Source organism: Camelus ferus, chromosome 20 (genome assembly GCF_009834535.1).
Source record: "Camelus ferus isolate YT-003-E chromosome 20, BCGSAC_Cfer_1.0, whole genome shotgun sequence".
Taxonomy (NCBI): domain Eukaryota; kingdom Metazoa; phylum Chordata; class Mammalia; order Artiodactyla; family Camelidae; genus Camelus; species Camelus ferus.
Genome location: NC_045715.1, coordinates 36355682 through 36459748, shown reverse-complemented (window position 1 = coordinate 36459748; position 104067 = coordinate 36355682). Strand labels below are relative to the sequence as shown.

Sequence of the window (104067 nt, the reverse complement as noted above, 5' to 3'; positions counted from 1 at the left end):
CCACTTATCAGTGATATCATATGATATTTGTCTACCTCTGACTTACTTCGCTTAGTATGATGATCTCCAGTTCCATCCATGTTGTTGCAAATGGCATTTTATTCTTTTTTATGGCTGAGTAGTATTCCATTGTATAATTATACCACAACTTCTTTAGTCCAGTCATCTGTTGATGGACGTTTAGGTTGTTTCCATGTCTTGGCTATTATAAATAGTGCTTCTATGAGCATTGAGGTGTATAGAGTTTCTGATCTTTCACAATTTTTGGTAAAAATGTATCAAATGCTGTTACTTCCAGGTAGCTTGTTTTAGAAGACATTCTTCATCAATAAAGAGATACAATCTTGTTCTTGGCTAATGAATTCAATCTGTGTCTAGTCTCTTTTCTCTCTCTCCTAGATGTGGGTTTGAGCTACATAAAGTTAAATAACCAGGTGACGGGAAGAACATTATCCAGATGTTGTTGACCATGAAATCATACCCACCAAATCTCGTTTTGCTAGGAAGTCTGCCACATCTGACAAGCAGAGTCTTTTTCCTGACTCGCCCATTTGTACACTATAGTCTCATTTTGACTCCATCATTAGATAAATTAGATAACCTTGAACAAATCATTTAAACTTTATATTATTGTATTTCTCCACAAGGCAGAGGTAAAACTGATAATACATGACTTGTACTTTCCAAGAATGTTGAGAAGATGGAATTGATAGCAAGTATCCATGTTCTGTGGCATTTTTTTTTTTTTTTTAGGAAATGTATGAGATAAATATTAAACTGTGGTCATCCTTGAATTGGAGGAGATCCAATTTTCTGCATTTCCCTCAACTTTGCATCTTTTCCCTTCCATTAGGCAGCAACATTCTCCTTGTCTGGGGGGTGGAGGGGGGTGAATATTTTCTTCCTCTGCTTCACCTACGTGATTCCAGATGGACTTCCAAACACAGAATCTCACTCCCCTGGCCAGGGCTGTGAACATATCCTTCAATCTAGCTCATGAGCATTTCCTACATCCCTGGCTCTAGTCATCCACCTAAGAGTCTGAGACACAATTGAAGCCAAGCCCATAAGAAACCCTCCCTGCGCTGAAAGAGACAGTCTTTCTTTCCTTTAGGGCCATGTTTCCCTCAAAAGTTAGCCTACTTCAGGATCAGCTGGGCAGTATGTCAGGCATAGACTGAGGATGATGGGAAACCCAGGTCCAGAGGTTCTGAGCCAGTAGGTCTGGGATGTGACCCTGGTCTTTGCATCTTCAACAGGTTTCCAGGAGTTGCTGATGCTGCTAGCCCAGGGGAAACACTGAGAGCCACTCCTCTCCAGTCACTTAGGTAAGATGATGTAAGCCTAGAACCGCCGGTGACTACTTCCCTTGCTATGTGGATAAAGTCTGCTCATTTTTAATGGCATTTGAAGAGGCCAAATCTCAAAGAGGTGGAGAAAAAGAGAACAATGAAGATATGAGATGGAGAATGGCGAGGTCACCTTTCAGACCCTGGATCCGATTGACCCTGTGGCTGGTTCCATCTCTACGTTTCCCAGTTATACGGATCAATAAATGCTCTATCCATCTCATCGTAATCTGAGACAGCTTTCTATTTTTTGAAAACAAAATTTTCATGTGTTCAGCTTCCACATATCAGTGAAAATTTAATTTGATACCATTATTGAATGATCTAAGTTTTATTTAAGAAAGATCCCCCCCCCCAATAAAAATGTTTGGTACTATGACTGTGTTTCCTCCTGCAGGAAGAAGATGTCCAGGCATCTTTACATATAACAATATTTTGCATCAAAGATTTTCAAAGAATTTCACCATTTGCATGTGTCATACACTAGAATGCATTAGACAGTACAGAGGATCAGCTCCTTGGTGATTAATTTCTTAAGAAATGAATATACATAATTATTTGAATTACCATTAAAGATGATATTTAATTTCAGCACAGCTTTTTCTTTGCTCATCATTATCAGTTGGGTTTTAAAATAGTCCATCAACAGAGCTCCAATGATGACAACATAGGGGCAGCCTCTCACGTACTTGGAAAATACCCACAATTTTTTCTTTTTGCATGTTTACACCAGCTGCTTTACTAATTCTTGAGTGACTCAAAGCACAGAGCCTATTCAGAAGCTTAAATTCATTTACAAAAATAAAACTGGAGGAACAGAAGAGAGTGGTGCCGTGAAGATGCAGAAGTATTCTCATGAGTCTGCTAGGTAATTAACACGATAAGTCATGCCTTCTTTCCATGAGTTCTCAATTCCCCCATGGAGCCAAAATCAAAGCCTCTTCATCTTTTATTTCACCCCCATTTCTAAGGATCTTTTCCTTTACACTTTACTGAAAAGTCCTTCATTTCTCATTAACGTTTTAAGTACAAAGCTAGTCCTGGGGATGGAGCAATTTTTCCCAAGTCTAAATTAGGTTTCATACAGAGCATTACGAAGTCAAAAGGCAGAGCTCATGCTGTTCTGCTATTTTACTTAGTGTTTATATGAATGAAGAAACAGGGAATTTCAGAGGTTTGTTTTTTCCTTTCTTTTCTTTTTTTAAATCAAATTTTTGGAGTCTACTTGGCATTTGTTAGACTGAAAATAGCAGAAGTGGTCAGTTTTAGACTTTCTATTCTTGATCGGATTTCAAAGGGATACATGGAGTTTCATTCAACAGAGAACGTTTGTATATGGACTGAGGAACGAACCATCCAAATTTTAGTAAAAACTTTCTCAGTGCATTTGCATCACATGAAATTCTACCAAACTCCACTTCCTGGTGCTGTTAAAACTCAATTTTTATTGGCTTCTTGTTCTCTTGGGATTATGGTTAATCAGAATTATCTCATTCTACAGACATTACGGATACTAAACTTGGCCAAGCACTGGAATATATTCACCAAGACTTTGCATCGGTTCATTTTCATTGTCTGTGCTTTAAAATGTTGGTTATTCATCAGCAAGCAGATAATAAACATCTGTTTGAAACAAACGTTACATTGTGCACAACTGAGGATACAAAGTTTTCTCGCTCCAATCAAGTTCTCATCAACGATGAATAAAAGATACATTACACACACAGACACAAACACTGTGTATGTACATAGACACACGCATACATACATACAGCGTATGTTTAGTATTTTCGTAATATTGTTTAATTTCTATTTTAATTGTCTATCCACTATTATGAGCAAATAATGTAATGTTAGTCAATTCTTGGTACACAAAGTCATTTCTACTTCAACATTAGGTAAGTGGGGGTTTATCTCTTCCCTGATTGCTTTCTGGGGGGTAGCTAATTCCTAGGACTTAGTTAGCTTTCATCAGAGCATTGTGTGGTGCCGGAGCAGAGAAAGAAGGTTCTTTGGACCCCATCATCGGCACCTGTGCATCCTGGCATATGCTGCCAGGATGCTCACTCTCCTGTCTGGTCTTGGGCAGGACCATCATCTGTCCATCCAATAAGATGTCCATCTCATTCTCAATCTCCAGTCTATCCCCACTGTATGCAATTCATCCAAACTTAGCAGCCATTCTTGCTATTCCTCTATCCCTGTCTGGTACACAGGGGACTTCGGTCTCTCCCACATCACTTGAGGACTGCGGAAGACTTGGTGTCATACCGATTTAGCATGTCCAAGCGTGAACTCTTGGTTTTCTCGTGAACCTGCTTTTTCCACATCTCAGTGAATGACACCACCATCAACCCAGCGGGTCATGGAGAGATCTAAAAGTCTTCTTTAATCCTGTACACAAGTCTTCTTTCTTCCTCCTTCTCATCATCTCCCCCGTCCTCAGTCGCTGCCCCGAGCTGAGCCTCCGTGACCTCTCACCTGGGCTCCCGCGATAACATGCTTACTGGTTCTCTTTCCTTGTCCTGATTTCTCTTCAACCCATTTTTCCACAGCAGTGAAAGTGATAAGAGTTGCTCAATGGCTTCCCGCGGCACTGAGAATAAAATGTAAGCTCCATCCGATGCCTTTCACAGTCCATATATATCTCTGCTGCTTCTCCAGAATTTCCTTGTTCTATTTTCCCATCTCATGCCTCTAAGCTCTAGACAGTTTATTTTTCTTTCAACTATTTTATCACATCAAGAATATTCATGCCTCCCCTTTGAACAGGCAATTCTCTTTTCCTAAAAATCCTCTTCCCTCGTTTATTCACCTGGCTGATTTTTAATACCTTTTCCATACTACTTCCCCCACCACCGCTTCCCACCACAAGACATCAGATTATTAAAAGCATCGACAACAAATGAGTGTTGAAACTCTCCTCCTGTTGCAAGAGGCCCAGGGAATCCTGGAAGACACAGATTTCCATTCCCATCTTCTAAAGTGAGACTATGAGTGTTTACCTCCAGTTTTTTCTGGACACTGGGAACCCTCTTTCCTCTCCCTCTGCTCCAGGCGGCCTTTTGAGGGTAACTTGAAAACTTGAGGAGAGTCGATTCTGTCTGCTTAGAAGACTCCATACACACAGCATCCTTGGGTCCTGGATTTCCCAGGGCAGCCAAGACATCAGGCAGAGGATCCCATTATCTCCCCAAGAACACTTGTCGATATCCAACCACGCGTCCTCATGCTGGATCAGAAAATACAGATCCAGCCTGACACAGAACTACCCTGAGGACAAGCTGCTCACCCCTCGCCACCTGTGGGATGGGATGTCAGGAGCAAGAAAACAGCTCCGAAGATGTGTTTGGACGATCTGCGTCCCCTTCCCTCTGCCCTTGCTGTAGCTTAGGGTGGGGTGTTCTGTCATTAAAAGAGCCTGCATGCTCTTTAAATTATGTCTCCTGGAGCTGCATACACTGTCTACTAAATTCAGTGAGAGACGTGAATAGCGCTTATCCTATTACTCAGTATACAGCAAAAGCTCAATGAAAGTTAGTATAATTAATGTGGTAACTTCATTGAACATGAACAAATACAACAATAGATATTAATAACATCCCAGAGGTCTTAAAGCCACTTTACCTCATCATTTAATATTCATAAGGAGGATCGAGGTCTAGTTTTACTGTACAATTGTCCCTTGAACAACATGGGTTTGAACTGATGGGTCCACGTGTACAGGGGTTCTCTTCAATTCATTACTACATGATCCATGGTTAGTTGAGTCTGTGGGTGTGGAACCAGAACCATGGATGGGGGGGACAACTCTAAGGTGGTACCTGGACTTTGGAGGTTGCAGAGGGCCAGAGCCCCTGACCCCTGCATTGTTTAAGGGTGAACTGTATTTTACAGATGCCTTTCAATGCTATATTAAAATAGGGAAAATGCTATGGGTATTACTTCACCTACATCATCATCTTAATTATCCTTAATTATTCACATGCATGTCCTATGTAAAATGCTCTGACAAATAATCAACATGGGCTTCTTCTACAATGGAGTTATTTCCGTTTTAAAGTCATATTTGTTTCCAAGGAAAGATATCTCGAGCCATATAAAGTCACGAATCAAAAGCATAAATTAGACAGTTGGTTAAATGGTAAAGAGATTATAAATGACAATCACCAATAGTAATTGCAGTGGGAAGAATAAAGCTTTCTTCCTCTGAGCAAATCTTTCTTTCCTTGACTGGGGAGGTACCTGTGAATTCAAGGTAACCAAATACTACAAGACTGTAAAGAGAAATAGAATGTTCTACAAAATCAGAAGCAGATTTTTAAATGCCCAAAGTCATTTACAGTTCGGTTGACTTTTCTGCTCCTTTACTTCCTTTGTTCCTGTAGGAAACCAGTGGGCTAAGAATGGAGTGATTTATAGCTGGTGGTTCAGGAAAAAGAGAATGTTATCACTTGAAATTAAAGAACTAACACCCAACGACCTGGCCACAGAGAGTGGCTCTCCCTTGAAACATGGCTTTCATAAATAAACACATCTGTCGACGAGCCTGTTGTGAATGTTCCAGTTTCCAGTTGAGACCTAAATCCTGAAACAGGTTTCGGGCAATGCAACGTACATCAGTGCAACGAATTACTGAATTACACAGTTTATATATTGTGCTATTAAATTATTTCTACATCGTATTCGGAAACTTACTGAAGAGAGATAATCTAAGAGAGTACATCAGAAGTAAAATATAACAAAAATTGATTCAATTTTTCCCCAGATTTGATTCATTAGAAAATCTGTGATTTTTTAAAAAACATTTAAGTAATTATAATTATAAGAGCTAAAAGAGGCAATCATTATAGTGAGAGGCATCATTTAGAGAGCTCCACACACAAATACTTAAATTAGAACACAAGAAAAGCTCAAAATTAAAGAGGTAAGGGTTTACTTTAAGTTAGGAAAAATTTTCAGGATAAATGCCAAGAAATTAGGAAGAAAACAATGAAGATGAGAGCAGTCCTCAACCCTACAGGAAAACAAAGACGCAGAAGAGGATGCCAGAAAACCCCAAAGTTGTTTCTTTGAAAAGGATAATGAAATAGACAAACCTCTGATAAATTTGTTCAAGAAAGAAAAAAAAGCAAATGCATAAATTAAAGGATAAGTAATATTAGGTGGGGAACGTGAGAAATAAATGCAGATCCAGAAAAATTTAAACCATGTGAGTGGTAATATAAATAATATAAGCTAATATATTCCAATGATATGGGAAGTTACATGAAATGGCCAAATACATATATTTTTATTGCTTACAAGGGCTGCAAACATTTTCTGCTCATTTACCTTGTCTGTTCACTGTCCTTGTTGCAATCCATTGTGCCTTTTGGTGAACAAGGTTCTAAATGTCATGCAGCAAAATTTAGCAAATGAATTTATTTCATGATTAATGCTTTCTCTGTCTTACTATTTATTTCTTCTTCAGTCATTTTGTCTCATATATATACATATATTTATATAACTATATATTTATACATCATATACTTTATATAATTATATAATATGTAATATATATACACACACACACATATATATAAAAAACACAAAGTAACTATGTATACTATTTCATAAAACAATAGTTTATGAGATAATATACTTGGTTGAACCTGCAGATGTGAAACACGTGGATAAGGAGAGTCAACTTGTCACCATTGTGCTCTGCTATTTTATACATATAAGGGACTTGGGTATCTGTGGATTTTGGTATCCGGGCTCCTGGAACCAATCCTCCATGGATATTGAGGGACAACTGGACTAAAAATGGAATGGATGACATGTTACTTAATGAGAATTTTCAGGAGAAAAGGGTCCCCAGACACATGTGGAAGTGCTGTATACGACACACACATGTTGTAAACGTGTACATGTTCTAGGCTGAACCACTATGTACACGTTGTATACAATGGTATACAACATTGTATGGTACGTGTTGTATACAGCGTTGTATACAAGTGTACATTGTGTACAACCGTATGTTGGTGATCATCACAAAGAGTACCAGCCAAGGTGGGTGAGGACTGAGTCCTGGCAGGGCTTCCCCGCGACCTAACTGTAAACTGGGATTTTTAAACTGGTGGGTGCAACATAGGATGTATCTCAAATTCTATACAACTAACACTTTTTCTCCTTAAAATCTCAGAAGAATCATAGAATTAAACAGCTCATTTTATGGGGGGTGGAGGTCACACACAGAGGACGGGGGATGGGTGATGGAGAAAAGAGTTATTTCCAGCCACTCCATTTCTAGCTAATGAGGCTCTTACTGGTGATTCTCAGGAGAAATCCCATTTTATTGGATTTACCTGTCAATGACTTTTTAAGTATTTATTTTTTTTAACTGAAGTATAGTCAGTGACTGTGTCAATTTCTGGTGCACAGCATCATGTCCCAGTCATGCATGTACATACATATATTTGTTTTCATATTCTTTTTCACTAAAGGTTATTACAAGATATTGAATACAGTTCCCTCTGCTTTACTTAGAATTTTGTTTTTTACCTATTTTTTCCTAAGACATCAAATGGAAATGTTTATCTATTTTTATAAAAAATTAATTAAAACATTAAAGTAGATAAACATTTCCATTCGATATCTTAGCAAAACGATGTAGGCTAGTGTTCATGGCTGAAGATGGAGAAGGTTTCCCCCTTCATTCAGTCACCCTGTTCCTGCCATTGTGGGACTGATCTTCCCTCCTTCACTGGCCTCTCTGGGGAGAGTGTGTCTGTGTGTTCTCTAAGAGTTTCCTTTCTGATACAAAGACACTTGATGAAGTGATGTTTTTCTACCCAGAAACACTTCATAAAACAGCTGTTTGTGAGATGATACTCTTTTTCCTCCTCTTCCTTCTTCTGAGTATGGAATCAACTTCTATCCAGAGGAAAATAGAAGTCCTGAAATCAGATCATAATCCTTTCATAGGCAATAACACCAAGACATCATACAAGTTCTCGATAAGTTACTGTGAAGTGGGAAGAATACCTTTCCTGACATAGAATATAATATATTCTCCATCAGGCAAGAGTTTAACCAAAAAAACGGGTGGGGCATATGATAGCAAGCATTAGAGTACGTAAAACATAAGCATTAACCAAAGTACCAAGCTCATGAGCCAATCAGTCATTGAGAAATTATTCCTTTTTGCAATCTTAATTTCCAATATCTGCATGGGATGAACCCACAATGCAATTTCTGGGTACCCTCTTATTTACTCCTTGCCCTCATCCTATGCTCCTCCCTATCTGGTGGAAGCCGGCCCTGCCAGCTTGATTTCATCACCTCTGCATCAGTTATCTTTCTGCAGGACCAGCCAAGGAGAGGCACCGATGAGCGTTTGGAGGGTGTGAGGAAGGGAGCAGCCGCAGTGCTTCTCTCCCTTCCTCTCTGTCTCGGGTACCAAATCCCGTAACACCGTGTCTTTGTTATCACCCCAGCTTCTTCCACACAGGCCAGTCACGCTCCCTGCTACCACCAGGAAAGTGCCAGCCCTCAGATCCCAGGAGCCCACCTCTTCATCTGGTCCCTTCAGTCCAGGATGATGGTACCCCGGCTGTTGCTCACCCCTCGACCGGTTGGCCATCCACTCCTGCCTCCTCTGCGCCTCCATCACCTACGCGACCAATTCCTCCCACTATATTCCTTTCCCTGGAACCACTTAGAGAGGTTCCCTGTATTTCTCCTTGAATATCAACTAACACACAATTCCGTTTTATGGGGTTTTAAGAGAATGGATGCATATGCATTTAAAAAACCTGCGGAAGCTTTTTCATTGTTTAGAATAGAATGAGATGGGACTCAAAACAATGCAAATCAGGAAAAGAGCCATGAGCCCTGTCTTCAAGATCTTTCCTCCTTCTTTCTTATGCGCATTTCCTCCTGACACCTCACACCTGAAGAAATAAACATTATTTGGCTGAGTGGAGTGGCCAAGCTTCAGTCAATGTGCTATATTAGGAGTATTTCCTCTTTTTTCCCAGGAAAAACTCTATGCAGTAACCAGTTGCAACTGGAATCCATAAAAAGCATTTAAATAGTGCAAACTTCAGATGCAACAAGCAGAAAATCAGGTCAGGTCTGAGTGTTTACAGTAATACCCAGTCTGAGACACAGTGTCCTGGCCGAGTTAAATGATCGTTATGGACAGGACTTCCTTCATCTGCCCTTAACTCAAAATAGTAAGACCCCAGATGTGCAGAGACTGGAAGGCTAAAGACGCACGCAGCAGATGTGTGGTCCTCCCTACTGCTCAGTCCAAGCTGAGGTGGGAGGGCACACCTGCCGGCCAGGAAATGCCACGGTGTAGCAGGACGCCGTCTAGTCACCAGTCAAATCAGTTCTGCAAAAAACTACTCAGTCCGCAGTGTGGACAGAGGAATGTGTCCATCCCTGTTTTTGAAAGGTTGACTCAGGGCCTTTCAATGATAAATAGAACCAGTTAAAGTTGTAAAAATGAGAAGCAACATCTCTCAAAGGAAGACGCCAACTCAACAAATCTCAGGACTAATATTTTCCTTATTCCCCTGGTATGTTTCTGTCCCAACTGGCCTCTGTCTGTCCTTTACCCCTTAGTCTCTAATCGCTGGACAGATAAATCCTGTGCCTTCCTAGGGGGCTTACTACTGTGATTTTTCTTTTTTTTTCCTTTTTTTTTTTTCCAAATCTTTGAGATCAGTTTCCTCATCAGCTGAGATCATTAGAATGGCAGGAAATTCTGAAACCACAGAATCTAGGTTTACAATCTAGACCCACAAGCTACAATGAGAAAATTAACTCCAACAATTCCATCCATTTGCATAACAAAGACGAGATTGGATCAACTTAATCCCATGTTTTTAAAAGCCAAGTTAGTCAGCTGGCATTTTCAGGCATTATCATTTAGTGCTCCCTCAGGCTTCAGCATCGAAGAAATGTTTTGAATAAAAAGTGTTTTCACACCTGTAGCAGAGACACAGCGGGCGCCCTGCCCACATAGCCTCACCTGCACCATTTCAGTGGCTCTGAGCCTGTCATCCAGCCACCAGGACCCGCTTTTCTTTGCCTGTGGGTTTTTCCCTGATGCTGGAACCTGCTTTTCCCATCCTTGTGCAGGGTCAGAACGACCAGGGAATTCAGGAGCCCCAGAAGCAGCCCTCAACCAATGAGCACCTCTCTTGGGTGGCCCTTGTCTGAAGAATGAACAGCCCCCAGCAGCGTAAGAACTAGTCTCCTGCGGTGGTGCTTTGTGTGGTAATGCACCCTTTACCTTCTGCCTACCAGCCTTGTGTCCCCACCCCACTCCCTTCTCAGTGTCCCTTCACCGCCCAAACAAACCAGTATTTGCGCTCAAAATTTTGTCTCATGGAATCCAAAGAAACAAAATCAAATTATCTCTCAACCCTCTCGGGACACATCGGCCAAGTGAGACAGGAGGGAAAGGGACAGGGCACAACCACTGAAGGAATGACACGGCCATTGAGGATAAGACACAAACTGGTTAGAACCAAGATGGCGGAAGGTCCAACCAGCAGTAGACCTGGGGGCCCAAGATAGCGGAAGATTCGACTTCCAGTGGACCTTGGGCCTCATTATACGCTCACTGTAATATATTAGCGTACTAAATGGGGCTCCCACAGGCACCATGACAGTTCCAGGGCTGGCCATAAAGGGGCAAAAAGTGGGTGGTGGCCCACTTCCTAGGAATTCCTGCCCCTTCCCAAACATAGCTGGAAAAATCCTCCCACTCATTCACGTAAAAATTATCCGGCCCATAGAAACTGACCCTCCCCACACCTAGTGGCCGCTCTCCCTTCTGAGCGAGAGGGACCACCCTCTGCCTGTGGGGTATGTCTCTCTCTAAACTTGCTTTCACTCTGCCGTGGCTCACTCTTGAGTTCTTTCCTGCGCAAAACCAAGGAATCTTCCTTGGCAGGACTTGCCCAAGACCTGGGACATGGCCATCCTCTCTCACCCCATTTTCCTGCAACACAGCCACAGCAAGGCCAGTCAGCCTCCTGTATACTTCTTAGGGGAGAAGTGAATAAATGCTTCTCCTGATAAAGTTGCAGTGATAGTGCAGAAAACAACCCTGCAACAACACTTACCTTTCTGAGCTCCATTTTCCTCGCAATTTAGAACATCTGGCTCATCTAACCAGGGTACCTTTGGTCACAACCACATAAAAAAGCCCTACACAGGAAATCCAGATGACAAGAGTCCCCAGAAATTAAGGCCACAGATATCCCACTGTTGTAATTAGAATCGGCCACGCTCACTCACCGATCAGCTTTGCTTCTTCATTTATTAGTTTGCCATTTCAGATGCCAGTGGATTATTAAAAGATTATATCCTTTCCCAACCATCACAATGATACTACTTTTGTTTCTCCGACAATAGAGAACTAAAATTAAAATTAGATGCAAATGGGTGCCAATGTAGCTTACTTTTCAGAATCTCAAGCAGTGAACTGTGAAATGGTTGTGATAAAAGTAAATTTATTCTTTCTGACTCATGGTATCACGTTGTTGTTTGGGAGGGTAAGTACGTTATCTTTCCAAATATCGTTCTGCAGCTCATTTTAATAGACATTACACAAAGTGTACTGGCTTCCGAAAATAGGAGTGTATGTTTATCAAGACTGTACTTCCATTGTCAGCCTCTAAGCTTTTCCATCACTCACTTCTTCTCCACATCACAAGTCCTTACCCAGTACTGTAAAGAGAAGTTATTTCCTGTCAGAGTCACAGTTATTTTGAGTTCAGATTGCGAGTTCAGTTTAGGCAAATGAAAAGAACCCAGATGTTGGCTATTGAGAGACACAATCTATTTCCACTGCTTTTTGGCAAAACATAATAAGCAAGGTCTGAATTCAGAAAGCATGATTCGGTTGAAAAAAAAATCGTAAAGATGGTAAATTGGTGTTTTCATGGCTTTTTGTTGTCTGAAGTCCTCAAGAGAGAAACCAGATGATTGCTACAAACAAACGCTATGAACGTTTAAAACAAGCGCCATCCCGCTGTTTGTGAATCATCAAAGTCAAAAAGAACATTGTCATGAGAGAGAAATCAAGATTACTAGAGTGCTTAAAAGTTATTTAGCCCCTGGGCTGTCCTCTGTGAATGTTTTTCCAGACTCAGTAACATAAAGGAAGCAGGAATTTAGGGCCCGGGGTGAAACCAGAAAAACAAGTCCGTTGTAACAACAAGGTGAGAGGGCAATGTCACAGAGAACCTCACATCGCTTAATTTCAAGGGACAGGGTTCCTTGACTGCACAGCCTTCTGGAAACGGGATGATATGTCATGGTTCGTCTGCACCTGTCACTTGGCCCCAAGCTGCGATAATCAACTTTTCAATGTCAGACTCATTTACTCCTCGAAGAATCCGGAAATAGCCGTTCTCGCCCCACGACTTTCCCCAGGAATTGGCAGCAATCTGCAGAAAAACAAAAAATGAGAAAAGCTGAATATTAATTACACTTGGCTTTTTTTTCTCATCCAGCCTGTACAATGACAGTGGACTCACATGTAGCTTGGATGCCTTTGACATGATAGACTGTGATGACTAAGAACCTAAATATTTTCTTACTAAGAATAAAACAGCTTTATTATTCATTAATTTATGAATATGCATGTATGCCCTTGTTTACAATAACCAGAACTGGTGAATCCCCCCAGAACACAATGGTAACACATACGTGAGAGTTTGAAATGTCACATCAGAAGGTGACACACAGGCTGTAGCTACAGTGTCTTACCATGTGGCCAGCCCTGTATTATTTCTTCGTGCATTTTTTTAATTGGATGGTCAAGCGCAAGTGAGTTGCATGAGTTGCTTATACATTTTGGAAATTAACCCCTTGTCAAATATATGGTTGGCAAATCCCCCCCCCCCATTCTCTAGGTTGCCTTTTTTTATTTTGTTGATCGTTTTGTTATGCAGAAGCTTTTCAGCTTTTTAGTATAGTTCCACTTGTTGATTTTCGCTTCTGTGCCTTGCAATTTGAGTGTCATAGCCAAGTAATCTTTGCCAAGAACAACGTCAAGGAGATTTTCCCCTCTGTTTCCCTCCAGTATAAGAAATAAGTATAACCCTGCTCTCTCTTATTTTCCATTTGCGTGCAATATCTTTCTATACTCCTTCACCTTGAGCTTATGTGTGTCCTTAAAACTGAGTCACTTGTAGGTAACGTACAATTGGGTCTGTTTTTTAATCCATTCAAATACCCTGTGCCTTTTGATTGAAGAATTTAGTCAATTTACATTTAAAGTAATTATTGATAGGTAAGGACTTACTAATGTCACCTTATTACTTTTGGATAATATCCAGAAATCTTGCTAAATATGCTTATTGTTTCTGTAGTTTGTTTCCATATGCTTGTTTATTTTCTATGTGCATAATCACGTCAACTGCAAATAACATCAGTTCTATTTCCTTCCACACTTCCTCTCTATTTTTTGTTTGTTTGTTTTACTGAACTAGGTGGAGCCTCCAGTAAAAGGTTAGTAAAGGTGAGGACAATGAATGTTTTATTTTTTAATGATAAGGAAAAAGTGCTCAGTATTTTACCAATAAAATGATGTTAGCTGAAGGGTTTTTGAGGACAGGCTTTATAAGATGAAGGAAGGTAGATTCTATTCCTAATTTGCTGAGATTTTAGATCGTAAATGAGTTCTGTGGTGGGCAGAACTCTAAGATGAACAACCCCCCCCCCCCCCACCGTCCGATCCTGCTTCCTGGTGTTCTTGCCCCATACAATCCTCTCCACCTGAGAATACAGTGTGAGTAGGTTACGTAATCTGACAAAGTGGAAGAGATTTTGAAGATCTGATTCCAATCCCCAATTAACTGACTGTGAGTTAATTAAAAGGGAGATTCGTCTGTCTAAGCTAATCAGGTGAGCCCTTTAAAAGACTGTCTATAGCCCGAAGCTCTTTTTCCTAATCAACTTGAAACTACTTTGTTTCAAGAGGATCAGTGAGAGTGACTACCGGGGGCAGGTGGCAAAAAACTGCAAGCAGCCTCCAGGATGTGAGAGTGGTCCCCACCTGACAGCCAGCCAGCAAATGAGGATTTGACCCAACAACCACAAGAACTGAATTCTAACAACCACCCTTGAGCTCCAGAAAGGAACACAGCCCAGACAATATTTTTATTGCCCCCTTGGGAGACCCTGAGCAGTAAGAGGACCCAGCTCAGTCGACTGGACTCCTGACTTACAGAAACGCTGAGATAATAAAAGTATGTTGTTTCAAGCCACTAAATTGTTGAGTAACAACTGAAAACTAATTCAGGTGCTGAATTTTATCATTCCGTTTTCTGTACCAGTTAAGGTATTCATGGTTTTTTCCCCTTTCTTTACTTTGGCAATGTGATCCACTATATTCATTGATTTTCCATTCAAAACCGACTTCACAACCCTGGGATAAACCTCACTTGATCCTAATATATTGTCCTTTTAATGTACTTTATAACTGTAATATTCTGTTTAGAATTTTGTTTCATAAGGGATATTGATCTGTGGTTTTCTTTTCTTATATTGTCCCTGTCAAGTTTTGGTATTGGTGTTATGTTGATTCATAACATAAGTTGGAAACTGTTTCTTCTCTATTTCCTAAAGGGGATTGATGTAAAGTTGGTTTCATTTATTTCTTAAATATTTGGAAGAATGTACCAGCGAAGCCATTACAGACATGTTTCTTGGTAATACAGAGTCAGCTTTTAAAATAGTATTATAGCCAGACTTTCTATTTTCACCTTGTCCGAGCTTTGATACTTAGTTTTCGAAGGAATTTATCAATTTCACTTATATTTTCAAATCTATTGGAATAACGTTTTCACAACATCCTCTATTACCCACTTAATACCTATTGAAGCTGCACCAAAGTTCTCTTTTTTCATTTCTATGGTAATTTTTTTCTCTCTTGGTTTCTTTATGAGTCTTCCAAGGAATTCAGTCTTTTCAAAGAATCAAATCTTTGCTCTCTTGACATTCTCTATTGTATGTCTGCTTTATTCATTGATTTCTGCCCTTCGTCCTTCCCTTCATTCTATTTTGGGGACAATCTGAGTTCTTTGGCTTATTGGACTGCAGATTTCAACTTTTCCTCTTTTAATAGATGCATTGATTTTAATCTTTCTTTTTTCAAAGACTTGCATTTTTATATTAAATTCAGGACTGCTGTAGCTAACACAAGTTTTGACATAGCAGACTCTGTAAAATTTCGATCCCTTCAATTTGTTGGACTTGCCTAATGACCCAGCATACGGTCGACTTTGGCAAATATTCCATGTGCACTAAAAGAATGCATATTCATTCATGTCTGTACATAGTATTCTATGAAAATTCTATGAAATTTCATAGAAAATTAATTACATAAAGCTAGTTATTTGTTTTTTTAATCTTCCATATCTTTACTTTAGCTGCTTTTTCTATGAAATAATAAGTGAGATGTGTTGAAATACACTACACAATTTTGGACTTGTCTTCTCTTTTTTGTACCTTTCGCTTTGTATCTTTGATGCTGTGTTCTTTTAGCTTTTGTTAGAATGAAAATGTTTCTGATTTGCCTTTTTTAGAGACATCTGCCACTGGATATAAAATTCTAGGTTGACAGGTGTATCATCATCATTGTTATTACTAATTATTTTATCCAGCACTTTCACAGTGTAATTTTGTTGTTTTTTGACTTCCATTTTTATTTTTTCTGTTGAAAGGTCAGACATCAGTCTTTTTTTTTTTCTAGCTTTATTGAGGTAAAATTGACGTATCACGTTGTGTAAGTTTAACGTATACAAAATGATTTTATATTAATAACTATTGCAAAATGATTACCAAAATAAGATTTGTTAATATGTCCACCACATCATATAGTTATCGTTTGTGTGTGTGTGTGTGGTGAGACCAACTTTCAAATATATGTTACATACTGTTAACTATAATGACCATGCTGTACATTAAATCCCCAGAACTCATTCCCCTTATCACTAGAAATTCGTACATATATTATCTATACCTTACATTTTCTTTTTCCATTCATCTGCTGAGGGACACTCGGGTTGTTTTCATGTCTTGAATAACGTTCCAGTGAACACGGAGGTGCAGATATCTCTCGGAGATAATAATTTTGTTTCCTTCAGATACTTTCCCAGAAGTGAAACTGCTAGATCATATGGTTTTAAGACCCACCATCCTGTTTCCCATAGGGGCTCTACCAGTTTCAAATCCCACCAACAGCGCACGAGGGTTACCTTTTCTCCACATCCTCACCAAAATTTATTCCCTTGTCTTTATGACGAGAGCCATTGTAACAGGCATGAAGTGACATCTCACTGTGGGTTTGATTTGCATGTCCCTGATGCCTAGTGATGAGCATCTTTTCATGAACCTGTTGGTTATTTTTATGACTTTTTTGGAAAAAAGGCTATTCTGGTCCTTTGTCTATTTTTTAACCACATTATTGGATTTCTTGCTGTTGAGTTGTAGGAGTTTCTCAGATATTTTGGAGATTAACCCCTTACCAGATGTGTGGTTTATAAATACTTTCTCAATTCGGTAAGTCGAATTTCACTTTGCTGTTTCTTTTGCTGTGCAGAGGCTTTTAGTTTGATGTGGTCCTATGTGTTTATTTTTGGTTTTGTTTCTCCTGCTCTTGGTACTACATTTTTAAAAATCATTGCAAAGACCAATGTCAGGGAGCTTTGTTTCATACTGTCTTCTAGGAGTTTTACAGTTTCAGATCTTACATTAAGTCTTTAATCCATTCTGAGTTAATTTTGAGAATGGCGTTAAGATAGGGGTCCAATTTCACTCATTTGCATGTGAATATCCAGGTTTCTCAACATCATGCATTGAAAAGTCTATTCTTTACCCAGTCATCAGTCTTCATACCACTTTTCTGAAGGTAATTAAGATAGATGACAATAGAACAGAAGTTTTTCTCTTGATTCTCATTTTGAAAAGCAATACTGATTCTTCTCTTACAATTTGAAGTAAAAGGAGTTGAAGAAAACTCTTACTATAATATGAATGATTATAATGAATTTTCTGCTGGAGAAAACGCCAATATTACAGACAGTAACACAGTGACTTAGGATATGACCACATAACACAAAGCAGGGAGTAGAGACGCGGGTGATTCTCAAATACTCACTTGACAGTAGAAATTAAATTGGAAAGAGTTACATACCCAAAATTTTTCTTTCCGCCCTGATGCTCCTCTCAGTGTACCCCACCTAAAAATGACAGTGAAAAATATTGGTACAGTGAAAAATATTTGAGTTGCGTCTTGATAAAATGCACATGATTGTCAGAATTATATCTTTTGTATTTCCTTTTGCCCCAACCTGTTTTATTATGAGACTGTCATCATTGCCTGTAGAAATGTGCACGTATAGTTTTCTTTTTAACAATAAGGTCATTTTCTTGTTCAGGATATACTCATCTATGTCTGTCCAAATGGCTTGGAATCACACTCATTCACTGTAAGATGTAAGTCTAGGAGAGCTGCGATGCAGGGGTTTAAAAGTACTTAAAGATGTCTCTCCTCTCTACAGCTTGCCTTCTGAAACTCCACCCTAAATGGGCAAACTAAGAATTTCCAAGGCTACTGATATAAACCATAATGTGAAAAAAAAAGATTATTGTTATAGAAAAGAGAAGTTAGGTAAAAATATTCATATGCATACATTATTTTATAAAATGGTTATATGCCTATTATGGAATTTCTCTATACTCAGGTACATACGGAAATCAAATCCTATAGTCTCTGTACTGGTCCATTCTCAATGCAGCATGTAAGAGTTCATAAAAAATCCAAACTTACAATACCTCGTTTCTTTTCTTGGCTGAACCCCATGACGTAGATGTTACTAACGTGTTTTATTTACTAAAGAAATACCAAGAATTGTCCAAGATGACGGAGTGGGAGACGTTGAGCCAGGATTCCAAATCCCATGTTCTTAATATGTAATATTCCTTCTCTGATAAACATACAGTCCCCAACTGCAGTGTGTCCTGAATGGCATCAGTGAATGTGGAGAAATCATGTTGACTACCATGTTCGTGAACTTTGATAGATCATGAGAAAATATTTCTGCCCACATCAGTCCACCTCTAATATCCCAAATCTCAACATCAGAGCGCCTTCAAGCTAAATCATGGTACACCATTGTATAACAAACATTCCTGGAAGAGATACAAATTTGTTGTTCAAACATTTTCAACATGTCCAATTGCCAGAAATCTGTTTCTAATAGGGTACAGAATAGAAGGGTGGCACCATAGTGTAATGACATTGCCTAGAGATGACAGGTTTATGGTAGGGGTCTCGGGACATTCAAGAAAATATATTAATGCATTTGGACCCTTTGGTATGAGACTGAGGGAAGAGAAAAAGTGATTTGAGAGGTAGACAAACATTAAAGAACAACTTTGTCTTTCTTGTGTTACTGATGGAAGCTAAGACTGATAATTGCACTGATTGCCATGTCTTTTTTAGTTCTCTGCTACAGAGTAGACTGGAACACTTTAGGGTTTCCAATATTCTGGACACTTTAATGTGTAAGTTCAAACTGGTTCAGTTTTCAAAATCATTTTCCAGTTTTCTAATTGCATTTACATCCTTGTAACTTTTCTAAAAATGCTATCACCATTGAAAAAAATTTACCAATCATACAAGGTGCTCCCAAGTCTTCAAAGGTCATTATGTCCTTCAAGAGTAGATCATATCTGAAACCTTGAGTTGCTCATTTGTTACTCATCATGGCTATCATGACAATTTTGGGATGCCCATACCACTCAGTCAAACTTCCTTTCACATGGTCTGACCATGAGTTACTTTAGCTATTTACATAAAATATAAAATACAAGACTAAATTAGAAGAATCTAAGGAACCATTTGACTCCAAACGAATGCAGGTGGGAGAGGATCCTCATATCTAAGATCCCACCAGACATAGTGAGAAACTGAGGTCTATCTTGGTTACGGTACTAAGGGGCCTCATAAGAAAGAACCTCCAATCAGGAAAGACATATTCAGACATGACAAGCTTGATGCTGTAATGAAGTCTTTATCAAAAGAGAAGAGGAGCAATTGAGAGTATAATTTGCTCCCTGTCACTCAGATATGTCCAAACTCAGCTCCACACTGAACTCAGCTAACTTGGGGAAGAAAAGTCAGACTTGTCATTAAAACCCAAAAGAGCTATTTCACTGAACACTGTATATTCCATAAAAGACTTTAATGACACTCAAATAGAGGGTAGTACCAAAAGTGGAAAAAGGCTTCACAATTTGCATGCTATTTCTAACTTCTTATGCTCCACTGCATTGAGGGTGCTGCATTAGAAGACAAAGTAACATAGAAGAGGGAAATGGAAAGACACAACAAGAAAAGTACATGAAGAAAGAAGTATCGCATTTATTAGGTCCATTTTAGAGACCCCTAGACACTCTCAGAAATATTGACACATTGTTTTGGGGCATGAAGATCCACAACAATATATGGGCTTAAGATTTGGCAAAATAATGACTACTCATAATTCCATTACCAACAGATCAGAGGCTAACCACGGTGGACCCTGGAACAATACGAGTTTGACCTGCATGGGTCCACTTATACATGCATTGTGTCACTACATCCTACTACAGTACTACAGGATCTGCAGTTTGTTGGACCCATGGATGTGGAACCGTGGCTGCTGAGGACTGACTGTAAAGTTACATGTAGGTTTCCCACTGGGTAGAGGGTCGGAGCCCCCAACCCCAGGGTCGTTCCAGGCTTGATTCAATTCTAAGGAAACAGCACTTCCTCACAAAGAAGAGGCACTTTAGAAGGTAGCCATATAATTTTTCTTATTCTAGGTGTTACCAAATAAGTTAAAAGTGAAATAAGCTATTTTGGAGAGGTCTGAGAAATACAAACTACCACTTTTACATCATTCAAATGACCATATTTTTCATGTGTTCCTGTATACTTGATTACAATCATCTCAATATTTTTGATGGTGTAATAAGACAACAATAATTCTTAGCTTGCAAACCTACTCACTCTTTGGAGTTGCTATACATTTCTTTTCAAGAAATAGTGCTATTTATCGTAACTTTAAGATGCAGTATTTTGAGCACCAGTCATTTTTCACCCAAGGAGAATGTCAGCATTCAAATTATTATCACCATTCTCAAAATGGACAGGAAAGTTAGTCAAGTCTTCAAATAAAGGTGAGAGAGGAAAACGAAAGTAAGTCTGCTGAAGCGGACGGTTTCAGAGGCTAGGATGCTTGTGGAAAAAAAAACATAAACAAACGGTGTTAACCTTTATGCAAAATTCAGTTGGGAAGAAAATGTCACACCTCACCACAGAAGCGACTGCGCAGTTCCACTGCATTACAGCCGTTGTGATAAAGGACAAACAAAGTTCGCCCATCACAGGTCCTAACGTTTACACCATGACAGTTCCTAAGATGGTGATCAAATAAAGTCGCAAAGGAATGTTGCAGAAAAGCAGACAAGTGGGTTAGTTTTCTAAATATCCCAGGCTCTGAACAACTGGGAAAAATCACCTGAGTCCAGGTTATTTCTCATTAGTGTCATAGTGTATTCATGTAATTAAAATCTTTATCTAAACAAAGATGGTTAACTAGAAAAAAGCAAAAAAATTCCTTACAGTATTCATTTACAGGAGAGAGTCCCTCCTCTCTTTATAGTATATATGTGTGTGTGTGTGCGTGTGTGTATGTGTGTATGTGTATATACACTTCCCCAAATTGTGGTCCTGCACTTTTGCTTGTCATGTTACCAACAGGCTGAAAATATTAGGAATACGTGTATATTTTTCACAAATCTCTTCTTGTCAGACAATGAGTGTCTCTGAGGACATGAGGATTTCCATTCCATTCACATCTGCCCCAAGTCTAACTATTCACTCTCTTCTTTCCTTCCCTCATACCTCTTCATTCGGAGGACTATTCACAAACATTTCTTCAGGAGGACCAGAACCTTAGCTGTATTCTGCTGAGATTGTTTCTGTAAACTTGTTAACCTGTAGCATAGGTCCCCAGGCTGGAGAGACCTTAACATTTCTTGCCTGAAGGGATTCCACTTCATAGGAACTTATGTTGTTCAATTTTTTTTTCTACCTCATTAAATTAAATTGTTTCCACTCGTTGTGAAGACCCACTAATGCTGCTTTTCCCTCAAAATTTAGGGACACACGGGAAAATGCTGGTAATGAGAAACCGCAGGCAGCTCCTAGCCTGTGGACCACATTCTCTGAGGATGCAGGGGACCGATGGCTTCCCGCTCTGAGTCTATGGCTACGTCCCTCACTTTGAGCACATGATCATTTAAGCTCTTCCTTCTGGATTCATCTTATATGTCATTTTAGGTAGTTCTGGAAACACCCCTCTTTTGCATAATATTAAAAGTCTTTCTTGGAGAGGCAATAAATTCTGCAGAGTAAAGCATTAAAGAATGATGGGGGATTTTGTACAGCTAAGACTATGGCTATTTTTATGCATATTTCCTTTGAAAAGGATGCTGTTCTTCTCAGATAACTGTGTTAAACAATATCAGACTTCTTAAAACTCTATGTTAAGCTACGTCTCGATAGTAAAAGCACTGTAAGTGAAAAAGTACTTTGTGTATGATTTTAAATAGTAATAGTTTTTTTTTTTCCTCTCCCTTGGTTTTGCTTGATTTTGCCGTTGAGGCTCATATACACAGTGGCGCTCACACTAGACACGGTAAATAAGAGAAAATTGAACACATAACTTTCCGAAAGTGGTATTTATATTCCCCTAAACATGTCTCTTAAAAACGAAAGCACAGAGCATCTTGAGTACTTCATTCATTTATTTCTGCCTTTACTTAGCGGACTGCTGTTTAGTGCAAAGGAAGTAAATGTTTTGCCTTCAAGAAGATGCAGATCTAATGAGAGTGATGCTGGGATGTAGGAAACAAACAAGTATAAAAATAATCTGAATTCTATCATTGCTACCTCTGTGAAAGGTGGTTTATGATTTTTCTGTGGGCTACAGATGAAGAAATCAACTGCTCAGGGCAAAGACGACTCCTTTCACAGAGTCAGGCAGACATTCTTCAGGTGGAAACGGGGGGTGGAGAATTTTAGGCACAACAAGTACGTGCAAAGTCATGAGAGAGCCACGAAAACCTCATCTCAGCTGCGCTTGACAAGGGAACGGAGGTGGGAGCCGAAGGAAATAAAGTCAGAAAAAAAAAAAAGCACTCATGACTGCGAAGCTTGGCATTTACAAAGCTGGTGGTCAAGAATCATCCAAATCCGAGATGTGACATGATCCAGACAGTCTTTCAGAGGGACTGCCCTGACGTTAGCACCGGGCGGTAGAGTCCCGGGGCGGGGGGGGGACTCAAAGCTCCCAATGCACGTTGCCCTCAAAACAAGACATAGAGAAATTCCGAAAAAGCATGGAAGCCCTCCAAAGCAAAAGTTGTTTGTGCTTATAATAGATGGGTCTCCAACACCTAGAAGACTGGCCATCACTTAAGCAGCCCTCAAAAGATATTTTCTGAGCAAATACACTGGCAGTGGGACTGAACAGGAGGGCCCAGATTTGAGGGCTATGTTGGAGAGAAACTGAAGGAATTTATTGGCCAATTTATATTGACTGAGAGGGAGAAAAAGGAGTCAAGGTTAACTGCAGGATTTCAAGGTCAAATGGGTAGGGAGGGTACATCAAATGTGGCAAATCTTGAGGTGCACGGCACACTGCATAGAGACGTGCTCCTGGCCGTCGGGGTGCCTGAGACTGTAATGACAGAGCGGCTTTGTCTCCTTTTGAGTTCCCTCTGCTGAGAGTGGTTCTGCATATTAATGTTTAAATTCGTGGCTTTTCGGGGTTTCTGACAGGCTACACACTAAAAGAACCAAGGAAAAGTGATTATTAAACAAAACTGTGAAAGAGACTTTCTGCAGAGTGACGAATTCTCCTGTGACGGGAATAGTCATTTGCTAACTCACATGTCAAGATCCCATTGGCTTCAGGAATCAAGTTCTTTAAAGCTGATCTCACGTGCATCTAAGAATCTGGAGTTACAAGAAGAAAAAAGCTTTATTTTATCTTGACAGTAGGTATATTACACGGTAGCCCAATTGTCTAGATCAGAATGTTGCAATACTTCTGATGTTGGCCACTTCTGGGGTCCCTGCATGTGTCCAGCAGACTGACAGCAAGAGTTCAAACTCATGTTTTCTGGGCAGACCTATTCTGTATCAGCGAATATAGATCCAGACAGATAGAAAGCAAAGTTTCTAAATAGCAGACATGCAAAGAAATTTTATGCAGTACAGACAACTAGAACAGGAAATTCTGGAGGAAAACAGGGAACAAACACGTAAGAGAGCCTGATGTGGCATTCCAAACCTTCATATGAAGCAAATGAAGGTCAGATAGGATACAAGTGTGAAGAAACCACCAGGTGAGCTTCAAGTCAATAACCATGATATTGACTACTCTGGAAGCAGGATTTTCCTTTTAAAGGTGAGACTGTAGAGAGACTATGAGCATCCTTCAACCCGAAGATGTGCAAGGTAACTGCAGTAAGAATGAGGCAAAGATACGCACGCTTTTGTCGTGATGAACTAAGCAAAGACACTTAGTAACTTCATTCAAAAATAAAAATCTCAGGCTTGGTGAGTGTAGCGAGTGTGGCAGTGTCGACTACAGAGAGCATCCAAAAGTGGGAATTAATGCTAGATCAGAGATGAATCAAAGCAGACTGCATGGGAAAGCAAAATAAAATGAGGGTGTTCCCCAACCCCCTTCATTTTCTACTGAAGCAAAATGCCCATCAAGCCAGGGTTCCCTGAATCTAAGTTTGGGTCCTTTTCCTGCTGTGTTCCCCCCACGGAGCTGCAAAATTTTTATCATCGATGGAAGAAGCAGATGGGGATTTCTGAAAGATCGTTTCTTTGGTCGGAAAATGTCACAGACGATTGTGTGGGTTGTATGTTCCTCCTTTTAATTAATCATCCAAACAACACTATTTACTGAGTTGCTGACATATGGTTGACACTCTCCTAGCCTAATATTTCAGAAAGCGAAAAGATTGCTATGTTGTACCATCACGTGTAATTTGGCCTCTAAAAAGGATTATGGAGGAAACGAGTGACAAGGTTGTGCCCAATTTGTGCTCTGGTCAGAATGACGTGCTGTAGACCAGGCAGAACATCCCTCTGCATTGGCTGCACTGACAGAAGATATGTTAAGATGTCCACACCATGTGAAGTGTACCACGGAGAGCACGCGCAGGACCAAAGCCGTCCATCATCGTCAATGACAGTTAACTAGGGTTGTATCTAATGAAGATACACTTAGAGGGAAAACTTCAGCCTTTGGATGTTAGGCATAGACTTGGCTTTTTATTTTCTTCTAAAATCTTGGCACTGAAAGGAGACTGGGAGATTACAGCATCCTCCAGGGGTTGGAGTACATGACTCATAGGCTAAATCTTGTCCAAAGCCTGTGTTTGCAAATAACATTTATGAGACAATCAAGCTCATTCATTTACATATTATCTATGTCTGTGAATATTCAAGACGGTAAGTCCCCACTCCCCACCCCCCCGGCAAATTAATCTAACCAGGGGAAGGCAGACACGAGTGGAGCCATTTCCAGCTGTGATGAGGAGGGGCATGGTGGGTCTTGAGTAACTTGTAGAAGATGCTGAGAGGAAGGGACGGCACAGCGGGGAGGAGAGCAGGAAATAAAGCCAGCAGCTACCTTTTGTGCCTTCATAAAGGAATCATGAAACGTTTGGAAGGGGAAGGATGGTAGATAGCCTTCGAAAGATAAAGCTGATGATGTGAACAAAATGGACTAAAGTGAGAAAGTGTGGGGATGGAGGCAGGAAGAGAACAGCGTGGTCATAGCAACACCACTCCAGCCAGGGTGGCTCTCATCACTTCCAGCCAGCTCTGTATGCAGAGATGTAACGAACATAATTGTCAGAATCATGAGGAAGGGAAAGAATAATATCTGATACATTTATTTTAAAGATCAAAAAAAGTCAAAGCTGTCAGTTAATGTCATAAGTAGTACTCATTCATCACCTGCCAAATCCAGGGTTTTTCTGCAACCTTTCCCTTTTCGGTGGAACATAGACTTGGCCTGACCTTCTCTTTGGTCCCATTGAAGTCGTCAGTCACATCCCACATGTTTCTGTTCAGGGAAGACATCGCTCATTGCCATAGCAACACACACACCTTTCAACAAAATCTCCCAGTTCGTTTATTCATCAGAATTGTCACATATGTCATATTCCTGGAGCATATTCTGACCCTAGATCCCAGCACGGTAACCTTGCATTATATACTTTCTTAAAATGTCCCATGATTGTCCTGAGAATGCTCTCACTTTCAAGGGACAACCAATCCACACTTCTTCCTGACAAAAGCCACTCCTCATGTCCCCTCCACGCCCACCACACATCTCTGCAAATTCACAAGCACACTTTACCTAACCTCCCTGTGAAGTCTATCATATCTGAAACTTTGAGGGCAACACCTGCCACAGAACGTATTGGATTATAAAACAAAATCACCAAAAATAATCCATTCGGCTCCATTTGGAAGGTAGCACTGTCCAAGGGACTAGTGAAGCCCCACTGCCCAGACCCCCCAGACCTGAAGTGTCCACAGAGACTAAAACTCACCCAACAAGAAGGTAGAGTTCACTTTCCCAGTAACTGAGAGCCATTCTCAGCCTTGGTGTAACTGTTTCCCCAGGTTCTCCATAGATCTAGAGAATTGCCTGTAATCACCTTCCTCGGTCGAAACATTTGTTCACGTACCATGTCTTTCCTTGATATTTACCAGCTAGGAAGTTATTACTTCAAACCATGTTATTTACACAATCCAGTGGGGTTAAAGTGTACGTGACCAAACTCCCTAACTACTTTCCTGCTTTTCTTGCTACAAACAGAACCGTACTATCCAAGGTCATAAAAATTTAATCACATTTACCAAAGAAATTAAATATTTCCTCCTAGAGTCACATTCCTCTGTCCTTTCTCATTCTTATTAATCTACTGGTCTTTTTGGAGTGAGGTGGATCAAAAATTTTCTAAACATAAAAAAATTGAAAACCATCAGTATAAAAGTGTATCACATCATCCATAAGTACTCAGTAATGCCATAATTAGAACCAGCTCCAGATTAGACTTTCAAAGATAATTCTGAAAACAGAGTCCGAGTAATAAAGGTAAGAAAGAAAGAGTTAAAGAAAATACAATTTTTGAAAGAAATGAAAAAAAGCATAAAATGAGCAGCTATTAGGTGGCAGGCATACTGTCCCATTTAATCCTCACGACAAGACACTGAGGACACTATTATTATCCCAATGAGAAAATTGTGACAGAGAGAGGTGAGAGGTTACTGCCTGAGGTCACCTAGGAAGAAGGGCGGAATTAGCATCTGAACCTAAGGTTGAATGGAAATCTCATTTCTATATGTTCTACAGCGTTTGCTCCACAATCAAGGTTAGTCCTGTGCTGCCCTGAAGGGAAAAAGATCTTAGAGACCTTCATGTGCATGTATGTGGGTGTGCGCACACATCTGCACGTGTTATGCAAACAACGCGTGTTATATATACACTTTCTAGAAGGCATGCTTTGATGAATGTCAAGAGAGCTTTCTAAGAATTCTTTTTAAAACAACACTCCTACCATGCTTTACCTAAATAAAAATAAAGCTTTACTTGTTGGCCATTGTTGCTTTGCTTTTTAAAAGACCGGCTCGTAGTAACAGCCCTTACGGAGTTAGCAGACCTGCTCAGCGTTTGAGATGGCCAATCGATGAGAGACCAGTGTCAACAAAAGGAACATATGGAACCCGAACGGCGCTGGCAGCTTGATTCAGTCCTGACCACCCTGCACTCAGCACTGAAGAGAGAAGAAAAATAAAGCCCATTGAACAGTTTCTCCCCGCTGGGTCCCTCTCCGCCTTCACGCTTCTGTCAGTGAGGTCAGCTCAAAGGATCCCAAGGGTTTGCAGAACCTCAGTGGCTTTCCTGTATAATTGGTCGCTTTCCACGGCTGCATCACGTCATTGGGTCTTGTTTTATTTTATTTGTTAAGGCTCCCCACGTTACTCTTGTCAGTACCCTCACCGCCTGGCAAGGTGCCTAGTACACGATCAATGCTCAATAAAATCTGCCAAAAGTTTGAGTTGAGAATCACTTTGGGGCACATCTCCATAAACTAAATAATTGCATTTTTCACTTTCCAATAAGTCAAATATTTCTACAATGGCTGCACCAAACTGCATTCCAACCAGCAGTGTAGGAGGGTCCCCTTTTCTCCGCACCCTCTCCAGGATTTATCATTTGTAGACTTTTTAATGATGGTCACTCTGACTGGTGTGAGGTGATATTTCCTTGTAGTTTTGACTTGCACTTCTCTGATAATTAGTGATACTGAGCATTTTTTTCATGTGCCTATTGGCCATTTGTATGTCTTCATTGCAGAATTGCTTGTTTAGGTCTTCTACAGAATCGGAGAAAATATTTGCCAGTGATGTGACAGACAAAGGTTTAATTTTCAGAATATCTTATATAAACAGCTCATACAACTTAAGAACAACAACAACAAAAAAAACCCAATCCAAAAATGAGCAATAGCTTTTTTTTTCTTTTTTTCTTTTTTAATTGAGTTATAGTCCGTTCAAGCAATAGCTTTTTGACGTAGACATGTCTGACTTCAACACACAGGCTTGTAACCCTGTGTTGTATCCCAGTGGTTTGCCAAACAAGATTAGTATTGAAGTCACTTGAGTTGAATATTGATTCTGCAACCAACCAGCATGTAATCTCTGGAAAAGCTCTATCTCTAGGTCTTCTTCTTTTACATTAGGTTATTGGGTAGAGAAAATCCAGGGTCCTTTACAGATCTTAGATGGGTAAAATGTTTTAAGTTTGAAAAGCGGTAAATTCTTTAATCAACATAATCAAATTATCATGTTACTACTTCTTTTATTTTTTAATGTTGTTTACTATTGAGATACTTCAACCTGGTAATGAAAGTAAAATAAAATAACAGTTTAGAAGCCAAATAGCTTCATCTTTAAAAATTACATTTAAGAAACATATAAAAATCTTAGAGTATAGGGAAGAGGAAAAAAAAATTTTCTAAAAACAAAATCCTTGAAAAATAGCATAAATAGCAAAAATAAATGCAGTGTACTTAACAATAGTCTTTAAAAAGTAAAAAGTATATGTTATCCTCTTTATAAATGAAACATACAAGTTCCAGTTTAAATTGTTCTGATTTTTTTTTTTTTTTGTATGTGTTTGTGTTAATCTCATTGTGAAAAGGAATAGGAAAAATAACTGGAAAATTAAGTGATAAAGCAGTATGAACATCACCTGGTATTAAAAAAAAAAAAGTGGTAGAAGTTAAATGGTAGTGTGTATTTCAAACAGGACACCTCAGAATCAAGCCATAATAAATTGGTGTAAGAATTTAATAGGCAATAAAAAATACATTTCAAAGAGTATGAAAGGAGTGGGTTATTCATTATTTGCCCGCGGTGCTTTGAGCTTAGAGTATGAAGGAAAAAAATTAGATCATGACCACACATCATCCACCCAACATGTTGCAGGTAGATCCTTGACTTAACTACTTAAAAATAGAACTTTAAAAATCCAGAATAAACGTTAAAGCATTGTCCAGGTCAAACCCATTAAAAATAAATTAATGAAGCCAACAACAAAGTGGGATTCAGTCAACAGTATAAAAAGTCAATCCTTTCGATGTATCATATGAGCTCATACACATCAAAATTTTAAAAACTAAGACTCCATTAGAAAAATGAATAAAGGGCCAGAATAAAGAGTCCACGGTAGAGGAAATGCAAAGCAATGCTGAATGTGCTCTCAAGTCCTATTTCAGTGTCACTTCCTAGTCTAGTTCTCAATTGTACCATCCCTACGCTTTCAAAGTCCTTGCTTCCATCCATTGCAACACCAATGCACTCATATTGTACGTTTGTTTTGTTTTGTTTTATGTTTATTCTTGGGGGCCAGCCAAGATGGCGGAGCAGGAAGACTGCGAGCTCACCTCCTGCCACTATTGTACGTTTACAGGGCTGTCTCCGCTCCTAGATGGACACTTCAAGACCAAACTAGTGTGGGTACGCAGGACTTCCCAGAACGCAGGGCTGCCACAGTGTCAGAAAGATTCCTTTTCCTTTCTGAAGGCTGTTCAGTTTGTGCTACTTGCTTTATAGCAGCAACTGAAGAGTAGGTCTACTTTACTGAAATCCCCATTTCTGTTCTTTGGTAATGGTTTCTGCCCTCGGATTTACTTTATCTCAAAGTAGAAGGACCCAGACCTAGGATGCTGACCTGAACTGCTTGCAAATGTGAAAGACTTGTATTGGTCTTCTTGTGGGGACATCACTGCACAGAATATGAGGCTGAGGAATGCCACATGGCCACTTGCAATGGACACTGTTAACCAAACGATGTTGCTGCAAAGGTATATACATTCATATAGAGATGATGGAGGAGAGGGAAGAAAAATCCAGAGATGCTGAAGTAGTCAGGCTCCAGGGCAGGTAAGTAAATTCTCATGAAATAGAAGAATGCCTGGGCCTACCTTCCTTCCTTCCTTCCTTCCTTTCTTCCTTCCTTCCTTCCTTCCTTTCTGTCTTTCTTTCTCTCTCTCCCTCTCTCTCTCTCTCCACTTGCCTGAAAACATGAGCAAATTTTTTTTGGTGTTTGTTTTCTTAACGCCCAGCACGGTGTCTGACACACATTATAAACTTAGAAAAGGTTCTTGTTGAAAACTTAAGCAAAAGTCTGTATGCACAGATTAAAAATATGCTGTCAAAGCAAGTAAGAATAGAATTTTAGAAGAAAAAAAGGATATAATTAGCTTTGCCTTAAGGAAATTTTTAGTAAAAGAGAACATTTAGCAATTGCTTGAGAAAACCTAGGTGGTAAACATATATTAAGTGAATCTTGACATTTGACCTTTCTTGTTTATATATATATAAATATATACATAAATATATATATAAATCTATATTTATATATAAATTTAGTATTGGGAAAATAGTAATTTTGAATTCAGAAAGACCTGAAAAGTTTTCTAAGACATTCTCAGTCTCTTATTTATGGTAAAATGGAATAATAATTCCCATCTCATAGGTTTTTTAAGTAGGAAAATTGTGTAACAGTGCTACTTCAGTGATTATGAATATATTTGGTACCAAATGCATTTATTAATTTATGCAATCTGGTAGAGCAATAATTCTTAAGAATTTCCCAGTGAAGAGTCTCTAAAAACAAAACATAATCACAGAGGGCCTGGAAGATGCCGACCAAGTCAGCTCTCCACAAATTCAAACCTGAGTCTCCGTTTTATTTTTTTTTTCCTTTAAAATGTATGCAGATTTGGAATTCTGCTCCAAAATATAGCTCTATTTGTTCTGATAGAATAATGTTCCTGCCAATTCTTTTACACTTCCAAGCCACTCTGTTTTTTTTTTGTTTGTTTGTTTGTTTGTTTTTTGTTTTTTGCTTTTTTTGGCAAGGGGGAGGTAATTAGTTATTTATTTGATTTTTCAATGGAGGTACTGGGGATTGAACCTGGGACCTCGTGCATGCTAAGTACGCGCTCTGCCACTTGAGCTGTACCCTCCCTCCGCACACTCTACCTCCCCACCCCTAGCCACCTCTGCGGTTGGGTAGAATTGTGTGGATGAGTTCTAGCCAAAGGCATGTGAATGGACTAACAGGGGCCATTTCTGAGTCAAGGCTTTAAAAGAAGTAAATGTAAGACGCCCACCTCATGATCGTCTTCATTTTCCATAGAGGGGACTAGATCACAACACGTGACCCTAAGAGATGGCCAGGCAACATGGTGGAAAGAGCTTGGGGTCCCTGAAACCACATGGAGGGGAGCCACCCAAAAGCTAGGATCACCCATCTTGAACTTTTGTACGAATAAGAAATAAACTTCTATTAATACACTTGAACCAGTAAATATTCTGAGTCCACTTCAGTGGCTACTGTTATTTACACCAGGGCACCCCCAGCCCCCCCAAAAGAAAGAACTAAGCATTTTGCAGTTAAAAGATACACCAACATCCAAATTAAATGTTTTTGCCTTGTCTCTACTAATTATCACATATTTATTTGCATTTTCTGAGTAAGTGTCGTTGAAATGTTCATTCAACTGTCTGAGACTTCGCCGTGCATTAAAAATCTCTAATTAAAACATCTGCTCAGAATTTATCAATTTGCCAGGGGTGAAACATAACATAGCATGAAATTTTAGGCTCAATATTCATTTGTTATTCAGAAAGGAAGAAGGGGAAAAAAAGATGCACGGGGAAAAACAAGTGGTGGTCCCAAGAAAGCTATGTCACATAATTTGTAATCCCACTAGATAATGATTTCTGCTTGAGGAATCCTTGCTATTTATGATATATCTAGAAAATATGTGAAAAATATATTAGAAATTTAACCCTGAAGCATTATTTTATGCTTCTAAAGGGCAACTTTCTTTAACTGGATGGATGGATGGATAGATAGGTAGGTAGGTAGGTAGATAGATAGATAGATAAGATAGATAGATAGACAGACAGACAGACATTAAAGGTTTATGACTACAAAGTAGACAATCAGTATTATAACATAATTAGGCACTAACATAGAAAATTACTTCTTTTAGTCACTCTATGACACTGTATTCATAAACATAAAATATTACTTCCTTATTATTACATGTTTAATTTTTTCTCATAAATAATGATAAAAAAATTTTAAGGTAAGAAAAATAAATTGGAGAATCATAAAAATCACAGAAATCAGAATCATCATGGCCTCTAGTCCAGTGATTTTTCTATTTTCTCCGAATCCATCAACCCTGTCTTTTCAGCAGGCTGATTAAGCCTTCTGCCATCTTAGCAATACTGAAGTCAATGCTCATATCCTAAACTCCTTGTTTTCCTGACTCTTCATTGAACTCATCTGGAAAACTCTGAGCCTTGGATGAACTTAACTACTCATTTCTCTACATCCACCCAAGCAGCTGACCACAGCAGCAGAAGGCACACACAAAAGGGCAGATGGTGCTGTTAGCAATGCGAGGTAATTTACTGTAGGTCCCTCGGGCAACTCCCCCACCTAAATATATAGAGGACCATTGACACCTCTATTCTCCTCAATTTCTGACACTGCATCCTCCCACCACCTCTTCCCTCTACAGATAACCATACTTCCTACTTTATGCAGATTTTTTTTTAAAAAGAAGCAAACTGATAGGAATTTTCTTCAACATATCACTGCCTTAAGTGCTAGACAGCTTCATCTAACTTATTCCTTCCTCCCTTCTCCCCTGATAGAACAAACTTGCCACTGTCTCTCTCTAAGACCAACATCTTCAAATACTCCAGATGCCAATCTTACAGTTTCACAGTTTTCTTGAAATCTTACACTAGCCACTTGTTAAAAAATGAAAAACAAACAAACCAAAAAAACCCTCGCTGACCTCTCCTTCCTTTCTTTGTAGACTCATAGTTATCTAACCAGACATGAGATACCAGATTTTCCCATGGCTTAGCCTCAATCAAGCTTCCTTTTGTTTTTCTTAGGTACTCAGTTCAGTATCACCCATCTTCAACCCTGATGGCTACCATGACCCTGAGATCAGTGTATCTACCTGAATTCTCTGACATCTATCTGCATTTTTATCTTTAAATCATGAGACCCAATAGTGAACTCCGTCCCCATGTCAGTGTCCACACTCGATTCCAAATCGACATCAGATCTCCCAGCTTTGCCCTTTAAATGGTTCTTGATCCACTTATATCTCCCCAACTTTTCCACCATCTTACCAAGTCCAGGCTCCTATCTTTTACTAAGATTAACAGCATTTGCCTTTTAGACCACATTCTTTACAGTTAAAGCAATCTTTAAAAAACTACAAAGAAAGATCATGCCACTTTTCTATTTAAATCTCTTCATTGACTTCCCTCTGCTCTTAAGATCCTTAACAAAATACTTAACATACTTAAGTAAAGTCTGTAAACCAGCCTACAAGTCCTTGCCTTTTGAGATTCAGCAAATACAACCTTCTTTGCATTCAGACAGTGTCTTCTATCCTTCTGACCACAGGGCCTTTACACAAGCTGCTCCCTTTGCCTGTTGCTAATCAACCCATAAATCTCAGCTCATACTTTTCTTCCTCAAAGACATTTCTCAGATCCTCAAGTCTAGATCAAGTATTAAATGTCCTCTTTTCACTTTCTACCCTGCCTTTATGAAATGTTTCATAACTTTCCATTTTTGTGTTTACTATCTAGTTGCACTGGGAGGGCAAGGGCCAGTTTTTTGTTGTTGCCTGTTTTTTTTTTTTTCATTTTGCCTACTTCTCAGCACAGCACCAGTAATAACATGGGTTTTCTTTTAATATTTGTTAAATATATAGCAAAGAAAATCACATAAATCATTCTATTTGTGCCCAATTTTAAGTCATATTATGTAGATTTGCATCAAAGTTTACAGGAAACTTTGACTTGAATTTTTTAGTGATTTACTCAAACCAAATGTCTTCACAGTCACTTATTGGAAACATGGCCAGTTTCCACCACTTTACAACATCTTTCATGTATTTTGGGGTGCTCCATTTAATTTGAAAACTGCAATCATCATTCACAATCTACCTGAAAACATCTTTGCTATTCGTTCATCTCTCCTTCTTGGACTATTTAATGTTTACTTTCTCTTGGCCTCTATTTCACAACTGCTTGTCTTCTCCCTGAGTCTCTGTTCAATATTTATAAGTAAAAATGTTTATATTGTTGACCCCAGATACACACACAAAGTTTAACACCAAAACTCTGGCCTTTCATAAGATGCAATTGTATTTGCCTAACAGCTATACATCCATCAGTAGAATATAAATTTCATGAGGACCAGAATCTATGTCTATTTTGTTTACTGATACATCCCTGGCATCTAAAACAACATCTGAAACATCCAGGCACTCAATAAACGTTTGTTGAATAAACTCTCATGTAAAACGTTATTGAACGATAGCAACATTATATCCTAAAATGATTTTGTTTTTCTCTTTTGTAACATATAGACTAGATCCTCAATAAAATTCTGTCCCACAAGCACAGTTGACAATGGTTTTACCCCAATTATTGCCCTTAATTTTCTAAAATAGCTAACTGGTTTTTTTTTTTTTTTTCATTTAAGTTATAGTGGTGATTCCTGAGAATCATATGCAAAAATAAATGACATAAATGCACTATTTTATAAACTTCCGACAGGGTTTAAAGAAAGCTCAGAACTTTGGTGGCCAGGGACACAGAATGAACTTTAATACATATGAAGATGTAGAGCAGGACCAGAGCATAAAAAATACTGGCCAGGATGAAAATCTTAAATACCATATATATTTTTTCATTATGACACACTTTTCCCCCTCACATTTTAACATCTCTAAGATTGAAATCCATCTGACAATCAATAGAGTTTCTTAGTTTAATTGGTAATATTTTATCCTTACTGTTGTTAAATAAAATAATGCCATATTTCAAAATATATGGCATTTTTAATTGAATTAAATGCTTTTATAATGATAGTATCCATCAGGTGATAGACAGAGGTTTTGGAAAGAGAAGAGAGAGGAGTGAAATCAAATTATGAGGAGCCAAGAAAGGCATTACAAGTGTTTATCTACCTACCACTCTTTTGTGCTTTATATATGTGGAAATGTATAGCTTTTATCATTTTACCCTAGAATCGGTTGTGAATGTCTCTACCTTATTCCTGAACTCCTTAAGAGCAGGAGTATATATTAAATCTCCTTGTATTCTCCAGTGATGGGCATTTGCCAGAAGTTTAAATTCATTTGTTCAAGTAAGCTAAATCTAATAGCTCTGTCTCCTACGGAATGGACAGCAAACAGAATTTGTTGCGATGAATTCGTAAGGTACTTCTTAGAAGCATATTAAGCTCTTCGATAAGGAACACTAAGTCACTTGGGTTATTTGATTACTCTCTAATTCACCAATGCATTAATTTTCTAAATACAGTAATTACCAAATCAGGAATTACTAATGGAGAAATGAATTAAAATCTACTGCTCTGGATTATTGAACAATGCCCAGGGACCTAAAATATTTCTGAAAAATAAACAAATTCTCCAAAAGTTATTTGCCTACTAGCAGAATTAGCCTTGTTAGTTGTCACACATGTGAGGCAAATTTATAAATGCCTCAAGTTTCTAGAGTTTATAAAAGTGAACGTATTCATGCAACTGACACACTGATCAAGGAAAATATACACACTGCAGAGTGATGAGATGTAAACACATTCATAGCTTGCTCAAACGCAGCATGAGCAAATGTAGGAGCAGAGCGAAGAAAACATGACCAGCATGGCTAAATACGTGGCAGCGATGATAAAGGAACAGTTCTGATAAACCAAGGAAGGCTCCACATTAACATTGCCATTTCCAGGATGGTAACATTTCCTATCTCTGAATGACAGGAAAAACTATTTCAATCACCAAGGGTGTGGGAAGAATTTTTCCAAATCATGGATGTTATTAGAGAAAACAAAAATTGATAATGAAACATACAGACGAAGGAGAGATTTAGAAGCAATAAGATTTTCAAACTGAAGGGAAACAGAACTCAAGTGGAGCTGAGTTTCCAGTGACAGTGACTGTATGAGGCATTTTTATTCCATCTGCTTTCCTGAGAAGTCACTAAACAATTAAGAGTGGAAAAACAAAATAAAACAAGTTTTAAAAATCAAGACCTCTTTCTTTTCTTCTTTAGTAAACCAGGCATACAGCCATAATCCCCAAAACACAACTTTGAGGAATAACAGAAAAAAACACATTTTGTTCAGTATCAAAGCAAAAATAGACGCTGAGAAACAAGGCTCACCACAGCCCTCCTCCTTCCTCTCCAGACTTGAATGGAAAAATTTTCCCCTTAAAAGCACGTAAGACGATCCGGAAACACCCCCTCATGCACTTTCCAACAAGAGCCATGAGCAGGGCAAGGCGATCAGAGGGGCAGTCCCTTCCCATCCCACCCTGCCATCCCAGGAGGTCAGCTGAAGAAGAAATCACACTGGAGGCCCATTGAGCTGCAGAAGTCCTGGCCAACCCACCAAGGGCAATGGTTGAAAGATGGAGAATGTGATGCAAAAGAAAAGGCAAAGATTAGCACCTGGAGGGGATTTACTGTGAATCCCACCAAACTCTGGGCTCTGAACTAGGGGCAGAGTTGATGTGATGGGCACAGGTGCGAGAATTAGAAACCAGTCAAAGCTGAGGAGGCCCCAGCTTTCCCCTCCAACTTCTCTCACTCTATTTTTCAACAGAGTTGCCTCATGGAAAAATGGATGTCAGACAAGAACTGGTGTAGAATAAGCTAAAACACGTTCATGTTTCAGATAGAAAAAGCATGAAGTGTATTACAGACCAGCATCATATCTGGAGGTTTGGCTACATTAGTGAATAAGACAGACACTAGCTCTCAGGCAGCTTCATTCTAGTAGCGGAGGCAGACAATACACACGCAACAGAAAAAGCTAATTAAATGAGTGTGTTAGAAAGCGATCATTGTTATGAAAAAATTTAAATACATCAGGCGAGGGGGTCAGAGGAGCTGAAGCAGAGGGCAGGCAGCAATATTAAGCAGGACAGTCAGGGATGCCTCATTGAGAAGATGAGATCTGAGCAAAGACTACATGGAGGCACAAGAACAAGGAACCAGGTGTCGGATAAAGGAGCAGGGAAGGCAGAGGGAGGGGCTCTGGTGTGTGGGTTCCTGAGACATAAAGGGCCATAAAGAGGGTACAGATGAAAAGTAACTGAGATCAGAAAGTTGATGGGGGTGTAGGCAGGCAGACGGGGGAGTCCTCAGAGCATGCTGGCCTTTGCAGGCCACTGTATGGATCTTGGCTTTTACCCTGAGGGAGATGGAAAGCACTGTAGGGTTTGGAGCAAAGAAGCGACAAGATCTGACTAAAGGAACACCCTGCCTTCTCTGTTGAGAATAGACTTTTCAGGACAAACTTAAATGTGAGAGGAACTGTTAAAAGCTACTCCATGAATCCACGTACAAAACAATGGGTAATGGTGGTTCAGGCAAGGATGTTGATAGTTTAGATGGTGAAAGGTGGTTGGATTCTGGATATAAGTTGGGAGAGCCAACGGAGTTTCTGACATCTTGAAAGTGAGTTGCAAGGAGAGGAACAGAGGATGATTCCAAGGTTTGTAGTCAGAGCATACGGAAGGATGGCACTGTCATCATCTAAGAAGGAGAAGATTGATACTGTTCAGCAAGTATGAGGGGAGAGACGGGGAGTTCAGTTTGGAAAGTGCTGAATGTAAGCCACCCAGGAGGTACCCAGGTGGAGGTGTGAAGGAGGCCATGTGAAGTACAAGTCTGGAGGTCTGGAGCAGATCTGGGCTGCAGATACAAATTTAGCTGGTGTCAGGGGTTTGATGGTACCCAAAGCCAGGATGAGCTCAGAGACTGATGAGTTGAGCAGAAAATGAGTGAGCATAGAAGGGAGAAAGGACTAAGAGCTGAGTCTGGGACACTCCCACACTAAGGTGTGTAGAAGAACAAACAAAGGAAAAAGAAGAGCAAAGAGTCTTGAAAAGTCATGGCAGGAAAGAAAATGCAGGAGGAGGGGTTGGGCAGGTCTGGATGCTGACAGATGGACAGAAAATATAAAAGTCATTGGTAACCTTGAAATAGATGCTGTTGAAAAGAGGAGGAAGGAAAAAAGTCATTGAAAAGGTTTTTGTTTTAAATGAGCAGAGAGGAATTGAAGAACGTGAATACAGACAGATCTTGCTAGAAATTCACTGGATGGAAAGAACATACATGGAGTGTAGAGGAAGTGAAGACAAGAGGAAAGGTTTTTGTTTTTGTTTTTCTTTGTTTTCCAAAATGTCTAAGAAATAATGGCATGCTTGTGTGGTGGTAAAAATAAAATCGGTTACAGAGAAGAAAACGGGAATATTGCCTCTGCATATTCTTGAACACGGAGAGGGTCTGAGGTCTATAAAATGGCAAGAGGGGTATAAATTAGAGCAGGGGAGATCCCTCTATGTGAGAAGTGGGAGGACAGGGAGGAGTGGGAACCGACAGGGAGCATGTATGATACTGGGAGCCGTTTTTCTGATTGCTTTCATCTCTTTGGTGAAATATAACACAAGGTGAGAGCACCAAGTGGAAGTACCGGTGATTCAAGATAAAAGGGAAAGGTTTTGAGAGAATCACCAGAAGGACAGGAAATATTTCATCTGAAGGGGAATGAGACATTAGGAGAAAGAGCGTGAAGACAGGGCAGAGTCGGAATGAGATCGAGGAGGCGCTGGGGAAAGTGATTTAGGGTGACCACACTCTCTGAGTAGGGTCTGTTTGTGAGATGACTTCCTCTTGAAATGCAACCGAATTTTGAACCTGTTTCTTGCCCTTGTAGAGCTGAATATATTTTACTTAAAAACTTAATAAATAGAATTTCCAAAATTCTCACATATTTAAAAAAACACAATTTTACATTGAATGAAAGGTGACCCTACCCTTTCTCCCTGCTTAATCTCTGCCATTCTAAATCCCATCCAAACCTTATCCCCAAATCCTAATATACTTTGGGGTTTGTACCCTTTCCTTGATTATTCCATGTGTAGAATTTATTCCAATAATCTATTTTCCTTGCCCTTAGAGCAGATTTTTAGGATGGATTCCCAAGCACATGAGAGATAGGATTTGGTTACTTTTCCCAGAATATTGAGTTACTTTTTCATAGGACTTTAAAATAATGACTGAAGAGTGTCAAGGCTTTGATCATTTTTAATTTGTATCAGAATCTCTCATACCAAGAGGAATTCAGGCACCTAAATGCATTACATACTCTATTTTCAGTTCTATTTTCCAAAAGCATTAAGTGAAGATTTTTAAGAAATTGCCTTACCCAGTGAGTTTGACTGCATGTGTCCGAAGCTTTTGATATTTTTCTGACTCTCCACTTGGGCTGGTAACATGTCTATATATCCCTGTCTTATAATTGAAGAAATCTTCATGGACTTGCATTATGGCTAAAATAAAACCAACAGGATAAATGGCACAGATTTTAAACCATCTTGTTTAAAAACCTCCAAAAAGTCTCACAGAACAGTCAATCAGTAAATCGCCAGGGGTAGACTCTAAGAAGGAATTTTGGAATTCAGCCTAACTTCTTTCCTATTTAATTGGCTGCAATATTTTCTTATTCTTTTGTGAAGACAAGTTTTTGCTATTTAGAATATTACTTAAATACGTTATGTACATTTAGAACACTATCTATTCTTGTTTTTTATTGAAGTGTAATTGATTACAATGTGTTAATTTCTGGTGTGCAGCATAGTGATTCAGTCATATATATGTGTGTGTATATATACATATTTGTTTTCATGTTCTTTTCCATTGTACGTTATTACAAGATATTGAATGTAGTTTCCTATGCTGTACCATCGGTCCTTATTGTTTATCTCTTTTATATACAGTAGTTTGTATCTGTTCTTAATTGACAGAATTGGGCCCTTTCAGGAAGCCCATACACTGGCTAGGGTTCGCTCTTTTTCCATTAACCTTGGACTTCTCCACAAGCCTCTTAAAACTCCAATTAAGCTAGCAGCAAAGGACAAACCTAGCAAACAGCACTCAGAGTAATTGTCCTTAATCCTTAGATGTAAATACAAAACCTCCCTTGGTGGGTTTGAACAAAAAGCAAACCCTTGGCAAAAGAAGGCTCTGGCAAGACTGCATCCCCTGAGCTCTGGAGAGCTAAGCCAAGAGTGCATTCTTTAGAAAATCAGAGCTTATACTTTATAAAGTGCCCCTTCGTTCTCTCGCTGTGATCATTTCTTTTCTGTATTGTGTGATGCTTTGTTGAAGGACTTGGGCAATTCAGGGCAAAGACTTTAAACTTCTCCTCCACGAGACATGAATTGAACATATTTTCAGTTGGGGCTAGTGAAGTAGACCTTGATAACAGTGCCCAATGCTTGCCTTACCTGATGTGCATTTTAAATAAAATACAAACTAAGGTCACTAGCATTTGATAGATCCTAAAGTGAACCTTTGTCCCCAAAGTCAAATACAGCTTTTCAGTATCCCACCTTTTACTTTATTTTTTAATGTTCCATGCCTTTTCTGAGGCTGTCCAAATATTCTCAACAGAGGTTAAATCTTCTTTATTTACTTGAAAGCACATTCCTATAGGATTTAAGGAATTTATTTAACTGTACTCTCTGCAGATCTTTGCTTTTGTTCTGTTTCCAGCACCTAAACCTATTTTTAATTCTATAGGTTTTAGAAGGCACACAGTGCTCTTCATTCAGCATTCTATTGCCTTTCACATGCTTTTGTACTGAAAAGGGGGAAACGCTATTTGCTAACCCAGGCAACAACGTGCAGATAAACTACATTGCATCTACAACAAGACGAGGCAACCAGAGTCTCTAAAAGTCTGAGGATGCTGCCAGTGGCTGTCTTTTCTGTGGAACCACTGACCCTTTCAGCTCCTTTCAACTCTCTCTAAGCACCACAAATAAAATACTCTCTTCAATGTGGAAAAACACTGCCAACTAAAGAAACGTAGGTGAGATGCCATCACAATTAACTTGAAGGTGACCTTCCTTCGGGTCCTGATGCCAAGACAGAATTGGTGAACCCATCAACAGGTAACTACTTAAGCTACCGCAGTGCAACTTTAACTTTTGGGAAAACTTCAGCAAACTTATTTCACATAATCATCGCACGTAGGAGGGTAGGATGGTGAGCTCTGTTTCGTGCTCCTGGCTCAGGCTGGCGGGAGGAAGGTTCTCAACAAGCATTTGTTACATGGATGTTGAATAATTGGAATTTCAACTTTATTAGTTTCAAATTATATCTCTATTTGATTCATTATGTAAAATTCATGAAAACTTACATATTTGACCATAAGAAAAATCTAAGATGTTCTCAATTTTAAATAATTATGATCCAGATTTCTTTTGACTGATGAAAAGAATGAGAGAGAGAGAGAAAGAGAAACTTGAAACCGTAATACAATGATTTGAAGATTCAGAGAGGTTTAAATAACTGGACCAAAGTCATTTCAGCAGCAAATGTCAAAAATGGAATTTTAAATTCAGCCTTGACCTCAAACGCCTGTGCTCCTTCGAATTTGTCACACAAATCCCACTTAATGAAGCATATACTTAAATTATGCATGAATCTCCCCCACTCTTTTATCAGCCTTCAGAAATTACACAACTGGAAGGAGAGAAATATTTTCTCTTTATTTGTTTCAGGTTTTGAGTAAGATCCCAGGATTTTAACAGTTAAATTCAGGACATGTTTAGAGTAAGCTTTCGTTTCTCAATAAATATTAAGTGATGATAAAGAGCAATAAAAATCCTTCCAACATGATGAAAAAATCTGTGCTTCTTGCTATATGTTGAGCCAATACTAATTAGGCCAGCATTCAGAAAAACACAAATATATATTGGCCAATAGTTCCTTAGTATATATCAACTATTTTAGTTTTTATTTTGGTTTATTTAATCTAATTATTTGATTGATCAATTCCACTGCATTGATAATATATTTCAGTCCTTTTAGTGTCTACACCCTGAATTTCTATTTTAGCCCTCACTGGATTTGTTCTTCCAAGCATTTCAAGACAATGTTTAGTACAGAGAATATACACTGTGAATGTATCTTTATTCATGCCCTTGGTGTAAAATAAAATCCAGTAGGTAAGCAGAGGAACTATGTAACAGAGATAATATCTTAATATCAAATCAATGCAAAGTCCATACATTATTTCCTTATTTACTGTTAATACTATCCATAACATATCTACAAAACTGATCAAAATGGAAAGCATTTTATAAAAATAAAAATCACACTGGCTTACTTGATTTATTGGGGGCTTATAGAAAAAGAAAAGTGTCTACTTTGTTTTTAGGGCTAAACCTTGATTTTTTTTTTTTCCAGTCCATTACCTAATCCATTTAAACTGAAATGAGAAAATATCCAACACTATATGTGATTCTGAAATATAACCAAACAGTTAAACAAGCTTCATCAGTTAGCATTTCATGTCTGAATGTCTGTTTGGTCCATGATCCCTTTGGATAGAGTTTAGCAAAATTGCATCAGATGTTATCATCAAAATTTATTGAAGAAATCAGTTTGTGAATGAGTTTATCTCCTTCAAATAAAATGGCAGCTAATGAAGCTATCAGGGGAGCATATCGCCTATAATTACATTAGTCTTAGAACGATTGAATCCCTACGAATATTCTAAAAGTAAACATTTCCTTTCATTTATTGTGCTCCTTTTACATGCGCTGAAATGTAATGTTGTTCATGAAAGGAATAAACAAGACACAATCATATTTCCTCCAAGCTTACCTTGAACCGGTCCATTCTGTATGATTTCTTTCATTATCTCAGTTTCCTGGAAGGGAAAACATCCATCAGCACCATTAATGTGGTCAGAGCCCACAAAACCTATTGTTTGGAATATGCTGGTAGGTGTTGCCCATCCGTTTAGGAATTACGCAATCTAGCGTGCCTTGGCCGTGAGCAGTTCGCTCTCAATTGGGCTTTCAAATACTCACATGTGAAATACCACCTTGAGGAAGTTGCTGAAGACAAAACACACCCACGTGTTTCATTGACTCTCCCCACGGACAATAATTTGGGGACGAAGGGAAAGTATCATGACTTTTTATGGTCACACAGGAAAAAAAATTAAAACTCTGTTTTATCAATGGAAATTAGTGTCATCTCCATTCTTTGAATCACAAGAGTGATCCCAGGTGACTGTGTAGCGAGGTCCCTCAGAGTAGCACGCAGATATTTCTACGTGGTCACCCACTGGGTAAAGCAGTCCTTAGGAAAGTCCTTAGGAAGGGCAGGTCATTCATTCATTCACTCATTCATCCCTTGATTGATCAGAGTGCATGCTGGAAATTAGGATAGAAACAACTATTGTCCCTGCACTTGGCCTTCAAGATATTTACCTTCTGGTGGAGTAGACAGACAGTAACACAGTTAATTGCATTAAGATAGGGTAAGTTCTATTGTACAGACAAGCATGCAGCACCATGGAGACGGGGACAATGAGTCTCCCTAGGAGTCAAGAAAAATTCTCGTAGAAGATGAAGCTCTGACCTGGGTCTCGGCACGTGTGTGGGATCTTACCATCTGGAACCAGGTGAGGTAACCATTTGGGTCAGAGGAGACATGACCTGGCTAAGTGGAGAAGCATGAAGGACATGGCACATGTAGGGAGCAGACACAGTCCTGCTTTCTCAGGAGTATTACAGGTGGAAGCTGGTCCCAATGAGTCTGTGAAAGCAGGAGGCCAGAACCAAACCACAGAAGGTCTCTACGTCATGGTAAGAATCCTGAACTTCATTCTACCGGTAACTGGAAGCCACCGAAGGTTTAGACATTCTGCAAGTGAGAATGTCTGCGTAACACTGATATGATGGAGTAAAATTTTCCCAGGCTTTCAGCATGACAAACTCGAATCCAAGGGGATCTTTTTCCTATTAGGACTTCGCCCACTTTAATTATTTTGTGCAGTTAGTTAGCCCCAAAGAATTGAGAAAATAAGCTACCGCCACAAAAAGGTCAGCGCAAAAGGTTTGATTTAGCTTGTATTTGTCATATATATATATAAATAAATATATGTTAATAATAAAATGTAATTATAAAATTCTATTTCCCTGGGCATTTTTATATTTAAGGCAATCATTTGTACTGCCAATATTACAAAGAGCAGAAGTCATACCCAAACTGGAAGTCTCTAATAGACACTTTAAGAATATCAAAAATTATACTCAGAAGCTTAGCATTATTTTAGAATATTATAGGTTTTAAATAGTTCTAGTAACAGCAGAGCCATACATCTCTTAGAAAGTTAACCCTCGTGGATTCTTGCAATTTGGACTTACTTCGGAAGAGACTCTGTAGGGAGGAGAGCACTGGTAGATCCTGTTGGATTTCTCGATGCTGTTGGGACATGGCTTTGTGGCATGCCGTTTGCCCCGCCCATCAGACCTACTTGCCATGGCGCAGCCGTTATTGGTAGCATTTTGGTCCTTGAAGAGTGGATAGCATGCGTGGGACACCAGTCTATGAGGAACAATCGAAGAAGTCAAAGTAATACTTAGAAAAATGCCATAATCACCTATCTAGGTGCAATTTGCTGAACTAAAAGTTCATAAATTATTCTGACTATTTACACATTAAGATCAATGACATTGAACACAGCCATTCAATGACATTGCACTCTTCCCTGTTCCATTCCCATTTTTTCATGATAATTTTAAAATCTTGCTTAAATCCATTTTAATAAACAATTCTATCTACTGTATAGAATTTCCTGAAGGTGAAAAGTGACTGTCAATAAAATCTGTGGTTAATTGAACAGGAGAAGGACTCCTTAATTCTACATCTGTAATTATAAGGCAGAGGAGTGTGAAAGAGAATGAACTGTATCAGACTCAGATGGGGGTCTTCTGATAATCATGCAAGTTTCAGAAGTAAAGAGTATTTTTCACGTGGGGTGGGTAGCTCAGTGGTAGAGTGCATGTTTAGCAAGCACAAGGTCCTGGGTTCAATCCCCAGCACCTCCATTAAAACAAACAAACAAACAAACAAACAAATAAATAAATAAATAAATAAATAAATAAATAATACAACCTAATTACTTCCCCCACACACAAAAATAGAAAAAAGAAAAGAAATGGCTCTTTAAAGTGTATTTTTTACACATTTATTTAATTATAGATACATTTTTTATAAGACTTCAATTATTATGTGCTTGTAGTTCATGATATTTTGGGAGAAACTGTATATACTAATATAATATTAACGTTAATAAGGCAGAAAGTTATCAGGTTAGACCATTCTTATACATTATACAAATGTATTATACATTATACAAGCAATAAAGAAAATAAGTTTGGATTTTGAAATTGAAGCTGGAAAAGTACAACTTATTTGGATCCAAATCTAACATAATTCGTTGACTCTCAAAGCAGATGGTAAGGAAAATGAAACAATGGAAGTGATTTTACGGACAGTCAGTGTTGAGGTGGCCACGGAAGTATCCGGTAGGACTGCTTCCAGAACATTCGACAGTGTTCAACAGAGTCAGAGGGTCCTCGTTCTAACCCCAGGCAGGTCCTTATTCTAACCCTAAGAAACCTAGAGACACGTTGTGGGCAGCTATTTACCCACGTTTTCTCAGGTACCACCAAGCTCGGTCGATGCCTCCACTGCTGCATCCGTGTCGCTTCTTGGCACAGCAAGAGATCAGGTTCTGAGGGGACAAGTTGGCTGTGTATTGACCTTTGGACTGAATCGCTATTCGGTCCGCTGCCACGCCTGTTTGAAATAGAACGTTGATTAATATTCAAGTGGCATGTGGTATTTCGAATCATTTCCACAGCGTTTTTTGTTTGAATCCTCAGCTATTCTTCAAAACTTTGTGTAGTTTAAAACTGAGGCCAGATGCCATGAATATATCTATGTATTCCAGCAAGTTCAACGGTGCCCTAATTTCAGGCATAATTTTCGTCCAGTTGTGGCACTGCTTCATTGTCTTACCAACCTCAAAGACTTTTCTAGTTCCTTGTTCCTTTCGTGTTCTGTGTACTTCCAAATTCTTTGTTAAGAAATTTTTCAAGTGACCTTGAGGATAAAGGCCATATCTTAGTTACATTTGTATCTCCTATACCTAGAACAGTAACACTTAGAGTCATGGCTAAATATATATATATATATATATATTTGAAATGAATGTAACTAAACAGAGGAAATGAGAAAGACTGATCACAGAAATAGTCATTGGAAATTCATCCATGTTAATCTGATACATTGGAATAAACTGAGTCTTTGGGTTCTAAATTAACTGAGACTAATACGAACCTATATTATAAAATATCAAAAAGCTACCCAGCACACTTTTAGGCTTATAATTTTCTTGGACATTATGATCCCAATTTCACCTTAGCAGATGTGGAATGCACCTTGTATTTCTTATATGTATCTTTTATGATTGAACCTTCCATTCGTTTAAATAATCCCCTAGCCTGGTTGTTGTTAATGAGTTTGTTCCTCTCCCCAACACATATTTGTTGAGCTCCTACCAGGCGACAGGCACTGTACGGAGCCATAGAAATTGCAACATGAACAAAACCCAGAAGAGTCGTAATCCTGACCTCAAAATAGAACAGAATAATCGGCGAGGGAAACTAATCAACCAGTAGCAGAAAACTGTATGTGTTAGCATTTTGATCACGGCATCATGATAAACTAGTATGTGTGTTGAAATCATGAGAAAATTGGGGTGGATGACATTTTGGTACAGATATTTTTGTTGTTGGATTCCTGGTATAGTCTTGCCCTTGGTGTTTAACCTTTCCCTTTTAATTAAAGGCAACAGAGTCATAACCTTTCTCCTCTCTGTCCAATGTTCTCAGAAGTTATCATTTTTGCTCATCAAAATTATCTGTGTACTGGAACCCCTCAAGGTGCGAGTTTAGAATTACTCTCACATAATTCGTTTTAAAATAATTCCCTTACATATGTATTTCTGCATATACATGGCTTTTATGTCACTACAGCAGACGTATAATTGCTGGCGCATCTTAGACGCTCAGTCTGTGCTGAATCTATAACCTCGTACTTCCTTCCCAGTTCCCAGCGAGGGAATATATTTCACAGGTGCAAATGCCATGACACCACCATCTCTCCTATTCTCCAGAAAATAATCTCCTCTTTCATAAGAGAAAATGGAAATCCTTTGATGCTGTGACTTTCAGTACAGGGTTCAGAATCAAGTATATATATATTTTAAATGTTAGTGTAGCAATTCTTTGGTTCAGAAAAGACTTCTACAATGGAGAAGAAACTATGCTGAAAGGAGTCAGAAGCCTGGCTTCCGAGATCACGGCTGAGACATCTCAGCTTTCGCTTTGGGCAGGTCACTTCCCCTATTGGTGCCTCTGTTACAAAACCATAGGCTTGATAAAGGTGACCTCTAACATCCCTTTCGGCCCCATGAATCTGTAGATTTCAAAGAAAGAATAATAAGCGTTTTTAATTCTAGTGAGATGCACTGTGTTGCTCATACAGACATATCTGAATCTCGGTAAAGGTTTAATCCACGTTCACTTGAAATACTTAGAAAAGGTCAGAAGATTTAAGGATGACTCAGTTCAGCAAATTGCTTTCCACTCTCTTTCTGAAAACTTCCTTCGGGCTTTACCTCTGAGACAAGCGCTCTTATTTTATTCTGTCCTCAAGTTTGCCCTGCAGGGTAGATCGCTGCCACCGCTTCAAACTCCTTCACGTCTTAGCTTCTGCATTGCTTGGATTTTATTTGGCTGCATAATTATCTTTCTACATGTGTATATTTTTTAAGTGTCTTCTTTATTCCACTTTACAGTTTTTAGCTTCTTTGAGAGATATCTCTTCTGATTTTAACTACTATGTCCTGACCTGATTTTCTAGATCCTTAAGAGAAACTAGATATGCCTTTCTTTACTGAATATACTCAAAAAACAAACAAAAAAAAAGTAGCATCAGCCTGATTTGCCACAGTGAATACACACACAGGATACAAAACTGTCCTCCATCAGGTAGGGGGACAAATCCAGACTTACACCTGTGCTGAGGTCATTTATGGGGCTGTGGCCTGGGGACCCCAAAGTAACAGTCCAAATCAGCCTAGTAAGTTATTCTCCGTATTTCACTACCAATGTCTTCCCTAAGACGTCTTCAGAATTGCTGGTCTCATGTGTATGTTCCTGTCTGACTGAAACATGATGCTGTGCAGCAGAAACTGACACAACATTGTAAACTGACTATACTTCAATTAAAAAAAATACTGATCTCTTAAATTTAAAGTAAAATTCTTATATCTCACCTAGGAGGTATAATGCACTAACCACATGAACATAGTATGACAAGTGACTTATCTGATTAAATCTGTCCCTACCCATACCATTTGCAGCACCATGGATGGCCCTGGAGAATGTCATTCTAAGTGAAGTAAGCCAGAAAGAGAAAGAAAAATACCATATGAGATCGCTCATATGTGGAATCATAAAAAAAAATAAAAAAAGAACTTATTTACAAAACAGAAACAAACTCACAGACATAGAAAGCTAATTTACGGTGACCAGGGGGGAAGGGCGTGGGAAAGGATAAACTAGGAGTTCAAGATTTGTGGGATACTGACTAATACATATAAAATAGATAAACAAGTTTATACTATATAGCACAGGGAACTATATTCAGTATCTTGTAGCAGCTCACGGTGAAAAAGAATATGAAAATGAATATATGTATGTTCATGTATGACTGAAGCATTGTGCTGGACACCAGGAACTGATACATTGTAAACTGACTATACCTCAATTAAAAAAAAAACAACAATCCCCACCCAACTAAAATGAGACTCAAAGAGATCCCTGTGCCATAGGACGTTTATACTGGAGGAGTTAATGTAGAATTAACAGAGATGCTCCAGCGGTGAGCTTGGCCAAATGCACCCTTTCTAGAACAATCTAGCTGATACTATGAAGTGATGACAATGAGACAAAGTACGAACGCTCCTCTGTCCCAAGGAGTGCCACCCTCACCCTTCGGCCGACTTCTCAGAGAGCCTGTGAACTCATTTCACGATGCTTTCAGTACTTACCCTGTTTCTGAGCACTCCTTTGGAATTATTTCTAAGCCTAGAGCACAGTTTTAAGAAGCTGATCTTTGAGAGCAGATCGCCAATGTCATGTAAGTTTTAATTACTGTAATACAATTGACACTCTTCGGAGACCAAATCTTGGGCTTAATCTGTATATTCATTTACTGGACTTGTGAAATTATATGTAAGTTTCTGTAGCAGAGGTATGTATTCCTTACAGCAGCAAGAATTTGGAAGCTACTCTTATTAGAGGATCAACAGACTGGGAGTTCAAAATTGGCAGATACTGGCAGGTATATATAGAATAGATAAACAAGTTTATACTGTGTAGCACAGGGAAATGTATACAAGATCTTGTGGTAGCTCACGGTGAAAAACAATGTGACAATGAATATATGTATGTTCACGTATGACTGAAAAATTGTGCTCTACCCTGGAAATTGACACAACATTGTAAACTGACTATAACTCAATAAAATAAAATTACAAAAAAAAGAAAGATCAATTGAATTGCCTTTATCCAAAAGGAGATGACATGCATTTCACCCATTATTATTTAGTTCTGAAGTCTTACTTTACATCAAATTAGTTTAATAATTAAATATATTCTTGCAGATCTTATCAAGAGGAAAGAAGGTAGGAATTATATGTCTGTGTCCACACGCATGCTAGGATTAGCTTAAAGACGAACATTATGCCTCTTTTAGTATCTGGCCTTAACTCTCAAAGAACAAACACATTTTTGGCAACTTTTCTTTGTTGCTCTTTTGATTTACTCCCTCTTTAAAGTTAGACCCTAAAAATAAAGACCAATTTTCAGAGTGAAAAATAGATTTTTATCTAATCTTCAGTCTGCTTTCTTGGGCTAGACTAAGACTTTATCTTAAGTGCCCACATGTTAATATTTAAATGTGTTAAATTAAAAACGTTTTTAATTTCTGTCCCAAGATCTAGAGTCAAAGGGAGAATTTACAAGGAAGAAATTAAAATGACTTTATTACTTGCAGTAGAAAACGCCCAAGATGCAGCACAGTTTTTCTGATCCAACGGGCCGTGGGTCCATCCTGGCCATTTGTAAGAAGCAACAAAAAACTCTGGAAGATCAGTTGTCGCGGGTAAAGAAGCCTAAGGAAGAAAAAGAAGCTTATGTAACAGAGTTTTTCCAGTGTACGCCAATAACCACGATAAGAGAATGATTCAAGTTTTCTGAATGGCATCCCTGAGAAGAATTACTTATGTAAGATATCTATTTCACTCTGTTCAGAAATGACGATTCCATGTGGGAAATCATGACCTAGTACAAAGTCACAAGAACAACACACAGAATGATTTTCCTGGGTTATCACATGGGGTGATCATTTCAGCCAATGACTCTGTCACGGTGAATCCGAGTTTTGGTCACCCCCATGGAAGACCACAGGATGTCATTTAAATCTGGCCTCATAAACAATGTTTAGTTTTATGTCCCTCCCATGTTGTAGAGTGTGTGTGCTTCTGACATGAAATTCATTTTGAAACGATGCACTGGGGACAACTATGCATTAACAGACTTGGAGCCCTGTGAAACACCAATTTTGAACTAGCTATTGGGAAACAAATTCGGGATGAATTGGCAGATAGCTACATAAAATCCTTGAAGAATAAAAAGAACTTCAGGAAGTGTGCAACGCCAAACATACAAAGCCACGGTGTCTTAAGAGTCAATGTTAAGAACCTGACAGAGTCGGTTTCAGAGGCTGTCTTTCCAAGAAGGCAAATTCAATGTCATGGACCTTGCTCTGTTCGTGGTAACTCAAAGAAAATCTAAAATACTATACCCTGGGGTTTTTTGTTTTTTCAAATTTTTCTAAAAACTGATAACTTTCATTCCCATAAATAGTCAGGACTCCAACCAAACAAGGTTTTAAAATTAATTTGTATCACTTATGCATACACATCCATTGACATACATGCACATCATTTTCGAGAGTGCGTTAAAGTATTCAGAGTGTTTTAATGCACAATCTTTATCTTCTCAATAGCTCTATGTGATATAATTAAGGCAAGTATTATTCACTATACTTTATGAACAAGGAAACGAACTTCTGAAAGTTTAATGACATACTAAGGCCTCTCAATTAAATAAAAAGCATCCCTGAGACCAGACCCAGGTTTTAGATACTTAACACCTCGGCTCCATTGATCATTTCACCACTTTATCAGAAATAACACGGATACTTTGCAACAGAAGTCAAATGTCCATAAAAGTTAAATTTTTACCTATTTAAAAGTTTTATGATTGGTAACTGAACAAAGCAGTCTATTGATTCAAAATCTTGCCAAAAAAAGTTACTTCTGACAAGTATAAAATAGCTTTAGAGGCTGAAGGAAAACTGAGAATGTACATATCTGCTTGAAAAGATATTCATGCAAAATATTTATAAATTTGAATCTTAAAGGGAGTTCAGTTTTGACTGAAAGAACTGTTATCGGCTGATTAAGAAAGTTATTCAATCCTGAGTTCTATTACTAAAAACACTGCTGTGTAGTTGATGGAAAGTAAGTGCTAACCCATTAAGCAGATCACGGTAGAGGACCCGCGTGGTAACTCAAAGAGCTGCTCTCAGAAATTCAGGTGATTTTAGATTCCTATGCCATCAAGTTATCCAGACTGCAGAACCCTAGAGTTGGAGCAGAATAAATTTACTGCTCTGAGTAGATGATTTCAGAGATACAGACTCACTCTCCCAAAGAGTCTTTCCAATCGGAACAGAAATACACACAACTTACACATTCCTCATACCTCCCAACTTTATTACCACTGGCTTATCAGTGTGCCTGGGGAATTTATAATGTGGTTACTTCAAGTTCCAGAGAAATATGTGGCGTGTCAGCTGTTATTTTAACGCATCGCTTTTTAATCCTAATTTCATAGCAGAGCTAGGCTATTTCCTTTCTGCTTTGTGGAAGCAATAAAGCTATAACTATGACTTGAAACCCATTTCAATAGCTCTTCAGAATTTGGCTTCTGCATTCCAAAACCCACCAGAGAACTCTGCATGTGGGACGTATTCAGCAAATGTCTGAGAAGAATGAGGAGATACATGTCTCTCTGAAAGAGTTCATCACTTTAAAAAGTCATTTTCCCCCTACAGGCACATTAAGTTAAATTATAATAGCAGCATGCATTTGCTTTCTATGATTTATTGTTTAAAAATATATGGCTGGATAATGCTCCCCAATAAAATAAGGCAATAGAGAAACAGCAAGCAAAATTATCATATTCATTGAGAACATATTTACCAAGCCACGAGGCCAGAGCAATTCATGACGCTGACCTGTCAGATGTTTCAAGATTTTTACCAATTATTTAATATTGCTTTTCTTAAAAGTAAGCTCACAGGATTTGAAGCCCAACAGGCACATATTACCTTGCCATGTTATTTACCTTATGATATCAGATAATCTGATATAATAAACACAGGGCAAATTTTACATCTCATTACTCCATAATTATTGCATTCCCCTCTGAGCTCATAAATATAAGTAAACACCATAGAATAACAGCATTTAGGAATTGGAAACAGATGTCTGGCTTCACTAAAAGATTTTTTTCTTGGTCAAAGGCTAGCTTAATAAAGCAAAAAATCAAAAGGATCAGCTGACAGAGACAGCAACTCTAAAATGACAGTGGCTTAACTGAGATAGCAAATTAATTTTTAAGAGATTTACGCTATTACGTATAGACATTTTAAATTATTTTCATTGTAATGTTGAAAATTTTCAATCATCAACTAATTAAATTTCCAAATTAACATTAGTCAAATTTGAACAGTTTCCTGCTTTAATATTTCCACTTAGATATTAGAGAGATTAAAGACACTGTGAAAAATCTAAGAAATAAATGCAGTAGTGAACACTAGAGAATTTTTTTTACAATGATTCTTGCATTTAATTGAATCAAAATCCCTAACAATAATGGAAACATAATCACAGAGCAGCATGGGAACAAACTAATCATATTTGGACATTCTAGACATTCTTACTAAAAGCCCATGTCTACACAATATCCACTCTGTGAATCACTTCCCCTCTTACTTGTACTTACCTCCACTTAAATTTGGATAATGAATGACCTGAGACTCAAAAGAAGGCAACAGAGAACATTGTTCTGTTCTGACCTTCACAATCCAAAGTCAGTGCTGTGAATACCAAGAAATTTCTTCTAAGCTATTTGATGTTGGAGAGGAAGGGACCAATTTTTTGGTTGCTAATGGCAAAATGAATTTTTCATTTTCAACAATATTTGCCCTCATGCCTTAACTCTGAAAAAGTTATGCTTTGATACTTCTCTAGTTTCTGTTTTTTCCAATGATCTAGCTTCTTGTAAATATTAATATCTGATGACTGCACCATGGCAGGTGGCACTAGTTCTCCAGTGCTCCCACCCCTACTTTTTTATTGAAGCATAGTTGATGTGCAATATTGTTAGTTTCTGGTGTACAACATAGTGATTGAGCTATACATGTGGAATACTACTCAGCCATGAAAAGAATGAAACAATGCCATGCGCAGCAACATGGATGGAACCAGAGATTATCATACTAAGTGAATTAAGTCATCCAGTCCTCCCCCTTTGAATAGGTTTTCCTTTTATTCATAACAATAACAATTTTAGCTCAGCTCATGCAAGCTCAGATAAATGACTATATTTCCTGAACCCTCTTTTGGCTCCCGGGTGTGGCCACATAACTAAATTCTGGCCCATGGGAGACATCTAGCACTTGACTTTTATTCCTTTATATTTATCTTTTTTTTTTTCCTTTCCCAGTGGAATAAATTTGGATAGAGCTGGACATGGAGACATGGAGCAGCCTTCTTGAACCATTACATGATGTGGATATAAAGGCTCTGGAAGACAGAACAAGAAAGGAGAAGCCTGGGTACCCAATACCAGGGAGTGCAATTCCAGTGGAGGTTCACCCACCACCAGATTTGTTGGTAAGAAATCAATTTCTAAGTTACTTAAGCCACTATCATTTCGGGATTTTGTCAGTCTCAGATGAACCCAATCATAGCTAAAAGAGCAGACATAACTGACTTTAAACATGCTATGGTAAGTTTGCAACAGCATAGATGGACCTGGAGATCGTCATACTAAGTGAGATAAGTCAGACAGAGAAAGAAAAAATACTGTATGATATCATTTATATATGGAATCTAAAAAAAAAAAGACACAAACAAACTTATTTACAAAATAGGAACAGACTCACAGACATAGAAAATAGACTTATGGTTACAGGGTGAGGGGAGAGAGAGAGGGTATGGAGGGATAAATTGGGAGTTCAAGCTTTGCAGATGTTAACTACTATATATAAAACAAACAACAAAGTCCTACTATAGAGCACAGGGAATTATATTCAATACCCTATAACGTGTAATAGCCTATAATGAAAAAGAATCTGAAAAGGAATGTATGTTTGTATAACTGAATCACTGCACCGTATACCAGAAATTAACACAACATTGTAAACTGACTATACTTCAAATAAAAAAAAAGATGCTGTGGTAAGGCAATACCATGTTTCATTGAGCCCAGGGCATCATCAAATTTAAGAAGCATCCCAATTTCAAAGGTGTAATAGAGTGAAGAAAATGTGCATCTGGAAATGGATGAACTATGATATTTCCTAAGATGACTTTCTTAGAACACAAGTTCTGAGGAATTGTAATAGATAATTATACAAAGAGGAGTTGCTTAGTCAAACAGTTCTGAGAAGTACCGGCTTTAAAAATTAGATTTTTGTCCTCGCTGCAATATTTTTTTATAAACTACCTAAGTGTCGAGAGACTCTAAGAAATGAAAATAATGTTTGTGATTTTAAATGTGCATGGCCCAATGCGAAGTACCTTGCCTTATTTCTTTTTATTTCACTTCATTTTTTTTCATGAAGCAGATCAGAGGGCTAGTGTTTCACAGAACCCACTTTGGGAAGAACCACAGCATGGACTAGATAGAAACTGATCTGGGGAGGCCAGGGAGTAGGTGCCTGTTACATCAACACCCTCAATCACCTCAAGAATCTACTTTTTAACAGCCCCAAATATTTGTTCACAGAGAAGGGAAAAAATAATTTTCACATTTCTTTTTGAAGCTTTGTCCTGCTGTGATCAACTCAGCCCCACGGTGTTGTTCCAGTCACGTTCAATTACATCACAGTGCTGTGCATCAGACTTTGACTAATATAGAAAAATAAACTGAAAAGTCAGACACCAATTTGAGAGATAAGACATTCATTCTGCCAGAGGTACAGCTGCGTAAGGAGTGAGACCAGGTGTATAGTTTCTACAGTTTCCTGAAGAGTTTGGGGTCCCATTCTGAGAAGGAGGGAAAGAAAGAAAAGAGAGCTCCTGGAGAGACATAAGCAGATGCTTTGATGCTTTTTGAACTTGAAGACCCTTAATTCAGGGACAGCAAGAACACTGGCATCTGATTCCGTCCCCAGCTCTTGACCCATTGAGCGGAGGAGATTCTGAGATGAGATGCTTCTGTACTTAAACAGAGTCCACCATGCCCCCGTGGTACCACTTTTCTGCAACATCACTGAGACCTACCGTATCCCACATAATTATTACACAAGCCTGACACCATCTGCATCATGTTCATATGTGTGGAGATAAACCTCAATTTTATGGGAAGGAATAGTCATTTTTGTTCAATATTATATAAAGAACGTAACAATAGAAATGTGTTTTTTACTTTTCTCATCAGTGTTTTGGTTTCTACAATGACTTCTGTTTACACAAGTGATAAAGGTTATTGAAATCAAGTAGACGTTTGCTCAGGCAGGGTTATTCCTAGTTAAATTAAAAATTTTTTCAATAACCTATGAAGGGTAAAAACGAAGCTTGGTGATAGTCACGTTGATTTTTTTTTCCAAAGGTAATTCTCACCCCTCAGACTGTCACTAAAATATATTTCAGCAAGGAAAAAACAAACTCTTCCAATTATAACTAACAACTGGAGAAACAGATCTAGTCAATCGAATAATGTATCTTCTCTACATCCTGATAACATCTCCACGTGATTAAGTTTTCCTCTCTCACCTCAGTTATCAGTGGTTTCAAAAGTTATGATGTAACACATAAAATATTATTTTACTTTAACTTCCAACAAACAATGGAAAAAAAGATATTTTTTTCTCTGTTACTAATGCCAACGTAGACACACTAAATCATCTATATTGGGTGACTGGGAAAAAATGTTGTACTAGTAAACACTGCAGTTGACAAAAAAATTTGGAATATTTTTACAAGCATCAATCTGATACCATATAATATAGTAAAGCTTCAGGTTTTAAATGTTATACCAGCCTTCTTAGTGTTTTAGTAGTTTCCAAATAGCTCTACCTAAGGTGTGATATTTATCTGTAGTAACTATTTTTCTCCCCAGGGAATGATCAACAAAACTATTTATACATTTTTTTAAACTAAACCAAGTAAAGAAAAGAACTCTTAAATTTTCCCATTTCTATTTGAAAATACTGTGGTTTTTTTTCAAAATATTTGTAATATTTATAATAGGATATAAAACAGTGAAGCTTCTTGAAGTTCTCTCCCAAATTCAAAAGCACCTGAACATTATGCCTGGAAAGACAATCAGGTACAAGGTTGTTGATTTGATTAGATTAGATTTGATATGATTTGACATGATTTGATTTGATTTGATTTAGGAGCGTAGTAGATAAACTTTCAGGGTCACCAGAAATACATAAACTCCATCGGGGCCAATAAACCCAGAGCTACAACTTTCTTTATGAAATAAAATACCCCAAATGATGAAGCCTTGGATGATTTAGTTCTTACAAAATTTATTTGTTTCAGAAACCTGCTGTTCTCTCAAGGTTAATCCAAGGGAGAAAGAACTTTATATATTATACAGTAACATTTCTTTAATGCTTTCCTGCAGTCTGTGTCCTAAGCACTTCTTATTCATCACTTCATGGACTTACAACCCTGTGAGCTTGAGTAACACTGCTGTCACCATTTCAGCCAGACTAGACCCAAGCACATTGGCTACAGAGCTCACGTGATATGAATGGGTCGTGTAACTAAATGCCCTGCCTACACGTGCCTGTTAACAGACCTCACCTGGGATGTTTCTGCTGGCTTAAAAGGACCTCAGTCCACGCTAGTTTTGCATACAATCATAGTAATTGTTTTCTTTCTGAGACACTGAGAGAGTTCGATTTTAGCCCTGAATATAATTCTGCCCTCTCCAGTGCTTTTATTTCGATAGTTTAGCTTAAGTTAGCATTTCCTAAAGGGTGTTCTGTGGAGTCTAAATCCTGGAGAATATTAACAATGATTTTAAACAAACAAACAAGGAAAGGGTCTCTGACGTCATGAATCTAGGACACACTGGATGAAAAAAAAGGTAGAGGAAGGGTTCTCAGGGTCTTCAGAATGCTAATGTAGAGTGTGACTCTTCGGAAGACAGATGTAATACACCATTTCACAAGTGCATTTGACCACAGATAAGACACCTTTATTCCAAATCTCGCGAGATTGGTGGTCCATGGACCAAATGCTGAGGAAATATTGAAATATGGTTTAAACCATGTCATAACCCCGTAAGGAGACAAAAGGCTTGACTGGCAGAGTTGAAAGTCCCTGTGGAGAGCTACCCTGCGAAGGCTAGAGCTCCATCAGTCCCACTGTGAATTTGTCCAGACAACACACAGAAGTTCCAAGGAGCATCACTGGTTCATCTAATCGTTCTTAACATTTTTAGTGCTGAACAAGTTGGAACAGAGCCATCCAATGGGGATGTTACTGGGAATAATCTCAAGAAATAGCCTTCAGGAAAAAATTAGGCAAAGTTTGACCAACCAGAATTTTCTGACCCGACACTAGACATGGTTCTAAAGAGGGTGAAGTGAGCCTTCATACACAACTAGGAGCCATATGGTGTGGGCAGGACCCTCTCAGCTTGCTTTCTCTCCCTTTTTCCACTTCCTCTTGTCCAGTCTGCTGGTATAATGTTTCTTATTGTCTGCCCTCACTTGGGACTGCCACCCAGAAAGAGAGTCCCAAAATCCTTTAGCTCATTTTTTCTAATCTCCCACTATCAGTAATATATTTCTATTCCTCATTGTTACAAATCTCACTCTACAAAAATTCATTTGAATTGAACTAATTCCTATAGATTAAGCAGATTTTTCCTATTTTCCATAGATGATCATGAAATCCTCTGTACAATACCCATTGATAATCTTTGAAGTCACACTCAGCAGACACATGACGGGGATAGTGATTCAAGCCAAGCATTGAAGCCAGAGGACCAGCCAGAGGAGTAGGGCTCTCTGGGGAACTCGGGAAGACTGACCCATGGCTCAGTTCAACTCAGTTCATGCTGACTTTCTGTTCTTCATAGAAGTACTTGTTATATTCCTGATTTTCTTCTGTCAGAGAGAAGGACAACTCCAACACTCAGAAACTTTTTGATAGGACTTCAGTCCTCAATCTACTGTGCCTTAGAAATGGGAAGCAATTTCCCTGCCTTATATCCTAAGTGGGTAATAGGATGCTTACAGGTCAGCCACATTCTCCTTACTGCTTTTCTGGAATTGCTTGGCACTTTATTTCATTAATTCATAGCACTAGGTAAAGTAAATGCTCCCAAACTAATCATTAAGGTTTCTTTTCGTTTAAATATCACCATAGTGACTTTTATGCTAACAAACCCCAGGAGCCAATAAATAATTTAGAATTACATTTCCTTTTTCTATGCGATGGTGAGTGGCAACCTGGGGAAGAAATGTACCTCATTTTTGGTAAATATAAAATATTCTAAATTGCGAAAAATAAAGCAAATTAGAAAGAAGGTTGGAGAAAATGTACATAGACACTCAAATGAATATGTGGCTGTGAGACCCTCAACAAAAGCAAATGGAAGAGTGATCTGCATAAAGGGGGTGAATTTATTATTTCCTTAAACAATTCTGCCTCTTTTTTCCCCAGATAAGGACAAAAATGAAAAAGAAAGCAGCCAGAAAAAAATAAATAATTCTTTTCCAGTTGATCGCATAGTTAGGTCAGAAAAACCTGTGAGTCAGGATGACCCCTCTAAAGATTGTAGATCTTACTAATTGCAGGAATGATCCAAAAATAGATCTAAGCTGATCATTTTATAAAGTTGGGTCTGGTTCCAAGATTAAACAGCTCTTTGCTGTTCTGAACCCGCATTGGCCAAAGCTAAGTGATTCTACTGGAACTTTAAGTGAGACAGGAGGGACAGGGGGCAGGGCACAGCCACTCAAGGAAGGACAGCAACTTAACACCAAAAAGGTGGAAGATTCACCTCCTGGTTGGCCTTGAGGATTAAAAGGTTTGACCTCTAGTACACCTTGAGCTTCATTATATGCTCATTGTAACAGCGTGATCAAATAACATGCCTGCAGGTGCCATGACAGCCCCAAGGCTAACCGCAAAAGGCCAAAGAATGGGCGGTGGCCCAGTTCCTGGGAATCCCAGCCCCTCCCCCCCAGGGCAGTTGGATTGACCCAACCTGTAGGCATGTGAAGCTACTGAGCCCATAAAAAGTGACAACACCATGCCTAGTGGCCCTTTGCCCTCTCTCCCCCCTTTGGAGATGGCCCACACTCTGTGCATGGAGTGGGTACCTACTTTTACTTTAACCTGAGCACCCAACCCCCACACCTCTTTCCTTGCCTTTCTCTTGCCTTACACTCTTTGCAGTATGTATCTCTCTAAATAAATCTCCCGTTACTCAACGGTGGCTCGCACTTGAATTCTTTCCTGTGCGAAGCCAAGGACCCACACCTGGCGGGGCATATCCTAGGGGCTCAACCGAGACCTGGGACACGGCCCTCCTCGTGCTGCACATCCGTTTTCCTGCATCATAAGGACCATTTGTGGGGCAGATCAAAAAAATCCTGGCTCTGCAGTTTAGATAATTGGGTAGTGGTTTTTCAATCCTCTCAGTCTTCGTGTGACCTGACGTCTCTCTGTCTCAATGTCCTTGTCTTTAAAATGTGGATAATTACAGTACCTACTATGTGGGAGCCCAAGATTGGGTTAATAAATTGTAACAGACTCTATGACCTTTAAGAAGAACAAATGCGCTTAATTAGTAAGTTTCCTAGCCACTTTCCTAGCAGGTGCCTATGCATCTGCACTCCTGTCTCCTTGCCCTAAAAAGCAGAGACAACACCTTGCTTGCATACTTGAGGTTTTAGCTTAGGGCTGCTTCCGCAGTGGTAAAGCCACTGTGTGTCCCTTGCTATAAACGCAGGACACAGCTCGTTTATCATAAGCATAGTTCCACAGTTCAGGGTTTACTCTGCTCGTTGCAAAGCGACGACCCATACACTGGGCATGCTTTCTGCTGTTTAGATAGTCTTTAACCCCCAAGACAAGAAACTGGTGGTCCGGTGGTCTGTTTTGTAATCAGCTTCTTCTGTCTGAAGAATGTACCTTGTTCCCCTCCTCCAGGACTGCCCTGAGGATAAATTAAGCCTTTGTACCCATTGTGGAATTTACGGTCTCTATCTATTCCTTAAGCTCCTGCATTCCATGACACAATTGTTTGTGATCTTTTCTTTGATTGTGCACAGTAAATATGGGAGTGTTTGAGAGGCTTGGGGAGTTGGTCTCCGACTCCTTCTTGCTCTCTTGACTTTCCACAGAGTCTCGAGTAATTCATTCCATCGTGGTGGGACTTCTGCTGGACAGAATCCACACTACTACGTCAAACTGCCATGGGAATTAGGTGAGATGTTGTACTAAAATGCTTAGCACACAACTGATCAAGAAACGGCAACTATTGTTAACTTCCCTGATACTTGTTGTAACAAGTTATATAATTGGAGTGATAACTCAGGGGATGACATCTCTCTAACGTAAAGCACACTAAACATTTCATAAGAAGCCTGGGGATTTACCACTCATCCAACAGCAAACAGTGGTCCTGCTTCCTCTGGGATGCTGAGTGCTTCTGGGGCAGCAGGACGAGACACCTGCAGAGGGAAGAGGCAGCTCTCCAGCAGCCTGGGAAGCCCTGCTCTGCTCTGGGCAATTTGAACAGCTCTTAAATACAATCAGCATCTCAACGGAGAGACACCACACGTGGAGTGGTAGCTCTAAGTTAAAAGTCTGTGATAGCTGGAGAGATAGAAGCCTCTTGATGCGAGATACCTAGTCTCAGATGATAACACCTTGAAATGAAAGGGAAAAGCAACACAAGAATAGAAAGCACGTGAGTGTTAGGAAACGTGGCAGTTTCACACAGGAATTTGTCAGGTCATCAGGCAAAATTCGAAGGCGTTCTTTAAATGGAAAATCTGAGGATTTTTGAGGATTAAACTTTTACTAGTCATCATAGAGTACATATCTGCAGTCACTGGCATTTATTTTACCTTCATTTCAGAATGGCCAGCCCAAGAGCCATCAACTCTGTTTTGATGAATTCACAAAATAACTAAGTTTACTTAAAAAAAAAAAAAAAGACAACTAATGACTTCCTTAAGCATTGGGTCACCAAGTAGCTGACAATCAGGAACATGAATTTCTATGAAATTATTAGCAGTATAAATGAACACACAATTGATCTTAAAGATTGGAGACTACAGCTAACTTTCAAAGTTCACATGAAGCTTTTGAGGGATGTGACAATCATTTTGGGAAGTGGTTTTATTATTATTATTATTTGTATGCTAAAGTTATAACTCCGAAAGCTCAAAACTCACTATTTCAGTGATTTGAAATGCCCTTAAATGCGCACATGGACACACTTAGACAAACACACAGGTACGTGAGTCGGACGGAGAGAATACTTACTGTCACTTCGTGCATACTCAGAAGCACGGGGCTCGGAGGCAGAGTGCCAAGGCGGTGTCTGAAACCCTCTTCTAAGGTCATTCCCCAGAACTGGCTGTAGTTCTGGGCTGTCCATCTGCCTTACAAACGAAAGACAGAAGTACATACACGTTATAGAGGACCACTGTATCGATGCAGGTTGCTTTACAGTTCTGAAATTATGCAGAAGCAAATTTCACACAATTAGAACTGCTCCTGCCAGCAAGACAGTCTTTCTATTAATGATGCATTTTTGATTACTCGAGTAAGGAAGCACGTCCCTCTGCCCACATCAGGTCTATGTCAATTATTTTAACGACCCTGAGGAATCCAAGGCCATATCAATTTAGGCTAAGGTTAAGAATATGGAATCTACACATACTGTCAGGGGAATTTAGTGATAAGAAGGCCAATATATGTAGCTTCTTTTAAATGCCATGAAGTGCACTTCAGAAAGAAGTTTGAATGTGCAGAAGTGTCCTTACAGGTTAAACAGGGTAATCTGCTTTATTTAAAAGGAAGTTGACCATGTTAAAAAAAAAAAATAAAAAGAATTATCCATGAAAACTTGAGGATAAAAGAGTTATACTTAAAAAGGTCACATCAATGCTAATTCATTTTACTAAAATTTTATTGAAATATTTTATTTGAATATTGAAATATTCTATTACATATTAAATGAGCTAATTTGTGTTAAGTGCCCAGTAATCTTAGCCATTATTAATAATATAAATAAATGCAACTGATGTGAAATTAGACCACAATAAAAATAGTGCCCAGTTTTCTAGAGACATATTTTATGCCCCTTACATAGAAAAGGAAGCTTTGTTTTCAAAATCTAACATTGAAATTTGAAAACAACAAAGATTCCTTAAGAGATAATAAGAGATGAAAAATGAGAAAGATGAAAGTAATTTAATCGTAGCTTGTTTGAATTACCGACAGCTTGAGGGCAATATATTTTCAGTAACTTAGTCCAATCTAAACTTCATCTTGTTGTGTTTATCACCTAAATTGTTTATAATGAGATGGGCTCCTGTGAATGATCAAAGATACAGCTCAATTTTCAAAAACATATCTGGCAAGTTAATGCTCTTCTTTTATAAGACCTGTTAGTTTACGAAACCTTAAGTAACTTTGAGCCACAATTTTAAAATGCAGTCTCCATCATCCAGGGAATTTCAATAAGGAAACTTCGGAACATATTAGAAATGGCAGCATCAGTTAAGAGGCTAACAGGACCAGCCGTAGGCAAAATCGTGACATCAGTAAGGTATGTTTTTGGAACCTTACGTTAGTAGTTTTCAAACATTCAGAGACATCTGTGGGTCATTTAATTAACCACTCAATTTAGTGAACAGAGATCAGTATTTTAAAAGATAAAATAAAATATAGGAGAAACAATAGGAAATATTTGCGTTTGTTACACATAGTTAGGGTAAGTACTGTTTATGTACATCTAGGTATATGTACAGGTGCACACGTGTGTGTGTGTGTGTGTGTACGTACTAGGTCATATAAGTTAAGTGTATATTTTTATTATGACTTATGCTCAAAAAAGTGTCAAAAGCACCACCACCTTACACCATCCTCTTTGGTGTAGACTCATCACTCTCCTTTTAACCCAATTGAGCATTTACTGGACACATTCTCCACTAAACACTGGGAACATAGAAATAAATAAATTTCTCTACCTTCAGAGAGCTCATACCATAAAAAGACTACAGAGGTAAGAATGACTTCAGTATGTGTTATGTATTAGAGGTAGGTCACACTATGGTCAGAGTAGAGAAGTCAAACATAACTCTACCTGAAGGAGTTAGAACAAATTTTTTTATGGAGGCGACTTCAGCACTCAGCCTGGAAGGATGAGAATGAGATTCGTGGCCAGATGTGAGAAAAGGGAGCATTTGTTCTAAATCAAGGCGACCCTGGAGCAAAGCAGGTTTGAAATCAGGTAGCACCTTTAGGGAACAGCAGATGAGGAGAACGCTTAAACCCCACCATGAGACAGACCAGGGGGACAGGGGCTGGGAAGAGTGTAAAAGATGAGGCAGTAAGCGTTTGGGCCAGATGGTTATTTATGCTGAGAAGTGTAGTCCTATAAGCAGTGGAGTGTACCGGAGACTTTTAAGAGCATAAGTGGCAGAATCAAAGCTTTGTTCTAGATGGAGGACTATGAAAGTATAAAGGATTGGCTAGAGTTTGGTCAGACTGAGAACAGAAAACTTGGGTCATCTCCAAGTCGCCTTGACAGAGAAATGCGCTAGAACATAGCAGAGGGATATAGGAGATATATTTCCGAAATAAACTTTGTGGGAGTTCTAAGAGCCTAGGGACAGACGGTGAAGAGGAAAGAAGTATCGAACTGACTTCCGATTCTCTGGTTTGGTGTTGACAAGGTGGAGGGGGTGCCAGCAGCCTAGAACAGGTCGAAGAGGTTAATCCTTCTGGTTTGGAGCATTCTGATTTTGAGAAGTCAGTAAGAAATCAAGGCCACTTTATTCAATAGACTAGACTTTGAGTTCATAAGAACAATCAAGTTTAGAGATATGACAGGTTAAAAATGGGCACACGTTATCTGTGGCTCCTTCCATCAAGAGATGGCGTCCATTTCCCCAACTGTTTTTTGGTTTTTTTTTTTTTGAAGTACAGTCAGTTACAATGTGTCAATTTCTGGTGTACGGCACAGTGTCCCAGTCATGCATAGACATACATATATTCGTTTTCATGTTCTTTTTCATTAAAGGTTATTACAAGATATTGAATATAGTTCCCCATGCTATACAGAAGAGATTGGTTTTTTTAATCTATTTTTATATAGAGTAGCTAACATTCGTTTCCCCACCTGTTGAATGTGAGCTGGCCTGGTGGCTTGCTTGGCCCAACAGAGAGCAATCAAATTGAGGCCATGTGAATTTCAAGCTCAGGACTCCGGGCGAGGCCCCGGGCAGCCTCCACTCACCTCAGGTTCAAATGCTGTCATTGTGTGAAGAAGCCAAGACTGGCCTGTTGGAGACACGTGGGCCCCACCCCCGCAACTACCGCACCAACCACCAGGCATGGGAGTGAGGCCATCCAGCCCCAGCTGAGTCTCCAGATGTCTGGCGACACCTAAGTAACCCCAGGAGAGACCAGGAAAAGAGCCTTCACTAAGCCCATCGCTAATTGCTGATGTGAACAAATAAAAAGCCTGAGGTTTCAAGCTGCTAAATTCCGACGTGGTTCGTTGCGCAGCGACAGGTGACTGAATCAGGTAACTCTCTCCCTTGGGCCTACTAACTTGCTGGTGACGACCTGTGCTACTGAGTTGGCACTTACGACTACTCTGTCACTAGAAATCCTTTTACAAAGTTCTGACCTGTGGACTCTACAGCTAGATTGTAAATTTCTTTAAGACAGAAATATTTTATTCATATCCTCAGCCATGCCACAAGGGAAACACATGTTTCCTTAATATTAATTGATTGAAAAAATATGAATGGATTGTGTCATAACATAATACAGGGAATAAATAAGCATTGAAGTGGGTGACATACAAGGAATAAAGACTTGGATCTAAAACATTACCAAGATGCCAGAAATAAATGTTTTAAAGCAAAGATTGTATATATCTGCATGTTGGCTATTCTTAAAAAACACCTACAACAGATATGGAATGATAAAATGCGACTCTGTTCTCACACATAAAAACATTTTGAGCATCAGAAACAGTAAATTGAGAATTAGAACGTTCTTTTAAGTTCAAGGACTTTCTACACCCCCTTCCTTTTTATCCTTGGTAAATAATTTTAGTTTTACTCTATTTTTCCCCACAGTTTCTCTTTTACTGAACTCTTTTACCTTTGATCTGTGGATATTTCCTTTTGCTGCAATTATACTTTACTTTTTTTTTTTTTTAAGTCTTCCATGTTTGTGACTGAAAGGCAAGCTCATGCCTCTTAAACAGCCCTCGTGTACTCTTACAATAAACAAACGATGAAATGAAAATTCTTCCTTCCAAGGAAGGCAACATTCTCAACAGCTCCCAGATTCTTATGTGCACTTTTTTCCTACATCACTGTAAACTGTGATTTCTCCTGGGTTCTGGGACAATGGAAGGGTTGACTGCTTCTCTTGGCTTCTTAGAAGTGTGTGCTTGTTAAGTCAAGCATCTGAATCCTTTTAGGAACCTAATTCAGATCATCTCTCCCTCTGACACACACTCTTGGGTTCTTTTAATGATTTAAATATCGCTTAGTCATAGAAAAATATAATTGGCTTTCCCTAGGAATACTTTAAAATGTCATTATGTTATCACCTAAAATATTGGGGAAACACCCGGGTGCACACGCACAGACACACACACACACACACACACAGGAATCAAGAACAGCCTGAGAATATTAATGTCAACCAAGGGGATTTCTATATTTCATTGAAAGTCAGTGTCCCCATTGTGCTGGAAAACATACATCTTAGGTGTGGAAAGAAATACTATTTCTACTTTTTAAAAAATGCATTTCAGTATGACTTCACTATTAGAGCTGCTTCACAACTGATCTTCTCATGCAAAACCTTTTCCAGAATGTGGAAAATGTTACAGAGGGTGGATGGAGATTTGATCCATGGCGGTGGAGAAATCCTGAGGCAGAAACCAGCCAGCCAACCCCTCTTCCTCTCAGTTTAGTAAAGAAAGCCCAGGTTAGCACCTCCAACCCGATTCCCTCCATGGAGGTGGGAAAGCCACCTAGTTTATCAATCTGTTGGAGAGCATCAAACAGTTATGTCATGTGTTTCCATGTCAGTCAGCCCTATTTTTAGTTTATTAGCAAAATCAATTGGCTCAGCCTGTCTTTTGACTCAACTGTGAGTGAAATTGGCTAGATGTCAGTCATGGTGGTGAAGTTGGCTAGATGGACTGGTCGACTGGGGGAGCCATCCAGATAAAATATAGCCCCCGTAAGGACCGATTCTACCCAGAAGAGCTGAGCATGTGATTGGTTGGTTCAGGGCAGCAGCGGAAGGAAAGATGGTTAACGTGAATAAATCAAGTCTGTTTTTGGATTTTGCCTGAATCCTTATCTGAACTAAAGCTCCCTTACTCACCTCACTCACACCATGACACCGCTCCTTTCTAGACTATTTAAGACTGTGCTCTTGGCGCATTTTGCTTTTTAACTATTTCACATTCACCTCTGTGCATTCCCATTTCACATGCCTTTCTACCTCCTCTCCCATTTCTCTCCCACTTTTTTTTTGCTAAACAAATGACCAATTTTAGAAGATAGGAAATATGCTGTTTGAAATCTGGGGAGTAACGAGCAGTGTCAAAAAGCCTGCAAAGCAAGATTTCTCTCACCCATAGTCTCCTTTATTGATATGTTCAATTAGTCCTGGTTGAACAAGGCATACACGCTGGGAACACTTCCACTGCCGTCCTGAGCATGTGCTGCAAAGATAAAAAAAAAAAAAATTACGAAAGTGGCCTGGCCTTTAGGGGGTACGTTGACAAAAGTAATAACCAGACTTGCATGTTGCTAAGGCATAAAACATAGTTTGGATTAATGTTCATCATGTGACTATTTAATTCTCAGCAAAAATAAATCCTAATACAGGCATTAGCTACCAGCCACTATTTTCTAATGCAATCAGTTAATAAATGAAATGCTCACGCATTCATTGCAGTTTGAAAATAGGAGACAATGGAGATGGCCGTTTCAATGCATTTGTAATTGGAAACTTTCTGCAGGATAATCCTTTTAAGGCAGCCTGATTTTACGTATAGTTACTGTGTTCAGGGAAACACGGTTTGCCTGTAGCGTATTTAAGAGGTGTGTTTACTGCAGGCCTGCTGTATGATCAAGGCCCACTGTCACAAACAGCAAAGTCAAGCATTAAAGGAAATATTCATGATTAGATTCTAAACATTCATTAAAATTAAAACACGCTTGTAAAAACAAACTATAGTTATGTGATATATGACATGATTCTCTCTCTCTGTATTTAAATATATGCTTTGTTTCACAAATATTCCTTTTATTTGAGGAAAACATACACAGACAGCAGAATTCAGCTCTGTGCCACTTAAGTTCATTACCAGGAATTGCAGTTTTCTTTAATTACTGATCCTTCTTCATAATGTTGCCCATCTCTGTGGCAACCTGTCAACGTAACATGGAAACAAGTGAAAATTCTAAACGAAATGATAAAATGCATTCACATAACAAGTTATCTAAAATCGCATTTAGTTTTTCAACTCTGAAAAAATACCTGGTGCCAATCTGATGGCAATCCACGTGGGGTTTGTGTCGAGGTTTATACGTTGAATTTTTCTGGGCTTGTGTTATGTTCCAACTAAAAGGATTTCTAAAGCATAAAAACTAGACTACCAAGGTGTTAATCACTAATGCACTTGAAAAATAATTCATATATTTAAATAGGTATGCAGTAAAACAGTGATGGAATTTATGGCATTTCTCATTTTAACAAATCGAATCAAGTTTCATACGTGAATACAATTAATTGCATATGATTAGAGTGAGGCACTCAAAGTTTTGGACCAACGTATGAAGCCTTTTTCATGGAATTCACCTTAAAAAGATCAACCCTGTTTTTCTCTTCAGAATTTATAAGATTGTAGCCATTTTGTGTTCCAGATCCAAATGTTTCTCAACTATCCACTGAAACACATTGTTGACTATTTTACCAGATTATATAAATTACTCAAAAGAGAACAAGTGTGAGTTATCATTATATGGAAACCAAGCAGTAAGATATTGTGAAAATAGTACCCTATTTTCACAAACTAAATCCCTTTTGAAGATATAATTTAGACAAATTTAAAGTCCATGCTGAATTAACAAAAGCAGCAAAGTTCACTACTTTGATGTGTGAAAACATTTTTGACAGAAACGTGTAGTTGACAGATCACATCAGTGGCCCCTAATTAAAGTGAATTCTAAGTTTTTACTCATGCAATCCTGGGGGGAAATCTACAAGTTTAGAAAGCATTCCAAGGGACCTGGTTTAACTACCGGCCACAATGTCACAAAAGCCACTTACAAACCAGCCACCCTCTGATTTTTCCAAAAATTGTGCCACAGGGAACATTTTATAACTGCCCTCTTTGGTAGGCACTGTGTTCTCGCAGTTCAATATTTTGCTTAATGAATCTAAAACCTCCATGTATTTGCATCTATTTGCCTCTCTTCCGTGGATTTTTGACATTCTGCCGTCATGGGAAGAGAGAAGGTGACCACCTCTCTCCTGGACCACAGGCATCCTCTCTCCTGGACCACAGGCATCTTTGATGCAGCAAACTCAGGGGAGGGGGAGGACTTAACTTTAAATCCAGGTCAGAGTTTTCACTACTACCCAGAATCAAACACTTTCAGTAAATAAATTGCTATGTTTATAGCTTACAAAGACCCTGAAAGGAGCAACAGAAAGTTCAAGCAACAATTCAAGTTTTATTCAAAGTCAAGGGAAGTACTTCCCTGGCTCGTTTTAAAGGGAGAAATTTGGGGGGGTGGGGAGTGGCGGCCGAATCATGCTTGTCCAACCTACCAGTCGTACAGATAAAGGGAGCAAAAATCACAAAAGTCCTCATGAAAAAAGGCTGTCCCTTCTCTGACCTGTACCCCAGCTCCTAATTTTGAAGTCAAGAGAATGCTGTCACCAGGCCTACCGCAAGTCAGTAGTACCACATCTAGTGTTAGCAAACCTTCCATTTCTTGATCTTCCTTCCTTAAAATCAAGTCACAATTGACTCTGAGAAACAATGGTTGCGGTAATCGCACTTGAGAGTTGGCATCTTGAACAAAAACTATAATCCGTTCACCTGAGTCTGGCCAGGGTGCTCATAGGCTGGAGTGTAAGCCTCTACACACCCCAGAAACACAGTCCACTCCCTTGAGACGCTCCTTCCCAGCTCCAGTGTGCCCCACCCCATTCCCTGCATGATATTTAGGAAGATCTTTTCAAATCTATGTTGCATCCCTGCTTAAAATCCTCAAGGTAGTCCCCATCAAATTTAGAACAAATGCAGACTTCTTACAATGACCTATAAGCCTTTATCCTAGAATAAAGCCAAACTTCTTACCATGAGCTATAAGACCTTATCCAAAGTTTCCCTTCCGTAATCTTTGTCCTCATCACTCCTGTTGTGCTGGCTGGGGTGGGGTTCCCAGAGGGATGAAGGAGTTGCACAATACTAATAAGTTGAACATAATTTGGAGGCCAAGGAAATGGGACCAGCTCTTGGATTGATTTTGGAGAACAAGCAAAAAGAGGAATCAAGGATAGCTCTTTAGGATTTTGGCTTGAGCAATAGAGAGGCAGTGAAGCTATGACCGAAATAAGGAACAGGCTTGAGGCAAGAGATCACGATTTCTGCTTTGCCTGGGTTTGATTTAGACTAACTCTAAATCTAAATCGGTTGGACATTCTAATGGAGAACGTCAAGTAGGGTAGTCACTGATGTCCAGAGTTAAGTCAAGACCGAAGCATGATTTTGAGAGACAGCAACACGTATTTTTAAATCCTTGAGACTAAATACGAGTGTGCTTGAGAGGGTACGTGTAGGTAAGAGAAAGCCGTCCAGGACTCAGCTCAAACACTGTAGCCAACAGACACTCAGGAAACTGGGGAGGAGTGACCTGTGAGGAAGTAGGGAATTCAGGAGAGGGTGGAGTCTTGGAAAGCAAGAGAAGAAAGTATTCTGGACAGGCGGAAGTGGTCACTAGGTATGGTACTGCTGAGAGGTCAAAAAAAAAGAACAGGTATGTGAATAGTGCGTCTGGAAATGTGGAAGTCTTCAACAGCCCCGCTGAGATAGAGTTTGGTAAAGCAGTAGGGAACGAGGTCTTGCAGGAATGAGCTGGTGAGAGACTTGAGACGCAGGAAGTAAAGGGTTCCTTTCAGACAGTTTGCCATTCACGGAAAGAAGGAAATGAGATAAAGAAGGAAATAAAAAGTTGGTTAAGGACATGGAGTCAAGGGAGGGCTTTTTCAAAGTTGGGAGCTACAAAAACACTTTTGTAAATTGATAGTTTTGTAAAATTGATTGATCTCAGGACGAAGGGGGAAATGATGCTTCAGGAGGGAAGAAGCAGGGGAGAGGGGAGAAAAGGAGAAAGAAGAAGGGAAGGAAGAAGGAGGCAGGGGCAACAGTAAGGGTGAAGATCTTGAAAAGACAAGAAAGGATGGAACTCAGAATTCAAGAGGAGGAATCCCATGGTGGGAGGGTAGAGTGCATGCCTAGCATGCTTAAGGTCCTGGGTTCAATCCCCAGGACCTCCCTTAAAAAATAAATAAATAGCCTATTACCCACTCCTTCCTCCCCAAAAGAAGGAGAGAAATCTACTTGATGTAAAAAGTAACCAAGATGGAGGTAGGTTGAAAATTATGATCATGGAGAGATGAGAGAATTCCTGGTGGCTTTATTTTCTCAGGGAAAAGTGTATACAGCACCTCAGAGTGAGTTAATCGAACTGGTGCCCCCCTTGATGTCCATACATACACACATACATAAAAAATTTTACATTAATGGCTGTAGAGATCAAAGGAGTTTTGCAAATTTAATAGCCACTAATACAAAATGAGGCAAATCAGATATTTGGAAAGTGAAGTCAGTCTATTGATGTGAGAAAGGATGATAACTTGAAATAACTGATTTTAAAATACTGCATCCTGATGTGTGATAATATCCATGCTGGTCCAAACTTCACTTTGGGGAAGGCAGCTGGATGCTCTAATCAGGAATGCACATCGCTGGGGCGGTCAGAAGCATTTATCCTGAAAGGCTGGGTTCCAGGGCAGCTGCTTACAAGTGCTTCCATTAGCCACCTTTTAATGGACACTAGAATACCCGTACGATGAGTGTCAGAAATGGGCTTTCCTTGGTAAAATTAGTGGCTTGTTAATCAGCATAATGGATATAAGTAATCAACTCTTATTGGTTAAATTCACAGCATTCAATTTATGTAGATTAACTGAAAGGTGTTAAAGGCGGATCTCACGCTTTTGTATATCTTTTAAGGTCAAAAGCCTTCACGTTTAGACCTGCTGCCCTGGAATTGATCTCTAAAAGGTCCAGCCACTGGGTAGGAGGGTTTATCGTTCACTGACACCCTCTGTAATATTCTCACGTGGGAAAATTCCAAGAAATTTTCAAGCAAGGCAGATGTGGGGACGTCTAACAGGGCAGGGACTTGAGGTTTCTTGAAGCTTGCAGAGGTTGGAGGAATTGGTTTGTCTCCTTACCGATATACATAAATATTTTTTGTAACCATCAGTATGTATGGGAGAGCTTGGACTGTGATTTGTCTTCATGGTAATGTGGTCAAGGAGGTTGTGAAGGAGTAAGTAACATTCATTTGATTCAAATGGGTGGGTGGTTTCCATACATTTTTTTAACCCATTTTGGACATAAGAATTGTGCATCAGCAAATTAGCTTAGGTCTGTTCACAGCAGATGGTTCCTTAGGCTCTTTCCTTAAGCTCTGCTACACCAGAGATTCCGTCTGGAAAATCCGCTCTGGATCTGTTTCAAACTTGATCATTTGTTTTCTGTATCTGATATTTGAAATCCTCCAATTTTGGGGAGTTAACCAGCAGAGATGGGGAAAAAAAACCCAGAAGAACATACTTCCTGATATGTCCTAGATCCAGTCCATACAAAACGAATATATTTATTTTTTTAAACCTTAAAATAATGTATATAGTTTCAAGTCCTAGGCTTCAAAAGAGTTGCAGTATAAGAAACTAGATAACACCATGTAACTAGGTAAGTGAAAAACATTTAATAAATCAGTGAATCAACAACTTAACATCTCAGAGGGAGGTCACTTTATACACGCAAAAAATTAATACAAATAATATAGCATCGTCTATTTATTTTAGCTGATTTTGTATAATTTTTCAATATTGTGCTATTTCCTTTCAACCAGCTACTTTCATAAGGAAGACAAAACAAAAGAAAAAAATTATCTTTATGAGAGCAATTACAGTCTAATGTGAACTTTTTGCTACGAAATAAAATGATTAATTGCGTCCCTCCATAATGAAAGAATATGGAATAAAAACTGTAGGAATAAAAACTGTACCTAGAAATAAGTTCTACCTCAAACATGACCCTGAATTAAAGTCTCAGCAAAATCCTTGCTTTCAAGCAAAACCGGACATTGCAGAAGTAGCCACTTCCTTCCTAAATGGGTCATACGATTCAGATAAGATCAGTTCAAATATGCTTTAGCCCATCAAAAACACCACAGCTTATACAGAATATTTCTACTCAGCACCCAAGCAGCGGATCCTATGCTTACTTGACATCTTTCAATGAGTTCTCATAATAGGATAAAATCTTAAATCCTTAATATGACCTGTAAATCCTGACAAAATCTGACCTATCTATTCACTCACCTCTCATATCACCTCATATGCCCCTCCGCTAACAATTACTTTCTAGAAATGGTGGCTTCCATCCAGTTCCTGGACCTCGCCAGGCCTGGCTCTTAGATCTCAAAGGCCTTTCCATCAGCTGTCCCTTAGGTCCCCTCCCTCCTCAAGTCTCAGCTTAAACATCTTCCCTCTCTGACCTCCCCAACCCAGGCTAACGTTATGTATATCTTTACACATTAACATTATATTCTGACATACTTCCTCACAGCACCCTAAATGTTCCTTTCAGAGAATTTAACATAATTTGCAATTGTACAGTGAGTTTGTTAAATATGTTATACACACACACCCCAACACACACACACCCCAACACACACACACACACACACACACACACACAAACTTGACCGTCTCTTCAATCACAATAAGATCTTGTCTTTTCTTCCCCCTTGTTGCCCCGCCAAAGCATGATGCCTGGCACGGTGGAGATAGTCAATGAATATTTTTTGATGAATGACCACATCTCCCATTTCTAATAGGCTATCTTTCCATTTTTAGGGTGAAATAAATGTTGGCTGAGCTGTTTATTGGTAAATCAAAGGCCTCGCATGAATGACACTAATGTGGACATTTAAACATAATGCATGTGTGTTTGAAGGAGCATTTCCTCAGTTGTACAAAAAAGATAACATTATTGAGAATGAAGGTCACAGTCAGCATCTGGATTTTGAAATAAGGATGCGAAATCCCAGCTTATCCTAAATTGTCCTTTAACTGTGGTTTCCAGCCTACAACACCCATTGACAGCAGTGTGACAGTGTTCTCACTAAATCTGCATTTCTGCCTCATATACGTGGAGCATAGAGTTTTGTCTTGTGTTTTTTGCAAATTTTGGAAATGCTGCTTGCTCAGAATCTACAGCCATTCTACTATAATTAGACCAGTGCAGTAAATGCCACCATTCTCCTTATGAATTACTTATATTTATTCACTCAGTCTTAGACTTTTAAAACTACCCTATATGGAGCACCCTTTTTGTTTTTAATAGTTGAAAACCCCAGATTGGGTAAATGAATCCAAACAGAAACACATATGAAGAAACTGTTTGGTATTACTCAGGCAGGGAGGGGAACCGACTTTATTTTGCTTTCGTACCATTTTCCTGGCATTGCTAGTTTACAGGTTCTAATGCTACGAAGTCCTTCAGGCCCAGGAAATAATAAGCAAAATGTTACATAAATCTGCAGATGATCGGGCCTGGGACTTTAATGAAATTCTCTAAGAGATTCTACTCAAAAAAAAGCGAGAGAGTCCTTTTGTCAATCCATCTTACAAAGGAAGAATTTTCAGTAAATTTTGTAGAAGCGGAGTGAGTATTCAAAACAGAATCTAGACCAGCCTTCATGGCTGTCACACCAGAACTTTTCTGAACGGGCTAGCCAGTGCGATGCTGGTACCATGCATCTAAACCAAAGCATGTCAACAATCTGAATAAATTTGTCCTGGTGATCGAAAGCCACCTTAAGACAGGAAGGAAGGGAGGGAAGGAAAGGAAGGAGAAGGAAGGAAGGAAGGGAGGGAGGGAGGGAGGCAAGGAGGAAAGAGAAATAGAGAAATGTTGACAGATCTCATTATAAACTAAGATAACGCTTGAACACATCCCCAAAACTTACCTTCTGGATACCAAGGCTTTATGTGAAGAGGCCATTCTTTTTCTTCACGGCAAAATGACTTGTAATCAGGACAGCAATCAGAATTTTCCCTTTCACAGAATGTGTCACAGTAACACAGCGCCTTCGCCTCGTAGAACTGAGTGACACAGTCATCATCCCTGGCTTCACAACAACCAAAGTTTCTACAGTACTGCCCTTCAAAAACAACTCTTTTGAATCGAGTGCCTTCCAGGAGGGTGTGATTCCTAGTGAGACCAGCTCCTGGGTCCACGTCTCTTTGAGATAAATGCTGTCTCTCCATCCAAATTTCTGTGATAAGATAAGAGAGGATTAAGATCATATATCTGGTCCACATTCTCCAGAGGTCAGATGTGGCTCCAAATTTTCCGTTGTACTCGATAACCTTGGCCTCAGAGCTTCTCCTCGGAGCCTGAATTCTAATCATCAAGACAACTCAGCCTGAATCTTGAAACGGATCCTTTACTTGAACCAAGTGTACTTCTTGCAGTTAAACATTAATCGAGAATTTCAATGTTTGCCCAAGATAATGTAAGTGTTAGAAATAGATGATTGCCACTCCTCTGAAGTTAAAAGTTTATACAGGGGAAGGGTATAGCTCAGTGGTAAAGTGCATGCTTAACTTGGCACGCACCAGGTCCTGGGCTCAATCCCTAGGACCTCCATTAAAATCAATCAATCAATCAAAAAACCTAATTACCTCCCCCCTAGAAAAAGCCCTGAAAAATTCATGATATTTCACATCATGGAAAAAAAATGTCCATCTCCATACAAATAAGTACGTAAAGTCTTATGGGTAAGTGATACACTGAGTATTGCCTGCATCCAAAATAATCTAGATTCTTAAATCACAAACCTTTTTGGAATACACATGGCGCCAAATGATGGCTGCAATAACTCCTGGCAAGAGGTAGGAAATTCAAAAGTCAAAAACACAATTAGTTCATTTCACCGACTTGCACTGCCACTAAAATCCGGGCTTTTGTGAGGTTGCCTGCTAGGAGCTGTCATGTCAATAACAAGTTGCTCTAAATCATGCTGAGTCACACGTGGGCTTGACTTCCCATCTGTACCCCTTCTACCTACCAGAAACATTTTTATTTCAAGGCCTAGTGGCGCCTAATTCAGCTAGAAATTCCCTGACAGTGACGTAAGTTTTCTCCACCTGAATCTCTGCCTGACATCAAAGCAGGAACCTGCAGTATCCAGAAGGCAGTGTAGAGTCAAGAAAAGTCAGCGCTCTGTGCTGAACAGCTGCAGAGGGGAGGGAGTCGAGAAGGAAATTCAAAGGTCAGAATGTATTTAATGTGTCTGTAGAGCTGCGCATTTACAGTGGGTTTTGCTAGATTGTATTTATTCATTAACTATAATAACTCCCTTTGGATGGGGGCTAAGTAACCAGCAGACGATGATTCAGCGAGAGTGGTTGGGTTGCCTACTAGAAAGGACTTGCCCAGACAATCAGAAAACCTGGACTCTGGTCCCTGAGCTCCTGTCTAACTGGCTTTATGATCTCGGGCTGGCAATTTGCTTCTCTGGTCCTCCATTACTTTCCTATAAAAGGAGGGTCTTCCTCTCCAAGGTTAATCCATAATTCCAACCCATCCAACTTGCTCCCTGACTTTGCTCCATAAATTATTGGACTCACAATTGTATCCTCATTGTTTCACCTTCCTCTCAGGCTGTCATCCAGGGCAAGTCTCTTTATCCTTTGTTGTTTTCATTGTACATCATCTTGGTATCACTCGCCAGAGTCCCCTTGTCTCTCTAATCCCAAAACGGCTGCCTTCACTTCCTTGCCATCCACCGAGTCGCTAAACTCCTGCAAAGTGCCGTTTCCATTTCTGCCAGTGATCGCCAGTGGCGTCCTGACATCATTTCCCACTAACCTATGTCCATCTCTATTATACCTGAATCTCCTGCAGCATTTAGCCCTGTAGACCAAACTGGTCAAGGAGTTAGACCAATGGAATTCAAATCCTAGTTTCCCCACTGCCTAGCGGCAGGTCTTAGGGCAAGTGGCTTGGTTTCTCTATGCTTGAATTTCTTCATCTGCAAAATGTAGACAACAATATTTATTACCATATTGGGTGGGTGGGAAATTTAAATGAGATCATCCATAAAGTACTTAGCACATCACACATGTTAAATAAATGTTATTTACCATTACAAAGTTTTCTACCTAAAAACTCTTTCCTCCTGTAAATTCTATGCTTTCATTCATTCTCTCCTGCTTCTTGTCCCGTTTTTCATAAGGGTCTCAATATATCTGCTTACTCTTAGGCTCCTTTCCCTATGGTCCCTTAAAACATGGTTTCACCAACATTCTCAATCCTTTCCCCACCCTGGTTCTTTTTTTTTTTTTTTTTCCCTCCACCCTGGTTCTCACGTACCATCTCCCTTCAAAACTCCCAGCATCGAATCAACCTAAACTTACCCTCTGTGCTGATATGTACTCAGTTAGAGATCTTCTTCCAAAACATGTCTCTTTCATGTACATGAAAATGTGGGGATAAGGCCAACCCTCTCTCAATGATCTCTGCGCAAGCGGAAGGGCCCGTCTTAGCTTATGGCAACAGCCTTCATTGTCTCATCACTTATTTCAATGTACAAAATTGGGGAAAAAAAAAAAGCTTGGAGCCTGAGAAATCACCACTAGTTTGAAACAATCATGCTAAATGTACAACACTAGCACACCCCGTGTTTAAAAGCCCTTTTATTTACAGACCCACCGATTCACTTCTGAACTCCTAACCCAGTGACGGGCACACTGACTGCAGAATAGAATCACCTGGGAAGTAAAAATTATGCAAAATAAAAGCAAGCTAGTCTTCAGGTCTTATCCCCCAAAAGGATGATTTCATTGGCATAGAAGGAAATACGGGTAAGCTCAAAAACAATTGCTAAAACCGCACAGCCAAAAACTGTTTCCTTTTTTTCAATTGCTTTCCCTCATCTTTTGTCTATTAATTTCAGTGGTACAGACACTGGTCTTCAAGTATTTCATGATTTGTGGTGTGCCCTTTGGATTCATTCTTATTGAAAAATGAGTCATTCCATACACTTGTGCAATACTCATCCATTCCTTTATCACTCTTAATTTACAAAAATTATCTCTAGTTTCCAGCCCATCATGTCTTTTCATTTTGACACATATTTTATACTTATCTACTAGGATGGGGCTAATCATGATCATAAATTATCTCCATGCATGGCAGACTTCCTGTCTACGACTCAAGAAACACAATAACTAAAACGACCTAACATGACTACTAACCCCATCTACTGGTGGTGAGTGCTTTTAATTGCAGCATAATTTCATTCACATAGTGAGAGTCCATGAATTGAACATTTACAAGTAGAAAAGATTCAGTACTAGGTGTACAATAGGTACTCAATATTTATTAGTTTCCTCTCTATGTGATGTCCTTGCTCAGCCCCTCCCTTGCCTTTGGATAAGAAATGCATTAGGCAGATCTTGACTAATCTTAAATGCTAATCTCTAGCGGGCTATTAATATCCAGCAATTGTATTTCTTCTTTTTGTAGAACAGAAGAGAGTCTGCATTCATGCTTGGGGATCCTGAGGGCATTCACTGCCCGTTTACTCCCAAGAGATGGTGATAAAGACCAACTAGAAAACAATTCTGTCCCGTCAGGATAGAGTGAGAAAGATGAGACAAAACACTGGGTGAGATGGATGTGTGTGGGTCGAGGGAGGAATGTTGGTTCCAGGAAAGGACAGGGCTCCCTGCTTCTCATCAGAAGCAGGCACCTTTCAGTGTGTTTTACGGGGAAGGTGTGTAGTGCGTCCTTCCCTCCCCACCATGAGGCAGGAACCACAGCAGAATAGTGAAGCTGGGTTATTTTTTATTATTTTTATTTATTATTATTATTATTATTATTATTATTATTATTATTATATATTATTATTATAGTATAGTCAGTTACAATGTTGTGTCAATTTCTGGTGTACAGCATCATGTTTTATTCATACATATACATACATAGATTCCTTTTCATATTCTTTTTCCTTATAGGTTACTACAAGATATTGAATATAGTTCCCCATGCTGTACAGTAGGACTTTGCTATTTATCCATTTTGTATATGGTAGTGTGTATCTGTTAATCCCATATTCCTAATTTATCTCTCCTCCCCTTTCCCCCCGGTAACCCTAAGTTTGTTTTCTGTGTGAGTCCATTTGTATTTTGTAAATAAGTTCATTTGTGTCCTTTTTTTTTTTTAGATTCCACATATGAGTGATATCATATGGAATTTATCTTTCTCTTTCTGGCTTACTTCACTTAGAATAACAATCTCCAGTTCCATCTCCATTGTTGCCAATGGAATTATTTTATTCTTTTTTATGGCTGAGTAGTATTTCATTGTATAGATATACCACAGCCTCTTTATCCAAAGCTGGGTCATTTTGAGCAGCTGCCCTAGGGAAAAGAGAGAGAAGGGAAGTGTTTCCATTATTACAAACACACACAAGAGAGAACAGAGACTAACAACTATATCTAAAATGTTTCAAAGCTCCAAGGACAAAAAAAAAGAAAAAAGAAAGAAACAGGGGGAGGGTATAGCTCAGTGGCAGAGTGCATGCCTGACATACACAAGGTCCTGGGTTCAATCCCTAGTACCTCAATTAATAAATAAACCTAATCACAACCCCCCCCCAAAAAAAAAAACAAAGAAAGAAATAGGAACACATCCCTTATACACTATAAAGGGATATAAATAACACACCTGAAATGATCTCATTTAAAACAGTGCATTCAAGAAGAGAAAGAGTGGGGTTTGGAATCGAAGAGAACAAATCCTGGGTTCCAGCTTTGGCCCTCACATTTTGGTGTATTTTTTGATAGGTCACTTAATCCTTCAGTGACTCCGTTTCTGGATGAAATGACAATAAATATAGCAGGTCAGCATATTTTCTCCCATGTGGGTTGTCTGTGTGAAGGACATCAGCAGTGTAGACCACACTGGCTCAGTGTAGACTGAGCCAAGTCAAACCTACTTTGGCGTTTCTGCTCCTCTTGCGACACGGGTGCAGATCCACCCCAACAGGTTTTTGCTGCTGACCTCTGAGTCAGTTTAGGCAGCTAAGGACCAACTCTTAAGCAGAAACACAAAAAAGACATCCGAACAAGGACAGGCAACTGTTCAAACACAGTGCAGACTGAATTCATACCAGATTCTGTCTTATACATCTCTCCCCCCAAAGCAAGACTTGGCAGCCTTATAAAGTCGAGTTCAATTAAGTAAAATTTACATCACCGAAGAGCTCTCCCAGCTTCTGTGTCTAAAGTAATGACACTCAGATTGCATTAAAGCTGTCAATAACAATATATTGCAAATTATTTGATTTACATTTGTGGAACCAAGGAGTTTTTTTTAAGTTAATTTTTCAAAACAAGTCCCAGGTTAAGACATCATTTAGGTAGAAACCGGCTGTTTAACAGTCATTGTTTGGCTTGCTTGCTCTTCTGAGGCTGAAGCTGGCTCTGGCGCTTACATTCAAGCTGAGCGCCCTGATGCCTTCAGCATCCTGACGGAGGGAAACAAAGAAAAGAGCTTTATCCTGTTCGGTGATATGGAGACTGACTTATGCAATTTAAAAAGTAAAGGATAACGTTTTCTGGAATTCTGTTGCTTTCTGTAAAGGACTTAGCCAACAAAGTCCATTCCCAGGGAAATAACACGCTCAGATCATGTTAGATCAGGCTGTTTAAGCACCTCATTCCTCATATGGCTTCATTTATGGGCTGCAATGCATTTCAAAATCTATATCCCCAGTTTAAATATTGCTTTAAACCTCACCCTCATTTTAACCATGTTTTGGCCATGCCCGCTTAAATCTCTCTCACTTATCTTAAACTCAGTATTTGTAAAATAGAATTTGCAGTGTGCAGTGGGAAGGGTATAGAGCTCAATGGTAGAGTGCATGCCTAGCCTGCAGGAGGTCCTGGGTTCCATCCCCGATGCCTCTGTTAGAAAAATAAATAAATAAGCTAAAAAAAAAATTAACAAAATTTATAGTCTGCCTTTTCCACTCCACTCTCTATTTGCCCCCAGCCCCACCCCCAACACACACACACGCGCGTGCGCACGCACACATGCGCGCACACACACACACACACACACACACACACACTCTTTTTATGCTCCAGTATTTGTCAGGATAGGCTAGCCTTATTCTGTAAGAACAAACAGCTCCAAAAATCTCAAAGTATAACATAGAAAGTTTATTTCCAGCTCACACGAGGTCCTCCTCTCTTGACTGGGCAACAATCCAAAGCAGCTGTCCTGCACCGGCGTGACTCAGTTTTCTCCGCTGCTTTGATTCTGTGGCTCTAACATCTCCACATATGGCCTCCCTGCCTCTTGCCAAAGAGGAAGAAAGAGGCTAGCGGATGACACAGGGCTAACTGCCACCCACCACTCCCCCCACCAGAAGCACATCCATCACTCCATCACTTTCGCTCACATTTCATTATCCAGCGGTAGTTACGCGGTCTCTCCTCACTGCAAGCGTGTCGTCAAGGGTGGTTGTCCGCGTGGCAGGAGGAAGAAACCAGGAATGAAAACCACACAGCACTATCTTTGGCCAAGTTTCCTACTTCTGATTCCCAGTCCAGAAACCCTGGCTTCAGCCATTTCTCTTCATCACGCCCACATCCCGTCAATCAATAAGTGGGTACTCTTAATTTTGCTTTCCCTGTATCTCCTTAATCAGTTCACTTTTCTTTACTCCCGCCTCCACTTTGTAAATTCAGACTCGCATCACGTCACTTTGATGACTGCAGCAACTTCCCACAGGGCTCCCTGACTCCAGCGTTCTCTCGCAAATCAGTTCTCAACCCAGCAGCCGAGGTGATCCTTTTAAAATACAAAAATGATTGTATTGATTTAACCTCTAGCTTAAAATCCTTCAGTAGCTCCCCGTTGCCTTAAAAAGAAAAAGAGTCCAAACCTGTAAATGTGATTTATAAGGCCCTGGATTACCTGCCATGTGCTTTTTTCTCTAACTGCATCTTTTACAGTTTCATTCCTTCTAAGTGTTTGCTGTGCGGTGCTGCCCAGAGCGCCTTCAAGTCCCGAGTCCTGATTTCCCCGGTCACTGGAAGGTGGCTAGCTCACAGCTCACAGCTGAAACCCTTTTCGGGAGCTGCCTTCTACCAAAAGGAAGCTGCCTCACCCAAGGGTGCTTTTTCACCCCTGGGGGAACATTTATCCAAGGTCAGTGGAAAATGCAGACTCTCTCCTCACTTCCATCTCTGACAAGTTGAAGGAGCCATCCCAGTGCTGGAACTCACCATGGGACAGCCCGAGATCTCTGCTGTAACCACATCACAGCCCAGCTCCTCCCCCTCCTGCCCCGACCTGCCTCCTTCTCTCCCCGACAGGTGTTGTCAAGGGGACGCACTTCCCAATAACTTCCTCCACTGACGTCTTTGTCCTAGAGTCTGCTGCCAGAGGACCTCAAGTGTGCCTCAAACCCTGTGCTGAGATACACTTGAAATACAGCACCCAGAATATGGTCCTTCTTCCTTTACACCTTTGCTCTTGTGATGTCTGAGGCTTAGAATGCCAATCCCATCTCCCTAATTTTGCCTGAGTAATTCCTCCTTATCCTTAAGGACGTGAACATCATATCATGTCAACAAAGTCTATCCCAATCTAAGGAAGTCCTCTCCTCAAGTCCACATGAGGTACTATATGTGTATCTTCCTGCCCTCAAGACCCCACCCAGACTCTGAGCAAGCCAGTCCCCTGTGAAGTACAGGCATGAGTACTCACAGGTACACGGTGAAGACATCTGGGGAGACATGAGGGACCTACCATAAACATCTGTGATCGCATTTATCTGACTCTGGGCTTGAAGCTCAAATGCATTGTTGTTGGGTTTTTTTCTTTTTTTAATTGACGTATAGTCGGTTTACAATTCTAAATCCTGACTTCAAACACCCACGAATGAGTGCATACATGGTGTCCTCTTTCCTTCACCTGCGCTACTCTGGATGCAGAGATTGGCCGATATGAGTAAGGCTAAAAGGAAAATAAAGGATAAAGACTCTGGACCTTGTTTTTGGTAATCTGAAAGACGGCACAGAAAACTAACCTTCGTTGTCTAGGATGTGATATCAGCCCTTCACTTATCTCCTTTAATCCTCACAACAATGCATAAAGTGATCTATAGTTTCTCCATTGAGCAGCTGTGAAAACAGAGGCTCAGAGAGGTCAAAACTTTCCTAAAATCAACTCTAATAATTTAAAAAGAGAGAGAATTAAATCCAGGATTGTCTTAGTTCAAAGACTATGCTGTTTTGTTTTTACCATAGGAATTAGAAATAAGAAAGCCAATAAGAATAAGAAAGGAAAAAAATTTTAAGAATAAGAATAGAGATAAATAAGAATAAGAAAGGATTTTTTTTAAAAAAACTTCAAGAATAAGAAAAAAATTTCCAGCTCTGAGGAATTTTGGTAGCAAAATATGAAATACAAATAATACAGGAAATCATATTGATGAAGAAAATATTAGGAGCATCAGAGAAAGAAGGAAAGGAGAAAAGGAAACTGAGTTTTCAGAGGAAACTTTAATTCCAAAAGACACATGCCCCCCCCATGTTCACAGCAGCACTATTTACAATAGCCAACACCTTGAAGCAACATAAATGTCCATCTACAGAAAAATGGATAAAAAAAAGTTGTGGTGTATTTATACAGTGGAGTACTACTCAGCCATAAAAAAGAATAAAATCATGCCATTTGCAGCACCATGGAGGGACCTGGAAATTTTCATACTAAATGAAGTAAGTCAGAAAGAGAAAGAAAAATACCATGTGATATCGCTCATATGTGGAATCTAAAAAAAAAAAAAGACACACAATAGACACAGCACAGACTCAGAGATAGAAAACAAACTTTGTTGGGGCAGGAAGGGGTGGGGGGGGTGGAGGGATAAACTGGGAGTTCAGGATTTGCAGCTACTAGCAGTATATATAAAATAGATCAATAGTTAGGTCTTACTGTCCAGCACAGGGAACTATATTCAATATCTTGTAATAATCACAACAAAAAAGCCTTAGCTGATACAGCTGATGAACTAGAATTATAGAAGGAAGGCCGACCACGTGGGTAACATATGATGGAATCTGTAAGACACAATTGTTAGCTGTTTCAGAATTTCCACGGACCACTGCCTAGGAAAATCATGTCATATAACTCAGGGCTTGGACGGCCTGGTTAATGAAGAGTCTGCTGGTGAACTTTGAAGCTCTGACCACACTTCCCCTGGTCTACTGGCCAGGGTTAACAACCTCATTCAGTCATTTTTGTTTAGTGAAACATTGTTTGGGACATACTAATCAGAGAATCTCAGGGTGCAAATTCCAGCTAGACTCTGAGATATCACTTGGTGAGGAAGGGGGTGGAATCCTCACTTCACAGATGAAGAGACTGAGGCCCAAACAGAGCCAGGGACTTGGCCCCACTCACTCCAAGAACCAGAGGCTGAGCCAGTGTCCTCCCTCCTACAGCCCACTGAGAAGGGAACAAGGCTGTCAGGTGTTGGGATGTGAGCCCCAGCCACAGTCAGACCTGAGCCTAAGGCAGGGCCAGTGCATCCCCAGAGAGAGGACCAGTCCATGCCAGCAGGGAAGGGTCCTAGGCCTGTGGACAGAGGGGATGGTCCTCAAATCAGCCGCTCCGAGTTGAAAGCAAGTTATCAAAACACAGCTCAGAGCTTCCACATGCCCTCAGTCGTAATACAGTTGTGTTCAACCGTTGTTCAGTTCTGAGGCTAGTCTAATGGTCTTATCTTAGGAAAAACAGTTGGAGAGAAACTTTCAGTTCACTGAGGCTGATCTCTTCCTCAACACGGGGACTTCCAGTCTCTCAAGCCCCTCCCAGGATGGTCACTTGTCACTCTTCTGAAACTCACTAACACGATGGTACGTGACAGCATGAGGTCCCTCGCACTGGCACCAAGTCAGCCCTCCGGGTCCACCCTGAGTGAGCCTGGATGGCGTTTCATTTCAGCTCAGCTGCCTTCAGCTCACTCTCCTGAATGAGTTGACTGTGTATGTCATTCAGTTAAAATGAGAGACAGAGGAGAGACTGTCATATGCAGCAAGTTCAGTGCATTTCCGGTTCACTTCGGATGCCAGTGTTTGGTTTTCACTTAGTCTGGTTTTGCTTTTGCCAGGTCAATAGCCCTTAAAGAGGTTCTGCGTGGAAAGAGCTGAGGTGCAGGTACCAGGAAGACTCAGAAAGCCTTTCCCCACAGTTCTAGAATGTCCCCTCCCCGTCTGTGCCCCTTTTGCCTGCAGTTCCCTCTCTGCCACTGTGTCCATCCCTCCTCCGCCTGGTGAACCGCACTTCATCCTGTCTCAGCCTCACCCTCCGCTCCTCAAGGAAACTGCTCCCCATCCCACCGCTACACACCCCGTGGTACCTTCTGTCTTTCTGCAAGTCTGAAGCAACGTCAGAGCCCGGAGGTAACCACAGCCCTCAGCACAGTGCCCGGCGCGGAGGAGATGCTCAACGACAACAACAACAACAAAAAAAAACTGTGAAATGAGTGAAAGAAGCAAGTAATTAATAAACCTGAAACCCACACTCTCTTTGCAACCTGCTTTTGCGACCCGAGTTAGCCAGAAACCTTCCCTTACGTGAATAATATTCAGCTCCAAGGAGGTCTAGTAACTATGTGAGTTTAGTCACGTTACTTAACATCTTTGTGCCTCAGTTTTCCCATCTGTACAGTACTCACCCATTTCTTTATCACTTTCAATTTATGAAAACTACCTCTAACTTCCATCCCATCACGTCTTTTCATTTTGGCACTAATTTTGTTCATATCTACCATGGTCGTAAATTATCTCGGTGCACGGCAGACTTTCCTATCTGTGAAATGAAAATAACAATAGTCTATAATGACATAATACAAATAAATATATAACTTAGAGTAATGCTAAGGACATAATAAGAACTCATTTAATTTGAACTATGATTTTTACAAAGGTAGTAATGTATCGATGGACAATGTACTTAGAATGGGTGGATTATGGATTGTGGATTATGGAAGGATGAAATATTGAGGATTTACAAATAAGTGCTTAATTAGTATTTGTTCTTTTTTGCAGCTTATTGGATTATTATAAGGAAAATACCCTCATAACCACCCAAGTCAACAACCAGAGCCTTGTCGGCCACCCTGGTGTCCCCCGCACATGTCCCATCCCAGTCATGGCGTCCTCTCTCCCTCCAAGAGTCACCTGACCTCTCTAGTAATTGCTTCCTCTGTTTCTATGTTTTTTTTTTTTTATCACCCATGTGTTCATCCCCAGACCTTACCTTTGCCTTTTTAAAATAAGTTTTTAAAATTTATTTTAACCTACAGGCTCCTCCTCTATCTCTTTCTCACTTTTTTTTTAAATCAGACATCAACTAAAAAGCTCATGTTCATGTTTGTTGTCCTACACGGTTTCCCACAATCTGGATTTTGTCGACTGCATCCTCATGACATCATTCAGTGTATTCTTCCATCGTCTACAAGGCTTGGAAATTAGCAGCTGGATGAGGAGGTTGGACCAGATCACCTCCAGTCCATTTGACAGACTCTTCGTAGTGACATACCTTAACCAAGAGGCACGCAATACGCAATAAATAGTCCCTCATTTTTTTATGTTTGCAGTCATTGGCGCTCAATGCCTAGATCCATTAATCCACTGGAGTTTGCAAAATAATACATCCCATCATTTTTCTTTTCATGTATTAGCTGGAGTGCTTTTGTAAGGAGATGCTTCTTTCCATCCCCTGCGTAATTGCCTGGGGTCTATGACTCACATAGGAAAGCCAGGATAAAGCTTCAGGCTCTCCCTTCATTCATCCAGTTTTCAAGATGGATTAGTTTCCTGTCACTTTCCGACATGATGAATTTACTTCATAGTCTTATTAGAAACTCACGGGTCTCCATCAATTTCCATGTTATCCTTACTGAAACTTAAATTGTTCCATCTTTGGCCAGTGAGAGCTCTTCCACTCGGCTCCTGAGGCCTCTGGACACGACTGCAGTGTACAGCTTCCTTGTTCAGCTTGTACATTTCCTGCCCCAGAATATAAACCAGCTATTTGTTCAAGAAGCCAGAGCTGCTTTTGATGGGATATAGTATTTGAAGATGAGACTCAGGTTGGTAGAGATTTCGCTGATACTGGGTCAGCCATTATTACGAGGCATCTTCAGTGGACAGAACTAAGAATTCTAACATTCCAATTCAAATTCAGGATTGCAGGGTGCTTAGTTTTCTCTATGACATCCCACACTAATTTCTGTGGATGTGCCTTCTCCGGACAGGTGTATGTGGATTCCTAGTTAGATGAATTTGCTGGGTTTTTTCTTTTCTTTTCGATTCTTTCTTCAGGAGCTTAGAATCTCTTGATCCCTCTGGTGTCTTCTGCTGTTCTGTGAAGCATGAGCACACCACACACCACCCAAACCTTTTCTTTCTCTCTTTTTTTTTTTTTTTTTTTGTTCTCAGCAGCTCCCCAGCATCTAGATTATACCGGTTCTCATACATTCTCCAAGACAGTTGAGACAGAAATCAGTCCTTTTGAGTAGCCTTCTAAAATTCAGAATGCTGGCAGTAGATCCAGTCTCCTATTTCCTTCCCCAGGGAGAAGCCAGGAGCTGAGAGTCTTCCTCTCAATTATACGGTACTGTGTCCGGGGTAGGAGTATTGCCAGAAGGTGCCATGAATTTTCCTACTGGGTTTGATGCACCTGGTTTTGTGCTCGCCAGGAATGTGGGAGCCTCCTAACTGGCTTGTGGATTTCCCACTGAGGAAGCTGGTCCCTGTATTGTTACTGAATTTGTGTCTCTTTGGGAGGATGAAGAGAACAGAATTTCCTGTTCTGCCATCTTGCTGGCTTCACTCCCCACCCCATTGTGTCTCTTTTTAAGAATGAAGAAATTTTTACTAGAAGACCCTGAGTAGACATCCTCTTAAGTCTCATTGACCAGAATTAGGTCCATGTTCCTTCTTACCCCATCAGAAACAGTGGGTTCCAGTTGCACTAAGAACTAGCAAGGTAAGTTTTTAGAAGCCAGATATTGAGAGGAGTGTATTTCTTTTCTGCAGGAAAAAAAAAATCGTGGCTTTTAGAAATTGGTAGGAAGGAAGGATGCAGTGGAAGACAAGTGGTGTTGATACTGCAGGAAGACATAATCATGTTTCGTGACCCCTCTGCCTGTGTAAGCAACTTGAGTCAGCGAAAATCAGCATGTCAGCACCAGGTAGAGGCCTGATCATGCATGATTCTGTGAAAGAAATAACTCATAGGGTAGCCACAGTGACCCACTCAACAGACCCGTTGCCTATAACTGGGTCCTGGCCACAGGACCATGGGACAACCCTCTAGGCATGAGTCTCTGTGCATCTTAGGGTACCTGGCTGACCCAAGCATGATACAGAGGGTTGGGATACCTTGAATGGGAGAAAGAGGGACTAGGGCCCACGAACTTTCTTGTCCAAACTCAGGATGCCCCATTTGGGTGGTGCTGTTGACCTTGACGCATTCCAGCAACTAAAGAGGGGTTCAGACAATTTTGAGGAAAGCACTCCAAAGCTCAGGACCCCTGAAGTGCAGATCCCAGAGCATAAGCCCCATGTGCCCAGGGCTGAGGAGAGGTCTGGGCACCTGGGCTGATTTAGACCATCAGGTCCTTGGGGAGGAGGAAGAAGAGCAGAGGGAAGTGTCGTCTAAGAGCTAACTTGCAACACTGGAGGGCACAGGCAGTAACAGGTTTCATCTTGAACATAAAACTATATGCATTGATTATGGCTGCCTGGAACTCTGTGCGGGAGACTCTAAGCCCAAACCTAGACTGCATAGCTCAAGACCGTGACCAGGAAAGGGCTCTCCACGACTGCAGGATGGGGTCAGGGGAGACTGATGTCAGACGTTTGCCCTTCTGGCTCAAAAGAGTTGTCTCAACCCCTTACACCTCGGATCTGTATAAAAGCTTACACAAACCACCGTGTGGGTCTTCACTGGTCTGTATTGAAATAGTCAAATAAAGGGAAGTTTAGATATTCTAGAGCCATCAGAATGAAAAAAGAATGCTTATAATGCAGCTTCTAGTAATGAAGTGCAGAAGTGTGTCCATTTGTGTGTGTGTGTAGGTATGTAAGGGAGAGAAACTGCGTGTGTGCATGTGTGTGTGTGTGCTGGGGATTAAGTTGAGAAGCACTCAGAAACTGCAGAATTGTGACTGGATTTCAAATGAAAAATTGATTTGAGGAAGGAGGGTACAGCTCAGTGGTAGAGAGCATACTTAGCATGCATGAGGTCCTGGGTTCAATCCCCCGTACCTCCATTTTTTAAAAAAATAAGTAAATAAATAAATAAATCTAATTACCTCCCCCTGCAAAAACAAACATAAAAATAAAATAAATAAATCTAAAAAAAAAAAATTGACTTGATAACCCATTTGCTTTTTTTTTTTCTGACCCTCTTGCCCACCCTCCTCCCATCCCTGAATCTGGTAAAGGTGCCGAGAGTCTGGGACACTGCCAGAGCCAGGGGCCTGAGATGACTGTGACCGCCTGATCAGCTTTCACGCCCTGAGAGCTGACCTGGAAGTGTCTGCCAGGAAAAGCTTCACCGAGGTTGTGTCTGGGCTGGACCCGACAGCGAAGGACACTCTCTCTGTCAGAAATACCTGACACTCACTCCCCAGGGCAGTTCACAAAGCAGAACCTTATCAAGCATACAAGGCATATTTTCTTAGTTAACTTCTAGCTCTAGACATGACTGGGGGTAGGAGGCAAGGTGCAAGGCCCATTCAGTCAAGCTGCTGGTTTCCATTTATATTTTTCTATTAGTTGTAGAGATAAAGCACGTACTACTTAAGAAATGGACTGACATGAAATATTTTTAATAAGCCTAAAAAGGTAGCTTATATAAAAAAAAAAAAAAAAAGACTCTCTGGGTTTCAGAGCTGATACGCCTGATACGCAGTCTCAGGTTTATATATCCTGCCCCATTTAAATCTTCTAAAGTGAGCGCAGCTCTCACGCAGCCAGTCAGTAGAAACTGAGAAGATTTCTGGGCATTTTTCCGGAAAGTCAAGTGCAGTTTTAATCAACCGCGTGTTTCACTGTCTCCCCCGGAGTGACTGTCTCCCTCCGAGCTACAGTGAAAAGCACAGGTCACCTTCACCAAGGCTTGTCATTCAACTCGTGACCACACATTGAGACTCCCAGACGGCTCAAGCCTAGGGCCAAGTTTCTCCATCCTCTTTGCTGTAGAGGATGGTCCTGGGGCCTGAGATCTTTGCAGCTGCACCAGAGACCTGAATACAGCAAATTTCCTAGAACAGAGGCCCACAGAGTTTAAGCAATCAGCCCCTCAGGGGAGGGTCAGATCAGAGTCCAGGCTGTGGTTCAAACTCAACCTGCTCATCTGAGGGGAGTCCGGCCAAGCTGCCCAGGGCACCGGATAACCACACAAACTATAATTTGGGTTTCGTTTTTATTTGTTTTACTGCAGTGATTCCAATTTGCTTACGTTTTGTAATATTTTTACTTTCTGTAAAGTCACAGAAGAAGGGGAAAAATTTTGTGATAGATTTTTTAAATGAAATTTTTGGATACGACCCCTTGTTGATTTCTGACATAACTTATTATTACTTTACTTCTTCGAAAGAACTCTGAGGAAAGGAACTCTTTCTGTTCAAGAAAATCAAGAAGCCACTTGGTTTGGGAGGGAAAAGATCTGAAAAAGAGAAGTTCAAATAGCTGCATGCAAATTAAGATGCAGTCTGTACCTCCGGATTCAAGGTTTCCATCAGTGCTATGAAGACAACAGTACCTGAATGACAGCGGCACTGAGTTAGAGGGTATAAAAGCCTCTGAGAACTGGAAAAGGTAGGACGAATGGGACCCCTGTTCCAACAAGCTTCCTGTACTAACCGTTGCCCTCAGTGAGAGTAAAGCCTGATGTTTCAAGGCACAGAGATCCAAGTAGAGAGATGCTTGGAGGTATAAGAGCACTAACGCCTTGCTGGCAGGAATAAAATGAGCGCCTCCATTCTAGAGAATAGCAATCTGGGAGGATTCAGTCAAATTAAGCACATGGAGGCTTAAAACTAAACAATGCTAAGCCTGGGTATCTAGTCCAGGGAAATTCTCACAAAGGTCCACAAAAGGTTACATGCAACAAAGCGCATCACGACTGTTCCTGGTAGAGGGAGGCAACCAGAGAGCCCACCTTGGGCAGGTGGGCGGGTGAGAAGTGACGAAGCCACAGCGGGCAGCGGTGAGGAAGTAATTCACCAGATGTTTACAGAACACTGTGGACAGAGCTTAAAAACCATCGTGCTGAGTGGAGAAAAGAAAAGAAAAGAGACAGAATATAAACTATACCATTTACATTTACTAAATATCTATGCAGAGAAAAACAATGCACATCTTCAAAACATATATCCGTAAAGAATGTATATTCATTAAACACAAGAATATGTGCCTATGGCAGGAGACAGGAAGACAGAAATTATTGTAAAAGTTAATTCATCAAATACCCAATCAACAAGCACACAGGAGAGGAGTCTTGCCCAGACTTATGATAGTCATGAACCAAGGAGTGTGATGAACTCAATCCTTTATTCCCAGGGTCAGAGATGAATGGACAAATGATTGAACAAATAGGCTTGGTCTTGGAACCTGATTATCTGGGTTCTCATTCTGTCTCTACCACTTACCAGCTTGATTGAATTTTTTGCAATCCATTTTCACAAACATAAAATATGAATGACACTCTTACCTACCTCAGAGGCTCACTGTAAATGTTAGATTCAATTCATGTGCTGCACTTAGGGGGGTGCCTTCCACCTGAGATGGAACACCGGAATTTCTAGAGGTTATCATCTATAATTGGAAGGGATGCCACACACAATTTAGCAGCTGGACAAGTAGCTTTTGTTTGGGGGAGGAGAGATGAGCAGAAGGCTTGACTGATGCTCCACCGCTCCTTACCCACTCGTGGAGGGGACGATGAGGATGCTGGATTTCCAGGTGCCAACTGATGACGGACAACAGGGCATTCCAAAATGGTGCATGGAGGATGAAGGAGGTCAGTTGCTCTTCTGTGAGCACCTCTCCCTGCTCTGCCCCGGATGATGGGGATAATGAAGCAGTGGTCTGAGGGAGCTGTGGCCCAGAAAGAGCTGGCTCCAAGGGGAACATGGGTTGTGAGCAAGGATAAGTAGCCTTTACTGAGGCTCCTCTGATGCCAGGAGCTCACCGTCCAGAACCGCTGTGGATTCCTCCTGAGGGTGTGGCCCCAGGCTTCCCAGCTGGGCAGAGGGCTATAAAAAGGAAACCACTTAGAGAAGGTGAGGACAGGCTACTGGGGACAGCAGCTGGGAAAGAATCTGAACACAGCCAACATGGCAGGGCACTGGCACTGGGTGTGCCAGAGCGTCGGCTCCCAGGACTGTCACAGTCTGCTTTGCTTTATGGTCTTGGTTGCTCCCAAGATTATGAGCACAAACTGACTCTGAAGCAGCCTTGACAAGAACCATGGGGTGGTGGACAGAGAGACAGTGATGTTAGGCACATTCCAGCAACTGGATGCTCAACATGGCTGTCTGTCCCATCAACCAGAGAACCCAGCCAGAACAGGAAAACAGTGTGTTTGGTGAAATGCCAACATTCTCACATTCAAGAGCTCCTCAGTGAAACCCTGAGAGCAGGCGGGGATTCATTTCTTTTAGTTTTTGTTTTTTTTTTTAAACATGTTAAAAAAAAAAAAATTGAGCAGAAGGGGAATAAAGCCTGATTCAGGAAGTAACGTATGCGTTAAATAAAACTGGTGTTGAAAAATTGCCACATCCATTCTTCTATTTACTCATATTTCTTCTTTATTTGGCTGCTAAACACAGGGGCGCATTAGTATTGCTGTCAGCTTAACAGAAGGCGTTAAGGCTCTACCAGTGATGGGAGAAGCTGTAGGTAAATGTCTCCTACGCTGGGTGTTAGCGATACTGTGACGTTCTGTGCCGGCGGGAGGCTTTTTTAGGTCCGCTGCTGCGTGGCGGTTCATAAAGAAAACGCTAAGACTGAAAACAATAATGATAATAATAAAAGTTAAATCTAGCAAGTGATTAGCACCAGCACTCCAAAAAACTTCAGCCCGGTTTATGTTTCCATCTTCTGCTCCATCTTCACTGCTGCAAAATCAGAGAAAAGAGGAGTCAGGTCCATGGGGGTACATACTTTTTAAAACCACACCCCCGAATGTAAACATTCATATTCAGACAGAGCATGTCACATTAAAAAAGGGTTTCTAAGAAAGGAACTTCTGTTTATTTTTTTTTTCCTCAATAGACATTTTCTTGTTGTGCAGTTAATGTGGGATAAAGACACACAGCTGTTTGTTCACATCAGACTGTGGTCTCTGGAGAAATCAGCAGAGCAGTCTCTCCGCAAAGGGGTGCTGGTGGCTGGGACGGGCGGGGCACCGAAGGGAAGAGCCGAACGCCGCCCACAACTCCTCACCCTTCAGTCACTTGCCCGCTGCCTTCCTCTTCCTCTAGCATCACTCCCTAAAATGTAGTCCTCGAAAACAGGGAGGGAAAATGAACGGGGATTGGACTAAGTCCCAGCTTTTGCCAAACGGCACAGCACAAAAGACAGAGACAGCAAATGGACCTCTGGCCCTTTTCTCACATATTGATTCAATTGGCTTCCTAATGCTGCCAATCGAATCGTGTCTTCGTTCTCCATCCATCTCTACGTGTTCCTGTTGGATAGGGTTACACTGTCTGGGGCAGATAAGGTGAACTTGACTGAGTGGAGCTAGGTGTTAGCAGATTACACAAGTCAAGAAAGAAGTACAAAGGAACCCACGGAAGGGAAATTTAGTTCTGGAACCGCACCCTAGTGGAACAATGTGATGAAGTGATGCCAACGGAAGGAAATGGCCATGACTGGACATCTCAAGGTGGAAAACAAGGGAGGTCAGCTTCTCTTCTGCAGGCTGCTCTCCCTGCTCTGTCCTGGGCGGGATCACAGAGGGAAGAAGCAGTGGTCTGAGGGAGCTGTGGCTAAGTGCTGGCTCCACGGGGGACGGCGGGGTCGTGCAAGGTGTAAGGAAGGCAGACAGGAAGGCTGCGTGCGGCGTGGCCAAGTGGCTGAGCAGGATGAGGAAACAGGGACATACAACCGCATCACGGAGAAGCTGCATTTGTTAGGTTGGAAGGAGGAGGTGGGAAAAAGCGACTAGAAACAGGGGGTAGCTCCAACCCCGCACGGATTTGCTCCGGTCATAGAAAATCAACAGTCATGGAATAAGTGAGTCGTAGCTTTCATCGCCTGGAATTCGCTGAAGCTTTAGAATGAAAGGAGAAAATGACTCAATTCCCTCGCCTTTTCTCTCTAACAAATAAAAACGACCTTGCATTTGATTTTCCTGAAAGAAGCAACATCTGGGAGTTACTGTGACGAGAGATTTCAAGAAATCATTACCACTAGGCTGACACTTATTAAGTGCTGTGTGTTTTATATGCTAAGCACTTTACATGCATTAATGCAAATCGTCCCCATAATCCTTTGATCTCATTTCACAGAGAATGAAATGGAGGCTCCAAAGATTACATATCACACCCAAGGCCGTGGAATTTGAAATTAAACCCAAGTTTGTTCAATGTTTCCTGTTTGTTTTTGTCGTTTTATTCAGTCATTAGTTTGTCTCAGCCACATGAAAACATAAATCGTGTCTGGCTTGTAAACGGTAAACCCACCGTCACCAGAAGAGTTTACACAGAAGATTTATAAGGATTCACTTGTAGACAGGATCATAACATCAAATAAAATACTGGACTTGGAATAATTAAATCAGATTGAAGGGGACCAGGTAGGTCATCCCCCGACACGATGCTGGCAGCCTCAGCGGTGTTCCTCAGCACTTCCTGAACCCACCGGGAGGTCAAAGGCATGTCTGGTACCAGGATTCAGCGGCTGGTTTGAATGCATTGTGCTGTGACAGGTGGAGTCATGACTGTGGACACATTGTGAAGTTTTTACTCTCCTCTGCCAATCTCAGTTCGGGTAAAGAGCTCAGTAACTTGGGGAAAAAACCAATCTCCACATCTGAGAAAGATGACAATCATTAATCAAATAAATGAACAAATTCGTATTTTCAGACTGGCCCCCTGGCAGTGAAGGCTCAGTTCTGTATCATATGGCCCGTGGAACAGCACACTTACTTTGGATAAGAAAATATAAATAAGAAAGACCTTCAGACATTTAGAAAATCATCATTTTAAAGGGAGTCACTTTCCAATTTTGGGGTTTTTTATTTGGTTTGTTTAGAGTTAACTTTAGGTAATAAGTGATGTAGTGTGGTGAAACTTTAAACCAACATCTCAGAAAGCACTTTTTTTAAAGAATGTGCTGTGTAAATTGATTTTGCGTTCCCTTTTAATACAAAACCCACTTGGAATATTCTTGTCTGCCAAATGAAAGCAAAGTGATCTCCATATATGTTCTTATCGACATGAAACCAGACCTCATGTCTCCAGAGTAAACAGTCAATTCCAGAAAAGGTACATCATAATTTATTAACTGCTATATATTCAGTTTTTCCCGAAAGATTTTAAATGCATTTGGGACACTTACATACTTACTAACTTGGGGGTTAAAAATACAAGATCTAGTGCCAGATTCCATAAGCCAGAAGCAATGATAGTTTAGTAAGTAAGGCCCTGTAAAGGTGGCAGGATTGGTATAAAGCAGGTAAAATGGAGTCTAGGGGACACAACATTGAATCTGAGGTCAAAACACTTAACATCTGGATGACCGGAGCTCCAAATAGTTATTTCCCCCCATTCTATTATTTGGCGGGGGAGGGAGGTATCTTAAAAAACCAGCACAAACAGGAATATCCATCCTTCTACTCTCTGACTTCCGTTCAGCTTCGCCATGATTCACTACAATGTAAAACCCAACATACATGGATTGAAATGACTTTGAAAGTCCAGAATCATCAGCCCTCCACCTCTCCCACAGTATTTTCAACCAAGTCCCTAGAAAAGAACATAGGTCAGAACTGATTCTTTTTATTGGCTACGTCAGAGTCAGATGCTCTTGGACCTCAATTCTGCCCCCACGTCTACCAGGTGTAAGGACACATCAAAATTTCTAAAAAGAGGCTTAATTCTCCTCGTTGAAAATAAAGGAAGAGATTTCCCTTCCTTGTTCTTAGAAAATTTATTTCAGAAAACTGGTCCTTCTAGGTACATACCCCTCTATCCGAAATGTAGATAAATCCTTTTGAAAACAAGATGGGCATTTTGTCAGCTTTAAGACTCAGGAAAGTCTTTCTCAAGGACTTGAGAGCAATCTCCTTTGAAGGTAAACATCCCAGGGAGATGGCAGCCTTATCTCCTAGTTTCTCCTAGTTTCCCAGGGAGGGGAGGAGCCTAACATTAACTGACACCTGGTTCCGAGTCGTAAAACCGCCTCCTGCCATAAAGATATGAAAAGTGTATTCTTCCTTTGTGTAAAGCCAATTAACTAAAGCAGAGGGCCCCCTAGTCACCAGGGTGATTTAGGATGAACTGCGTGTAATGCATGGTGCTGTCAAATTCTTTTCCTTGGGGAGAAACCGAACTATTGTTTATGTCGAGAACATACGTGTAATGAGTTAAACCTGCTTGGCTACATGAAGGGTGAGATTCCTTCTGGTCTTTGCAACCTCTTCGTGCTGGTCCGGGACAGACATCACATTCTGGTTTAATACTTACTCAATAATAAAAAGTGTTTTCTGTCTCTACTACTTTTGTGAAGAGGACTTCGGGGTTGACAAAATTTTTTTTTTTTAATTTTCTCAACAGAGGCTGGGGGTTTATAACACAGGAAGGTCATGTTGGTGGGGTCCACTGCTGCCAAGTCTGGAGGTAGGACTGGAATGTCTCTTTACTGGCTCCTTGCCCACCTGGATACGTGCGCAAGGTGGGCATCCATTCAGCTATTCGTGTCAGGTGTCTTTATAAGACAAATTTACCCTGGCCCGCTGGCCAGTTGTCCATCAAAGTATATAAAACTCCTTCTAACCAGCAGTCAATAATATCCAGATTCCAAGTTCTTACCTATAATTACAACCTTCAACACTGCAATCCAAGATTTATCAAAGCTTGACTTAATAAATCATATCTATGGAAAACTGCCTGAAGGGAACAGAATGGGCCCATTCCTCTTAATAATTTGATTTTTCACCCTTGACGCAAACCAGAAAATGAGAGTGGCTTCCATAAACAAATAACTTATTTTCTCTTTTCTGCATCTCATCTGGAGAAGAGAGATAAAGGAATGAGACGCTCGGCCCATAAAATTAGAACTTGAGACGGCCATGGAGGTTCTGGAATTCCAAATAAAATGAACATGGAAACTTATAGACACCACAGCAGGAAATCAGCCACAGACAGCCACCTTGCCAGCAGAACTGTTATCAAAAATCTGCAGCGAGAAGGAATAAGAAACCAGGAGAAGAATCTGCCTCGTGTGTGTTTTATGGGCAGCGGGTGAATGATTAGCTCTCCAGTTGTGTTAATGACAAGTGAGTCTGAAAGGTCAGAATCCAATGCATCTAACCATGTTTTTGGAAATCAATTGATCCTCAAGTTAAAAATAAAATAGTCCTAGGGCCACATGTAGCAGGTCACATGAAGAGTGACAGGTCTCACAGACATGGAAAACAAACTCTTGGTTCCCAGGGGGAGAGGGGGTAAGTTGGGAATTCAAGATTTGCAGATATGCACTACTGTATATAAAACAGATAAACAACAAGGTCCTACTGCACAGCACAGGGAACTAGATTCAGTATCTTGTAATAGCCTGTAATGGAAAAGAATATGAAAAGAAATATATGTGTATTTGAGGATCACAATGCATGCAGAGACTTTAAAGTTGCCTCCGCCCACCTCCAGAGATTCTTGATTTCAATTTCCCAGAGCAGAACCCTGTTAATCGGACTTTTAAAAAGTCCCAGGAGATTCTGCTGCTCAGAACCAGAGCTGAGAACCATTGAACCAGATGAGAAGCAGCATCATTGTTTTGAGTTAGTTGGTTTTCAATGTACTTTATAAATCATAGGACTTACCAAGATGGTGATCAAATTAAATCAGATAAATCTGAGATCTATTTGCTTTTAAATGAATTACTGAGCTAGTTTTAAAACTAGCGTCTACGAATAGCGCGGAGCGAATGCAGGAAACAGGAGTATGGTAGCGAAAAAGGCAAACTGCTATCATGTAGGAAATGAAGGCGGGGAGGGTTTGGCTCAAATGGTAGAGCGCATGTTTAGCACGAATAGGGTCACAGGTTCAATCCCCAGTACCTCCTCTAAAAATAAATAAACCTAATTATCTCTCCACTCCCACACCCCCCAAAAAAATTAGGAAGGGAGAGAACAGCTAGGCAGAAATTCTGAGATCTAGTCGAGGTTCTCCATGATTGTTCATTCACACTGGGTTGGTCACTAGCACGTTTTACTTCTTAGGTCCTATACTCATAAGACCAGAAATGCATAAAGCAAAAAAAGTCGTTTTCTTGGTTGGTGCTTTGCAGGTAAATAAATAACAAAGAGAGGGTTTGGGAAGAATACTCGGATAAATATTACAGTCTGACCACATGGCATAAGGAATTGTAAAAAAGGTGTTAAACTGCTCCCAAATGTGCCAGTGTTACTAAGAAGTAAAAGACAGCATATTAGATGCATAAAATGGTAGTCTGCTTAATTATGTTTCTTTTAATACTAGCAATAACTCTCTCTCACAGTTGTTAAACTTCAAAAGTTGGGGTTATTTTATAATGGTTTTTTTGTTTTGTTTTTCTTTTTGTATATTCTAAACATGAGAGTTGAAATTATTTTTTGGCAATCTTATCCACTAGCTTAATTTTAAGTTTTGTTGCTACGGTTGTGCATAACTGGTAAAAAAAAAAAAATGCAGATTCTACACTATTGCATCTACCCTGCTCTTCTCAGCAACAGAGCCTTTCACATCACCCAACATTCAGAATTTCTTCATTCAGCAGTCATTATCTGAACCAAACTCTTCTGTTATTTAAATAACCAATTGATTTTCTCTGATTGTCTAGAAACATTCTCATTTGTATCTAGAGCCACTGTAAACTTGAGCCAAAATTCTTATGTTTGAAAGGGAACATTTGGCTATTTTTTAACATTCATCTGAAATCAGCAAAATGTATTCAAACATTCTCCTATTTTAGGACATTTATATTTGTCCATTTTTTTTTTTACTATTACACAGTTTGCCACACTTGACAAAGAGTTCATCTCCTTAGTATATAAAGGGAGTTTACAACTCGACAGTAAAAATATCGCCAAATCAGTACATAAATGCATGATACGATGCAAAAGCAAAATAGATGAAAATAACAGAAAAAGACAGAAATTTTTAACACAAATAAAAATGAAACATCATTTTCCCTTTTAAATTGCAAATATTTGAAAACATGATTTTCAGAGGGGAAAAGATTTAAATGGCATAGAGTTTTAGATGAAGAAGGTGATGGAGGACAGTAGACTGGTTAAGAGCTCAGGCTCCAGGCAGTGATATCTGGATTCCGTTCCTGATTGTGCAGACACTGGTCAGCTCTTTGACTGTAGGCAATATACTGATTTCCCCACTTTCCTTATCTGTAAAATGGGGCCAATGATAATACTTAACTTACAACGTTTTGTGAAAGTTAAGTAAAAGAATGCATATAAAATGACTAACACATTAACATATAGTAAGCTCTCCATAAATTAGCAATTTATAGTAATTCTCAATGCTGGTGAGTATACATGGAAACAGGTATTGTAACAGGCTTCAACTGCCACAATTATTCGGCAATGCTACTTGGCTACATGCATCGAACGTTTTCCATATGTCCATACTCATTCAGCCAATAATCCTGGTTTAAAAAAAAAATCAGAGATGTGGTCAAGGATACAAAATCACACCTACTAGTAACATGCTTTTATTATTTTAATGAGTACAGTTGTAGCAGAGAGGCACATGGGTCTTGCATGACAGAGGTTTCAAAATTTGCAGAAACAGGGATGTCAGTTTCTGAAAAGTGGATTAATATGCCCTAAATTGTGGAAAATATGCTTTGGGGGATAAATTCAGATTTTATTTAGAATTTCATTTGGAATTTGGAATTTTATTATTCCTGCTTCTCTTTTGTATATTTTCCCCTAAACTTAGATGCTGCAGAATTGAGCATGCCTCATTTGTGAGGGTACCTGAAATGAATGAATGAGCTCAGTTTTCACCTTCTTAAAGAGAAGTCCATCAAAGCACTTTTCCCCCTCACATTTCCCACATTTATGGCCTGAGAGGATGTAGAAGAAGAAAACATTGTTCAATTATTCTTGCTTTTAATTAATACAAAATTAATATTTTCTTTACAAATTATTTTCTTGTCTTTTGGGTATAATTTTTTTTTTTACAGTGTTGTTTTCTGGTCTTTTTGAATAGCATTTATAAAATTAACAAGGTTTTAAAATTTAGATTTGTGTCTGTCAGCTCAAAACGTGAAAGTGTTTAGACATTTACATGAAATTTAGAGGCTGTGTTTGAGATGCTTCGGCTGGGACGCTACCTGCCGTAGGCAAAATTCTCTTGGAGGTTGGGAAACTGAGCTACCATGAGGTACACATAGACGTATTATGGGACATCCACTGACCCTCTAGGAAAAGAAGACAAGGGTGGTTTCACATATGACTCCAGAGAGAATATCACAAAGACAGACAGTCAGGATAGAAGTTTGCTTGTGATCAAGGTTCTGCAAACACGGGGAACTTAGTACCATCTTCCACAATGAGAAGCAGCAAGAATTTACTCATTTAACTGTCAGGGGCTTCCAAACAACCCAGAGCAGGCCACTTCACTCTTTCTTTGGAAAAAAAAAAACAAAAAACTGATTTTATGAATATTAAAAAAAAATAAGATTGGCTTATTTCTACAACCGAGTATCACGTGCAAATGGATAACCAGATGTCCAATTGTACCTTACGTGTATTTACCTCTTTGGAGTCAAGAGTTTCGTGTTCAGGAATAGCCACCATTGGATGACTCAGCTTCATAGAAAAGGTGCCCAGGATGTGATGGGGGTAGAAGTAAGGAGAAATAAGTGTTTAAGTTTCATTGCAGTTAACAGTTCAACAATGATGTCAGTAACTTATTGCTGATTGTAGTAGAGTCTATCAAGTATAAACACTAAGATTTGATGGTCATTAAAAACAAAGGAAGATATTCATAACATAGAAAAAAAAAAAAACAGCAGATGCTGATGACTTGGAGCATAAGACCACAGCTTATTTATCTCTGTGTCCTACACAAACCCTAACAGCGCTTGGCACACAGCAGAGACAGCAATTAAATGTTTACTGAATGAATGAATTGTTAAAAAAAAAAAAAAAAAACACACTGACGGATATCATAGAGAGGAAACGAAGTTAAATTTGTTTCAACTCTCACAACAGGCCTCTAATTGCAAAGCTCCAAAGCAAAGGAGAAAAATCACACTCAGACCCGCAGGAAGTGTGGACGCGTCTGTAGACAGTAAATGCTGATGTGAATATAAAACATCTCAAAACACAGCGACTTCATAAAATGGCAATCCTACCGGACGAGGCTATTATACTGCAGTTTACAACACAGTGACACTTAAACAGAGGGAGGTTCTTTTGCTTACACAGGAATTTTTATTATTAAATGGATCTTTGGAGCACTATTCATACACTTAAACCTATTAAGATAGAAGAAAGTCATAAATATGCAAGAAAAGAGACAGACAGACAGAATGAGGGACACAGACAAAGGGAGAGCAATCATTTGTAACAAATCTGTCTACCCCCTCTAGTTTATACCATGTCTCCGCACTCCAACTTTAGGGGAACCACAATATCTGGTTTGCCTGGAACACTCCCAGTTTCTACTATTGTCCTGGGCAAATCCGGGCAAATGGAAATGACTGGCCCCCTGTCACTCTCAGCCTGGTCCTGATTTCATCAGTCAGTTATTGGATCACCAGCTCCTGATGGTTCTAGGGCAATTCAGAGGGTCCCATAAGTGCACCAACGGCCCCAGCAGGACACCACCAGTGGCCACTGGGGAGGCCAAGGAGGTCCCACCTCCAGTTTCCAGTTTCCTTCCTCTTTTCCAGCTGATTTTCAAAAACGGAGCTCGCTTTTATTGAAAGCCATAACTTCATTAAGTCCCAGCCATTATACTCTGGGCCAGCTACAAAAGCCTCTGGGTGTCGGGCCATCAGGACTCCCAGCTGCCCGCGGCCACTCCTTTAAAAAAGGAGCATGAACTGGCCCCAAGCCAACTACAGACCCAAGGAGCACTCCAAAAATCGCCTGAAATCACCTACTTTCTCCCATTCATCAGGGTCCCCTGAGATCCTAAATCTGGCTTCGGATCAGATGCTATGTACCGCTTCAAACCTCAGACCCAGGGAACTGGTCCTGGAGACAGCAAAATCTTTAGCCTGCCTGGTTACGTGGTATGATAATTACATGAATCATTGGAGTTTGTACAATGTCAAATCCCCATTCTCCTAATCTCTTAAGATAGAACAGGATAAACACCCTGAAATTTGGAAATGTTGGAACACTCCCAATAAAATATTCAACTGAGACTGGAAAAGCAGTTGAGTCAGTAAGTGACCCCTATTTCATATTCTGTTCCATCATTCCAATGTAGCTATTCATTCATTTAAATCCGTTTAATTTTCATCTTGAATTTCAAAAACTGGGCATCAACTACCCAAATCAACAAAACAGAACAGCAAAGGACTGATCCTAATGCATCGGTAATTCTCAAATCATCTATATCTGGCTTTGGAATGCTTTCTTCTATTTACGATCTCGGGTCATAATAGGTTTGCTTTTTTATTATCTTCAAGGTGATCAAAAATAGTTCATAAAATGTGATACTGTTAATGGATTTAATCATAATAATTTATTGTGTACTTGCATGATAAATGCATTATATGTGTTTATTCAGTGTTGACAAAAGCCTAATGACATGAGCACTAATTTTACCCTGTTTCACAAATGTGGAAACAAAAGAACCAAAGGGCAGGATAACCTACTCGAGGTCCAGAGCTAGTAAGCGGCAGAGTCATGATTGCAAAACAGAGTGACAGTCTCGAGAGATGGTGCTCTCAAAGCACAAGAAGTGGTAACATTCCACTGGGAAGACACTCGGGAGATGGGAGAGGGGAGATGGGGAGGCAGTGGTGTGGGCCATTTTGCAAAATGAAAAGCCACATACTAGAGGCAAGAGAGTCCCATTCAGAAATCAGAAGCAGTTCAGGAGTGGCTGGTGTAGCTGATGGCGCCATGCAGCAAAAACACAAGACAATGAAGCATTTATGTCAGATGAGGAGTTTGGGCTTCATTTTTAAGGCAGTGACAAGCCACTGAAGTCTCTAAGCAAGACAGGGGCAAGCGTGATCAGATTTTCATGTCAAAAGAAGTCACAGTGGCTGATGCACGGAATATAGATCGGGTGGGGGATTGGAAGATATTTAAATAATCGAGAGAGAGAGAGAGAGAGAGAGAATAAAAAAGGAGGTTTAAACTCAATCATTGCCTTAGGGAATAGAATGAATTCAAGTTTTCCTGGCTGAGTGAAGGAGCATCAGGTAGACAAGATATTTCGTTGATGAGGGAAGAAACAATGGGAAAGGTTCCAGAGCAATAATGCTGAAGCTGATGTGTGTGCTGAATGCAGAGGCTTTGTAAAGCATGAGGGCTACAGATGTTACATGGGGGAACAAATCAAGTGCAAGCACCCTCTCACAATCAGAATGGAAATGATGAAGCTAAAACGTTAAAATAAATTCCAAGGGAGGGAGGGTATAGCTCAGTGGTAGAGCAC

The 104067-nt window shown here is 39.9% G+C and overlaps 2 protein-coding genes across 23 annotated transcripts in view; both read right to left on the bottom strand.

Annotated features, from left to right (window-relative positions):
- Positions 1-11654: 11654 nt before the first annotated feature.
- TINAG (tubulointerstitial nephritis antigen) lies at positions 11655-75530 on the bottom strand. 3 transcript variants are annotated; one of them, XM_032463310.1, is made up of 12 exons: positions 75073-75530; positions 68097-68160; positions 67359-67448; positions 62000-62114; positions 50161-50284; positions 45687-45837; positions 44400-44580; positions 42847-42892; positions 39377-39500; positions 25462-25570; positions 17560-17605; positions 11655-12805 (listed from the first exon to the last, which is right to left on the bottom strand). In XM_032463310.1, the coding sequence occupies exons 1-12, from the start codon at positions 75515-75517 to the stop codon at positions 12735-12737; spliced, it is 1566 nt and encodes a 521-aa protein (XP_032319201.1). In that variant the 5' UTR covers positions 75518-75530; the 3' UTR covers positions 11655-12734. The 3 variants fall into 3 exon arrangements, 2 of the variants coding, with proteins under 2 accessions (XP_032319201.1, XP_006182430.1); XR_004313667.1 differs by lacking the exon at positions 25462-25570 and adding an exon at positions 23371-23436 and having other exon boundaries at positions 12763-12805; XM_006182368.2 differs by lacking the exon at positions 25462-25570.
- A 17473-nt stretch (positions 75531-93003) lies between these two features.
- The window catches only part of MLIP (muscular LMNA interacting protein), a 168342-nt gene continuing 157278 nt past the window's right edge, over positions 93004-104067 (bottom strand). For 7 of the 20 annotated variants that reach the window (XM_032463295.1, XM_032463292.1, XM_032463296.1 and 4 more), the window contains 2 exons: positions 101184-101252; positions 97980-101068 (listed from right to left, as the gene is read on the bottom strand). In XM_032463295.1, coding sequence (XP_032319186.1) covers positions 101060-101068; positions 101184-101252 — 78 coding nt within the window. In that variant the 3' untranslated portion in view covers positions 97980-101059. Of the gene's footprint in view, positions 93331-97977; positions 101069-101183; positions 101253-104067 lie in introns of those variants that run through there. The other 13 variants (XM_032463303.1, XM_032463286.1, XM_032463291.1 and 10 more) reach the window with 7 other exon arrangements.

What these genes read in the sequence shown, in the direction of transcription:
- TINAG (XM_032463310.1), bottom strand. Translation starts at nt 75,517, where the DNA reads ATGATTAGAATTCAGGCTCCGAGGAGAAGCTCTGAGGCCAAGGTTATC. An exon ending in CATGCAGTCAAACTCACTGG is followed by an intron (nt 25,571 to 39,376) that starts GTAAGGCAATTT and finishes TTCCCTGAACAG; the next exon opens with AAACATGTGGGATGTGACTG. An exon ending in GGCGGAAAGAAAAATTTTGG is followed by an intron (nt 12,806 to 17,559) that starts GTATGTAACTCT and finishes GTTTTTCTGCAG; the next exon opens with ATTGCTGCCAATTCCTGGGG.